This window comes from Lagenorhynchus albirostris, chromosome 6, assembly GCF_949774975.1.
Source record: "Lagenorhynchus albirostris chromosome 6, mLagAlb1.1, whole genome shotgun sequence".
In the NCBI taxonomy this organism is placed as follows: domain Eukaryota; kingdom Metazoa; phylum Chordata; class Mammalia; order Artiodactyla; family Delphinidae; genus Lagenorhynchus; species Lagenorhynchus albirostris.
Genome location: NC_083100.1, coordinates 8,806,011 through 8,950,189, shown reverse-complemented (window position 1 = coordinate 8,950,189; position 144,179 = coordinate 8,806,011). Strand labels below are relative to the sequence as shown.

The 144,179-nt window shown below is 42.6% G+C and overlaps 1 protein-coding gene across 6 annotated transcripts; it reads left to right on the top strand.

The window, feature by feature from the left end:
• The first annotated feature begins 42,159 nt into the window (after window positions 1-42,159).
• CAB39 (calcium binding protein 39) lies at window positions 42,160-128,606 on the top strand. 6 transcript variants are annotated; one of them, XM_060151883.1, is made up of 11 exons: window positions 42,160-42,520; window positions 50,999-51,091; window positions 53,269-53,395; window positions 78,089-78,244; window positions 104,055-104,219; window positions 106,559-106,677; window positions 111,817-111,985; window positions 118,998-119,057; window positions 122,652-122,717; window positions 125,279-125,422; window positions 126,047-128,606. In XM_060151883.1, the coding sequence occupies exons 4-11, from the start codon at window positions 78,131-78,133 to the stop codon at window positions 126,233-126,235; spliced, it is 1,026 nt and encodes a 341-aa protein (XP_060007866.1). In that variant the 5' UTR covers window positions 42,160-42,520; window positions 50,999-51,091; window positions 53,269-53,395; window positions 78,089-78,130; the 3' UTR covers window positions 126,236-128,606. The 6 variants fall into 6 exon arrangements, with proteins under 6 accessions (XP_060007866.1, XP_060007868.1, XP_060007869.1 ...); XM_060151885.1 differs by lacking the exon at window positions 50,999-51,091; XM_060151886.1 differs by lacking the exon at window positions 53,269-53,395.
• Window positions 128,607-144,179: the final 15,573 nt, after the last annotated feature.

The following is a 144,179-nucleotide window of genomic DNA, read 5'->3' as shown; positions in this document are numbered from 1 at the left end:
CAACTATAATTCAATGATTAGAAGAGCATAAAACATACAGTTGTTTGAATTGTCCCAAAGTGAACAAACTTTTAACAAACTCGTACAATTGTATACCCCACCACCTAGGTCAACACAGACCATCACACTTATTTATTTTCAACTTTAACCTTTAGGACTATGATCCATCTCAAATTAATTAATTTATTGTGTGAGGTAAGGGTCAGGATTAATTTTCTCCATATGGATGTTCAATTGACCCACATCATTTATCGAAAAAAAATCTTTCTTTACTGATTTGCCATGGAGCTTTTGCCATAAATCCAGGAACCATATATGTGAGGACAGTTTCTTGACTCTCTTTTCTATTCCATCAGTCTATTTTTCTATTCTTGTACAATCACAAGACTGTCTTAATTGGTTTAGCTTTATAGTAAATCTTGAAATCAGATAGTATAAGTCTTCCAGCTTTGTTTTTATTCAGAACTGCTTTGGCTATTCTAAATTATTTGGATGTCCATATAAATTTTCAGAATCATCTCTCAATTACCACTAAGTAACCAGCTAGGATTTTTACTGGGATTGTCCTGAATCTATAGGTAGTTTTAGGAAGAACTGACATATTTAGTTTTGAACAACATTTAGTCTTCTAATCCATAACCAAGGTATAGATCTTCACTTATTTTGTCCTTCTTTAAATTCTCTCAGTAATGTTCAGTGTATTTACTCTAGAAATCTTAAATAAGTTTCATTAGATTTTCTTCCTGGCTATTTGATATTCTCTGATACTTTCTTAAGGCCAGGACTAGAGTAAGGCAAGAGACGAGAGGAGAATGAATGCTTCCTTAAATTTTTAAAAATTATTTATTTATTTATTTTATTGAAGAATAGCTGGTTTACAATGTTTCAGGTGTACAACAAAGTGATTTAGTTTTATATATACATATATATATATTCTTTTTCAGATTATTTTCCATTATAGGTTATTACAAGATATTGAATATAGTTCTCTGTGCTATACAGTAGGTCCTTGTTTATCTATTTTATATATAATAGTGTGTGTATGTTAATCCCCCCCCGCCTCAATGCTTCCATAAATTTTGCACCCTAGATCCTGCTCTAACTTTACCATAGTCCCAGCCCTGGCTGTTCTACATGATACTTAATTAGAATTTTTATTTCTCCTAAGTTGTTACTAATATGTTAAAAATTCATTTGAATCTTGGATACAAGACTTTGTGTCCAGCAAGCTTTGTAGCCCCGACTCTTAACTCCCAGAGAGGAGAATAGGGCATCCATGGCTTGACTCGTGTCTATTAAAGCTCAGTGATATGCAGATTCAGAAGGGGCTGCCCCACAGACTGAAAGAGAATGGAGTGTCTGCCTTTTTAGGCATCTGTGGGCTGTCCTCCAAAGCTCTCTATTGCATCCCTCCACTTCAGAGTCACGTACCAGGCTGCATCATGGGCAACTGGGGATCCAGGAAGTAGAACCGGAACTGAGAGCCAGGTAAACAGCTGTGGGAGGGCAAGCACCAGAAGAAGAAGCCCAGCTTCTGGAAGTCCACGAAAGCCAGGAGTCTGTCCCCCATCTCCCTATCAACCACCTCTTTATTTTTCCACACCTAGTGCCCATTACAAATGGGATAAGGGGTGATTCACAAAACTGCCTACAATGTGGCCAGATGAAATTAACATTTAAGGACATTGAAAGGAAAATGGGGACATGGACATAAACTGAAATCAGGGAGGGATGAGCAAAACTGTAGGCAAAAAACCAGGTCAGAATCAGGGAAAGTCAAAGGCAGTGCCAGGGCCAGAACCAGACAGAGACTTTAGAGCAGACCCAAGGCTCTGTCTTACAACTTAGAGAGTCAGAATTTATTTTGATGCCATCATCCCTTACCTGGATGACTACATTAGCCTCCTACCTGTTCTCCCAGCTTCTAACTCTGCCCGCTCCCCACAACCTACTGTCAAAATAGTAACCACAGTGATCTTTTGAAAACACAAGTCAGCCCCATAATGGGGGGAGGTATCTACAAGTCATATATGTGATAGGGTCTAGGATCCAGAATATTTAAGGAATTCTTACAACTTATCAATAAAAAGGACAAGTAACCCAATTTTTAAATGGGCAAAGGATTTGAATAGACTTTTCTCCAAAAAAAAAAATATGCAAATGGTCAATAAATGCATGAAACGTTCCTCAGCATCATTAGCCATCAGGGAAGTGCAAAGCAAAACCACAGTGGAACACCGCTTCACGCCCATTAGGAGGACTGTAATCAAAAGACACACAATAAGAAGTACTGGTGTGGGTGTAAAGAAACTGGAATACTTATACTTTGCTGGTGGGAACTTAAACGGGTGCAATTGTTTGGGGAAACGGTTCAAAAGTTACCATAGGGCTTCCCTGGTGGCGCGGTGGTTGAGAGTCCGCCTGCCGATGCAGGGGACACGGGTTCGTGCCCCGGTCCGGGAAGATCCCACATGCCGCAGAGCGGCTGGGCGCGTGAGCCGTGGTCGCTGAGCCTGCGCGTCCGGAGCCTGTGCTCCGCAATGGGAGAGGCCGCAACAGTGAGAGGCCCGCGAACCGCAAAAAAAAAAAAAAAAAAGTTACCATAGAGTTATCACATGGCCCCCAAATCCTGTTCAGAGGTATATACTCAAAATCACTGGAATACTATGAGGCAGTTAAAGTGAAAAAAGTTACTGCTATGTGCAACAACGAGGATGAATCTCACCAATGTATCGCTGCATCAAAGAGACGAGGACAAATGGGTACAAATTGTATAATTCCGTTTATACGAAGGTCAAAAACAGGCAAAACTAATTATTTTGGCTCATACCAAAGGTATTAGCCCTTGGGCCTTGGGAATGGCAAGAATCAGAGCCTCCGTCACCACCTGGGCTCTGGAGCTTTCTTTGTCTCTTGTCTCATCCTCTACTGGGGAGTCAGCTTCGGTCTCTCCAAATGTCTTTCTCTACAGTGCAGAAAACATGACCCCCGGTCAACTCTGGACACACGTATTTCCAACTCCCTCACCTGCAACAAGACCTCTCTTCCCTTACTTCCCATTAAAAAATGCTAGGGAAGACTTCTAATTAGCCAGAGGTTATATTTGCTGACCCCTGGCTAGACCGGCAAACAATAGCATAGGCAGCTCCTACGAGAACCCAGTGGTTGGATTTGGGGAGTGGGAAGAAGTCTCTCTCGAAGGGATTGTGATAGACACACAATTTCATAAATGTCCATGCCATTCAGGCCTCACCTTACCTGGGATTCACTCAACTGATGACTCTGTCCTTTCCAGACCAATAGTTTATGCCTTGTCCTCTCCTGGATTAGTCCACACACACTAAAATGTCTCAAGTCTTGCAGGCAGCTGGGGAAACACTCCTGGGTGTACCCAAGGTGAACTGCCACTCCTTTCTGTTGCTGGCACTAAACCCTCTAGGTGCCCAGTGGCATTCTCTACCTTCAAGAAATCTACAAACCGAACCCTAGCCATGCTTGCCTAGTCAATTTGGCAATACCTACTAAATTTTAAATGTTTATATCTTTGATCTAGCATTTCTTTTTCTAGAAATATTACATCCTATACGCATAGAAAGCCTCTCACAGGTATACAAAAACATGTGCAAGGATATCCATTGCAGTATTGTTTATATAAAGGAAAAATTGTGTTGGAAAGGGTTGAATTCCAAATATCCATCAACAGGAAACTCATTAAATAAGTGATTATTCATAGCCATGATGGAACACTGTACAATTGTTTAAAAAATGAGATCCTAATACTGAAAGAAGTTCTATGTTACGTCAAAAAGCAAATTGCAAAACAATATCTATGGTACAATGATAAAAAAAAAGAAAAAGGTAATAATAATACTATCTGTGTTAGTAGGTGCAGAGAAGGAAAATCTGGGCAATATACACCAAAGTATTAACAATAGTTCTCTGGCACTGAGGGGAGGGGGGAAGGGAGGTGAAGATTTATGAGGGACTTTCATATTTCAAAGCATATATCTCGGTAGTAGCTGAATTTTTCAAAGAAACGTAAACATACAACAATGATTTGATTTTTAAGAAAGGGTCTTGGAAGTTGGGGAGAGCGTGACAGATGTTGTTTGATTGCCTTTCAGACAGATGTCTTGCGTTCACAAGGTTGTTTAAGAATTCAGACTTATCTCCTTGCTCACTGACCCATAACACAACAGACTAAATGTACGACATGGGAAAATTCTCTGGGACAAAAGACCTTATTCAAGCAGACCTAACAGCCATGAGTTATCTCATAATCGGCAGAGAGACAGACTTCGTTGTGCCTGTGCTGGGCGTGGGGAGAGGCCCGGTTGGGACTGCCACGGGCTGGGAAGGCGACTAACCCTTTTCTCCCAATAGCAGCTCCAGTGGCCTTGGCTTTGCTGTAAACAGGGCTGGGGGTGCCTGGTCTGGTCTGACTGTTGGGGAGACTGGACAGGAGGCCACAGGAGGAGGGTCAGGAAGCTGCTGCAGGGAGTAAGGAAGCCATGCACTTCAGAGGGCTTCAGAGCTGGAGCAATCACAGAGAAAATGCAGAGGGGGAGATGCACCTTTGGACGATGGGGAAATTGCATATCATTGGAAAGCAGGTCTATGTTAGGGACACCGGTGTAGAATCTGCATCCTGAGCTTTTCCGGCATGGGCAGATCATCTCTGAATCAGATGATGGTAATAATAAATCCCTGATTTACAAGCCGTCTTCTACTTTTCCAATTACGTTGCCATCTAATCCTTATCTCACTTGATCATCACAGCATTGGAGGGAGGGAGGCAAAACAACTCTCATCGGTGTGGACGAAGAAAGCAAGGCTCCCACTCATGGTGTCCAGCTCCCTCATCCCTCCCAGAACCCATCTGACTCTACAGGTTCCCATAAGCCCCTTTCGGTCTGAGTCACGGGTTAGACTCAAGTGGACCCTCTACCACATATTTTATAGCTATTTTAGGGCATGATTTTTTGTTATCGCCTCTCTCTGTGTGCAAGTAGCTGACAAAGAACTATTTCCATATCTCCTTAGGTATAGACAGGCGTGGCCACTGCCCCTTCCTTCTGGGAGGCAGCTGGGTGGGCTGGCACTGGTTTCCCACCGGTTTTAATTCCATTAATGCTCATCAGAAATTTGCTTCTGCATTTCACCAGGAATGCTGATTTCTTTCCAGAAGGAAATTGCTAATTGAATCACACAAAAAAATTTCTGTCCCGGACCAGTTTGGGGACACTTTTTCTTTTACAGATTTTTGGCATCACCCCCAGGTGCTGATGAAAGAGGCAAATGTGTTCGCAGAGGAGGAAGGGGTGCTGACTCCTCCTAACCCCAGGTTTGTCCAAGTGACCCCACTCCTCCAAGGTGACTCCATCCCAGAACTGTCTGCCCAGGGAACACCACTGATCATTTTGCTGGGGTCACATCAGGATTGCAGGCTACGTCCCCCAGGGTCTTCCCAAGGGTGAAAGGGTGGGAGCTTGAACTTGAGATGGAAAGAGCCTCCCTTCAGTTCCCAGGGTGAGCACTCCAATGTGGGTGCAGTCTACTTGACTGAAAGTTTGCAGAGACAGACAGGGCCCACCCCATCACAGGGGCAAAGCAGGTGTTCCTATTCTTACAAAGTCCCTTGGCCGTTCTGCCAGCAGTGGCTCCACCCTCCCCACTCACACCCTTGGCCAACCCCTGAACCCCACCCCTAACTCCAACTCCACAAATACTCCTCCCCTCTTTATTATGCTGAGCCATTCTACCACCAAGACCTCCTACCACCAACCTGGGCCCCACAGAGCTCTTTGCATATTCAGAGACTCATTACTGTGCCTTTCCAGATAATGGGGCACCTTCTCCAAGGCTCAGCCTCTCTTCCAGCCCCTCCCCACTTTTGAGGAAGGAGCTGGGAGGTGGGTGGAACTTTATTCACATCCACCCCTTCTACTCTAAGGCCCCTCGCAAGGCAGCATCTTGAGGTTTGGGATTTGTAAAGGGAAGGAGCTCTTTGATAGGAATGAGACCACCAGCCCACACTCAGTGGTTGCCCCTGTCTACCCTCTGCGACATGCTGAGAAGGCATCTCAGCAAAGGCTGGGGAACAGACGCCTACTGTGAGACAGATGCCAGCCAAGCTTCAGCATGGCCTCCAAGGACCCAGCTCTTCCCACCAGTGTCCAGACACTTCAGAGAGGCACCCTAACTTGGATCCTGTTACGGAAGTGAGGAGGAGAAAATAGAATAAAAAGCATAAATTGGACTAGAGGGGGTGTCACAGAAATGGTGGATTTCCTGGGATTGGCTAAAATATCCACCATGAGGCAGAAAGAGGGCTCGAGCTAGCAACTGAGTTGCAGAATAATTAAACTCTTCTAAATTTTAATTTAAAAAATTCAGACACTTGGATCTATAGCTTTGAAATAGAAGATGCATTAAAGATATTTTGATTCATATCTTTATTAAGCACCCAACATACTTCAGGAATTGCAGGATGCAGAGAATAAAACACTGAGAAACCAACAGACATGAACAAGTAAAGGTGTAGCTACCTGTGTGCACATCAGAGGCACCAGGGAGCCCAGGTGGAAAGCACCCAGATGGGGAGAGAGGAAGGCATCCCAGTGCAGGGACCCTGACCAGAACGACCATGCAAAATAGACAATGCAAAACATTGTCTATTTGTTTTGCCAGCAAAAACTATAGACATTTCCACTTAAAAAAAAAAAAAAAAAAAAAAAAACTACAAGGAAGATAGCGACATAAACATTGAAAATGAAATTCAAGGTAACTTGGAGTTAGGGGAGAAAAAAGGTCTGGGGTGGGTAGGTGTTCCAGGCAGAGGGGCCAGGTTCAAACCTGTGCACGTTCCAAGAAAGCAAGGTCCAGGGGTTTCAGGGGGAGACTTCAGTGGGCCTGGGCCCCCAGGTCTGAGAGGTGGATGGGTCAGAAGGGGAAGGAGAAGCCGACCACAGGAAGGAGGCCTCGTTTGCTGAGGAATTGGGGTTTTAGCTAGAAGGTAAGTGAAGACGACTAAGGGGAACTCTGGCAGTGGGGGCTGCATTGCTAAAAGATTGTTCCTTAGCTCTTTGGAGACTGGCCCCAAAGGAGAGCTCCTGGAGGATAGCCAGGCATTGAGAGGCTAATGTAATAACAGGCAACAGGAGGGAGAAGACGAGGGCCTGGGGGAGAGCAGAAGGGGGGAGGAAGGGGAGGGAGAGTCTGGAAGGGTCGGATGAACCGTGGTCACTCGAATATGTGTGGGAGGGGAGTCCCAACGCAGGTGAGGAGATTAACATCTGGGTGGGCCACAGGGCTACATCTCTGGCTAGGGAGCAGATTTTGAGGCAGGGACTGTCATTTGAATGATTCCCTGGCTTCTCTGAGTTCGGATCAGGGTTGGGTTTCCTCATCTGGGTTCTGCAACACTCTCCAAAGTGCCTTGGGTGCCCTTGGAGTAACAGAAAGGACACCCGGTATCCCCCCAACTCCACTCTGGGCAGTGAAGGCATCTCTCCAGAGGCTGAAGCCCCAAGTTTCACAGGAGCTGGTCCCTGACCCTCTCCGGGAATCACCCCCAGTGAAAAGGGCCAGGCAAGGTGAAAAGACACCTTAATACTTTGTGGAATGGGCTCAACGTGGTGGTGTCTGGGATGGGGGCCGGGGCTCACAGGGCAATGGGGCTAACGCAGCTCGGAGAAGACTCACTATAGAGGGCTGGGTCCACCCAGGGTCCAGGCCTGCCCCTGGGGGCAATGAAGGGGTTGCAGGGCAGAAAATGTGCCAAAGGGCACCCGGGTTGGCTCCAAAATTGACTGACACTCAAAACTCGGGCCGCCTTTCACAATTTGCTGGGGGCCCCTCCTGGTAGGGATAACAGCTGCCGTTTGCCAGGCTTTACCAGCTGCTCGAGTCTGTGCTGGGCCTGAAGCCAGCACTGCAGAGCCTCTTCCACACCCTTATCCGCTTGAGGTGCAAGTACGAACCCTCGTTACTTTAGCTGATGTCATTTTAATTGTGATCCCTCAGGCCATTCTCACGCCACCCCTCCCTCTGTGATCCTTGTCCCCTGGTCTCCCAGTCTGTGGCCCACACAGCCCTCAAGGCCTAGCTCAGGGCCACTTGCTCCACGGCCCCAGACCACCTGATGACCCCACTCTGGAGCCCGCAATTCCGAGTCTGCTTCTTGGGGCGCACAGGCCTTTCCACCTCGTGCTGGGGCTGAAAGCAGGGCTCTGCCATGTTCACCTTCTCCCACGATGTCCTGCACACATCAGGGTCTTCATGGGCATCTGGAAGCAACTACTTCATGAAGGGAAGTGTCCCGCAAAAGGTAGCAGTGGGCGAGTGGTAACCTCTGCACCCCAGGCTGGGGCAGCTGACCATTGTGTCCAACCCACAGGCTTCTGCCACAGCCCGGCGGTGACCACATGGCAGATACCCTGCAAAGACCCTTTCCTGGACGTGCAGAGCATCCGTCCCCCGGCCACCAGCCCTGCTCTAGGGATAGCGTCCCATCACAGACTCACGGCCCCTGCAGCCACTATGCCTTCTTCAGGCTCTTCCAAAGGAAAGTTGCCCACCTGGCAGGTAGAGGCTCAGGCTCCCTGCTTCCTCCCAGGCCTCCAGTGACCGACCCCTCAACCGTCTAGACATGGAGCAAACAGCACCAGCACTGAGCAGGCCCTTCATAGGCCACACAGGTATGTCCTTGGGGCCCTTGGCCACAGCCCTGGTGACCACAAACCCTGGGACAGTCCCTGCCCCACACTCCAGCTCCCACTGAGAATGGCTCTGCCCGGCCTGGTGTGCCCTCAGCGCCTTTAGCCAGGCCTCTGCTGCCATCCCCAAACTCCCAGACCCCTCCCACTCCCCCCTGCACAGCCTGCCTGCCCAGCTTTCCCCAAGCATCCCCACTTGTCTCCGTGACCCCAACCTGCCTAGCCAGTCTAGTTCAAGCCCTGGATCCTCTCTTTCTACCCTTTTAGCTGTAGGTAGCCAGAGGTGCCCCGTGGAATCCTGAGGGATGTGTTGCCCGCTTCCCAGGGAAGACATAAGGCACCTTTACAGAATGCAGCAGGTTTTAATTTCTAGAACGCAGAATCACCCTGAAAATGAGAAACAGAGTGTTGGGTGTCTGATAAGTGAAGATAGGGGTTTAGCGGATGACAGGTTCCGAAGGAAAGGCAGTTACACTACTTTGTCTAAAGAAGGGCCCAGGAGTCAGCCCGTCAGTAGGGTAAGCGTGGGTAGGAGAGCCCCACCGGGACGCACGGGGACGCCCTCGTTGTGACCCTCCGTCAGTCCGCGCCAAGTCCAGCCCTCGCCAAAGGCATCTGCCCAGCGGGGTGGCTGGCGGGCACCTGCAGCCGGGGCCCTGCCACCTCCTCAGACTCAGGCAGGCGGGTGTGGCCTGGGGCAGCCTCGTCATGCCCTCTGGCTTCCCACCAAGGCCATCCAGGCCACCTGCCTCTGCATCCAGCCCCGTGATGCCACTGCCCTCTTCCTATGCCAGGCACCTTCCTGTTGGGGGCAGGGACTGTGCCAGGCAGTCCTGTCAACAGGGACAGGCCATGCTCCCGGGCACATGGGCTCCATCCCTAGGCCCCCCTGCACATGCAGAGGGCCCAGCAGACACAGAGGGTGTGCCACCCGCATCAGTCTGCCACACTCATACGGGGGAGAGGTGGCTGGGTCACAGGCAGCTGCCCTCTGGCTCTGGGGACAGGGTGGAGAAGGGCCTGCCCTGGTTCACCTTCACCCAGATGCTGACCTGCAGAGTGTCCAGGGCTGTGAGGCCAGCAGGGGAGGACAGAGGTTCCCAGCCAGATTCCTGACACCAAGCTTACAAAGTCAGTAGTCAGAAAGTCTCAGAAGGCCCCTCCTTGGTGCGAAGGGAACACCCGCATGAGGAAAGGGCAAGGGCTCTGGAGACCAGAGGGGAGGGCTCCCGAGGGCAGAGCCCAGGCGGGCCTCCACCCAGGCCCCATAGGCCTGGCTTCACACTGTCCCCAGACTGTGATCGTTCCTCCGGGATGCCTTGGACGATCCCCATCCTCTGCTGTGGAGTAACCAGGCCATTCCACAACCAGCTACCGGTGACAGAGAGCTGGTGGCAGGGGCACTTCCACCTCCCCGTGACCCTGGCTGAGATGGGCATGGTGTGGTCTTGGAGGGGGAAGAGGAGACAATCTCAACTCCCAGGAAGAGGCGATCTGGGGGTGGGGGGGGGTGGGCAGAGGCAGGAGAGGTTACCGACCTCATGTTCAGGAGTTCAGACCTTTGTCCCGCTAGCTGTCAGAGTTTCCGTCCTCTTTCCTAATTCTCTAGAGCAAGGCGTTTGGGGGACAGGCTCGACCAACTGCAGCCTAAGGCTGGTACACAGCCGGTGTCAGTTGACGGCGAAGGGACCTAACACTGAACTCAGACGGGGTCCCAGCCCAACCGATTATTAGTCACTTGAGCTCTCTAAGCTTCTGTGTCCCCACCTGTAAAATGGTGACAGTATCAGTGACCATCTCGCAGGGCTGCTTAGAGGATTAAACGAGAAACTCGACATCATGCACTGAGGACAAAGCTCGGCACCTGCTGCACCTCCATAACCCCAACCACGACTGTTGTCCTGACTAGAAGTGGCAGCTGAAGAACCAGTGGGCTGCTTACGCCCTAATCTTGGGGGGTCTGCCCCACTGGGCGGGCCTGCAGGTAGCGCCTCAGGACCAACTGCTGCCAGGGACACTGAGGAAATGCTTTCCCCCAAAGCCGTCTTCCTTCTCCTCCTCCCACTGGCTTCAGAGCCTGAAGTTGTACCGTGGAGACTTGTACTGGCACCAGCAACATCTCAGATCACGGGTTTGCTCAAAGCTGCTGAGAGAGCGGGCGAGAGGGCGAGGGGTCCAGCGCAGACCCATTTAGGGGTGGGGCTGGGAGCGGGGCAGACGGAGGACCGGCCTGACCTCCCGCAGAGCTCCGGATAAGGAGGGGGCCCTGGTGAGTCAGCAGCTGGGGCCCCCTCCCCCCAGCCCCAGGAGGCCTAACACACCAAGATGTAGCCTTTCCCTAGCGCCTGCCCCCATCATCACTTCCTGGGCCTCAGTTTCCGCACCTGAGAAGTAAGTACTTATCTCTTAGGATTGTGGTTAAGATCAAATGAGACAACGTGTACAAAGCCGCTCACACAGAGCTAAGCATGGGTGCTGTATTCGCTCACTAGGGCTACATAACAAAGGACCACAGACTGGGCGGCTTAAACTACAGAAGTTTATTTTCTCATGATTCTGGAAGCTAGAAATCCGCAGTCAGGGTGGCAGCAGGATTGGTTTCTTCTGAAGCCTCTCTGCGTGGTTTGTAGGTGGCCTTCTTCTCTCTGTTGTCTTCACATGGTCTCCCTTCTCTATGTGTCTGTGTCCTAATCTCCCCTTATTATAAGGATAGCAGTCATGTCGGATTAGGGCTCACCCTAATGACCTCATTTTAACTTCATTACCTCTTCAAAGACCTGTCTCCACCTATAACCACATTCTCAGGTACTGGGCGTTAGGACTTCAGCATATGAATTTTGGGGAGGACACAAGCCCCTAATAGGTGGTGCTTGGGAAACATTGCTATTTAATTCAGTTCAACAAGTACCTTTTTAGGCCAGCATTATTCTAGGCTCTTAGAATGTATTCATAAACAAAGCAAAGCAAGACCCCTGTTTGTGTGGGGCTTAAACCTGGAGTGGGGAGAGAGGGGACAGACATGTACAGCCAAAATAATAAAAATAAGTTAAATACTGTGCTAGAAGGTGATCTATTCTATTGAAAAAAAATGGAACAGGGTAATGGAATCAGGAAATAGGGGTTGAAATTTTAAATAGAGTAGTCAGGTTAGGTCTCCCTGAGGCAACATTTGCAAAGCCTTCAATGAGGCTTTGATCTATTTATGATGATGATGATGATTCCTAGGAAATCACAGCAGATTCGCTGGTCTGCAAACTCCCACATCCCTGCCCAACCTCACCCACCTTAGTATCGGAGAAGAAACAGTGCCTCTGAGACAGAAGAGCTTATCCTGACTCTTCTCTTACTAGCCATGTGATGCAGGAGAAGTTACTTAACCTCTCTGAGCCTGTGGCCCTACACCCCTGCACTCCTCTGGGCCACCGCCTCAGGGTGGTGGGGTCAGAGTAGAGGCACGGCCATCCTTGGGTGGGGCTGCTGGAGGGTTGGCTGGGCTAGGTGCTGAGATTTCAGAAGGAGCCACCAGATTTTGTGTAGGAAGGGCTGTGTGTCAGTTAGGACTATGTTTACCTGCAAGTACCTGAAAACTAGAGTAATGGGCTTAAAAAAAGAAGAGACCTTTTTTAATCTCTTGCAAAAAATAAATTCAGAGTTGGCAGTCAAGGGCCGGTGCTACTACTTAGGGCTGTTAGCCAGATTCCTTCTTTATTTCTCCTCCACCACACTCAGCACCTGGCTTTTGTCCTCATGGTTGAAAGGTGGCTGCTGCACCTCCAGGCCTCCAAACTGTCTTCCAGGAAGGTAGAAAGGGGAAAGGGTGAAGTCAGCAATCAGAGGTAAAGAACTGACGAACATGTCTGCTGAGTCAGTTCCTTTTTCAATATCTACTAGCTGACTTCTCCTCTCATTCCATTGCGCAGAACTGGATCGACATGGCCACCACTGGCTACGAAGGATCCTAGGAAGTATTTTAGCTGGGTACATTGCTACCCCTCTCCCCAACTCAGGGTCCTGCTAGTAGAAAGAAGGGGACAATAGACATTGGGTAGGTGCCTGGCACACTGCTCTCAGCAGAGCTCAGTACAGTGAGGATGAGTGATGCATTAGACCCCTGGTAAGGTCAGTGCTGTAGCCAAGAGCCTGGCCCAAGACCATTCCCACCAGCAACGATGGCCCCAAGACTGGCAGGAGAGTCCAGAACTGAGAGGGGCAGGGCCTAGGGCTGTGGATCTGGAGGGACTGCGTGGTATGGGCTGGCCAGTGGTGGGTAGACTTTTTGCTTCTCATTCACATATGTGCGGCCCCTATGCACCAGCATCCTGCAGCCTCCATTTTTACCGCTTGCCCTGGGGTCTCCCGGACACTGTGAGCCTGGTGCCCATGGCAGCTGGGGGAAGGGGCCTGGGGGAGGAGGGGTTGGCCACTGCCCCTCATCACAGCTTCTTGGAGGTTTCCCCCTCCACTCTGCCAAAGAAGGGATGTGAAGCTGGGGTGTGGAGATTGTGTACCAGTTTTAATATTATTCCTAGGGAATCATAGCCCATTTGCCACCTGCTAAAGTCTAGGCTCCATTAATGTCCAAGGCTAGGACATACAAGCATTGTGCTGTGTTGGAAAGCGGGTGCAGGCAGGTGGAAGGAGGAGCCCCAAGTTAATATTTCAGTGAATTATGCTGCCAGGCACGTGGGATGCTTAGCAGGTGCAGGGGACATGGTAGGGCTCCGACAACTCTGTACTGACGGGCTCTCGTTGCCATCAGCTTAGGCTGAGCGACTTATGAGGGGGCTTGCGATCATCACACCTTCTGCGAACACCTTTCTGGGCCCTCCTGCCTGTTCTCAGTGCTGTTTAACTCTCCGGAATCTTCCAGCACAGCTGCAGATAAGAAGACCTCGGGACCAGAGGTGGCATTTGCAAATTAGAGCCATGTGAAAGCTGGGGTTGGTGACCCAGGAGAAAAGATGGGAAGAAGATGAATAGACAGAGGGCATCAGGCAGGACATTCTGGGGAGAGGGACTGAGGGCCTGTTAGACTGCCAGGGCCGCCATGACAAGCACCACAGACTGGGGGCGGGGGAGGGTACTTCCACGACCGAAATTTATTTTCTTACGGTCCTGGAGGCAGACGTCCAAGATTGAGTTTGGAGGGCTGGTTCCTTCTGAGGCCTCTGTCCTTGGCTAGCAGATAGTGTCTTCTCCCTGTGTCCTCCCAGGGTCATACCTCTGTGTGTATCTGTGTCCTGATCACCTCTTCTTATACGGATAGTGGTCATATTGGATTAGGGCCCACCCTCATTTTAACTTAATTACCTCTTTAAAGACCGTACTTCTCAAAGTTACATTCCGAGGTACTAGGGGAGAGGGCTTCCACAAATGAATGGGGGTGGGGCTGGAGACATAATACAGCCCCTAAGAGCCATCACATTGCGGATGTCCGGTATGGGGATGGTCCTGCATGGGAAACGGGTGGGGGACACCAAGATGCTGTCCAGCTACCCAGCCCCACTCTGCTGCCACCACCACCAGGCTGAGCCACCTCCTTCTTACCTCCCCACCCCCCTACTTACTGCTCCCTACCACTCAGACCAGCTCCAGAGCCTTCTAAGGCAAGATTAGCTTCTCAAACCACTTCTCAGGCTTGATGATAGCGCCCGATGGTGAGTAACGGAGGGACTTTCAGGCAAGGTCAGAAAGGAGGCTGGCACAGAGTACGCGGGAAGCATGGGGTATCCTGGTTGCTCCTCCCCCAGCGCCCCAGGAAGTTGCCCGTCCAGGCCTCTGCCCTGCCCCGAACCCCGTTAGGCTCGCCCCGCCCCAGGCTCTGGTTTGCTGGCCCAGGCAGTGCTCTGACCTGTCGCTGGCCACACTGCCAGGCCTGCAGGTCTGGAAGGAGGACAGGGAAGCAAAAGAGGAAACTGTGTCAAGAAGGAGAGGGGAAGGACAGGGGCTCCCCCTTCTGTCTTTTCAGGCCCTGGAGGACTAGGAGGCCCTGTGGGGACCGCATCCCTGCTGGGAGCTGCACCTCTGCCCAGCCTGGCCCCAGGTGCCCCGTCTGCCTGCTGTGACCTGGGCAAAGCCTGCTGCTCTGCACACACTCGTGCTTTCTGAAACTTGAGGAGGCCAGGGGGGTAAGGGGGTGTCCCGCACAGTCTGGGCCCAGCTGGTCAGGCTAATTTTAGGCTTTTCACAGCTTGACCAAGGCCCACTAATCTCCATTCACCCAGAGAATGTGCATTGATCAGATGGTGCCTTCACTCACTGTGACCCCCACCCTCTCTCTAATTTCAAGCCCTCTTTTACCTGCCCCGGGTCCCACCCCTCCGAGGAAACCCGCACTGACCCCTCCCTCCTCTCCCAGCCCCTGGGGCAACTGCAGTCCGAAGGCTCAGGGGAGCCCTGTGTCCCCAGTGCTGGTACAGTATGGGGCCGAAAATAAGCACTCAGTCAGTATGGGTGGAAGGAATGAATGAGCACTTTATTACCCGAGGCCAACGCATGCTACATGGAGGTTAGGTCTAAAGTTAGCAAATAAGGTCAAAAGAGCTCAGAGTTTAAATCACCCTTGAGACTCCATCAGGAAGACATAAATCTCTCAGTAAGCCCAGTGCAATGATACTTCCTCCGCAAGATCTCCCTCCTCAGACCCCCGCCCCCAAAGCTAAGGGGAGGGTCTTGGTCCTCTCCCCAGCCCCAACCCCAGTCCTCTGCCCAAACCTTGAGGCTGACAGGTGCTTGCTCAGGGATTCTTGAGGTTCACACAATATGTCCCCAAAAGAACCCACATCTAGAATTCTCAGAAGTAAGAGGTTCTCCATCCCCTCTCAGCCTCTTCCGGGGCTGCTCCTCTGTCGCCATGGCAGCCAGGGTACAGTCTGGCAAATCCTCAGAAAGACCAGCAGGCTGAGGATGAAGCCAGTGAGAGACACAGAGGAGACCTCAAGGCAGAGAGCAGAAATCGGAGGCTTGTAGGAACGGCCCAAATTTTAAACAGCGCTGAAGTATGAGGGGAAATACCCTCCAGCTCCAGGCGTGAAGAGGGAAGTGCCCTAGGCTGGTAGATCCTAAAACTACCAGCCAAGAAAGGACAGCGATTCCTCTTACTCCATTTTTTCTCTATAGTTCGATGGGTTTTCTCTATCTTTTTATTTGCCAATTTCCAAACATAGAGAAGAATGGAAAGAATAGGACAAGAAACACTCGTGAACACTCCATCTAGATTCAACAATTGCTAATATTTTCTATCTATCAGGATTTGGGAGTAAATTTAGTCATGGGGACACATCAGCCCTAAATGCTTCAGCTGCATCTCCCAAGAATGGTCCATTCTCCAACATAACCACAAAACCAAGTGTAATGGGTATTTGAATTTTAAAAAAAGTAACAACTTGTAACTAATATTTTTTTCTAAATAAGGAAGCTTTGCATGACTAGAAAAATAAGGGGAGGCCGGGAATTACAGAGTAAAATCATACCAAGCCAAGCCTAGAATGAAAACCTTCTAAATTGGGCTCTCATCACAGAAAAACAAGTGAGCTTTTCAGCTCTGCCAAACATCTACCCAGGAAGCCTCTAGGTATATATTTAACAGCAAGTCTCCAAATCATATATTTATATTTCCCAAAATAATGTTTTGTGAAACTAGAGATGTTCTGTAAATGTATGCTTATCACATAGTAGGTGCTTAATAAATTCAAGTGCAAACTGCCTTGGGGCAGCAGAAGGTCTTCGGAGCCCACCAGGTGGGCTGCACGGGGCTGGCTCATCCTGAATCGGCCCTAACTCAGCTTCACAAGAATGGCCTTTACTTAACCAAAGATTCCTCTGGTCCCATCAGGCACCAGCTCTACACGCTCTGAGACCACCTTAGGCACCCAGGTCCTCCCTTATCTTATATAAATCCTAATTTGTTTGTGGCCCATATCACAATTTAGCTCCTAATTTGTCCTCTATTTTCTCCCCGTGGGTTGGTCTTATTTCCCCAACCAGGGCTGCAGACCCTCCTCTTTCTGCCGCAGCTCAGAGCTCCCAGCCAGAGTTGGCTACAGACTCCAGGCAGGTGACGGATCACAGAATCCTTGGCTCCTGACAAGCCAGGTCCCTAGCTAAACCCCTTCCCAACACAATCTCATTTAATCTTCACAAAACCCTATGACGGGAGACCTAGTTTTTTTGATTTTTTGTTTTTTTTTTTTGTTTTGCGGTACGCGGGCCTCTCACTATTGTCGCCTCTCCCGTTGCGGAGCACAGGCTCCGGACGCGCAGGCTCAGCGGCCATGGCTCACGGGCCCAGCCGCTCCGCGGCATGTGGGATCTTCCCGGACCGGGGCACGAACCCGTGTCCCCTGCATCGGCAGGCGGACTCTCAACCACTGCGCCACCAGGGAAGCCCGGGAGACCTAGTGTGATCCCCAATTTATAGACGAGAAAATTGAGGCTCAGAGAGATTAACAGAAGTCACACAACTAGTTAAGTAGCAGAGGCAGGATCTGAACTGGTCACTCAGAAGCCAAGGCCCAGATTTTTAACCACTGGGTCTCAGAGATGGGATGCAAGGCGAAGGGTGCTGCGGCGGTTCCCATGCAGATTGGGATGGGAGTGGGTGAGGGAGGGGACGACTGAGGCTACACGCACGGAGTTGCTGTTCCAGCGCCGCAGTGATTCGGTTCCCAGTGCAAGGTTCGCATCCTCCTACAGAGGGAGGCCCACGGAGCTGGAAACACAATCGTCTCTTCCAGCCTAACCCTTGGATGTCACACAACAGGTGTTCCATAAATACTCAGTGATCACAGGCAGGTATGAAGAAATGTGACTTATTTCTCCTTCATCACCCCCCTGCTTCCCAAGCAAATGTCCAGACAGCAGAGTGCAGGGGAAGATGTGACCTCCATTTGTGTCCCCTTGACAACTGCAGGGCGCCCCTCTCCGCTGGTCCAGTTGTGTCCTGACATCCTGCCATCGTCTCCTGGGGAACAGTTTCTCCACAGCAGACAACCAGAGGGAGAGACCCCACATTCTTCTGGAATATGTAGGACAGCTGTGGGGTTACAAGGGAGGCCAGAAATGGAGCAGGGATGGTGGGACTTGAGACACGAGAATAAAGGGCTGCTCCCAACAGACTCCTTCATGGTGTGACTCATTCATTATCCAGAAAATATGAAGCAGGAAACAAAGAGGAGATTTCAGTTCTTTTTCTCAAGCAGCCAAATAAAACTTTTAAATTATTATTATTATTATTATTTTTTGGAGCAAGAACTTTGTACATGATGAATGTATGAGTAGAAAAGTATGCGATGGGTTTGAAAAATATTAGTGAGACCTGGAACTTCCACCTTCGTCTGTGTGGTTTCTGCCTAGGGAAAATTTAGGATTTGTTACTAGAGTTAAATAAAGAAAAAAATCTATGTGCTATTCAACTTCCACAGGGAAAAAAAAAAGTCTTGAAAGTCAGACTATCACCTTGAAAAAGAATTCTAAATTACTTAATCCAGCCCACCACCCCATGCCCCTAAGTTAGCTTTCAGCAGAATGTGCTTTCCCCATCCCGTGTGGAGACAAGGGAAGAGCCAGCCCAGGGAATAGTGAGTAGCTTAGCGGAGGGCAGAGAGAGGGGAGCGAGGGAGCAAAGCAACCCAGTGTGTGCCCCAATCTGGGGGAAGCAGACAGGATATAAAACAGAGCGAGGTGGGGGGAAGAGGGAAGCTACTGCTCCACCCCCCGGCCTCCCCACCCCTACTCCTTATTCAGGCCTCTGCAGAGAGGCTGCCTCTACCTGCCTGGGTTGCAGCTGCATCCGTGCCAACCGGAGGGGGCATCTGGGTTAGCTGAGGCCCAGCCCACATTTGAGCTTGGCCAGATCCGCCCTTGGATCCTGGGGCCACAGGCCAGACTTTGTAGGAGCTGCGGGTCTAGACAGGGTGCTTCCTGGAGGGGCCATCATAGCACAGGAGTTAGGGTGTGAGCGAACTGCCAACTCAGAACCAAGCGCAAGCCCCAGGCTGACCGCAGAGGGGCCTCCCGCCCCAGCAGGAGCTGGGTGGGCCACTCCGTGGTGTGACACGCCTGGGAGCACTGCAGGCCGCGGCGTGGTCTCCGAGGGTGTAGCAGCCACAGGGTTCAACATCACTGCCCCGTGCCCTTGCTCTGCAGAGCTGGCCTGGGGACAGTGGGCACATCCGCATGGGGCCAAGAAGCCTCCCAGAACAAAAGCAACTCTGACCCTGGCCCCCTGGGCCTGTTGACCTTCAGCATGCCAAGGGCATCTCTGATGAACTGAGGCGGTCCCAAATGAGGGCTAGCGGCAGCAAAGGCCTGAGAGGGGAATTCGCTATGAGGACAGGTGGTGACGTGATTCAGGACCTGGGTTCAACGGGAAGGCTTAGCCTGCGGGGCTCAGCCCGTGGACTGACCCGGCTTCTCCTGGGAGTAGCGTTCAGAGACAGAAGCTGAGAGCGAGCCTGTAAACGGAACATTCATACCTCAGTGGCTGAGGGTGGGGCTCTGCTGCCATCGGGCTAAAAGCGGAGCAAGGGCACCATCCCAAGTGAGAACAACGAAGCCTTCTTCTGCAGGGAACGCTTTCCCGGCAGCATCTCCCTGTGGAAGGGGCCGAGCCACCCCAGTCAAAACGAGGGGTAGATTGAAGTCGCCGTCATTCACTGTCTCCCTGACATTTGGAATCCTGTGCCAACCTGGGTGCTTGTCGCCAGGTCCTGGCCCCTTCTGTCCCTCTGCTGACCGAGATCCTAAGCCTCTCCTGTTACAGACTGAGCTCCTGCTCTGTGTCTAGTGGGAGTGACTGCAAGAGGGGCTTGGCTGTCCGGTTGCTGGGAGAGGCCCCCACGTGGCACACCCTCCTCCTGGGCCTATGCTGAGCTCCAACACAGGAGTGAGTGCCGGTGTGTCACCCAGCCTCACCCACCCCAAAGCTCGACTTTCACCCACTCAGTATTTGTACGCCTGGGTCCCTGTGTGCTCAGCCGCTGCGGCTGCGCCCACATCCAGAAGCCTTTCTTCACTGAGGGCAGCCAGTCCAAGCATACGTCAGGATATTCCCTCCTTCTGAGCCTTTGCCTGTGACACCCTCCTTCCTCCTCCTACCTGGATTCACCTGGCTAGTGCTGAGAGACACCGCTTAGGCACACTGGCTGCAGAAAGCCGTCTCAGAATCCCTAGGATGGACTAAACTTCTCCAGCACCTGGCACAGACCTTACTCCTAGTACTTCATTCCTTCAACAAATACTTAAGTATCTACTATGCACCTGCCCTCAGCCCTATGGGTGTAGCAGTGAACAAAAGAAACAAACAAAAATCCCCACCCTTATGGCATCTGCATTTCAGAGTGTATGGGAGGGAGACAAAAATAAATTAAATAAATAAGTAAACTACATGGCATGTCAGATTTAGAGTTCTATGAAGATGCACAAAGCAGCAAGAGGGGTGAAGCGTCAGGGGGTCATTTATGTGTATCTCTCACTACGTGCTGCTGGGGGACGGGCATTTGGTTGGGTTTCTCCTTGGGGCTCCAGGCCTAGCCGGGCATCCTGTTGACTGGTCCTTTTCCCCAGTGCTGTCACAGGCATGGCCACTTGCCCCTTGAGAGCACCCAGATCCCCTGAGTATCTGAATCCATGATCACCAGCCAGTCTCCAAGGCGTGAGGGCCCGGGGAAAGTCAAGACACAGCCTCCACATGACCCTGGGACCACCCAAGGAACATTAGCTCAGGCTTTCTTGAAGCCAATTCTGGGGATCCAGCCAATATCATTTCTGTGAACCCTTATAGAAGAGGACTTCAGGCAAAGAATCAATGGACACAAAATTCTGATTTTCAACAAACATGTGAATCACAGTGTAGCCTTAACGCTCAGATGCATCAGAAGAAGGCCCCGCCCAGGTAGCTTCACAGGAGCCATAGTCCACTCAAAGAGGCTAGCTCAGGACATGGGGAAGAGGACCCAGCTTTAGTGCTTCTTTCTAGAAGTTTCCTTACATGGTTTATTTTTTTAAATCAGCTCTACCAGAGATGGGTATCGTTTCCTTGCTGGCCACAGCTCCAAGAGATCCCTTTCCTACCCCCAACTCTAATTTGCCCATGGATCATCCCTTACCCAAAGTGGCCCAATCACTTTCTCCTGGGGATGCAGAAGTGAGTCCCGAGTCCCAGAGGTGCTGCTGCTTAGAAGCTGGCTCGTGGACCCTGCAGCTGGGAGGTAACATAGGCTGGGGTCAGTGCCACATGCAAAGGCAAAGCTTCCCAGCTGTCTTGGGGAGAGTGTAACAAGTGTGCAGAGGGGTGGGGGCCGTGAGAGAGAGAGAGAGAGAGACAGAGACAGAGAGATGGAGAGGTGGAGAGAGACAGAGAGACAGAGAGAGGGAGAGAGAGCGGCTGGGTCTGATGTGCTGTGTTACATGCAGCGGTGGAGGCATGCCCAGAAGGGCAGCACATGGCTCTGCCTGAGGAGCCAGACGGGCAAAGGTTCCTGGCAGAGAGGTGATGCCTAAGGTGAGCACTGAGGATGAGTAAGAATGAGAAGAGACACCTGAGGCAACATGGCGTGTACTGGAGTCTGCAATGACTAGACAGTGAGTGAGACTGAAGAAAGAGCAGGAGCTGAGACCTGCGGGTACATACCCCGAGGAACTGGGACGTGGTGGTCAGCCATGTTCATGGAGGAGCAAGAAATGCAATCCGTATGTGATAGAATACTTTTTTTTAACCCTTACAGGCAGTATCAGGGCTAAAGATATCAATATCTATCAGAGCATTGGTAACATAGAAGTGAAAGAAATTCTTAGATGGATGAGAAATGACACAGAAGAGGAGGGAAAAGAGCACCACGCCGAGCATAGAACTCCAAGGAGCAAGACTCGGGTCTTAAGATCCAGAGCCTCCATCAAAGAGTCTTGGAAGAGGGCTTCCCTGGTGGCGCAGTGGTTGAGAGTCCGCCTGCCGATGCAGGGGACGCGGGTTCATGCCCCAGTCCGGGAGGATCCCACATGCCGCGGAGCGGCTGGGCCCATGAGCCATGGCCGCTGAGCCTGCGCGTCTGGAGCCTGTGCTCCACAACGGGAGAGGCCACAGCAGTGAGAGGCCCGCGTACCGCAAGAAAAAAAGAAAAAAAGAGTCTTGGAAGAATTGGTTGATTGACTAGGAGGAACGCCAGGCGAGAGGCTGTCTTGGAAGCCAAGGAAGTGAGAAGTCTGAAAAATGAGAGTGTGGTCACCATGTCACATCAACAAAGTGACCCAGGAAGATAAGGACTGAAATGTATACAGGGCCTTTGCACAGGCTGTGAGTTTGTCTGGAATGCTCCCCCCAACACACACACAGTGTTCTCCAAGTTAATTCCCACTCTTCCTTTGGACCCTGGCCTAAATGTCACTTTCCTAAGGATGCCTTTCCCGGCCCTTTGCCTGGTCAGTTGTCTCCCTGTTTTCCCTCATAGGAACATGTGATTCTGTGAAGGCAATTACCACTAGCTACGGGGTCAAACCAAGGTCTCAGTGGACAAGCACAATAGAGGCTTATTTCCCCTAAATGTAATGTTCAGTGTGGGTTGGGTAGACCCCTTAATCCTGTAGCTCCACCATCTACATGGTGCCCACGGTCATCAAAACAGAACAAAGAGAGTTGAAAGAGATGCACCCCAGCTCTTCAAGTCTTTCCCTGGAGGTGATACACATCATGTCCACTCGTGGTCCTTGGCCAGAATTAATCACTTGGGCCCAACTGAAACTGCAAGAGTGGGGGTGTTGGGAAATGCAGGGGAGCACACAGGATACCGGGGGAGTGCTAGCTCAGCTGCAGCTCTTCCTGAGAAACTTTTATCACACTTGTCATTCTCCAGTAATTTACAAGCTTCTTTGATGACAACCGTCTCCCGCATTAGGCTGTGAACCCCAAGAGGGCAGGAACTGTGCGCGTGCTGGCTTATCACTCATTTTCAGAGTACTATGTAGTGGGTGCTCACTAATTATTTATTAAATCATCCAATGAATAAACAAGTAAGTGGGAAGTGGCCTCGGCAGGTGGGAGTTCATCTCGGGAGACACAGGACATCAGTTCAGAGGGAAACAAAACTTTGAAGTCTAAGGGGTGATGTTGAGTTTGGGATCAGAGGGGCAGCACATTTTGATGGAGTAGGGCGAGAAGACCTGATAAGGAGAGGGGTGGGTAGATTTCCCCAGCAGCTTCTAGCCCCCTAAATCAGCTTTTATTAATGCACTTGGCAAGGGCCATGGCCCCTCCGCTGCTGCCTCAGGGAAGAGATAAAGAAGCCAGTAGCTGGGGGAGAAGGGGAAGCCTGCATGGCCATCACTCCTTCCCCTCCCACCCTCCCCCTGCCAAAAATAACCTAGCGACAGCAGAATGGGCAGTCTCTATAATTAGGCACCGTGAGGAGGGGACGCGGTCTCAAAAGGACACTTGCTTTAGCTCTGTCAGTTGTCTGAAAGCAGAGGCTCTTTTATCCAGGACAGATGGCTTAGGGACTGGTTCCTGAGACACAGGCAGGCAAGGAAAAGGAAACCAGTCAGGAGAAAAAGGCTTCAAACGTCTGGAGAGGCAATGGACTCTGGCATAGTCTAAAGCCAGCTCTGCCTCTGATTAGCTCTGTGGTTCTGGCCACATTACCCAGCCTCTCTGAGCTTCAGTTTTCTCTGTACAACTCCTCACCATCAAGTCTAAGATGCACTTTTTTTTTCCTTCACATTTTAACATCTCTGAAATTAGGATGCAACCTGTAATCAGTGTCAGGTTACAACACAGTTGACAAGGTGTTGTTGGGGTTTTTTTGTCCTTAATGTTACACAGAGTAGCATTCGATTTGATGAAGTGCAGCATTTCCCTTTTGCTTTAGGATCAGCAATCACACAGGTAAAGCCCCTGGCACAGGACCTGTGCAGGGTAGTTTCCAAAAAATTTGCGATTTTAATACTATCCCTTCAAGATTTTAAAAAACAGTCTTAAAGTCTTTGTGAATTGTTTGATTCCTACCCTCAGACTCTGCACAACCGTCATTACGGGCCTTAGGAGGTGCTCTTGCAAGGCTTGTTGGGGGAAGTGCTCTGATGTGTAGGCAGGACTGGAATACAGACTAGAAGACGGGTGCGGGGCTGTGGGGGGGGCAGGGGTAGAAAACAGAGAGGGATTAACAGGAGGAGAAATGAAAAGTGAAGTAATAATCGATCGTCTCCTTGGAACTTTACAGTGGCAACTGATATGTGAGTGATGCCAGTTCCAAGCCTGGGAAAGGCAAATGAGCTCAGATGAAGTGATCGAGCCTCACGAATGACTCAGCAAGGAGCAAAGAAGAACATGCAGAACAAATCTTCCTGAGCCTTAGAGAACCAGAGGCTAAGCTCCGCCAGACCTGGAAGAGTTGAGAAGCCATAAGCTTTGGTTACTGTAAAGTTGGAAGTTGAAAATCTAAGACTTTTTCTTTCCTTTCTTCTTTTTAACCGGAAGAGAGAGACCGTTGTTTGGTGCAAAGCTCCCTATCAATCTTTAAAGAAATGAAGGAACACTGTTAGGTACACGGGAGTAGATCTGGAAGGAACGCCTGCATTTACCCCCGGTAGAACCCAGCTCCCTCTGCCCTCATTCACCCCACATCCAGATGATTGGTTCAATATGAATTGTATCAGTTTTGTTAAAATTTTGTTAGTGTGTGAGTATCTGGGTATTTGTATTTGACTTTAAGATTTGAATGTTTAGTGTGCTTTTCGAAATGCCTTTTAGGAAAGGATTTCATTGCTTAATGGAGCAGGGTAATATTTAAAGTAAAATCAGGGTTTGATCTGCACTGATCTGGAAAAGTTCTGCAGGATGTCAAATGTTTATGGTTTTACAGGTCCCAATTATAAGAATCAGGGAAAGACATTAAAACATCAAGATAGGGGCTTCCCTGGTGGCGCAGTGGTTGGGAGTCCGCCTGCCGACGCAGGGGACACGGGTTCGTGCCCCGGTCCGGGAGGATCCCACATGCCGCGGAGCGGCTGGGCCCGTGAGCCATGGCCGCTGAGCCTGCGCGTCCGGAGCCTGTGCTCCGCAACGGGAGAGGCCACAACAGTGAGAGGCCCGCGTACCGCAAAAGAAAGCAAAAAAAAAAAAAAAAAATCAAGATAAATAAGCTTACAGAGAAACTTGTGTAAGTAGTGACTCAGGACATTCATTATCTTAGGAGAAGGGAATTATTAATGAATTACTTTAATGGTAGAATTGCCAACTGTTATGTTACCTTTATGGCTGAATAGAGCAAATGTGAAAATGCTCAGTTTTGGTTATAATTCAGCATACAATTGTGTAAGTGTGCCCAATTCTACTCAAGGAAAGTATAAAGTTGTATAACAGGTTTATATTTAGAAAATATAGATTATACAAAAATGCAGAACTGAGTTTTTTATCATAAGATAGCTTGGCAAATAGCAACATGCTTAGAAATACTTTCTATGATGCAATTTGTCCTTTAATTTAATCAAGATGACTTTTCTTTAGAGATCATTTTTGTTAAAACAGTCAGTGATGGAACTTACATTTGAAACAGTGAGATAGAAATTGGGCTGTTTTAATGTAATTTTAATTTAAAACATTCCATAGTGTTAGAGCTTATTTGCTTGGTAATTTGAATGAGAGCATGTAATGATTATTGGTGAACTTGATGGGATTTTATGTTTTTAGCAGTACCTCCTCTACCCATAATCTGGCCTGTGCTCTGACGTGGTTTGCGATGTAATCACTGTAAAAGAGGCCTGGGCTACTGAACACTTGGATCAACTTAGATCTACAAAGAGATTACAAACACTTTTTGTTGTTGTTGTTGTTGTTGTTGTTTTTTGCGGTACGCGGGCCTCTCACTGCTGTGGCCTCTCCCGTTGCGGAGCACAGGCTCCGGATGCGCAGGCTCAGCGGCCATGGCCCACAGGCCCAGCCGCTCTGCAGCACGTGGGATCCTCCCGGACCAGGGCACGAACCCGCGTCCCCTGCACCGGCAGGCGGACTCCCAACCACTGCGCCACCAGGGAAGCCCTACAAACACTTTTTTTTTTTTTTTTTTTTTTTTTTGCGGTACGCGGGCCTCTCACTGTTGTGGCCTTTCCCGTTGCGGAGCACAGGCTCCGGACGCGCAGGCTCAGCGGCCATGGCTCACAGGCCCAGCCGCTCCGCGGCATGTGGGATCTTCCCGCACCGGGGCACGAACCCGTGTCCCCTGCATCGGCAGGTGGACCCTCAACCACTGCGCCACCAGGGAAGCCCCCTACAAACACTTTTAATGAAGATGTTACAGTGTTGATACTTTATATATTTTGAAAATAATTTTTATCTCTTTTCATATGAAACTTGTCTACGGCATAGTCTGTCCCTATCCCTGGGCTGGTTCCACAAATGACTGGAAATTTATTTGCATGATCCTGGGAGTGGCTAGTAGAGTGTGCTGTGAATATGGAATTGGTATGGCTGGATGCACTGGGGTTTGCAGAAGCCACACTGAGACTATACACACAGATCCTCAGCCTGGAAGAAATCAAGTTTCAGTTTGATGAATTTGCTCTGGGCCATCTCCAGGACACTTTACGTACCTTATGTACCGTTCCTCAGACGCTGTGGCAATACAAATAACATCTTCTGTATCGATCCTAAAATAGCTGGAGATATTGCAGTTCCTTCTTGGAGGCCCTGATGGCAAGTGGAGGCCGGGTGCCAAGTCCATCAGCTGCATCTAGCTGCACCAATCTGGACATGTGCCATGGCGCGTTGTCACTCAGACCATGCCTGGACTGGAGAGAGTCTTCTTCATTCTAGGTCTGAACAATCCTTTCTGGAATCAGTGGGACTAAACCACAGTAGCCGGCAACTTCCCTGAGCTCTCTTCCACCGTCACAGAATCTTGGGAAGGCCAGATTCCAGCCCAGGCTGATGCTTGAGTGAGGGCTTGGTGTCTCCATTCTAGTCCCTGGAAGGCTTTGACCCCTGGATCCTTCTTCTGGCAGAGGTCATTGGTCACCCTTCAGTATGAGGTCGGGTATGCCTGTATTGAGGCTTGTCCTACCTGCCAAACTCAACCCATTTTGGAGAGGTAGGGAAAGAAATGGGTAAAAGACAACAGGTTAATACAACTGAACATCTTCTTGCCTTTCTGACCAGCCCAGCATGCACTGCCTGGGGTGGGTCAGTCAGCTTCCTGTGTAAGTGTTACAGGCCACCTCCTGCTATACCTCCCTCACATTTATACACATTCATGTTCACTCTCACATACACTCACTCACCTGTATGCACCATACACACACACACACACACACACACACACACACACACACACACACTCCCACCAGCCAAATGGACAAACCACCCAAGGGAATCATGCACTTTCCTCAGCTTAATAGATGCTCTTTCCCAACTATCCCCTCCCAGCCCCCAAGAAAGATGTCATTTACAGAAATCAAGATCCAACTCTTCACCCTAAAATCAAGGACAGGAAGGATTTGGCTACCTTTCATAGGTAACTATGATCTTTTTCATGACAAATTACAGGGTGTCAAAGGGCCTTCTAAACTCTGGTTCACACCACTATGGACAGATAGCACAGATGAGTCCCTGTACTGGGCTTCCCCTCTGCCACCGAGAGCACACCTACAAGCTCCTCAGCTGCTGTCTGTAACCCGTATTGGACGCCCCACTGCTCCTGGCGCCACCCAACTGGAAACCGTTGGTCTCAGTCTCACTTGGATACTTGAACATAGAGCCTCATCCAGTTCCTGCAACCAGCACTCTCCTAGGTAGGTGTCCTTCAACCAGATTATACAAGGTGCAGAGTTTGAAGAGTATATTCATCTTTTGAAGCTCAGGTCTTCCGTCCAGGACAACCTAGAAGAAACTTACAATGGGGAGTTAGCAAATCCTTGACCACACCCAGCAAGGACTGATGTCATTGTAAAGAAGAAAAACTGGGAGCTCCAGCTAAAACAGGACAGCCCTGAATGGGGCTGGGTCCACCAAGACAGGAGACATCAGTCTGGAAGGGAAACTAGGATATAACTAGGTTGCATATTCATACAAATCCCATGTAAGTACTTTTAGTCCTCAAACCCCTGCCTCTATTTTTTCTCACCAGGCCCAGACCCTGTATGGTGGCCCTATCAAGGTGGTCACAGTAAGAGACTCACTTCCAATCATTTTCAATTCATGAAGTCAATTTGGAGGAACCAGTCCATCCATTAAGCTGGACATTCTGAGGACAAACAGTTCAGATGTGGGCCTGTGGGCCAGCAGAGAAGGCCTTCTGGACGTGCGGGGATCAGTCCAGGTCTTCGGTGATACTCTGAGGCCTGAACCACACCAGGTGAGTTCTGAGGACTCACAGGTGTAGTCCTCCAAGGCCTCCTGGTCAGGGGCAAAGCCCTACTTGACTGATGTTCTGATCCACAGTTATTTCCTGGACCCTGTCTTTACACTACATGTGGGCCAGTGTCCCCTCCCCCAAAATGTATATGCAAAATACTTAAGGTTGACTTGACCAGGTTTCTGCACTCAAGGGGCAAAACTCTTAAACATCAGGAATAATACTTCTCTGGTTGCCATAGGTATTCAAAAACTCACTTTTGGGCTTCCCTGGTGGCACAGTGGTTGAGAGTCCACCTGCCCATGCAGGGGACACGGGTTCGTGCCCCGGTCCGGGAAGATCCCACATGCCGCAGAGCGTCTGGGCCTGTGAGCCATGGCCGCTGAGCCTGCGCGTCCGGAGTCTGTGCTCCGCAACGGGAGAGGCCACAACAGTGAAAGGCCCGCGTACCGCAAAAAAAAAAAAAAAAAAAAACTCACATTTTCATTACCATCCTGTCAACAGACTTCCTCAGAATAAAAGGAATATTCTTTGGACCCCCAAATTAGCAAAAACTCCTCCCCAAATCACGATCTTATCTGCCCTCATCCAAGCCTATTCTAACTCAGCCCACCCATGTCCGCCTGGCTTGGAAGCCTCCCAAACATATATACGGGGCCACCATGTTGCTAGAAAACTTTTGCTCTGTTGCCAATTTTTCAAAGAATCTAGTTCTGTGAGAAACCAACTCCCAGGACACAGATAACATTAAAAGAGGTTTTAAGGCTTGGAGAGATGAACTTAACAGAATCTGACATACTGGGCCTCAAAGGCTAACGACAGCGTCTGGAAACAGCTCTCAGAGACAGGAAAACTCAGCCCTGGTCACTTAGAGTGGGCACTTAACTTTCAAAGATGGGGTTTTCAAACAGCTAGCCTAGGCAACCTCTCAGCTAAACCTTTATCATATGAGCCCAAATAACAGGAGCTGGCAGAGGCCAGCCTAACTCAAGGAAGGTGCTCCATTCTAAATAAATTATAGCTTAGCGCTCCTAGAACCTCCAGCATGACCAGATACCAGCAACAGGCCAGTGTTGCATTCAGCAGCCCCTGGACAAGGTCCTGTACCATTGGGTAGGGACTTCCAGAGGACAGAGGACAGGGGAGGCTTGCTCTGCCATTATGACCCCTTCAGCATGTTCCCTGGGGAAGAGCCAGCACACAGGCCTGTACTTCTGCCAGGACAGAAACCCAGACACATCCAGATGTGAGGTTTCTGGCAGAATATACTCAGGTCCAGGCAAGGGCCGAGAAGACTCTAAAGGCTCCCTATTCCCCTTGGATGCCAGAGGCCCCTGAAAAACTGGACTCTGTAATGGTTGTGGCCTCTCGAATTGCTGGTGTTACGGAGGATGTCACTAAGACAATGCACATGATCTCCTGGACCAGAGCCCATTTCCAGCCATCACAGCCCTATTGGTCAAGGTTAGATTCTAATCCACCGACTACCTAGTGGCCTGAGTTTGTACCCCAGTTCTGGAAGCACAGTTCAAAGCCCAATGAGTGTCAATCCACCTCTCTGTCCCCTGGTTTTATTCAAATAATAAGTGAGCCAGAGCCCAGAGAGGTCCTACCATTGCTATACACAGAGATGATTTTTAGCCAGAATCCATTCTGCTTAGTATATACTTGTAGAAATAGTGTAGTTCTGGTGAATAAACATGTTTAATATGACTCCTGGCTGCATGTCATATAGTCAGCATGACCCATGCCCTCATCCTGCCTCTAATGAGCTTTCTAACTTTGTCAGATTTTTTATGACCCAGGACACAACTTTGTACAGTAAGTACAGATTCTTAAGCTTCTTAAAATGGCTCCTCAGTCCCAGGCACTGTGCTAGGCCAGGGGACAGCACAGAGAATACCCAAGGGCCCTGAGGATTCTCACGAGATTCCTGGCTATCATTGTCCCCTAGGACCTCGCCCCAGACATGCTTGCTTCACCAAGGGGAATCATATCTGATACACTAAAAAAAAAAACAAAAACAAACAAACAAAAAAAAACACCACGGATGTCTAGATCTCTCAGGCTACAAGAGAGACAATTCCAGAATGGAGACATCATCTGGTCTCCTCGCCCGTCTCAGCGTCATGCCCTTGCTGAAATCTGGAAGGCCTCTTTCCGATTCAACTTTCTGTGAAGTTGCAGAGGTGGTGAATCCTGTCACATGCTGCCATCAGAGACCCCTGAGGGTACATGTTCTGCCCAGTGGAGCCTTCCCTGCCTGCCCTCGCTCCCCTCCAGGAAGAGGAATCAGACGGGGTCAGGGTTGGCTAAAGGCCTGCACACCTTTTACTTCCTGGCCAGTCTTTCCCCTGGACTTTCCCTCTTTGGGATCTCCCCTCCTCCCAGCTTTTAGGGCTGCCTCTGGCATTTCTGACTTTCAGATTCACCCTTCGCTTCATAATGGTCAGTCCGACAGCTCCCCCGTGAGCAGCACCTGCTGCGGTCCAGCTCTGCCTCAGCCTGCGCCCTGCCCGGCACCTGTCCAGCTGATGTTAAAGACATCCCTGGGTGTGTTTACCCCCAGCTCATCTCAGAAGTATCTCACACTGATTCCTTGCTGTCCCATTCAACATAGGATGTGAGAGCTTCCTTCCGTAACTCCAACACTACCTGAGGCAACTAGGGCCATGCTGTCCTTCTCTGTTTACTCATGTCCTGAGCTGTCGAAAGGGTGGTTGTCCTCAGGAGGGCTGAACAGAGTATCAGGGCACAGTTGGTTGTTATTCCAGCCGGGCAGTCGGGGGCAACGTGCCGGCTGCCATCAAAGGGAGGTCCTCACTGGAGCTGTGACAGAAAAAATTCACCTGATAATTAAGAAGATGATTTATTCAGGTGATTGCAATAAGGAGACCATCCACTGATGAGGAACGTCTCAAAGAAAAGGAAGGGGACCAGGGGTTTTATAGAGGCAGGTAAACAAGGGAGCCATCTTGGAATCTTACAGGAGTCGTGAGAAAGGATGGAGTTGAGACTTCCCTTGGAGACTCTGAGGGCAGTGTGGTCCTTTGTGGTTAGCTGGCTTGTCATTTCCAAGGCACAGAGGGGTCGGGGGATTTCTTAAGCATCACTGCTGAAGTTGCACAGAGCTCAGGTAACGCTCAGTAATGTCAGTCCCGCCTCCCCGTTCCAGATGACTATCTTTTGTCACTGAACAACTCAGAGGCAAGCATAAGTCTCCCAAGGGGCAGGAAGCAGGGCCTAAGAAACAGTCTCTCCAGGATTCTCGCTGGTGTTGTTCTTCTAAAACTGGTGGTGCATCTGTTGGGAGGTGGGGCAGAGGTCAGTTGTTTTATGGTCCTGGAGATCAGATATCTTAAAAGAGGGATGCCTAAAATAGAGACATAATAGTATAAGAATTGTATTAAGGTAAAGAGCCAGGCATTGAACCTTGAGAATTCACCAGTCCAGGGGATTCTAGAGGAGGAAAATCTTGCAGCACCACTCCTTGAGTTTCTCAAAGCTAAGATGGCCATACTCTTGGTGATGTTGTGCGTCGTCTTGGCTACCTTTCATTCACGGGCACGTGTGATCCAAGTATTTTGTTGGACTTCCTTAGTGGTAAAGCAGCAGCTTGTCCAGGGAGAATTCCAGCCTGTGCATGGTCTGCTGTGGAGCTGGGTCCTTAAAGGTTGCTGCCGAGTCACTAGGCTACAGCTTGCAGAGCTTCTTCAGATTCTGGGGGGAAAGGCCAGCTGCAAGGCAACCTGAAGTGCTGATAGGGATCCAGGTAGCCAGGTTTTAGTTCTTGGTAATGCTGAGTCAGGCAGGAGGGAGAAAAATTTGAAAAGTTAGTTTGGAAGATTGTAGTCAGATATTGAAGAAAACTGAAAGACTTGAAAATGTGGTAAGGATCGACAATTTTGACAAGGCAACAGATCCAGTCCAACTTAAAGGAAGGTACCAAAACTGGTTTTTCCATGAGGGGTGGGGGAAGGAGGTCAGTGAAATCTCATCAGACAAGACAGAGTTTGCACAGTCATCAGCTACCTGCAATGTACAAAGAATTGCAAAAAAGAAAAAAAACTCAAAGGCAACAAACAGGGTGAGAGTCTGATAACCTGGAAGGGTGTGCTATAATTGAAACACAAATTTTCTCTTTTTTGATACCCCTCTTTTGACAAAGATAACCTCAAAGAAAGATTTTTCTTGATCACAAAGTAAGGCTGGTTTCAGTAGATTTGGCCTATTTACATAGGTACCTCCAGAATGGCGATCTTCCACATAGGCCTGCTTAAGTTCGTTTGCTGGAAGTTCTAATAAGGTATCTCAGATTGGACTGTTGAAAGCCTCTTCAGGCTAGGAAGCCAAGACAAGGATTTGCCATCAAATTCACCTGCAGTACTCATAAATTTGAGCAAATTCCTCTCTTCTCAAGGTTGCCCAATTATCCTAAGGCTCAGGGGCCTGCCAGGAAGTGACCTTCCTTACTCACCTGTAAGGCTGGGAACTCGGCGAACAAGTACCAGGTCAGTTTTCCCAAGAAGGCTTTGTAGCCATTGGCTCCATAAAATCAACCTTAGTTCCTTAAAAGTGTCAGGTCATTTCTGATCAAATGAACATCATTCTCAAATATGATATTCCAGGCAAAGCCTTGGGTTCATAACCAGTGCTTCCAATTTTGTCCTGTTAAAAAGGAAGACAGATTCTTATTGAACCTATGCAAATAATTATATTGCCATGAAATTAAGAATACTCACAAGACTTTCTGAATTTTGGAACCATCAAGGAGGGAGCATAAGATATTTACACATGGTTTGTTTCTGGTTAGCAAAGCATAGTCTACTGAATTATTATGAGTTATAGATAGCTTTAGAGAAAAGAGAATGGAGTTCCTTATATACCTAGAAAACAGAACGTTAAAACAACACCAACAATATTCCAAACAAAACCCACCATCACCCCTCATTCATTCATTCGGTCCTAGGTAACTAATTCTTGTTCCCCTGGATTTTGGTTTTGTATTCTCATGAATTCATCTGTGTCTCAGCTAGAATTCTAGAAATCCTGACTCAGCCCACTGGTATGGTCTCACAGTTACTAAATAAGGCCACCAGAAGCCTGTACCCCAAAGTGCCTAGCACAGTCCTTTTCCACAGGACTCTGAGACAACCCTTCTTTGTCAAAGACAAGCACTCTAGTCTATAGCTGATTGTAAGTGCTTTCAGGGAAGCATCAGAGAAACCCAAAAAACTACCTTTAGATGACAAAATAAGATGGCTGTGGTTAACCTGTTACTGACATTTTCAAAAGTGAAAGATAGGCTGGGAGTTCATAACAAGAATAATACAACTGACAAGGAAATTTGTGTCTCTACAGCACAGAAACCAAAATAATAAAGTCAATCCAGAAAATGTTTTAGGCAAAATATCTGTTAACATAACGAGTAACTCTATTTTCAAAGAAGAGTAGACATTATATCTAATTTATAAAAATGGAGGAACATAATCTTCAGAGGAAAAATATCTTCAGATATAACATATAGTAATCCTGACATAATATACACTAAGAATATATAAAGAATATCAAGTAAAGAGACCCTGTAAATCTGGAATTGGTCCTAAACCTCTGCATATTAATATAAGCCCATAGTAAAGGATATTAGTTTCCAGTTGAAAACTGCCACTGTAGTAGTTAAATTCAAATTAAAGAAGCTATGGCTGAGTTACCATTTTAAGGAATAGCTAAATTATGCCGGACAACACCTCCTGTGGTTGTCTACAGTTGGTCCTGTGTCCATGGGTTCTACATCTGTGGATTCCAGCAACCGAGAACAGAAAATATTCTGGAAAAAAAAAATTCCAGAAAGTTCCAAAAAAGCAAAACTTGAACTTGCAGCACACTGGCAACTATTTAAATAGCATTTATATTGTATTTGCATAACATTTACATTGCGTTAGGTATTATAAGTAATCTAAGGAATACGGGAGGATGTGAGTAGGTTATATGCAAATAATTTGCAATTTTCTATAAGACTTGAGTATCCACAGATTTTGGTATCTGTGGGAGATCCTAGAACCAAATCCTTGTGGATACTGAGGGATGACTGTACTGTCAGGTACAGCAGCACCAAGAAACAACAGGGCCAATGAGAGCATTGACAACGCTCTAGGAATTTTCCCCAGAGCATATAGTTCCTGAAATCCGAATTTAATTACAATTTACCAAACTGATTTATTACCCTGGGACATGCTAAGCAGCATCTCTTCTGATTTAACAACTCTTCCTATGCAACTCATCAGTAGTAACCATCAAATAAACCCAATTATTTCCTGCCTTTTCTCTTTTTACAATGAGAGAACAAATCCTTTGTGTTTTTTCCTTTGGGAAATCTTAAAGACAGTCTTGGGTGCAAAAGGTATTATTTAGGATCAATTTGGGGTAAGACAAAATATCAAAAGTTGTCAGGATATTCGAACACCTGAATAAGGTAGGATCATGAGTTCCTGAGAAATAATACTTGGTACTTACTTAAAGTGACAAGAAAGGATTTTAAAAATAAGCATAGGAGGTAACGTGATTGTAAAGAATCTTAGCTCTTTCCTAAGTAAGAAAACTTTGTTCTCTTAGAGAATCAGGGACATAATAAAGTCAGCATAAACCATAAAAAGTTATTCTGGCAAAACACAGAATCTTTGTTACCTTGGCAAACCACACAGAAGGTACCGAATAACCTTTTACAGCTTCATATTCATTTCTGATTGCTGCTCTAACAAATTTGGGAGCTTAAAACAACACAGATTTATTACCTTATAGTTCTAGAGATCGGAAGTCCAAAATCAGTCTCACTGGGTTAAAGTTAAGATGTCAGCAAAGCTGGTTCCTTCTGGAAGCTTCAGGAGAGCATCCATTTCCCTGCTTTGTCCAGCATCTACAGGCCCTTTTCATTCCTGGCTCATGGCCCCTTCCCCAATCTTCAAAGCCAGCAGTGAACTAGCTTTCAATCTCTTTCAGTGTCTGTTGTCATATCACCTTTTTCTTATTCTGACCCTCCTGCCTCCCTCCTATAAGGACCCTTGTGATTACACTGGGCCCACCAGATGTCCAGAATAATCTCCCCATCTCAAGGTCCTTAACTTAATCACCTCTGCAAAGTTCCTTTCACCATGTAAGGTGACATATTCACAGGTTCCAGAGATTGGGCCATAGCCACCTTTAGGGGGCCATTAGTCAATCTACCAAACCTCTCACGAAGGGCAGACCAATAATTTTCTCATTTTAACGGAGAGAAAAACAAATTCTAGTTTTGTGTCCATATATTTGATACTAAAACTCTTTTTAAAAAATCTTATAAATAAATCCATAAAAAAAATCCACCAAAACTTAGCCAGCTTTGACAAATAAAATCCCCTTTTCTAGACCTTCTGTACCTTTCTATATCCATTCAGGTTGTAACCTACACGTTCCTCTTTCTCATTATGGAACAACCAGTCCGTTTATTTTAGGACAAAATTACTCTTTTTTTTTTTCTTAACAAAACACATCCTGCATACCTCAACTCCCGGAAACATTCCCCTGATTTTACTGAGCCACCATCTTCCCGGACCTCCACCTTCTTCTGTCTTTGCTATTACACAGTGGGAGCCCTCGTCCTTCTCCTATGCTCCCATGAAATCTCCTCCCTCCTTAGGGACCTCCAGGCATCTGTGATTCCCTTCTCTTTCTTGTATCTTCAACTTCTTTAACTGTTCCTTCCCACAAGCACTTAAACGTGCTCAAGCCTCTGCTGTCTCCCAGACCCTCTCTTGACCAGGCCTTCCTCTCCACTACCCTGTCTTGAAAGTGCAACCTCTACTCATATTTTCCCTCTCCATAGCTCCTGTTCACACCTTAAACCCACTGCCATACGAGTGCCTCTTCACCCATCACTCCACTGGTACGGCTCTCTCCAAGGTCACCAAAATCCTCCTGTTGCCACATCCAACCAGTAACTTCCAACTTTGTATCACTTGATCCTACTGTAGCACTAGACTGCTGACTATTCTTTCTCTGGAAATGTGTCTGTGGGACATTATGCTCTCCTGGTTTTCCTCCTATCTTTTGACTTCTCCTGGATGGCATCCATCTAATGAATTAGCCCTATTATCCAACCAGTTGCCTATGTCAAAAGCCAGGTTTTCATCCTATAGTCTATATTCTCCCCTACCACCTATAGCCTTCAAATCACCAATTACTGCCTTCTAGATATTTTTTTTTCCGAACTGATTCACTTTTTTTCCATGCCCCCTAGTTCAGGCCCCATTTCTCTTGCCAGAATGAAAATAGCCTCCCACTGGCCTCACTACCTCTACTCTGGCCTTCTTCCACCCACAGTGCGTGCAGGATCAGAGTGATGTTTATAAATCTAAAGCACGGATCTGAGCTTGTCACTCCGTGGCTTAAAGTTTCAGTGTTCATTCCTCCCAACCTACCCCCATCGCCTTCATGTTGAAATCCAGTCTCCTTAACACGGGTGATGTGGATCTTCAAATATTAGAACTTTGTTTATCCTTCAACCTTATCTAGTGCCAATTTCCCTCCGCGTTCCTGCCAGTTGCGACAACATGGATGGACCTGGAGGGTATTCAGGTATTCTACTAAGTGAAATAAGTCAGACGGAGAAAGACAAATACTGCATGTTCTCATTTATATATGCGGAATCTAAAAAAGATGAACTCACAGAAATAGAGAGTAGAATGATGGCTGCCAGGGGCTGCAGGTGGGGGAAATGGAGAGATGTTCATACTATATCTAATATACATATAATATATATATGTACATATATCACATATGTAATGCTCATAGACATGTACATATCTAATGTACAGCGTGGTGACTATAATTAGCAGAGAGTAGATCTTAAATGTTATCACCACACACATACACAAAACCATAATTATGTGAGGGGGTGAAGATTTGAACTAACCTTATCATGGTAGTCCTTTTGCAATACATACATGTATCTAATCACCATATTGTACACCTTAAACTTACATATGTTGTATGTCAATAATACTTCAGAAGTCGGGGAAAAAAAGAAATAACAAATTAAAAAAATAAAATTCGCCTCCGCAAGCTCTAAGCTGTATATACTGTATGTTCACTGCGCTTTCCTACGTTGGGTGCTATTCACATGATTTTCTTTGAGCATTTACCCCCATTTTCAACTGGCTAAATCTTATTTTTACTTCAAGTCTCACTCTTCTGTAATTGCTGTTTTTTTGTGTGCCTTTCCTGGACCACAGGCTCACTGAATGCAGGGGCCATGTATTGGCCCACTGTCTCATTCCCACGGCTTGTGCCCAGTAATTATGTGCTCTCAATATGTATTTGTTGAATAAACAAAGTTTTAATGAGATTCAGAGCAGGTTTTGTGGGTATGAGGGTGTGGGAAGGGTGAATGGGTGGAAAGAGCAGTTAAACAGGAGAGTTACAGAGTTCAGGCTTCAAAGGTGGAATCTTGGTGACTGCAGAGACCAGGATGGCGCTAACCAGGTGGTTGGTGAGTAGAGTGGAAGTGAAGGTCACTGGGGCAGAGAGTATGAGGGAACCATGACCTAACATATCAGATGAGTGGCACTTATGTTGCCCTGGAGAAGTCAGGCACAGGGTGGGGTGGGGAGGGAAGCTGTGAGTCAGGCTTCAAAGTCCTTTCACGAGTGGTGTGATTAAGGCAGGGAGGTGCCTTTTTCGATGGCCCAGCTTCAGCAGAAGACAGGAAGGGAAATGAACGTGATGGAAGCATTAACACAGGACCAATACGGACTCCAGGAGAATGATGACCCTCCTGTGTGACTCTGAGGTCTGTGGACATAGCATGGGAGACTGAGGGGCCCCTGTAGAGAGGGCTTCAAGGTGAAGAGGTCAAGGAATTTCCAAGAAAGAGGTCATGCCTCATAGACTATAAAGTATAGAGTATATTATATAATACATATATATTATATTAATAGAAAGGGCTTGGAGTCCAGTAGAAGGATTGAAAAGGTATCTATCTCCCCAAGGGCAAATTCAAGTGCTCAGATGGTCAAGTCCTCAGATGACGCTGCTTCTTTCACTTTGGCTTCAGAATTTGTTACAAACTCCTTTTTCCAGAAACTTCTGCCATCTTGCTGCTATAATTCTCAGCTGCAGTGGACTTATCCCAGTTAAAAGATTAATCTGGAATCCTGCTCTGACCCTTAAATCAAAGGAATCCAAACCTTGCATGTGGGATTATCCACCCCCGTGCATTCTTTTATTCTGTGGGAAATTGGGTCCCTACTTGTTTTTGTGGAATGTCAGCACAATAAAGCCCACCTTTTGGGGGACTGCCGTTAAAAAGAAAACTCTTAAAAAAAAATGCAGTGGGAGTAAACTCCTCATTGAACAAAGTTTCAAAATTAGATAAAACTTGCAGTCTGCTCACTGAAGAGGGCGAGGTGCCTCCCTTTCCTGGTAACTAGAGAGAAGCAGAGACAGCCTCAGGAACCAGCTTGCTCAGGGCTTGTCATCAGTTGATTTCTCTCTGAGCCTAGACAGCTATAGTTTTTCTAATAGCTTCTAATATGTTTGAGATCAATTGTCCTTGGTTGGAATGAACTTTACTTGTAATGTGTTATTATTTTACTTATATTTCATACTTTTTATTTAGGTTTTTCATATATATATTCACTGGCAAGATTATATATATTCACTGGCAAGAGTCACTGGTTTTCTTTGTGTATGTGTTGCATTTATTGAGGTTTTGGTATCAAGGCTATAACCAGAATAAGAATAATCCTCCCCCATCCCACCGCCAACTTGTTAGAAATGGCGAATCACAGGCCCCACCCTCGACCAAGGGAATCAATATCTGCATTTCATCAAGATCCCCTGGTAATGCACGTGGACATTAGTTTGAGAAGCTGTCCCAGGCCTTGACATTTACCGGAAACTGCTTCTTCCATAGTCTCATGGTAAGCAACCTGGCTCTCCTCCTTTCTAGCACCTCCTCCTTTCCAGCTCACTTGGCCTACGGTGCTGATTACACCATCCTTTCACCCATCATTCCTTAGATCCTGCTGCCACTTCCACAGAGTCTCTGCCCTCCCATGGCTCCCACCTCCTCCCCCATTTCCTCATTCCTTCCTATCCAGCTCGGAGGCAACAGTCAGCAATTATTATTATTACTTCCTTGTATATACTCTCGCCTCCCTTTCCCCTTTTTCCCTCCATGGAATTATCTAACAAAAATAACCCCGGCTGAATCCAAGTCTCCACCATCCTGTGCTGGCAGCATCCCGGCAAACTGTGGCCTCTGAAAGACAGACTAATCCCGCTGACTGGCCCGTCTGTACACCTTCCCCTCTCCCCTCCAGCTTCCAACACCTCCACCTTGTCCACGCTCTAAGCTGATGACCTTGCTTGCTTCCTATTTCCCTGAGAAAAGAGAAGCCCTCAAAGGAAACGTCCACACGTTCTGCCACCTCATCCCCGGGGCTGCCTGTCCTCCGTTACTGTGAGGGAACGCTTGCCTTGCTGGTCTCCAAGGCCAGACCCGCCACTGTGCGCTGCAACCTTCTCTACTTGCTCACTCAAGGATAACTCTCCACAAAATGCTGCCCCACCCCAGTCATCATCAAATTTTCCCTCACTACTGAATCATTCCTGTCAACACGGAAGCTGGCTCTAACAGCTCCCATCCTCAAAACAAAACAAAATGAAATAAAACAAAAAATCTGTTTTGACTTCACTCTCCCTTCTGGCTGCTGCCCCATTTTTCTGCTCTCCTTTAGAACAAAGCTTCATGAAAAAATTGTCTGCACCCATGGTCTCTCATTCTAGAGCCCAATTCTCTCTACAGAGGTCTTTCTAGGTCTTATTCTTTCTACAGACCACTCCTGTCAGGCTTTCCCACCCACTTCTGCTGAAACAGCTCTTCCCAAGGCCACTAGTTACCTCTGTGGCACTGACACCAATGACCAATCACCACTATAATCTTACTTGAACTATTAGCCACATTCAGAGCCATGGATCCATCCTCCATCCCTGATCTTCCAGCATGTGAACCTCTCCTGGGTCTCCTCCGGCCACGCTGGCTCCTCTCAGCATCCTTTGCTGGTTCCTTGTCATCTCCCTGACCTCTCAATGTTGGGGCCCAGGCTCACCCTTGGCCTTGTCTTTTATTAACCCTCTCTCCCTAAAGGATCTCCCTGAGTACTGTATTGAGATTTTACTTACTCTGAGGACTCCCCCAATTCTATCTCCAGTGCAGACCTCTTCCCCAAACCCCAGACTTCTACATCAAGCTCCCTCCTTGGGTGTCTCACAGGCAGCTCAACTTAATATGCCCCCAAATGTATTTCCAAGTTCCTCCCTTCATATCTGTTTCTGTTTAAGTCTTCCCCATTTCCCCAAATTGTATCTTCCAGTTGCTTGAGAAAACAAAAGACAAAAAAACACACACAAAAAAACTTAGAAATCAGCAAAATCAGGCTTCCCTGGTGGCGCAGTGGTTAGGAATCTGCCTGCCAATGCAGGGGACACGGGTTCAAACCCTGGTCTGGGAAGATCCCACATGCTGTGGAGCAACTAAGCCCGTGCACCACTACTACTGAGCCCACGTGCCACAACTACTGAAGCCCACGTGCCTAGAGCCTGTGCTCTGCAGCAAAAGCCACCACAATAAGAAGCCCATGCACCACAACAAAGAGTAGCCCCTGCTCGCCGCAACTACAGAAAGCCTGTGCGCAGCAATGAAGACCCAATGCAGCCAAAAATAAATAAACAAAAAAATTTTTTAAATGAATAAAATCTATCTTTAAAAAAAAAAAAGAATTCAGCAAAGTCATGTCAGCTCCCCCTTTTAAATGTGTCTAGAACACGACTACTTCTTTAGTCTTCCACTGGGCTGAGTCTGTCTTCTTGTCACTGGACTATTTCCAAAGCCTTCCAACTGGTCTGGATGAAACTCTCAGGCCCTTCAGGCTGGGCTTCACACCACAACCAGAGTAATTCTTTTGAAATGTCAGACCACATCCTTTCTCTGCTCAAAACCCTCCAAATATCTCCCGCTCTCATTCAGAGTAAAAACCAAAGTCCTCACTTTGGTCTATATGGCCTCCCTCTCTTCTTATCTCTCCTCTCTCACCTCAGGGCTCTTGCATTGCTGGGCTCCAAGGCATCCCTACCTCAGGGCCTTGGTCCTTGCTGTTCCTTCTGCTTTTCCATACTCATAGCTCACAGCAGGCTCTTTCTTCAAGTAGCTTGCCCCCTGCGGGAGCGCTAGAAATAACAATACCCTGCACTCCCTCGCCTCTTTAGCCTGTGTGCTTTTTCTCCATAGTACTAAAAACCATCTGATATCATATATATGTTGGTTTATTTGTTGTCTCAGGAGCAGGTAATGTTTCATTCAGTGCCCCACCACCTAGAACAGTGCTTGGCACACAACAGATACTCAAAAATAGCTGTTCAGTTACAAATTAAAAGCAAAGCAACAGAAAGAAATGAAAATATACATGTATGGCATTTTTATGTACCAGAGTCTGTTGTCAGAGCTTTGCGATGCATTATCTCGTTCAACCTGATAAGCCTATGGTACTATGCTATTATACTTCTGTGTGAGTGTATGTGAAGGAACGTAGGAACAGGGACAGGAAATAGCCCATAGCGACTAAATGGTGGAGTTGAGATTTAAATCCAGGCTTTTGAATCCTACTAATATGGGTCATTCGATCACTTTCTACACTCTCTCTCAGAGGATGCTAAAATGAGAGTTACCTGTCCCTCGAAAGTAGGAAGGAATGAGTCTGCACAAGTCAGCCCCCGGCCTTTAGCAGAAATAGAGCTTTGTTAAGAGTTCAGGAAGTGGTCGCAGACAGTGGACGTAGGATTCCTTCGGTTAGAGTTCTTAGAATGACGAGACCGAGCTGAGCACTAACATCTCAGCTGCAGGTGAAAGGAGAGGAACTCCCGTTCTCTGCTTCCGCTTTTCTCTGCTCCCCCTCCCGCTGCGGCTCGGCGCGGACTCCTACGCCCCGAGTCCGCCCGGCCGCCCGAGGGCGCCCGAGGCCGAAGGGTGCGTTGCGGCACCGCCCGACGTCGCGCCCTCGGCGGCTGCGCAGACGCACGTCAAAGCCGGGCTCGGGCCGGGAGCGGGGAGCGGCGCGGCCTGGGAGAGACTGAGACTCCGGGAGCCGGGCGAAGGCTGTGCGGGGTCCCGCAGCAGAGCCGCAGCCGGAGCAAGCAAGCGAGAGCAGCAGTGCGGCGGCCGCCGCGGGAGCCCCTGGGCCGCCGTCCGCTCGCGCAGCCGCCGCTGCTGCCGCGGGATCCTGTCACCGGGAGCAGGAGCGGGCGGAAGACAACGGAGGGGCCGATCGCCCAAGCCGCGCCGCGGGGACCGAGCGAGCAGCCCGAGGCGGCGGCGGCCGAGGACGGAGACGGCGACGACGCGGAGGCGGAGAGGGAGCCGCCCGGCCCAGCCCCGTGAGTGACCCCCAGCCCGACCCTTTTCGAGGCGCGGACGCCAGCCCGGCTTCCGCCTCCCTGCCCCGGCCCGTTACCGGCCCCGGGGCTGCCTCCATTTTCTCGGGTGGCGGCGGCGGCCCCAGCCCGGGAGTCGGCGGGAGCGGCCCGGCCTGCCCTCTCCGCCCGGCCCGGGCTCCTCGCGGAGCCTTACCCCCTCGTTCTCGCCGGCGCGGCGCCCACGGGCCTGCGGCCGGGTCTCCGGAGGCCCCGTGCTCTCCTGCCAGCTTTCCGCGGTTCTGTGGCGGGGCTGGCGGCGTGGGGCGTCTGCGGCCGGAGCCGGGAGGACAGAGGAGTGCGGGGCCGGGTAACTGTCACTCCCACTGCACAAGGGCTCCGGCCACCTCGCTTCTGGTCCCTGGTAAACTTCCTGTTATCAGGAGGCGGATAGCATCTCTGCGTTCTTCAGTTCGGGAAAATGCCTAACCGATTTCTGGTTAGGAATTGTGCGGTCGGAGCGTTCCCGAGTTCGGTTGAACCAGCCTGCGCGCTGAGTGCGTGCAGGCGCCCTGGTCGGTCCGTGCCAGAGGGATTCAAAGGGGAACCCGGCCCCGCGGTCCCCTCCCCCGAGGAGCTTACGCTGTGGTGCAGGAGATAAGGCTAGTACACAAATAACCACGATACCGGGAAGGAGATGATAAATCCTGTGAAAGAACTACAGAATGCTAGAAAGGTACCCAGGGAAGACCGGACTGATCTATCACTTCCGCCTAGCAGAAATCTGGAAGGCTTCTTGGGCGAGGCGGTACAAAGCGGGTCTTGAAGGCCCGACGGCATTTGGGAGAGGGGAGGGTTGCAGAAGAGAACGGTATGTGGAGGAGCCGCAAAGCTAGAGGACAAAGGTAAAAAGATATAGTCTAGAAATAGTAGATAGTGCAGTTTATTGCGTAGGGCCACAGTGGGGACTGGGGGTAGGCCAAAGAGTTGCTGGGGGGACAGATCGTTGAATGCTGTAGAGGAGCCGTTTGAGTGGCATTTTAAGGAAACTTAGAGCTGATTTCTCAGTGACTCATGGGCCCGGAAATGTAAGCTAGGGGATATTAAGGGCGCTCTTGTGAAAGAAAGGAGAGAAGGAGGCCCAGTAAAGAGGTGACATTCTGTGCCTTGAATATAATGCAGTTTGAGATCGATTTTGACAGCTTCCCGGATATTCAAATAAATCCACGTCCAGGCTAAGCAAAGGACCTTTTGCAAAAAGCTTCTTTAGATATAAGGCTCTTAAGAAGTAATGGAAAGGTGTGTGTAAAATGAGGTGTTTCTGTTGGTGCAGTTCACTAAAATGCATCAAAACTTCTCGCACTGTGTATTAGGTGTCTACATTTTGGAACTACTGAACTGAACATAACTTAGTTCTTTGAGATGGTTTTTGTGTAAGGCAGTCTAAACTGATGCTTTAAAAAATCAGATTGTCACTAATAGAAAGTTGGACATAGAACCTTTTCTTAGAAAGGTAAAAATTTCTTTATTAGTTTTTAGTTATGAAAATATTTATAGGAGAGCCAGAAATGAAAGTCTTTGGCTTTATTTTGTTCCTTTTTTCCAGATTACTAGCAAATAATTAGCACCTTTATTCGAAGTCTAGAAGTATGGTCTATGGAAGCAGCTTAGAACCTGTGTTGGTTTTGTAAGGACTTATTTGTTGTTTGTTTATATGACAAGTGAATGCCAACTTTTTTTCAGTTAAAAAAAGACTTTTGCAGGAAGTACTGTAGAATTTTTAAAAATTATCTTATGTAATCTCACCACTTATGTTACTATTAACATTTTTGCATATTTCCTTTTCAGTCTTTTTATGTTTTTTTTTTTACATAATGAAATAAGCTATGCATATATAGCTTTTCTTAGGCTTTTCATTTTTGTCATTGAATATCTTCATATAAAAATAGTTTTACTGAAGTGTAAGGGAAGTCTTTCTTCTTAAGTGTATTATTTTTTCTGACAAGATAGCCTTATTTACCTCAGATAAAATGCAGTAGTCATGCTTAATAACTGTTGCTGTGGACGGAAATTTTTCTAAAGCCTTCTTGTTTGAAGACTATTTTTTAACTTCTCTGTAAGATTTGGATCCTATTGCTTGTTGAATGAAGAAAGGTTTTATTACTTGGGATGTGTGTTGTCATCAGGTATGGAAGAGATCACACATTTCTGCTATATGAGTGGATGTACTTTTTTTTAAAAGGCACTATAAAAAGGTTACTTTCATAGCTGGTATAATATCTCCCATACACTGTGATGCACCTCCCCTTCCCACTCCACCCCATCTCCCCCCGCCCCTAAAAAATAGTCTTTATACTAAGGCCATCCATATAGGTTAACTACTTTTTGATCATAACATCACAAAGATTCAGGCTAGGTGTATTTCATTTTTCTGTCGGTATTTCTTTAGTAAAATATAGAATTTGTTGTGAAATAATTTGCTGCTGTAACAAAAGGGACTTTTTTTTTTCAAGGCACATCACTTTAGTTCATTAGCAGGTTCTTGTTTAAACCAGTTTTTTCCCTTGTGCTTTACAGTCTAAACTGCATTAATGAGGTCTCTGTTTCTCTTTCTAATGGCATTTAAAGTGTGATGCTGAGTTAGACTATAAATTTTCATAAAGTTACTGTAAAGGAAGAGCTGAGAAAGCCCAGTTTAAGTATGGGGCTTGGTTTTATAATCTGGTCTTATTTTTATTTATTTATTTTAATCTTTTTGGCTGCGCCCCGAGAATGCAGGATCTCAGTTCCCCGACCAGGGATCGAATGAACCCATGCCCCCTACAGTGGAAGCACAGAGTCTTAACCACTGGACCACCAGGGAAGTCCTAATATGGTTTAATTTGAATCTTTATTTGTATTTTGCAAATGTGTATACCACAAGGCATCCTTTATTACTTTTGAATATTTACTGATGTATTTTTCTCTTGATCAACTTTTGTAGGTTATAGATTTCTGTAATTACTGCCATATTTTACCAAGCGTCTTTTTTCCAAGAGGAGTTGTTCATTGATCATTCACAGTTGTGCCACCTGTCATAAAATACAGACACAAACCCAAATCCCACCCCCCTACCTCCACCCACCTCACCTTAGCAGGCAAATACAAAATCCAATATATACAGCAGGATTTCATCATTTCAGGTAGTGTCTCTGGTTACCTTTCTGGTGGTGTCTCTATTTTAAACATCAATTTCCGTCTTCCATGGCTTCTTTTATTTAGAAATTTGATTTTACGGGTGTTTTCTGGTGTTAATAGAAGCAGGAGTCTGATAGGTGGATTAGTGTATATAATGGCAAAATGTTGGTAAAACTTTGTTGTGTGATGAAATTGTGGAAAAGAAGATCAAATCTTAGAAACTCTGTGTTAGGTTGCTTATGACTTGTTTTGTTATTTAATTCTTGAGATATAAAGATCTTGTGTTTGTGTGAATGCAGATCAAGCCAAGTAGCCTAAACATTGCGTAACAGTTTGGTCATCAGTCTGTAATCTGTTTTCTGTTGGAGAGAAGGCTAGTTTGGAGCCATCCTTAATTAAAGAAGGAATTGATCTATGGGACTTCTTACTTATGTGTCTCACCACTCAAATGACTATCCAACTGGACCCTAATCACTACCCTGTCAGTCCAGAGTATGAGGGCAGAGCACAGTGAGGCAAATATTTGTACCACCACCATTTATAGAGTAGACTTGTCTGGGAGTAAACGCTAAATGTTTGTTCTGCTTCTGTTTCTTAGGCCTTCCAAGGATTCTGAAAAGAGTTATTGCAAGACTAGGTGGCAGATGATAGACTGTGGTGATGAAATTAAGGTTAACAGCTTATTGCAGTCAGCATTTTGCGGGGGTGTGTGCACATGCATGTGTGTGCATGTGTATGTTGTCCTCCAATGTGATTTGTTTTCTACGCCACTGAGCTTCCCTGGAGCCACTGTGCTTTTAACTTTTCTCTTGAGATAGAAGGGGTGAGGGGATGGCAGAATTGTGGGTTTTTAGCAACTGTGATGTTAAGTTGGCAGAGGAAGGAAGAGTGGCATGCAGAGAATTGCAAGAAGTCAGTCAGGTGTGAAGTAGCTCCAAAGGAGGGAGGTCAAGCCTGCCCTGGCCGTTTATGTTGGCAGTGTCTGGCACATACCTATTTGCATAACCCTTAGTACATTGTGTCTAATTTGAGATTTCCATACTCAGAATACAGTGTTTAAGTTGTAGGTTTGTATGTGCTTCTTGATATGTATATATATATATTTTCCTGTGCATGGTTACAGAGGCAGAAAATGTAGTTAACCAATATTTAGTGGCATTCTGGTTTTATATGATAATTATTCCTTAGGAGCATTATCCAGCAGATAAATTTTTATAACCAAGGAAGTATGATAATGTTAAAATATCACAACACTTTGATTATTTTAATAACATGTTTGAGAAACAAAATACACATTTTGTAGCTTGATCTTAAGTTGTTACTTTATAACTTTGTCAAATGAACTGTAGTTTTTTCTTTTACAGGGTACCCTTAACATGTTAGTCACTGTTCTCTCCCTCCACAGTAGATTATGTATCAGCTGTATTTGGACACAAGGAAGAAATAGCATTAACAGTTTTCTGTTTACATGTCTATAGTTTAAGGCCCGCTCTGGGATTTATAGGATTCTGAGAGCCAGTATTACCTGTGGTTAAAAGCACAGATGCAACCAGACTCCTGGATTGTTGAACCCCTCAGCCCTCTTATGGGCTCTGTAACTTCAGGCAAATTCCTTCACTTCTCTCTAGCTTAGATTCCTTGGATAGGAATGATACAGACCATCTGAGAAGATTGTAGGGGGATTAAACGAGTTACTATGTCTAGAGTGCTTAGAACAGGGCCGATTCATACTGAGTTTTGTGATGGTGCTGATGCTACACTGTTTCAAGTAGAAGAGAGCTTTAGGAACCCTGTAGTCCGAATGGTTCTTCCTGCACCATAACTGGAATGGGGTGTGGCTGACTTTGAGCTGTAACTGGTGGAGTTTTCTGCGAGGTGGAGTCACTTGCTTAGGGTTGTGCTGCTTATTAGTTGTAGGACTGATGTAGAGTCTGGTTCTTTGTTCTTTATCCAGTTTGCTTGAAAGAAAGTTAATTTTATACTTTATGCAGTAATGTCTTCTTTGAATTTTTTCACAAAAAATTTACAAAGATTGTATTCATATGTTAAATGTTTTATGGCACTTAATCCTTTTTTTAAAGGTGTTTAATATACTAATGTTTATAATCATGATGTAGATGACAAGTTTTTTTTGGAAGGGGGGTAGTTGTATGAATATAAAGTTGAAATAGGTGAAGAATCAAGTGGTATTATCCCCCAGCATCATTACAGATGGAAGCCAAGGTGAGGGCATGTCCAAGGTCACACAGACATTGAACAGTTGAGCTAGGATTTGAACCCAGATTTGCCTCACTTCAAAATGTGTGCTCCCGGAAACAGTATGACTCTCTCATATGACATAGTTTTATCTCAGTCCATAGGGTTTTGGTTTCTTGCTGACTTCTTTTGATTTAGTACTTTAGAATGAAGGTTTGTAAGTATACCTAAGAGGGTATTAATAGGTTTCTAGGCAGCAACCACATGTTGTAACACAAAATGAGATGTTTTCTTCTAAATGCTCTAGTTGTATAGAGTCATAATTTGATTAGTGATTATTAGGCCAGTAAGTAGTGTTTATTTTTCATGTTGGTCTTGTAGAGAAGATGGGAGGCTTTGTGTTATAGTGGGCAATGCAGAAGCCTGGGAATTGGAAGATCTGGGCTGGGTCCTGACTCGTTCACTAATCACGTCACTCTGGGCAAGTCTTTCCACCTCTCTAGGCTTCAGTCGTCCCATTATTATACTAAGGGGACCAGACCGAAAAGCCCTTTCAGTCTCTTTTGCTCTTATTTTCAGTGATCCTATGTGTAAGCTTTCTGTAGGCTTTTCCCCCCTCTACTGGACACCTCTCCTTTTGCCTGTGGTCTTGAAGTCAGTTTCTTTACGTGAGCTCTGTGGCACGTAACCATGCTTTTACATTTTTTCTTCTGGTTGGTCAGGTGCCTCGTGTTATTTCACAATGCAGTAGTTTTCTGCTTCAGGTAATGTTACATCAAAATGTATTTATTTTTCAAATTTTCTTCTTTTGTACTTATGAATAAATGGTTACGATCTAGTGTTATGTGGTTGTGAAGTACAAGCTTAGTAAGTTAATGATTAACAAATCCTCAAGCCTCACATCTAGTTTCACTGTCAACTTTTAAGTATCAATACTATATGTTGTGAAGTGTTATGAGCTGTTTGTTTTGCAGAAAGGAAAAATATTAACTAAAGGCAATGTGAATGGAAAAGAAAAGACCAAAAATGTAGAAACAGATTTGAAGATGTGAAGAACATGCTCAAGATAGTATTCTTTGGTTGTAATTGGTACTAATCCTCTACCTGTGAAAGGGTGGTAGGCTGGCTTAGATCATAGGATGGTTTCTAGCCCAGGGTTCTGTAACTGATAAGAGATGAGAGTGATATTCACCACCCCTGAGCATTTATGACTCCTCAGACATCTATTCTGAATTAATTTGTTCCACAGGCAGTCTTTACTGCCCATTATAATGGGTCCTGTTCTATATGTCAGTCTCAGAGGTTTCCTAGTCCAGGTAAACAACTCTTCCCCTCTTTGATGGCATGTTATCAGCCAGTTTACTTTTTCTGGATTCTCCAGCAGGGAGACAGAAACTCAGGTCATTAAAATGATCCTTGCAGATCTTTCGGCTTTCTGTTTACAATATGGTTTTATGAGAGATTAGTAGTTGGTAGGAGAGGTTCCAGAGAAATTTTAAGTTTAGAAAGCATTGGATTAAAAACAGTTAATCAGTTTTTATTTTTTGATGATGGTCGTGTTATTGTTTTTCTGCAGAGCTTTTCAGAGTTTTTAATGATGTGCATTTTGACTGTCCAGGAGGGAAATGTAATGTACAGTATTTCCCAATTTTCGAGTTTATTTGGTAACAAGAACACCTCCTTTCCCCAGGAAGTACCCACAGACACCTTGAAGGAGGGTTCTGTTGGAACATAATTTGGGAGAACCTCTTATTTCCATACTTATTAGTATGGAATTCAAAGCATTTACTTTTTAATTGGAATGATTACTTACAGCAAGTTGGAATTCAATTAAGGTTGGAATAATTTATTTTCAGTTTTGTTAAGTAAAAGAATGAACGCTTTAGGTGAGTGGCTTTTCAAGCTCCGCCCCCCCTTTTTTTGAACTTCAGCCCACAGTGAGAAATTCCATTTTTAATCAGTGACCCAGCACATATATAAACACACTGTCAAAACTGAAAAAGAAGTTTCATGAAACAATACTTAGGCCTGCCTATGTACAGTGCATGTGTTCTGATACTTCTTATTTTGTTCTATTTTTAAATGTATGTTATTAGTTACTGAAATAATTCACCATTCAATTCGAGAAACACTGTGAGGTTACATGAATTTATAAACTCTTAAGATGTAGAGTGAGAAGATACTGTCAAGACTGTTTTGTGAGTGAGAAAACTAAAGCTCAGCCTAGAAGAGGAAGGGCTCTCGCTTTAGAATTCCTGGATTTAGATTCTGGTTGTGTTTTCTTGGGCAAGGTGTTCTGTGTCCATTCTGCTTCAGCTTTCTCATCTGTAAAATAGCAAGAGTAGAACCTACGGATGAAGTAGTCTTGAGGATTGGAGGATTCAGTAAGAAGTGCTTTGCATAATGTGTCTGATATGCTTTAAGTGCCCAATACCTTTTAGCTTTTATGATAACTGAAGTTATAAAACTCCTTCTGCACTGTACACACTTTCAAAAATATTTTAGGACTTTGAAAGTGTTAAAGTGGCCTTCAGGTGAACCTGAACTCTTTTTGATCTGTAGCTGGATGTATCATTTGGTCTGATATCAGCCCTTTGGAATAGTAAGCTTTAAAATAGCCGTAAGGACCCACTTAAAGTTGATTTGCCTCCTAATTGTAAATGGACTCATAATTGCTTCATGCCATATTATTGTATTTTTTAAACTATTTTTTAACAGTATCTTAAGTTTAGAATAATCTTTCTTTATAGCATGTAATTAAATACAAATAAGTACATACCTATATCAGTGGTTAATTTAGTATTCTTATAGTTGTAGTTCACTAAAAGAAGAACTAGGTAAAAGTTGTTCTTTCCTGTTTTATCTCCATTTCTGCATTTTTTAAATTCCCCCATCCTCAGTATTTTATAATGCTATTGAGGGTTTAATTTTTGTGTCCTGACCTAAGAAAAGGAACATTTAGAGGGTATTAACAATGGTGGGGGCCAAATCCAGTTTGTAGACTGTTCTCCATTGTCCTGAACTTAGCTGGCTGCTTCAGTCATTTTTGTCACCTGTTGAGGCATTTACATTGTCCATCCCTAATTAAATTTTCTCCTGTTGTTTCTTTTATTGCCCATTTGTCCTCAGTATGACCTGAAGTTTCTGAAATGAGAGGTTCTAATCAGCATCACTGAGGCAGACCAAGTCAGTATTAAAGAAGCATAAAGATTCTGTACTTGTGTAAGTAAGAGGAATGAGGTAAAAAGAATAAATAATTACTAACATGGCACATATATGTTACCTGCTGGTATAAAGTTTAAGACCGCTATATATATTTACCTCATTTACTCCTTTAATAATCCTATTTTCATTACCATATTTTCAGTTGAGTAAACAGAGAAAAAGAAACTAAGTAATTGGTCTGAAATCATACACCTAGAAAGGGGCCCTAAATTTGAAACCCTGGTCCCGGAGGGTGCACTTGTATCCCACCATACTCTGTTGCCTTCACCACAAGGTATTGAAATGTAGAATCATCCTGGAACATAGGAAATTTCTGTTACAGAAACAGATGAGATCAAGTTTTTTTGGTCAGGATGTGTGATATCCTAGGACACTGAGACAACTTGCACATTACTGAGTAGCTGTCAGGGGTCTTTGAGGAGCTGTGAAGAGAGAGAGCTGTGCAGGAAGAGGAGAGAAGCTAATGTACTGTTCTTCCAAAAGAGGAAAAGGTGGAATCCACAAATCATAGACAGTGAACTTGATGATTGCTGGACAGATTCCAGAAAGGGGTGAGTCCTTAGCAGAGTGTTAACTTCTAGAAGCTACTGTCCATTTATTAACTATTTCTTTTCCTAATAGGATTCTATTAAGTGTGTTGGATTAGGATGTAGCCAAGATATGGATCTGTAAGGATTCATAGTTTCATTCATATTTGAGATTGTCTGAAAAATGTTAAATCGTATAATTTAAGTTGGAATATTTTTTAGGACTTAGAAGTCATTTTGATGTCTTTACAAGATCACTTTACTTATGTTTATTGTATTAGAATATAGCTTTATAATAATACACTTTTCCTAGGCTGCATCTGGCAAATCAGTTGCAGATACAGTGGCCCGCATCCCTGTGCCTTGCCTTCTCAAGTAGGCAAGGAGGAACTAGAACTGGTACCATCTTCCTGTATGTGCACACAGCAAAGTAAATACTTCCTAGTTTTATATTGTTAGAATCATTCACCCCTGTTCTTTAAGATTGGTCATAACCCATTTGTTTACCCAAGAGCTAGTCTTGCTCTTGTTCCTGAAGACTACCTAGTGAGTGACTGGAAGTAAGTTGATGGAAGAGGACTGGACAGTAGGGGAGTGCACTCCATCCTCACAAAAGCTAAAACCTTATGGGGGGGGGGTTAGCTTTTTTCTCTTTTATCTTATGAAAGCTCCCCCACTTTTAAAATTAAATGTAGTGAGGGATGAGTGCCCTTAGCCTAGGCTATCATAGGTGTTTGGAAAGGGCACAGCTATCTTTTGCAGATGCTTTTGTTGTTGTTAAGAAGAGGAAGGAATAGGGAAGAGGAACAAGGCATAGCAGTGCACCCGGAAGGAAGTGACCAGAGAGAAAGACAGTGGCTCTAAATTTGTATGTCATGTGCAACTTTGAAAGAGCTAACGATAAAGGTGGAACTGGTTGCTTTTAGGAATTGTCTTAAGAGCTGCTGCACTTCAATAGATTGTTAATCATGGAATATATTACATGTATATTAAAGGCCGTGGCCTCCCAACCAAAAAAAGGAGGGAATCTTCAGACCTCTATAATATAGACAGGATAAGTTCTTTTAAAAATCTTGAAAAACTTATCAATAAACGATCTCATTTATTCTAGATTCTACAAAAATACCAGGAGGTATAAAATTCATGTTTAAAAACCAGCATGAACTCTTAAAAACACAATAAAATATAAGAGAGACAACCTGCTGAGACATTACAAAAGAAGAAAACTATGATTCGATTTCACTTGTGGAAATAGCCATGAAAATTCTCAGTAAAACACCAGCAAATTTAATTAAATAGGAAATTCTCTTAATTAAAGAAGACAAATAACGCTTGGTATTTACTGTGTGCCAGGCATTGCTCTAATATATTATCTCAGTTAACAGTCCTCAAAACAGCCCTAAGAAAGAGGTTGTTATTATTACCCTCATTTTATGCGTGAAGAAATTTAGGCCAAGAAGTTAAATTATATGTCCAAGGATAAATTGCCAGTAAGTCACAGAGCCTAGTTTTTGAACCCTTGAGGTCTGGTATCAGCATACATTGAACATGCGGTATCATACCAGTATGTGCCAAGATAACAATGCTAATTCAACAGTTCTTCCTGATTATGAACTCTTTAAAAGAATATCTGTTTTAAACCAACAGCAAACAACCTACTAAATGGGAAAACATTGGTGGAATTCCCCTTGAAATCAGAAAATGAAACAAGCGTGCCATACACCTTTGATGTTTGATATTATCCTGGCCAATGCAAGAATGCATCAAATAAAAGGTATAACTGCTTGAAAAAAATGGTGGAAAATAGCAATATTTGCAGATGTTGCAATCTTAAACCTAGGAAAACCAACAGAATCAACTGAAAAACTAAAAGTGAGAGTTTAATAAGATAGGTGTATACCACATAAAGATATTTAAATGTTGGTAGCATTTTTCTTGCTAGCAATACCCAGTTATAAAAATACTGGGAGAAAAATCTCATCATAGCAACAAAAAATAAAATTCCTAAGTTGGGGGGATTGATATGAAATGTTTAGGATCTCTGAAGAAAACTAGTATAAACTTAACTGAGTGAAAAAAAGACAAGAATGGAGAGTTACCATGTTCTTGAATGTGAGTACTGAATGTTATGAAGCAAGAAAATTTCCCAAGTTAAATTAGTGTATTCTTGGCCAGAGAATACAGTCAGATTTTTAAAAAGTCAACTTAGGGAGTTCAGTGAGAGGTATATATGCACCTAATACATAAGTGAAATCATACATCAGTGGGGAAGGAGGAAGGAGTGTTTAGCAAAAGATTTTTAGATAATTGGTTATTTGTTCTTTGGGAAAATCGAGTTTGATAATTAAGCTACCCCTTTATGAAAATAAATCTGATGGGAGAATGAGAAAACAAATAAAAACATAAATTAGAACATTTATCTGAATATTTATCAGACCTTTGGATGAGAAGCAGGCTTATTTCCATTGCTGTCAAGTGATTGAAAGGGAAAAGACACTAAGGTAAATATGCGAAAAAACTTTGCATAATGATAGACAAAAGGTTAATATTTACTTCAGTAATAGTAAAAGCTCATACAGACTGATAACTGCCATTTATTAGTAAGCTCTCCCCGTGTTTTCAGTACTACCCTGGGCATTTTATTCATGTTAAAAATTTAATAGTCATCCTATCATTTTGTAAATAATCGAGACTCAGAAAGTAAATGTTTTGCCCAAGAGCTTTTGTGCACACTTGTACTAAATGGCGGGTCTTGGATTCCAACTTGGGTGTGATAAGATCTTATGTTCTCAGCTCTTAAAAGATGTTGTTTTTCAAACAGGTTGTAAGACTAAAAGCACTGGATAAATGAGTAGTCAATTCAGATAGTGGCTAAATAAAAGAAATTCAAATAAACAATGGGGCAGAGGCTATTAAATAGAGATTTTAAAAACTGATAATGCTTATGCTACTAGGGGTGGGTTGAGACGTGAGATAAGGCAATTTTATGTACAGCCTGGCCCTCTGTATCCACAGGCGGGGGTTGAGCGGAGTTGGTTCCAAGGACCCCCATGGATACCAGAATATGCCCTTATGTATAAAATGGCATAGTATTTGTCTATAACCTTTGTACATCCGCCAGTATATTTTAAATCATCTCTAGATTACTTATAATACCTAATACGATGTAAATGCTATGTAAATGTTGTAAATACAGAGTACAATTAACCTTTGGGGCAAATTAGATCAATTGGATCAGCTTGTTCTGATCCCTTCAGCAATGAGAGCAGGATAGGATGAGTCAGGATAATATTTAAGACATAGGGGAACTGGCAAATTGTTGACTACCTGGCCTGGAGCAGAGTAGTTGGTGGGAGATTCAAGAGTTAAGTTATTCCATGACATGGGCATATTCTTCCTGGTGAATTGTAGATGTTTGCTGATTTGAAATACCAGATATTGCTAAGAAAGACTTATTTTCATCATCACTGACAAGTATTTATATGCAGGTGACCCTGCTAGGCCTTGCTGTAGGTGGAGGGTGCTTTGCCTTTGCTAAATCAGAGTAAATGAAATAGAAAAGTTGGCTGGTCATAGGGGAGGCAAGATGGCCGTAGTTTAGTAGGGGTAACCAAATGTCTTGGCTTGCCAGGAAAAGTCCAGGTTTATGCCTGTTGTCCTCACATAATTATTCATTGTGTCACCCTTTATTCCCTGAATTGTCCTGGTTTGGATGATAAATTATGTCATCTAACATTTAGCAATTGCAAAACTAGCTGTTCTTGGACCCCTTCCCTGCCTTATTTACTTATTTATTATTTTTGATGCTTAAGGAGCAGGGTTGTCTCTCAGATCCTCAGGTGTCTCCTCCTAAAGTAGCTTGATTTTTGAGACATTTATTCTGGAGCCATGGCAGCTATCTGATTCTTCTTTTGAACCAAAAGACTTTTCTCTCTGAATGAGAACTCCGATGTTCTAACTCTAAAATGTTCTGCTTTACCTCAAGTCAGACATTTGAATGGAGAGATTCTAAGTGTAAACACCTTGTTTTTGCCCCAATTCCCTCTTTCACTCTTCCTCCACTCATATGTGTAGCTTCTCAGGAACTACTGAAGAAAGAGAAGTTGTGGAGTTCTAGTTTTTAAATGGTTGTTGTTGGATGCCATATAACTCTGAAAAAGACTTTTTTTAGAAGAAAATTTGTTTTTGAGGTATAGTTGATTTACAATGTTGTGTTCGTTTCTGGTGTACAGCAAAGTGATTCAGTTATACATATATCCATCTTTTTTCAGGTTCTTTTCCCATGCAGGTTATTACAGAATGTTGAGTAGAGTTCCCTGTGCTATACAGCAGGTCCTTGTTGATTATCTGTTTTATATGTAGTAGTGTGTGTCTGTTAATCCCAAACTCCTAATGTACCCCCACACACACCTTTCCCCTTTGGTAACCGTAAGTTTGTTTTCTATGTCTGTGAGTCTGTTTCTGTTTTGTAAATAAGTTAATTTGTGTCATATTTTAGATTCCACATGTAAGTGATCTCATGGTATTTGTCTTTCTCTTTCTGACTTACTTCACTAGTATCTCTGGGTCCATCCAAGTTGCTGCAAATGGCATTATTTCATTCTTTTTTATGGCTGAGTAGTATTCCATTGTGTGTATACACCACATCTTCTTTATCCATTCATCTGTCAGTGGACATTTAGGTTGCTTCCATGTCTTGGCTATTGTAAATAGTGCTGCTGTGAACATTTGCGTGCATGTATCTTTTCAAATTAGCGTTTCCTCTGGATATATGCCAAGGAGTGGGATTGCTGGATCATATGGCAACTCTATTTTTAGTTTTTTTAAGGAACCTCCATACTGTTTTCCATAATGGCTGAGCCAATTTACATTCCCACCGACAGTGTAGGAGGGTTCCCTTTTCTCTACACCCTTTCCAGCATTTGTTATTTGTAGACTTTTTTGATGATGGCCGTTCTGACCCGTGTAAGGTGGTACCTCATTTTAATTTTAATTTGCATTTCTCTAATACTTAGTGATTTTGAGCATCTTTTCATGTGCCTATTGGCTATCTGTATGTCTTCTTTGGAGAAGTGTCTATCTAGATCTTCTGCCCTTTTTTTTTTTTTTTTTTTGTGGTACGCGGGCCTCTCACTGTTGTGGCCTCTCCTGTTGCGGAGCACAGGCTCTGGACGCGCAGGCTCAGCGGCCATGGCTCACGGGCCCAGCCGATCCGCGGCATGTGGGATCTTCCCGGACCGGGGCACGAACCCGTGTCCCCTGCATTGGCAGGCGGACTCTCAACCACTGTGCCACCAGGGAAGCCCCCACTTTTTAATTGGGTTTTTTTGTTGTTGTTGCTGAGTTGTATGAGCTGTTTGTGTATTTTGAAAATTAAGCCCTTGTCGGTTGCATTGTTAGCAAATATTTTCTCCCAGTCTGTAGGTTGTCTTTTCGTTTTGTTTATGGTTTCTTAAAAGGACTGTTTAAAGAGATGATATACCTGTATTTACTACACTTATATATTTATGTAATCTTTAATTCTTAAACGTTTCCATATTTCTTCCACATTTCAGAGCAACTGTTTTCAAGGGAAAGATAAAGGGTTTCACAGAATCATCTTGAGAGTTCACTTTAGGATGTCCATGGGAAAAAATTGCATTTAATTTGCATTTGCTTATATAATATTGAGCTTAATTCTCAGTTTGTGACAATAAATGGACATATCTATTTACACATTTTCATTTTTTTATGTTACTTCCTGTGTCATTTAATGACACATTTCAGATCTCCAGCCCCAAAAGTAGGTATGTGGAGTACACGGTAGAGTAAAAGATGGTGCCACTCTTAGTCTTCACTGCTCCAGTTTTGGCCTCTAAAAGGTTGAGAGAGCAATGTCTAAGCCCTACCCTTATTAGAGTTGCCTTTCTGAGGCACAGGGCTGGAGCAGTGATGCCTAGGAAGTAGCCCCTGTGTTACTTGGAACTCCCTTTCTTCCAACAAGGCAGAGATTTAGTGAAAGTTTATCTCAGGGAGGAGTCAAACACTCAAGGCAGAAATGCACTGGGGTCTCACCAAGAGTTCTCACCAGGGACACAAACTCTATTGTGAGTGTCCATCTGCCACTGCGTTTCTCTGTTTACTCACTGTCGTGGCCCCCCTCCCCCCAGCATCCTCTCTCTGCAGACCAGCTTTCTCCACCTGATAGAAAGCCTGGTCACCTACATTTCTTTCATGGAGCTTCAGCCCCTCAATAGACACTTTAGTCCGGGGTCTACCTTCCCCTCTAGGTTACTTTGCTGGGGACAGCAGGGGTATGGTTCTTACAGGACTATAGCACCTCCTATTGGAGCTGTGTTAATGGTGTGGGGTGGGAGGGGCAGTTGCCAGAAGGAGATGGTGCTGGGGACCTTATGACCCTATAGAGTGACCTTATGATGTTCCCAGCTGTGAGGATTGTTGGCATTCTTAGCCTCCTATCTGATTTGTTTAGGTGTCCAAGATGCAAGTTCTAAAGGACTTCTTGGTTATTTGTCTGCCCTGAGGCCACATATTTCTTGCTATTCTTTTGTCCTTTATCTTTCTTTTTAGCCTTAAAAACAGGCTCCATCTTAGCTCCTCTGGCCATAGATATCCTCAAGGCCCAGAGGAGTCTGTAAAGAATTGGACCATAGTATCCTAAAGGAAATCCACCTCTGACTAAAAAGCTACTGCATTTGTATCAACAATCCTGGAAATACAGAAGGAGGGGCTGGGTGTTCTGCTTTTAGTCTAAACCAGCAGTGTTTGTTGATTGAGTAGCATTTTGATTTATCACATCATTCTCAGTTTGTTTCAGCTACAGTGAAGTGCCCTTTGCCTCTGCACCGCCCACCCGCCCCCGCCCCCCCCCCCCCCCGCCGCCCCAAATGCCCTGACCCCTAGTTGTATTCTTGTTGTTTTTCCTAATTTCCTAGAAGACATTGGAATAGAATAGAGGTTTGGAAGTATAATTCAGCCATTATTTTAATTTATGAATGGTATTTTTTACACTAGTTGAATAGAATACATTTTGTATAACTGGCTAAAAATATTTTCTGTAAACACAGCCATTCAGACCTTGTATCTGTAAAGCCTCATAGGTAATAGGGGCTTGAAAAATATGTTGAATAAACTTGGAAGTATTTTTTATTTATCCTTACTTACCAAATGACAGGGACTGAATAGGAGTTGCATGCTGGAGTCAGAGCTCTTTGAGTGATGGAGGAGCTGTGACAGCCATCTCTCTATGTTAGAAAAGAGGCCGGGGCCATTGTTATTCATAGAAATTATTTGACTCTGAAGAACAGTGATGGAAGTACTTTATTTTGCTGCACACCATACACGTTGATTGCCTCAATACACTTTCCGTGTTTGACTTAATTTAGTAATCTCTTCCCAGACGGGATGTCCCCTTAGCAGTGTTACCTGTTTCCACCTGAGCGAGAAAATTGACGCACTAGATCTTGCAGTATTTAACAAGTTTATCATGGTGGTAAGGTTAAAACCACACCCTTATGTTAAGATTAGCTAGTTATTTTTTTTCATGTTTCTTGCCTTCCATTTTAGGGAAATGCAAAAAAATAGGGGTATGTTTCCTTCTCTTTTCCCCTTTCTGTCTCCTCCTCTCCCTCACCCCAGAGAATTAGATAAGGAGCAAAGGAAAAATAAGGAAAGACAAAATGATTCCTGGGGCAGGGTTAGTACACAAATAAATGCATGTCTTTTACACTAGCTAGTTGGGGACCACCCATTTGGCTTTGAGTTTTAGAAGCCAAAACAAAGAAGAAATCGATCAATTGCAAGGCTGTGTTCATGAGATAAAAAGTAAACCAGCCACTTAGGAGAAGCATAATTTTTCCAGGAATTGAGACCCTGTGGATCCTTTATTAATGAAGGCTCTGGGTCCTTGGTACACTTCTCTCTGTTCTCTGAAGTGTCTGTAAAGGTACCCAGTTCAAGTATAAGGCATCTTAGTACAAGACATAGGAATAATGTTAGACTGGAGCACAGTTTAATTAAATCACTACTTTTCTGATGCTCTATAGCTATGGAAATGGCCCCCTATAATCGTTCATGCCATTGAACTTTTTATGAAAATTGAGTACCAAAGAGGTCCAAGGTTATAGTTTTCTAGTAACTACTCTACTTTAACAATTAACTGAGGGGGCCAGCAGCACTAATCATCTGCCTTTGAAAAATTGAAGAGTTTAACCAGGACTTGATTTCAAATCTAGATGTATAAATTGACTTGGAGGCCAGGTCATTGAATTCCTCAGAAAACAGTTCTATGTCCAACATGCAGACATGTTTTTTGGTTTTGTTTTTTGTTTTTTAAATTTTATTTTATTTGGCTGTACCGCGCGGTATGCAAGATCTTAGTTCCCTGACTAGGGATGGAACCCATGTGTCCCCTGCATTGGGAGCATGGAGTCTTAACGAGTGGACCACCAGGGAGGTCCCCCAAACATGTTTAATGGATAGTGTTTTACGTCATAAGGTAGTAATTTTTTTTTAATTTGTTAAATTTCTGACACAGAAGCCCAACATAAAAAACTGATAGAAGTGAGGTGTTTGGGCTAGAGATGAGGTGGACCCTCACCTGCTCCTTAGGGAGACCTTAGGGCAAGGTTTAAAAGCCACTGTGAGATTCAAGGCTAACACCATTTTAGTTTGGAAAAACTTCAAGAAAGCCTGGATCACCAGACTCCCACTTTTATGGAACAAGCTCACCCTGTGTGCCCCCTACCCACAGAATACCTGTAGAAAGCCTAATTTTAACATTTAACTCATTAACTTCCTGTTTAAACCACTGTGATTCTGATAGGTTGGTGACATGGTTAGCAATAACCCAAATATTTGGTAGATCAAGTTAAAAACTAAGAAGGTGGATTTTTGAGGCCTAGTAATCATATTCACTTGAGTTGGTAGCATTCTTCTGCTGAAACAGTAAAGGAAAAACAGAATCCCATGTTCAGAATTTTTGTAGAAGGAAATAAGTTTTTAATGGAAGAAAATGTATCCTTTGTAGCTTTTCCTGAATGTTTTGTGGCCTCTACCTAAAACTTAACTGTCTATACTCCCTTGGATATAAGATGTCTCTGTTGTGCATTTTCAATACAGCTTTCAGATAAAAAGCAAGTTTTCCATCGTGACTGTATTGTGATGTCAACACTCACCTAAAAAGCACCACTCCATAAAGTGGGGAATGTTCTTTGAGTAATAAAAGAAGCCATGTGTTTATTCTGTAAACAGCACTTAAGTTTACAGTGAGTTCTGTAAACTCACTGCCTTCTGCCTTCCTTTTCATTCAACACTTTATTACCCACCAGAGCTTGATGAAATTACAAAATAATTTTTGTTTCCTTATCAGAGTTCAGATTGTTGCATAAAGCTCTCTAATCAATTGTAATACATTTTCTGACTTTTATCCCAATTTATTCTGTCTACAAAATGCAGCTCAAGAATCATCTCCCCTGTCGAATGAAGTGTGAGACCTTCAACACACAGTGCCCTGTCTGTCCTCTGAGCTTGCCACTTGGCTCTCTTATTTGGGTTTTGTCATGCAGGGTCTGGTGGCATGTATTAGTCTTCCATAGATTTCACTCTTGCTGTGTGTGCCTTGTCTCCCTAGCTGTATTCTGAGTCCTGGAAGAATTCCTGTGTGTACCACATGAGGCATGACCACATCTTTTGGTCCACAAGCTGAGTTTTGGCTGTAGGATTGAGAACTTTTACCCTCCAAAAACACAAGCAAGAGTTTTTATATACGAACATGCCAATCAGGTGACAAATGAATTCAGTTACTTCCTCTGATATAAAATGTTTTTAGCCTCATTATTTCATCTAGAGTTTTTCTCTCAACTCAGGATCAAGCCTCCATATGCCAGTTAGTGTGTTGATTTGGAGGGGTGGAAAGGAATGTTGACTGGTTAGAAGAATTCTCAGAGAAATCATCTTTGGGTAAAATGTTCTACATGATCCTCTAAAGGGCCATGCAACTGTGTATTCTGTGACTGTAAATATTTCTGCTGGAAAAAGTCTGTTTACACTGAATACCACCATACGGTGGCCTTTGAGCAGTTTTAAAAGAAAACAAACCTTCAAATCTCCAACTATGGTGCTTCAGCTCAGGCTGGTTTTGTGGCATGTTTATGCTTTTGTGGGCATTTAGCCAGAACAGAAATAGCAATGCTGAACCTTGAAGGAGAGTGATTTTTCAGGTTTACATCTGATCCTCTAGAAATAAGTTTTACGGTTATAAATTTTAAAAAGGAATTTTTTTTTCAAAATACAGTTCTTAATTGGAATGACTGAAAGGAAAAAAATAAAAATCATTTCAACACTCTCAGGTGTAACTTTTTAGAACCACAGTATTTTCTTACTTTTTCAATCTATCTTAATTCTTTGACAAAAAAATAATTTTCGAAAAGGCTTTTATTTTTCTTGTTTGAACTTTGTTTCAAATTTTCTCACTTGTTTACTGTTCAAGTTTTGAATTACACAATTTTTTTAAGGAATTACCATCTTTTTAAAAGAGCAGGATTGGCTATTTGCTTTTTCTTCTTTACCAAACATGGGTGAGGCTGTGATGTTTACTCATGGTCATATGGACTATGCTTCGACAACCTTGTGGCAAAGTGAGTAGTAAATTGAACCAGAAGAAAAATGGATTTATAATTTTTTCCTTGAAGATTAATGATTTCACGTTTAAAAATCTGGACACTGATTAACCTTCATATCATTAAATTCAGTGCTAATTTGTCAAGGAATAGTTGAAGTTCATGTTTCTGAAACTAATTCTACAACTATGGTAATGTAACTTAATTCCTTAGAATATCTGTGAATGAATCGGTGTAGATAAAATTAAAGATGGCAGATCCATACTGATAAAAGGCCTTTAACATATTCATGGAAATCAGTTAATTAGTCATGTATTACCAGTATTTCTAAATAATGCTTTGTAATATGTAACTATGATTTCAAGTCTTAAACCAAGTGATGAAATCTTTTTGCCTTGTGATAATTTGAGAAATTAAGCATTGTGAATAAGATAGCTATCGTTAGTAAATGAACTACTCAGGTTGATTATAAATCTATTTTACAAACTGCCCGTCCCATCCTATCAGTTGGTTATGAGATCAATTTAGTGGGCTATGACTAGCATTTTAAAAGGGAGGGAAGGGAACAGGGGACTAGGATAGAATAAAATAGAATGGAGAATGTCAGTGTAATTTTGCATAGTGAGGATAAGTGCTGTTTGGTGGTACTTTGTGTGTGTCTGTGTGTATGTGATACATATTTTTTATGTATGAATATATGTGTCTTGAAATCAGAGAAATCTGGAAGCTATCACTGCTAGTGGTAATGAGTTAGGTGACCTGGTGGCCTTGTGGTTGTTTAAATGGCTGTACACACAAAATAGTGGGAAGCAGCCGCATAGCACAGGGAGATCAGCTCGGTGCTTTGTGACCACCTAGAGGGGTGGGATAGGGAGGGTGGGAGGGAGACGCAAGAGGGAAGAGATATGGGGACATATGTATATGTATAGCTGATTCACTTTGTTATAAAGCAGAAACTAACACACCATTGTAAAGAAATTATACTCCATTAAAGATGTTAAAAAAAAAATAAAACCGCTAAGACTGATGTCAGAAAAATTAAAAAATCAACGACTGTACACACAGTACAAACTGATGGCCGGCTTTAATTGGAAGGTTCCAGTATTTGTACTGTGCTTTTAACAGGGAATAAAGGAAGACCTGTGTGACTTGCTGAACAGATTTGTATTTGACAGGAATCTGGTAAGGAAAGCTAATAATACTCTGGTTAACAAACTAGAGATGCAAGAAAAATTTTTAAATGTCAAATGTATATTGAATCTAAATCAGAAGCAATTTAATAGGAATAATTGTTCAGTCCAGCAGGTTATGTCCCAAAAGGCAGTAGTAAACAATGGGTGTGGATGTGGTTCACTACAGAACATACAGGTCAATTATGTTGCTCAATAGAGAGCTGCCATGTAATGTATCAAAACTATTAATGGAGTTTAAGACTACATTTATGAAATCTATGGATAGGTAGTCTTGGATCATATGTGGAGTACAGGGTCTGGTTTGGAACACCACACTTTTAAGAGGGGTGGTGACAAGCTGGAATCCTGGAGAATAACTGAGGGCAGTCCTCTGATTGAGTCAACTCTTCAAGTTTTATCTTCCTTATCTGTAACAAAAGCACAACTGGATACATTTTATAGGAATTTGGCTGCCGACAGTGCTAAATGTAACGCAGACTGAATGGGAATATTATGGCTCTTGTTCCCAGACAACTCACAGGCTAGCATGGTGATGGTAATTTATATATTAATATGTCTGATTAGGCTGTTCAAAGTGCTTTGAGTTCTTCTTTCTACATGACATTAAAAATATTCTCAAATCACAGATTTGTATTTTTGAAAAATATATCATTTAAATGTTTATTTGGCATCATCCTTATTTAACATGTATTTTAGTATAGTCACCATTTATAAAGAATGCATTCTGTACCACCCCACCCCCAATAACTTAATTAGGTGGCTATTGGAGAAAGGTCACTGATTCATGTTACTATAGTGGATTTCTTGATTGATTTTTCCCACAACTAAGCAGTGCTAGTGTGAAAGGTGCCTCACTGTCAAACTGGATATCATAGTGAGGTTTGTTAAATTAGATTCTACTAGAACTAATTTCAGAAAAGGATACCATTGTTTAACTGTAAATAATGTCTGATACCTATAATATGAAATCTTGCATCATAGTCAGTATGCAGTTACAAGCTTGATAGGAAACCCAGAATTCATAAAGAAAAAGATTATAGATAAAGCTATAAGAAAATGAGAACTTTGTACATGACAAAAAGTTGGAATGCAAATGGAAAGACTAACATATTTGCAAAAAAAGACAAAGGGATAATGTTCATAATTATAAGTATCCTATCAATCAATGAGAAAAAGACTCCAGACCCAGTAGAATAATGGACATTAGAGATGTACAAACAATTTTGCTAAGGAAATACAAATGGATAATAGGCATGAAAATGTGTTCACTGTCATCAGTGATCAGCAATTCAAAGAATCAAGTTGATATGTGGGGAAGAGAAGGTCAAGAGAATAGCATTTTTAATCTGACAGGTTGGCAAAAATCAAAAGGGTTAGTAGGGCTGGTGTTGGTTGGCTGGTGAGGAAATAGCTGCCGTCATCCACTGTTGATGACAGTGTAAATTGGCATAAGCTTTTGGTACAAGTTAAAAAACATTTAGAAGAGTAGTCCCATTCATGGCACTTATTTTAGTCCTGAGCAAACTACCTTTCTTTTAAACAACAAAAGATATTTGAAAACTATTATGGGGCCAATACTCAGATGGAGAAAAAAGCAGATGTATAAGAGCAAACTTTTCTGCAGAAGCCAGGTTCAAGTTTGTGTGTGTGTGTGTGTGTGTGTGTGTGTATTTTTAAGGTTAAAATTCAAACTTACAAGAAAGAAGTCAGAGAGCTCTGAAACATGATACAGTCTTAACTCCTAAGAATTACTTAGGTAATTCCAGTTTGGTTAAAATACTTCCAGCCATATCTCTAAGTGAATTCTAGAACTGTTTAAGTGGTTGTTTATATGTGCCCTGCCCTGTTCCAGAAAGGATCTAAGGTAGCTTGAAGTATTCTGTTGTACTTAATTATCATAATTTTAGTCTTGGAAATCCTTAATGACTGCATGATACACTGAAATTACCACAGTAAAACTTGACACTAGTAGTATGGTTCTCTTAAAAAGTGTTTGAGGCTTAACATGAGATTCCTGTTTGTAAAATTAATACACAGATTTTTTTTTTTAACAAGAGCTGGTGCTTTAAAAAAATCCTTGTAAAACTACTTTTGTCTAAAAATTACTTTGTCTGAAGCAAAGCTCTCTCCTATAAACAGGTGTCTCTTGCTTTGTTGTTCAAATAAAGAATGAACTTTATCATTAGAGCATATTTCATAAACATTCATAATTTGACATTCGCATGTTTAGTGTGAGTAAAAGAAACTTTCAAGGGTTAATAGAAAGCCTATTAGAAGAACACAAAAGTGAAATTATTTCTAAACATTGTATTTACTAAGCCCATTTCATTAAGTTCTCGATCTGTAATTCATACATAACAAAAGCTATTAATTTAAAATAGGAATTTTTTCTAGAAATTTAAATTTATGGGAATACTATTAAAGATTGATTCACCTAGTGATTATTTACTACTTTTGATGACCAAAAACAATAAAAACAACAACAAAAAACAGAATTAATGGTCCGTATGATGTGATGTATGTAATTGGTACATTTAGCTTTAGGGTCATGGAGAAAGTTCCACCAAGAATAGTCTACCCTAACCTACACTTCTAAATTCTGAAAATGTTAGAGATTTGAGGTCTCCAACAATCTCTCTTTTTAAAAAGTGATCTGGGAAAAAGTATTAGGCATATGCCTAAAGGAGATTTGTTTTAGTTAATATGACATTTTCCCAAAAGATGAGTGGCTGGAGAAGTTCGTGGTCACTCAGACCTATACATGTGTTTGGGAGATTTTAGTTGGAACTGGAAGGTAGTTCCTAGCTCTCTGTGCAATGCACTTGTTATTTAATAGAAAAAAGGAACGTGGGTTGTCAACGATGAGCAATAAAAGTCCTCTCCAAAGCATATGGAACAGAGATGTGGGCCAATTTTTGTTTTTTGATACTGTGGGGGGTTTTTTTGGGGGGGGAGGGGACAGTCAAGGGTATCCTTTTCATATTTATTTAACTCATAATAATCTTAGAAATTGCCTTTTGTCTATTTGATCAGAATTTAAAGATCAATATTTTTAAAAAGACACTTAGTGAACATTTATTTCTGATTACTTTTTGATAATTAAGTCATACTTCCATGTTGTACATTTTGTGATACTTGATCTGTTTGTAAGATGATAGGACAAATAAATACAAAGAGAATTTGAAGTCAAAAGACGTGCCTTGAATTCTGATGCAGACGTTCAACATGGGATCTCAGGACGGACCTTTTATGTGAATCTAAAGACGTACAGCAAGTATTTACCATAGAAATTGGGGAAAGTGGGAAGGGGTAGTTTCATGGATAGAAAGTGTTGGATTTAGAGAATACACATCACAATATAATGCCCAAGTGATCAGTCAATTAAGTTCATTCTAATATAACATTAATAAAAAGTCAATGCAAAAAAGTTGTGAAGATCCAAAACAGGATGGTTCTACAAATTGTGCCACAATCTTGGGAACCCAGATCTACCCTTTCAGTATTTCATCTTGGTTAATTACATGAATCTATTACACTTTAGTCAGAATTTTTCCATGTTTATATTCATGGCACAAACAACATACAGGTGGCAACTTATAGATTGGAACAGTTAAGTGAGCAGGTGTGGGTCCAACTTTGTACATAGCAATAGCTAGATTAGAGGTGCTTACCTAGATTTCCTGCTCACTTATCCTCCAAGACCATCTAGGTGGTGGCCCCTAACCCTGTTCTGGCTGGGTTTCAGATTAAAACTTTCTGGTTAACTCCTGGTTGTTTATGTATCAATCGTTTCTGTGGCCTTCTTTGTTTTGAGAACTGTTTTTCAGTTCCACTCAATACATGTGTCTGGAGTCTTAACGCAAAGCAATATGCCAAATGTTACGAGAATGTAACATGTTGGCTGGTATTCAGTTTTGCCACATTCAGTTTTGGGGCTTCCTGACTCATTGAGGGTGATACATATGTAAATAATAAAAGCACACTATAATCGAGGTTTTGAAAGCTCAGGAGTGAGGAGGAAGATTACTGTGGGGGTCTTCATGGAGGAGCTGTTATTTATTTATTTATTTTTTTATTATTATTTTTTTTAACATCTTTATTGGAGTATAATTGCTTTACAATGGTATGTTAAGGAGCTGTTATTTAAAAGTGGAATTAGACATGGGCAGGATTTTGAACAAGTAGAGAAAAGGGGGGCATTCCCAAGGCGGGGATACTCATGCTGGCATTGCTGTAGTTTTCCAAGAATTTCAGGGAGGGGCACTATAAGTCAGCTATTGAAGGCATTGCCTGTGTGTACCTATTTCCTCTGTAGATATTCTTTTCCTGTGCCATCAGCAGATAAGTTAGTTTATTGAATTACAGTGGACAGAATGACAACACATATACATTGGAACAGTTAAGTAAGAGCTGTGAGACTATAGAGGAGAAAGGGTTGTTTTTATGTGAGAAACATGGTTTAAGGTGATCACTTTGCAGTTATACATAAATTTAACTTTGACCGTTTAGGCAAATAAAGGGGAAAAAAGCAAAAGCAAAGCACAATGGACATACCAATTACAAGAAGCATAACAATTCTTTAGAGTAAAAAATGTTCTCTATTACTGATTTTTAAAAATTATGAAAATGTTCAAGTATATTCAAATACTCTAGTATAATGAAGTTCTAGCTCCAACAGTTACTAATATTTTGCTCACCTTGTTTCATCTATCCCCCCCACCTTACTGTTAGGGAGGGGTGGTACTGTAGTATTTTGAAGCAAATCCCAAATCACCTGTATTTCAGTATGTATGCCTAATTGATAAGGATATTTTTTACATATCTACTATATTATAATACCTAACAAAATTAACAGTAATTTCTTAATTATCCTACCCAGTATAATTTTCCTGACTTGCCCAAGTATCTTTTGTATAGTTTGTTTATTTGAATCAGGCTCCAGAGAAGAGCCATATATTTGACTATGTCTAGTGAGTTTCTTTTATTACTTAACATTCTCCACTGCCTTTCCTCCCCCGCTCTGCTAATGCTATTTGATTTGCTGCAGAAACCCAATATTCGTCTTGTCGAGGGGCCCTTGTTCTGGGTTTGACTTGGTGATTCCATGTGATGTTTAACTTGTTCCTTCATCTCCCGTGTTTCCTATAGACTGATAGGTTTAGGAACTTGATTAGCTTCAGTTTTTTTTTTTAAGTGGAGGAAAGGAGATCAAATATTTTTATAGATGGACCTTTCTACTTCCTATTGCATCCTATCATGAGACACATTGATGTCTGATTTTCCTATTTTTAATGATAGATCAGTGTTCCAAGTTATCAGCTCCAGTTATCTACTATGAAGTTCTCCATCAACCTTTCACCTATGATTTTAATGGCTGTTGATAATTGTTGCCTAGATCCCTTATTTCATCAAGGATTACAAAATGATAATTTTCTACTTTTCTTTCTACATTTATTAACTATATGAATCTTCTATAAAAAAACTTTCCCTTTCAACTATTTGGTTACCCTCAAATACAGGCTACGCAGTAAAGACAGGATAAATGTGCCATTCCCTTTCTTTTATTTACCAGTTTGGGGGGTATTGAGTTCTCACAAACTCTAAGGTGACGAATGAATTTTCTTTTTTAGTATTATAATTTTCATGGGTTTTAATGTTTTATATTAACTGTATTATTGTTACTTGTACTACTATTAAATACATAACATATTATATATGCAAATTTTAATTTGCATGTCAATTCATTGCAATAATTTTTCTTTTTTATGCCAAAATTGTACCATCTTAGGCCTGTGGGAGCCTTTCAGATTGGCTCCTGTGTCTTTTTTGGCAGGACCTCATCCATCTTTGCTTTCTGAGGTAACATGCCCTAGGCTCGGCTCATCTTATATATTTTCCTGCTCCTTCATGGAGCCCTGGTTCCTTTTATTGGGAATGATCTTGTACTAATTTTTTTTAATAGCACTTTTATAATCAGGAAAAAACTGTACATGTACATTGTAAATATTTAACATTAAGAAAAATTTAATATGGAACACACATTCTCACTACCCATTATTAACCTCTGATTTTTTTTCTCTTAGTCAACATATGTGTTTGCATATATAGAACACATGACTATTTTATATACATATATACACTCATATGTATATGTGGTGCATATAAATATATATATGCACCTTTGTATCTAAAGTGTTTTCAGTTAAAAGGAATTGTGGGCATTTTTTCACGTCAGTAGAAATCTTCAGAAGAATTGATTTTTAAATGAGTTCACAATGTTCAATTATATTTCCTGGGGCTTTTTCCCTTTTTTTCAACTGTCTTAAGTAATGATTCAGCTGCCATCTTGGTACATAAATCTAAGAGAAGCAGGTTTAAGAGAGAAGCATTTTTAAGTCTCCTGATACATAGTGAACATATTCATTGTCATATGAAAGACACTGGTTAATCTGATAGATGGTGCATTAAGAGTTGGAGTCAAAACCTTGGAAGTCCTTTCTCTTCCACTTTACTAACTAGCTTCATGGTGTTTGAACAAATTATTCAATATCTTTGTGCCTTAGTTTACTCATCTATAGAATAGAAAAAAAAATAAAACTTAGTAATGAATCAAAGGAGTTCTACTCTTTCCTTGAGAATCAAAAGATAGTTTGCTTGTTCTACAGATATTCTACAAGTATGTTCTAGACACTGTTCCAGGGTCTGGGTATACAACAGTGAATGAGTGAAACAAACAGAGTCCTTTTCCTGGGACATATATGTCAGGTAATGGTGACAAGTACTGGAAGAGCAATGAAGCGGGATAAGGAGATGAGATTAGGGGAAAGGTGCTCTTTTGGAAACATTGGTCAGGGAAGGCCCTGTGAGTAAAATGAGGGAGAGAGCCATAGTGATCTGAGCGAAGAACTCTCCATGAACAGTATGGGGAATGTACTTAGGCCGGGCCCAGGAATGTCAAGCCAGGCAGTGTGGCTAAAGCCTCGAGTGTAAGAGATGAGGACAGAGAGCCGTAGATCACAAGGAGCCTTGCAGGCCTTGGTCAGGAGTGTGGATTTTATTCTGAATGAAGTGAGAGGTCATTGGGGGAGGGATTAAACAGAGAAGTGACGGGGCTTTGTAAACTGTGAAGTGTAGTACTGTAGGAGAGATCTTACATTATTTAAAATATTGCTACTATTACCACCATGGCAACCATCTGATTTACCATCTAGGCTATAAAAAAATGTCAGTCTAACTCCTGCATAGTATCCAGTGTTGCACATCATTGGCCCCTGAAAGTCTGATCAAGATACATTAATTGCAAAGGACACTTTACAGGTCGTCTTGTATGCTCTTGAACACTTAATTTTGGTTTTGACATAGTTGATGATGAGCTTTGTATATGGTAGCTTTGGTAATTAACCAAAGGTCCAGTTGCTTCTTAAAGCTATCCATGGTTTATTTTAATGGAGCTGAGTCATTGCATCTTATTTGCAGCTTAGAAGGGCATGTAGCCTATCCTTCCAAAAACTGAATCAAAACTTTTAGATGCAGGTTTTAAAAGGATAAGATCACTCATCTTATATTGCTATACAGTCTGTGTGGATACCTTTTTTTTTTTTTTTTTTTTTTTGCGGTATGCGGGCCTCTCACTGTTGTGGCCTCTCCTGTTGCGGAGCACAGGCTCCGGACGCGCAGGCTCAGCGGCCATGGCTCATGGGCCCAGCCGCTCTGCAGCACGTTGGATCTTCCCGGACCAGGGCACGAACCCGTGTCCCCTGCATCGGCAGGCGGACTCTCAACCACTGCACCACCAGGGAAGCCCTGGATACCTTTTTTAAAACCCATTTTGGCCTTGGAAACAGTAGTCATGAATCAGATTTTAGAAGGAAAAAAAAAACCATGTAATTATGCTTAACTGCTGTTTATTCAAATTTTACCATATGCAGATGCTGTTCTAAACACTTGAAACACATGCAATTCTTATACCAAATTGTTAGGTTGCTATTGTTTCTCCCATTTTAGAGATGAGGAAAGGGGGCTTAGAAAAGTCTAAGTCAGCTAAGGCATGGTGAAGCCAGGATTTGAACCCGGGTTATCTTTAAAGCCCATGTAATTAACTACTGTGCCTTATATAATTGCCCTACCTTACTATATGGGTAGTCTAGCACCTAACACAAGATCTAGCATGTTGTAGATATTTAATATTTATCTGAATCAAGTAACATTAACCCTAGAAGCAGGGGATTTAGGTCTCAGAGCCAGCTATCTAAAAAATGGATTCAAATGTTTACGACATTTCACACTTTCCATGACTGCTTAATTAAGTACCTTGATAGTCCTCTGCAACAGTCTTATTATTGTATGTGGGGTTTTTTGTTTGCAGTTTTGGCATTTGACCACCAAGTTTATGAGTCAGATCTAACATATATGTTAGCACAGAGTCCTGTGAACTCAACTGTTTAGGAATGTGTTGTCATTCAGGAGCTTTTCTGTATTGTCTTAAAACATATACACCCACATCCATATATGCCAGAATGTTGTCTTCTTGAGAGCAGCCACTCTTGGTGCCTTAAGTTTGTATGGTACATAATGAGTGCACGGTTGGTACTTGAATGAATGAATGTCCTAATTAGTGGCTTATGGACCATTTGACTACTTTTCAATATTTATCAGTACATAGGTGACTAGAGTTAGCTGCATTTAGGGGTATGTTGCATGAGCCCAAAGCAGTCAGATTGCCTAAGAAGGTCAGTGCCTAACGGTCCTAGCTAATGGTGTTACCCTTCTAGTTTCCCAGTGGGTGTTCTGTATGTTCTCCAGCGGTTTCTTGGTATGGAGCTTTGTACTCTGAGGAGTATTAACCTAACAGACCAGTGACTTGAAGTTTTTGTGCTTTGTAAGATGGAGGTGACCATTTCTGCTATCATCTGGTCTCCATCTGTTTTAGAGAAGAGTCGAGTCGCCATGTGAAAGACCACAAATATAGAGCAAGTAACAAAAAGAAAAATATATATCAAACTGTTAATACTAGCTGTCCCTATAGGCTTTGCAGGTGATTTTCACTTTCTACCTTGAGTAGTCCTTTAATGTTTGAATTTTGCATGATGAATAGTATAACCATTTTTTAAAAGCTAGAAGTTTAACACTCAGTGATGGACATAGATGCAGGAGTAGATAGAAAAACTTCATTTATTCTGACTCCCAGCCTAGCCCTCTCCTCCCTACCCCAAGGATATAGAAGCTAGTTAAGGACTGTGCTTATGTGAACAGTGGCACAAAAAGCAACCCCACCCACCTTTTTAAAGTGATTTCAGTGGGTCAGTAAATGTCCCAGTCATCGTGGCGGCCAAATTTTCAAGAACATCTCCTAGGGGTGATATTGGCCCCATTGACAACTACTGCCCTTTGTGGAGAATAGCGAGGGTCTACACTTGATGTCTGTAGGGACAGAGAGATTCAGAAAACAGAATTTACTGAAATTGTGAACTGATTATATGGAAGAGTTAATGAGTGGAAAGAGTCTGCTATGGTGACCAGGTTTTGTGATTGGGTGAACAATGGATCCATTCACTGTGAAGGGGAATTTAGAAAAATAAGCAGGACTTGGGGATGAGGTTTGAGTTGCCTTGAGGACATCTTTCGGGAGCAGTAGTTAGAAATGTAGGCTGATTGGTCGGGGCTGGAGGTAGATTTCCGGTTGTTGAAAACGTGGGTAGATGAGATCACTCAGAGAATATAGGGTAAGAAGACAGCCAAGGTAGAACCTTAAAGTACATCACCATTGGAAAAAAGATGAGTCATTAAGTTAAAGGCAGAAAGAAAGAGCATTTGGAAAGACAGAAAAACAAATGCGTGAAACCTAAGGGGTGTAACAGTGCTAAATGTTCCTGCAAATTCCTTTCATGCAGATTTAGCATGTTATTTCATAAATATTAATTTTAGTTTAAAAGCATGCTAAATTATTCCCCACCCTGGCCTCCCTCCTCCCAATTTTCAAGTTATATTTCCCCTCTAACTCTTCTTTACCTTTGGGATTCAGGCATACACCACTAATAAACCATCAGGAGCACGCTTACCGCCAGTGTGCGAGATGGTAGGCACGGGTTTCCACAGCCCTCTAAATGCGGACAGTGGCTGGCGTTCTGCCAGTGGCATTGGTAGTTTTGACTCAGCCCAAGGACTCCTACTGAGGTTTATTATGAACCAATTTTTTTTTTGAAGGGATGGGGAAGTGAGTATTTGAAAACTAAATGAATTTTTTCAATTATAGTACGTATTTCTGTCCATTTCCTTCATGAACTCTAGTTATGTCTGAAACATAGTTTAGGCAAAACATAGTTTAAGAAGAAATTTGAATGTACAGAATAGTTGAGTGGCAGTGAAAACCCATATATCCATTTAGATTTAAAAATTAAGATTTTTACCATACTTCCAAGTTTGTGGTACTCTGGCTTAGAGGTAGTTGGCATATTTAGGGAACAGAAAGGACCTCAGCGTGGCTGGACCTCTGTGCGAGCCTCTGTGGGCTGTGCGAGTTGGAGATGGGTAAAGCTATGGTAGGGAATTTGGATTTTACCATAAGGGCAATGAAAAGTTATTGAAGGGCCTTACTCAGTGAACTCTTGCTGTTATTGTTCCCTAGAATTCTCTCAAACACGTATGACAAAGGAAGAAAGTGGGAAATGAGAGTCAGGCAGGTGAAAAGTGTCTTGTAACCATCTTATCCTTTGTTTAACCATTGCTACTTCCAGCTTTGGCATCTTCATACTCTTGGGATTGTCAGTTCCAAAACTCAGACATGTACCTGGGTGTTTCACATCCTTCAAGGAGACAGAACCCTGTGAATAGTTCTGCTTGATGGTGGACCAGGCCCCTTTCAAGGCACCGTCTCCACTCCTGGGAGAAAGCAGTGTGGGCTGGAGAGTTCACTCTCAGTGGTGCCTTTGCTATCATTTGAGCACTGTTGGAAGGTCATGAGTTATTCTGTGAAGGGATTCACTTCTATTACTTGTAAGGACTGAAGTAAGGAGACTGAAGCTTCATGTTCAACCCTTAAACTAAGTTTGTATGTGGTTCCAAATCTTCGTGTGGATTTCAGGTTGTTCTTTATTGTCTCTAAACTTAGTGATTCATGAGATCTAGGTTAGTCATCCATATTTTTTTTTAGCTGTGTGTGTGTGTGTGCACATGCACGTGTGTGTAACATTAAATAGCTTTCTTACTTATAGATCATGATCAAAGTTTGCTGGTTTTATTGGCTCTGACTTTGGAGATGAGTAAGATTAGTAAATTGGCAGCCTTACTTTTCTGTGTCATTCAGCCTTCCATGGAAATGTTTTATGAATAGTACTTTTTATGTATTAAGGATAGATTGTTTTATATTATTCATTGATTTCTTTACACTTAGTTTTTTTTTTTTTTTTTTTTTTTTTTTTTTTTGCAGTACGCAAGCATGTGGGGTCTTCCTGGACCGGGGCACGAACCCGTGTCCCCTGCATCGGCAGGCAGACTCCCAATCACTGTGCCGCCAGGGAAGCCCTACACTTAGTTTTATGTTTATCAAATTATACATGTGAAATTGAAGGACGCAAATAGTCACAAAAAGAGCTTGTAAGAAAAAATACCAGTTGCCCACTCTCTTCCTGCTCCCCAGAGGTACTCCCTCTTTTGATCAATTGTTTTGGGATCTTTCTCCCCATCTTTAATGAACATGCTTATATGACACATCCATGATTTCACCATATTATAACATTTGCCTCAATAGCTGCTTTTGTTTTCTTTATTAAAGTCAGGAACACGATAAATACTTAGTAGCTCTGTGCATATTAATCTAACATGTTTATTAAAACTTTTATTTCTTAATGCATTTCTCAGCCTTTTAGCAGTCAATGTTCTAGGCACATGTATTGGCTACCTACTTGGTCATCACTTAGCAGCCATTCATGAATTTTAAACTTTTCTATGTTTTCAATTAATTATTTAAAAAGTTGGAACGCTGAGTGGCATACATTAGCATAAGCTTAATGCAAAGCAGACTTAGACATAAGAAATTCTAATGCAGAAGTTTTAAGGGGTATTATTTCCTTGTTTTTGACCCCCCAAATCTGTCTTAGTTGTGTTGATCAAGAATTGGTGGATTTGAGGATGTAAATGAAAGAAATAAAAGGATTTGTTTAATTATTGCACTCAGGCTTTAAAGTAAGAACTATATGATATAGTTTTTATTTATACTTTTTTTTTTTTTTTGCGGTACGCGGGCCTCTCTCTGTTGTGGCCTCTCCCGTTGCGGAGCACAGGCTCCGGACGCGCAGGCTCAGCGGCCGTGGCTCACGGGCCCAGCGACTCCGCGACATGTGGGATCCTCCTGGACCGGGGCACGAACCCGTGTCCCCTGCATCGGCAGGCGGACTCTCAACCACTGCGCCACCAGGGAAGCCCAAAGTATAGTTTTATTAGTTTATATGTTCTGTAGAATCTTGACTGCCCAGTGTATTAATTAAGAGGAATGATTGTGTCATGCTTCCCCTTTCCCTCAACAAAAGCATTTTATATATGTATTCTCTTCTGCAGCTGTACTCTTTTTGCTGTGGACCAATATTTGGTGTGTGGTAGGACTTTTTTTTTTTTGGTAGGACTTTTTAAAACCCCCTTTGCCCTGGGAAGTCACTTCTTCCGCTGTTGAGTCAGAGCTGAAAATATCTCTGTTGCATGGCACCCTAACATTTCCTGCAAAATTCCATTAAACATTCCCACCTTTTACCCAGCATTGACTTATAGATCACTGCTATTATTTGTGGAGTACAAACAGGGAAGATTATGGTTTCATAGGACTTATCGTGAGTGTGAATCCACTCTGTTTATAGAGAAGCAGGCTGCATTGCCCCCTACCCTTCTTCAAAAAAAATAAAATAATTTTAAATAAATAAATAAATAAAAAGAAAAAAGTAATGGAAAAGAATGATCCAGAATTTGGGTCCCATCTTGCCAGGTAATCAGAGAGAAAAATGTAACAGCCACCTGTAGTTGATCCAAACTTCTTGTCATAGAAAAAATATTTGGAAGTAAATTTAGAACCTGTGTTTGAGGACATTTCCCTTTGGTTAATGAAGATGTGGTTTTAATGTGATCAAAAGAGGATTTATAAGCTGACAGAAGGTGAACTATATAGGTGATATTTGGGTATAGAGATTGGTCAAAACATCATATCAAAGCATGTCAAGAAATAACATACTTGTTCATGATTTAGTTGTAAGCTTCTTGTTAGCATTCATTTGCACGTTCTTTTCCCCTAAATGTTTATTTGTAAACAGATATGCAGTTCACTGTATCTCATACTTTAGAGAAAAAGCATTCCAATACTTTCTTCCAGTGAAGTCTTAGGCATAGGTCAAAGGAAGTGTTATGATGCTGTTCAACAGAGATATTTTATGTTGATGGGGGAAAAAAACCAAAGTAGGGTTGAGGTATCTGAGACCCACCTCTCCCCACTTTGGCAGAGGTGGGCAGTGGGTGCCAGGGATGGTGAAATATAGGAGTTTGGAACTCACAGTTTGAAAATCACTCATCTAAGTGATCTATAAGGTTCTTCGGAAAAGTGTTGTCTTTTGGTATCTTATATGAGATTGTTTAATGCCTGTGAGTGTAAATTATTTTAGTTTATTTAGTGAAAGAAATTGTAACTTCTGACATGTTCCAAAGTTACTTTCATTGCTTATCTTGTTAACTTTGTTTTTTTCATGGTGACCTTTTGGAATAGTTGATGTCCTCCTTTTGCATGATGTAATATTGTGGTTTATGTGGTTGAAATGTTGTTTTCTGCTACCTGCAAAATTTTAAGAACTTCCAGAAGTTCATTGTCCCCAGAATTTGTGCAGTGAGTTCCTTCATGGGATATAGTCATATCCAGGCAGAAAAAGTACACGTTGAAACCGTCACTTAAAGAATTTGAGGATCTGATGGGAGATATGTCCAAGGCTCTGTCCAAGGTTCTCTCCAGCCCTGAGACCATAGGATTGACTGAAGAGGAGGAAGGGTGTACCCACAGGATGCTGAAGAAGCAGCATCAGCATGAACACTGGAAAAGGCGCATCTGGAGAGACCTAGAGAGTGGGTCTGTTGCTAGTGCTTTTTGGCTAAGCTCCTTGCCTAACTTTTTACCTCAGTTTCCTCAACTGTGAAACAGAGATATCTATTAATTGGAGGTATAGTGTGGTGATTAAGGACGCTTTGGATCAAGACAGACCTGAGCTGGTTTTACCCCTTAGTACCTTGAGGCAGTTTCTTAATGTTATTCAACTCATTCAGTGTTACCTGTAAATGGGAGTAGAATTAATGTCCTCGGGGAATTGTTTGAAAAGATCCCATAGATGATGGATTCAATTGCTTAATAGGGAGCCTGGCGGTGCTAGTTACCCTCCATCATCAGCACCATCATGTTCCTCCTCAAATGGGTGGTTAGGAGAGCAGGGGATTAAAAAGGTATTTTGAAAAGTACAAAGTGTTCTGTAATTTTATTATCATTTCTTATATATTTGTGGGTTTCCTAGTACTGATTTTGAAAGCGATATAAAGTAACTTTCTCAAACACTGTTTTTCTTCTCAGATTAGGGTTTAGAAAGTATGTCTTCTATCCACCTCACTTTTTCTTACTTGTACCATGTGCTGTGTCCCCAGGTGAAGCAGGCAGAGCGCAGTGAGGCGCCGGTCGCTGCCGCCATGCCGTTCCCATTTGGAAAATCTCACAAATCTCCTGCAGACATCGTGAAGAACCTGAAGGAGAGCATGGCCGTGCTGGAAAAGCAAGACATCTCTGACAAAAAAGCGGAAAAGGTGTGTATTTGGCTTTATTTTATATTTTTAATCTTTTGATTAGGAGCAAATGTAAGACAAGTTATGAGGTGATTTCTAAAAATCAGTAAATCTCAATTTGGGTTTATTTGGGGTTTTTAAAATTTAGTCCTAAAGTGGCATTTGCTGGTGCTTAAACACCACGTGTTTTCTCCTGTACTGCCATCTAACAAATACATTTTTGACTTTTTTCTCAGTTTTTCATTTGAGGTTTTCAATTCTATTTAAATTTCGGGGTTTTTTTTTCATTGTTGATATAGTTTATCTCATTTCTGAAATCAGTGTTTCCACGGGTAGTCCTCTTAGGGAGATAACCTCTCCTGATTTTCTTTTTGTGTTCTCTGTATCCATGACAAGTATCTTCTTCTACCCAGTCACCACAGGCCAAAACCTGACTTTCATACCAATCTGTCCCCCCCCCAAAAATAATCATCTTTCAATAAATAGTATGAACCCCTACTTCCTAAGGGGTTTATGAATTGATCCCAACTTCCATTCCTACTTCACGAAAATCCTCATGACCTTTTTTATGGACCTTAGCAGTAGCCTCTTTAGGGCTCTTTCTGAAATATCTCCCCTGCTTTAAACCTTCAGTTCAGCCTTCTCACATAGTACACGAGACCCTTTGTGACCTGGCCTGTGCTTCTCTAGGTGAATTTCAACCCCTTTCTCCCTTTTTCTGTATGCTCTAACAATCTCAGCTTGTCTCTGTTCATTGAAAGCAATTAATAGCAAACAATTAGCCATACTGTCTTTGTCTTGTTTTCACCCCTGCACCATTTTCCCCTCAGCCCCCATTCATTTTTCAGAACCACCCAATTCATTTCTTTTTCCCGTATGGCTTCCCAGAATATTCCCTCTCCCGACCTTACCCTTACACTCTAAAATGAATCTACCATTTGGCCACCTCCTTTGGAAATGGCAGGAGTGCTGCCATCTTCAACATGAATTTATTCGTGTCATATTTTTTCTTCCTTACTAGACCTTGAGCTCTTTGACCCATGTGTCATTTCTGGCCCACCTGTGCCCTCCACAGTACCTGTCTCCCATGGGCTGGATGCCTGATGATTCACTGGATGAGTGTTTTGATTGGAACAGGATTTTCCATCCTATCTTTTATTTTAGCAGGTTGTTTTTTGTTTTGAGTTGACACTTAAACTGCTTAATTTCTACCATCTTTTTAAGTCTAAGACTGTGGTTTACCTGTATTCTTATAAAGAAAGGAATTTCGCGCTCGTGGGATTAAGATTTGTAATTATAGGCTATTTAGTTGTATCTTTCTGTCACTGGAAGCAATCTACAATTAGTGAAATTTTCTATAATTCAATTTTACTTTAGATCTTCCATGGAAATTCTAGACAGTTTCTTGCGTACCTTAGTAAGAGATGTAGATAAATGTTAATAATATGATGAAACTAACTTCTTTTAAAGATGGCTGTTATGTTATTTTGGTTGAAGTATATGAAGAAAATCTGGCCTCATACAGATGCATAATTGGAAAAGAGAGGAGTATTTTAATAGCCTTTCAGATAATTTTGAATATTTTTTGATACCACAGCAAAATTCAACAGTTGATAGTTTCTTGGTTGTAATAGACTCAAACTGTATAAATGAACTTTTCGTACTCAGTACTTTGAAAAGGTCCTTTATCCATGCATGACTTTGTAACATGCACTGGTCATTTAGAAAATATTGGATCACTGAGTTACATACATCTTCCAAACGTTGACACATTATTCAGTATCAAAAATTCACATTTTAAAATATCACCACTGTGATCTCATCAGAAAAGTATAAGTTTTGGAAAGTGGTCAAACTTACTTATGTTGTATTCAAATTTCAAAATTCAAATCTGGCAACAAATACTGTTCGTTGGTTGTTTTCCTTAAGGATACAGGTTCACTTTGTTTATTTTTGAGAAAATGTCTGCCAAATATACAAGCCGGAATAATTTGTCAGTTTTTCTTTCAAGGAAAAGTGATGTTCCATAAAGAAAATAGTTTGTTCAGCTCATAGCTCAAACATTATCATACAAGTACTTTTCTTCAAGACAAGCAGTCTTCAGTAAGGGGCAGAAGGTGCTTTATGTGTACTTCCTATTTATCACACCAAGTGTTAAAAAGTTGTATGTATACTCAGGTCAAAATTTAATAAAATGAATTTTTTTCCTGCTTTCTCATGACACTCTTAAGTGAAACAGTTTTTTGAAGCTGAGTGCGTGATGATGAAAACTACAACGATAACTACTACAGTTTGTTGTCACTGCCTTGACTTAGGCTAGAGGTCAACACCATCAGTGCAAATGGCAACGGTGGAAAAAGGCAAATTATGTGTTTACATTGATATGAAAGCAGTTTTGACCTCATGGACCCCTTGAAAGGGTCTCAGGGAACCTTTTTTGGTAACACAGAGGTTGAGAATTCTTGCTCTAAACATAAGCAAGAATAGACCTCCTGCTAAATAAAGCAAAGAAAATTAGTTAAATTTATGAAAAATAAATTTTATTTCAAAGGAAGGGGACAACTCTGAAGATTGAGGAGCAATCAATGCAAATTACTTTTCTGAAATAGATTAGAAATAGGGAGGAAAACCCTGAACTTTCTGATTTCACTGTCTTATCAAGATTCAGAAGGAAATAGCACTAATGCAAATGGTGAAGAGGGAATGAGACCTGAAAACAATGGAGAGATGAAAATACAACCTCTAAATTAAAAACCACGAAAAGCAACTTCGACATCATACTTAAGACTGAAAACTTGAATGTAGTCCCATTAAAACTAGGGTGCTTGCTATGACTTTTTATCTAGAGTTGTTCTGGAAATTCTAGGCAACGCATAAAGAAACAGTTTAGAAATAAAAAACACAGCTATTTAAAATAAAGAGGGGAAATTACAATGTTGAGATATTCATATATCTTTACAAAACACAAGAGAATCAGTGTGAAAATGCGAGTTCACTAGGGCAGCTAAATACAAAATGCATAGCTTCCCTAAATACCATCAAAACGATCTAGAAATTGTAATTTTTTTTTAAAAAGTATTTTATTTACAGTAGCAACAACAAAAAAATAAGGTGTCTGGGAATACTTTCATCAGGAAGTATGCAGAACCTATATGAAGAGAACTATAAAACCTTATTCAGAGGTACAAAAGAATACTTGGTCCATGTTATTGGATGGAATATAGTTAAGATGCCATTTCTTATCAAATTAATTTTTAAGCTTAAAGCAGTTCCATTCACATCACAGCAGGATCTTTTTGTACCCTGACAAAAAATGATTCTGAAGTTGTGGAAGAGTTAATAAAGTAGCTACAAAGTTGTGCTGGAATTTAAGGAATATGAATTCTACTTTGTTTTGAAGCAAAACACACATTTCACACATCCACTCACAGTCTTTCCAATCATGGTTAATGATACGCCATCCTTCTAGTTGTTCAGGCCAAAAGTCTTGAGTCATCCATGACTCCTTTCACACTTCCCAGATCCAATTCATGAGCAAATACATCCACTTTATTGCGGGGGGGAAGGGGGGTGTTAAAAAGCCAGACTCTAATGACCACTTCACCCCGTTTTCTTAGTCACTACCTGGGTCTGAGCTACCATTATCTTTGCTCCGGATTACTGTAGTATTCTTCTAACTGGTCTCCCTTGCCTTTCCACAACCATAGTGATTCTTTCAAAACATGAGTCAAATAATATTTCCCTTAGAGTAAAAGTCAGAATCCTTACAAGGGCTGAACTAAGTTCTACAGGTCAAATCCTGCCTAGGCCTGTTTTTGTAAGGCTCATGAGCTAAGAATGGTTTTTACATTTCTAAAGGGTTGGTTTAAAAAGCAAAGAAGATTATGCAACAGAGACTTTATGTGGCCTATAAAGCTTAAAATATTTCCTGTCTGGTGCTTTTACCAAAAAATAAACGCCCACCCTTGCCCTGGGCAGTCAGGCCTGTGACCTCAATGGTCCCTTCTCCTAGTATTCCCCCCACATTGGCTTGCTTTTCCTTGTGTACTTCAGCCACACTCCTGCCTTATGGCTTTTGCATTGGGCTGTCCCCTTTACCTAGAATGTTCTTTCTCCAACTCTCTGCTTGGCTAACTCCATACTCACAGAAATAGTGAGATAAATGACCCTTCTCAAGAGATCTACCCTGTTGGTCCTAGTATCTTCCATATAGTTTTGTGTTTATTAATTATCTTCCCCTGTAATTCAGGATGCTTAGTGGACACTTTTCCTGATTGGATGAATAATTATACCCAGTGGATCTGATTAGTGGATAACTCTGAGCACCTAGGCAGGGTTTTGGTGATCTGTTGCAGGATACTGTCCCCAACTTTAAACTTTTAATAACATTTATTGTCACTGATTTATCTGAGGAGAATTAAAAGGTTTAATTAGCGGAGCTTGTGAATGATAAAAATTGGAGAAGGATAGGAAACTCTATAGGTGACTAAATCAGGCACCAAAGAAGGGTCAATGAGCTGGGGGTAGTGGGGCAGGAGTTGGAGGAAGGACATGATTGTAACTGATAAAATGCAGTACAGATGAAAGTATAGCTCTGTACTAGGGTCTAAACAGATGAGATACCAAAGGAGAAAATACAACATAATTACTAAAAATATTTGATTAAACCAAAAGAAGGCAGAAAAAGAGGGAAAAATGACTTTAAGGAACAGATGGAACAAATGGAAAACAAATAGCAAGATGATAAACTCAAATGTACCATATCAATAATCACATTAAGTATAGATGGTCTGAACACCCCAATTAAAAGGCAGAGATTGTCAGGTTGGACAAAAAAGTCCTATCTGGATGGACCTAGAGATTATCATATTAAGTGAAGTAAGTCAGACAGAGAAAGACAAATATCATATGATATCACTTACGTGAAATCTAAAAAAAAAATGATATAAATGAATTTATTTACAAACCAGAAATAGACTCACAAACATAGAAAATAAATTTATGGTTACCAAAGGGGGGGTATAGCAGGGATAAATTAGGAGTTTGGGATTAACATACACACATCACTATATATAAAACAGATAAACAACAGGAACCTACTGTATAGCACAGGGAACTGTATTCAATATCTTATAATAACCTATAATGGAAAAGAATCTGAAAAAGAATATTATATATATGTATAACTGAATCACTTTGCTGTACACCTGAAACTAACACAACTTTGTAAATGAACTATATTTTGATTTTAAAAAATGGTTAAAAAAAAGAGAAAAAATCCTAACTATATGTGCCTACAAGAAATGTACTTAAAGTGACAATGACACAATTAGGTTACAAGTAAAAGGATGGAGAAAGATATACCATGTTAACACTTGTCAAAAGAAAACTGGAGGGGCTCTATTAATATCAGACAAAAATAGATTTCAGAGCAAAGAATATTATCCAGGATAGTTATTTCATGATAAAATAGGGGTCAGTTAATCCAAGGGACATAACAATCTTAAATGTTTATGCACCTAATAACAGCTTTAAAATAAAGCAAAATAAAGCAAAAACTGATAAAACAAGAAGATGAAACCATCAAATCCACAATTATAATTGGAGATTTCAGTACCCCAATCTCAATGACTGATAGGCAGAAAATCAGCTAGTAAAAGGCTAAATGTATGTGACATGTACCTGTGATCACAGTGGAATTAAATTAGACATCAATAACAGAAAGAGCCTTGGAAATATTCCAAAATATTTGGAAACTAAATATCATACTTACAAATAATTCATGGATCAAAGTTATTTGAGTGGAATAAAAACATAGCAGAGCTAGTGAGATGTTGCTAAAGCATTACTCAGAAATTTTATAGCACTAAATGCATATGATAGAAAAGAAGAAAGGTCTCAGCTTCTACCTTAAGAAAGTAGAAAAAGGAGAGCAAATTATAAAGTAAGGAGAAAGGATATAAATAAAGATCAAAGCAGAAATTAGTTAAATAAAAGCCAGAGCAAAAAATAAAACCAAAACTGGTTCTATCAGAAGTTGAATAAAATTGATAAAATCTAGCTAAGACTCATCAGGAGATAAAAACAATTACCAATATCTGGAATAAGAGAGCTGACATCACTACAGATTCTACAGGTATTAAAAGGGTAATAAGGAAATATTATGAACAACTACTTGCCAATAAATTTAACAACTTAGATGAAATAGGCAAATTCCTTGAAAGACACAAATGGCTCAAACTCACTCAAGAAAAAAATAGATAACCTTAATAGCCCTGTATCTATTAAAGTAATTCAAAATTTAGTTAATCTTCCCACAAAGAAAAATCTAGGCACAGATGGCTTCACTAGAGATTTCTACCAAACATTTAAGGGAAATATAACACAATTTCTACACAAACTTTTCCAGAAAATTTATGAGGAATAGTTCTTAACTCATTCTATGAGTCCACGATTATCCTGATACCCAAATCAAAGACATTACAAGAAAACGACAGACTAATATCCCTCATGAACATAGACGCAAAAATTCTAAACCAAATTTTAGCATTCCTGATAAAAACTCTGCAAACTAGGATAGAAGAGAACTTCCTTGACCTAGTAAAGGGCATCTATAAAAACCCTATGGGTAGAGAATGGACTTGAGGACAGCGGGAGTGGGAAGGGTAAGCTGGGATGAAGTGAGAGAGTGGCATGGACATACATACACTACCAAATGTAAAATAGCTAGTGGGAAGTAGGTGCATAGCACAGGGAGTTCAGCTGTGGGCTTTGTGACCACCTAGAGGGATGGGATAGGGAGGGTGGGAGGGAGGCGCAAGATGGAGGTGATATGGGGATATATGTATATGTATAGCTAATTCACTTGTTATAAAGCAGAAACTAACACACCATTGTAAAGCAATTATACTCCAATAAAGATGTTAAAAAAAAATCCTACAGGTAGCATTATACGTAATGGTAAAAGGCTCATTTATCTCTAAGATCACTAATAAGACAGGGATGTCCACTTTCACCTCTTCTATTCAACTTTGTACTTGTAGATTGCAGACTATGCAGTCAGGCAAGAAAAAGAAATAAAAGGCATGGAAAGAAAGAAGTAAAAACCTGTATTGATGACATGATCACCTACTCAGAAATGAAGGAATCTACAAAAACCGTAGTTGAGTTACTGTATGAGTTTAGCAAGGTTACAGGTTATAATATTGATATACAAAGAGCAATTGTATTTCTCCGTAGTAGAAATGACAGAACCAAAGTTGAAATTTAAGAGTATCATTTGGAATAGCATCAAAAAATATGAAACAGAGATACTCTGACAAAAGAAATGAAAGACCTGCACACTAAAAACTACAAAATATTGCTAAGAGAATGAAAGACCTTAGTAAGCGAGAGATACACTTTATTCATGGGTTGGAAGACTCAATATTGTTAAAATGTCAGTTCCCTCCCAAATGATTTATAACTTCATTGTAATCCCAGTGGACTTTTTAATAGAAATTGACAAGTTGGTTCTAAAATATATATGCAAATGCAAAAGACCTAGAATAAAACAGCTTGGAACAAAAAGTTGGAGGGTTCACACCATCTGATTTCAAGAATTATAAAGCTGGGGTAATCAAAGCAGTGTGATATCAACATAAAGACATATTAGATAGACAAATAGATCAGTAGAACAGAATAGAGAATCCAGAAAGAAACCTACACATGTATGGACAATTTTTGACAAAGGTGAGAATGCAATTCAGTGGAGAAAGGACAGTAGTTTCAACAATTGGTGCTGAAACAATTTGATAGCCACGTGCAAAAAATATGTTGGACCCATGCCTCATACCATATACACAAATTGATTCAAAATGGATCACACAACCAAATGTAAAACCTAAAATTATAAAGCTTATAGAGAACAGGAGAAAAATCTTCATGACCTTGGGATAGGCAAAGAATTCTTAGATATGACACCAAAAGCATACTCAATAAAAGAAAAAAATAATAAGTTGGAATTCACCAACACTAAAACCTTCAACTCTTCAGAAGACACTGTTGAAAGCATGAAAAGACAAGTCACAGACTGAGGAAAATTTTTGCAAAGCATATATTTGATAAAAGGTTACATTGAGAATATGTGAAAAAAGAAAAACAATCCAGTAAAAAAAAAAAAAAATGGATTAAGTATACAGTTCACCAAAGCTGATACACAGATTTCAGATAAGCACTTGAAAAGATATTAATCTTAGGAAATTGCAAAGTAAAGCTATGATGAGATACCACTTCACACCTATCAGAATGGCTAAAATTGAAAATACTGGCTATATCAAATGCTGGTGGTTATGCAGAGCAACTGGAACTGCTGGTGGGAAAGTAAGATAATACAACCACTTTGGAACAAAGTTTGGCCGTTTCTTGAAAAGCTAAACTTACATCTAGCCCTTTCACTCCTAGGTATTTACCCAAGAGAACAAGAAATATATGTCCATACAAAGACTTCTACATAAATGTTCATAGCAACTTTATTTGGAATATCCAAAACAGGAAATTGCCCAGGTCTGTGAATAAACCTGTTGTGACACATCCATAGAATAGAATACTACTCAGCAATAAAAAGGAATGAACTATTGCTGTACACAACAATATGAATGAATCTCAAAATAATTGTGTTGAGTGAAAGAAGCCAGACTATAAATAGTACATAATGTATGATTCTGTTTATACAAAACTCTGTGAATAACCGTAATGACAGAAAACAGATCAGCGATTGCTTTGGGGTTGGCAGGGATGTATGTGGAGGGTTAGAGTGGGGTTGGTGGTATGAGGGGATTACAGTGGAATCATGGTGGTGATGGGCATGTTCACTGTCTCGAGGGCTTCAGAGGTGTGTACAAAAGACCAAAGTTATCAAATTGTACTCTTTTAAATATGTGTGCTTTGTTGTATGTTAATTATAACTCAATGAAGAGAGTAAAAGACTATCCGTGTACCAACTGAGATATAGGTGGCTTAGAAACCACAGATGTTTGCCCTGAGAATAAATAGATCATGTAATAAAGCACCTAAAAAAGACTATTGAAAACCTAGGTTGCAATAATAGAAAAACACTAAATTCAAAATGATCATCTTCTGCTCTGTGTAGATAATAAGTCCATATTTGAGGATGTAGAGAAACCAGAGTGTATTGAGAGGGGAGTGACCAGGTTAGTACAGAAATTCAAAGTTCTGCCATGAGAAACAGTTGAATGAACTGGAGGTGTGATGTAGAGAAAGAATAAAATTTGAGCCCTAGAGCTCTTAGTAAAATGTTTTTAGGGGATCATCTAATATCAGATAAGGGAAGCTTCCAGACAGTGACAGGAGATAGAATTAAAGCCCTGTGAGTGGAGGAAAAACAGGGAGTCCAATTTCATCCTGATATTAGGGAAAATAATAAGTAGAAGTTGGCTTCCATGGGAGATCGCAAGGTTCCTGTTTCTGGATGTGTATTGGTGTGGGCTAGGTGGTCACTTAGGTCTTTTAGAAGGAATTCAAGCTTTGTACGATTGACACATTGTTATATCCAACGCCATATTTTGCAAGGTGCCTTTGTAGAGAATAGGCCTCCGTCTTATTTTGAGGTAGAATTATTTGTTGTTATTATTCTCACGATCCACATGAAGAAAGCTCTTGTTTCCTAGAACACCTGTTATATTAGAATCAGAGGTGGTATTCACTCCTAGCTCTGCCAAACCCATGGTAAAATTTTGTCTGTTTTTGCTTTATTCATTATATCCATGGGCATTTTCTCACTCATTTCTTGTGATCTTGTAGACAAAATGATAAATATAACGTTTGAGTGTTTCTTTCTTTGTAGTGTGTTGATGTTTTTACTTGTTCTGTATGGTACACAGTTGCCATATTAAGACTTGTCTATAATACAAATAGATTACTCCCTTAGGAACTGTGCCATACCTTTTAAAGAGAATTTGAAAACTACTTTCCTTATACTTTTAGAAAACACGGTTTATCTTACCATCTCTATTTTTAGGTAATTGGGGCATGGGCGTGGGGTGGAGTGGAATTTGTTCTTTCATTGCTGACAGCCCCATAGATCTGCATACATAATGACTGGTTACACACTCTGCCCACTGCATGCTATGTAAAGGAGGTATAGCTGCCTTGCTCAGCTTATCCTTGGTTCCCTTCATCACTATGAATACATGTGTTCACAGTGTTGAATAGCTATATTCACTCATTTCATGAGAGGAGTAAGTTTGCTGGCATATTTAAGAGGGGGGAAGGGAATAGCCTTTTCATAGCATAGCCATCTAACAGTGACTCATGGTTACTAAACTTGTTTAGAGTAATCTTTGACACCAGAAGGTTATTAATAGGTTTTTTTTTTAGTCCATGATCTTTCAGCTTAGTATACGCAGACATTTTCTTTAGTGGAGAGACACATATGTGTGTAGGATTTTTTTTTAATTTAGAAATTAATATGATAATAGAATTGGTCTCATTATTAAGTATTTGGCACCAGCAATATTTCTCAGTTTACTTTTAGATTCCATCTCACATCCTTTATCTTAATTTACTTTAAGAACTTCCTTTTTTTAATGAGATCATCTAATCCCTTTTTGAGAATGAATTAATATTTAAGGCAGTAAAATAGATTGATATATATTTAGAGGACTTTGTTTAAAATGATTCTTTTGCTAAAGAGTGGGTATAGTGGGATAGGGAGGGTGGGAGGAGGGAGATGAAAGAGGAGAGAGATATGGGAACATATGTATATGTATAACTGATTCACTTTGTTATAAAGCAGAAATTAGCACACCATTGTAAAGCAATTATACTCCAATAAAGATGTAAAAAAAAAGTGGGTATAAAGAAACTCAAAAAAAGAGAAGAATATAAGACAAAATAATAAATGATTTAAGCCTCCTCCTCCTCAAAAAATCTGGGTTCTTTGAGGCATTTCTCAATAATAATAACTAGTTACGTGTAAATTATACATGTAAATTATAAGTTACGTGTAAATTATACACTTGATTGTGTAAACTAATAGGGAACAGAAGCAAGGAAAATTCTGCTTAATCATTTCAAAATTGCTTCTAAAAAAGATGACTATAAAGAATGATTTGCATTTGAATTATGTTTCCTTATGCTGAGCTCCATCCTTACAGTAGTTAGCAGGACAGTTTTTTTTGCAAAAGATAACAATAAGAGTAATTACTGTCATCACTTCCATTGTCATCTTTTGCAGAAGATTCCCAATTTGATTGAATTCATAGACATTTTAGTGCCCTTATATATATATATGGGCAGATAGATGGACACGTGGATCAAGTTTTGTCCCTGTTCTTAAGGAGTTTATAAGCTAGTAGAGGAAATAGGTATGTAAAACAATATAGTGTAGAGATACTTGGAGGTATGAGTGAAATTCTATGGGAACCAAGAGGATAAAGCAGTTACTACCTCTGTCAGAGACGGGTACATTAGATAGCATTAGGTGACATTTGAAGTGGTTTAAAGGTGTTTGGCAGGCAGAGAGTGAGAGGGAACAGAATGTGAAACAGACTAAAGCATGGCATATCCAGAAAACAGTGACAAGTTTAGGGTGACTATAGGAGTTACTAGAGGAGAATGGTAGGAAGTGAAGCTAGAGATGTAGATTGTGGTAGATTGAAAAGTGCCTTATTTACAACCTAAAGATAGACTGAGGGAGCTGAAGAAATCTGCAGTTGTTGTTGTCCTGCTTTGTTTTAAATCTTTATCGTTAGATAATTTTTAATTCACAGGAAGGTGCAAAAAAGTATACAGGGTGATCCCATGTACCTTATACCCAGTTTCCCGCAATGTTAACATCTTACATAACTATATACAGTATCAAGACCAGGAAGTTGACGTTGGTGTAGTCCACAGGCCTTATTCACATTTCACCAGCTTTACAGTTTTGTGAGTGTATGTGTGTAGCTCTGTGCAGTTTTATCACACGTGTAACCACTACCACAATCAAGATGCAGAGCTCTTCCATAACCGCAAGGCCCCCTCCTGCTATCCCATTATAGCCACACCCATCTCCTCTCCCCCATCTCTAACCCTTGCTGGCAACCACTAATCTGTTCTCCCAACCTATAATTTTGTTATTTCAAGAATGTTTTGTAAATAGAATCCTATAGTATGTAACATTTTGAGATTGGCTTTTTTGCCCATTCACCTTAATTCCCCATATATCTGTGCAAGTAGTTGTGAATATCAATAATTACTTTTGATTGCTGAGTAGTATTCCATTCCATGAATGTACCATAGTGTGTACATAGGGTAAATGTTTAACCATTCACCCTTTGAAGGACATCTAGAGTGTTTCCAGTTTGGGCTATTACAAATAAAGCTACTATGAACATTTTCATACAGGTTTTGTGTGAGCATAAGTTTTCCTTTCTGTAGGATAAATGCCCAAGAGTACAATTCTTGGGTAAGATCATGTTTAGTTTTTTTTTTTTTTGCGGTACGCGGGCCTCTCACTGCTGTGTCCTCTCCCGCTGCGGAGCACAGGTTCTGGACGCACAGGCTCAGCGGCCATGGCTCACGGGCCCATCCTCCCGGACCGGGGCGTGAACCCGTGTCCCCTGCATCGGCAGGCGGACTCTCAACCACTGCACCACCAGGGAAACCCCATGTTTAGTTTTATAAGAAACCCACCAACCTCTTTCCCATTACATTCCTACTAGTAATGTTTCAAAGTCAGAGATGGGGTGAGGTTGGAAGTGTTGTAAAGATAGACATAATGGCAAAAGATTAACTTGATAAGAGGACTCTGATGACAAGGAAAGCTTAAGGGTAAGGAGGAGAAGCAAGATGTGAGACTAGATTTCTGAGGGAGGATTGAAAGGATTTGATGGGTGTCCACATTTAACTTCAGGTTCACATATCCTTTGGCCTTTACTTCTACCCACCAGATATTTTTCAGAGCATGAGTGAATAAACTGTGGCCCAGGTCAGCCCATTACTTGGTTTTGTAAATAAAGTTCTATTGGAACACAGCCATACCCATTCATTGACACATGGTCTGTGGCTGTTTTCCTGCTGCAGTGGCAGAGTTGAGTAGTTGTGACAAAAACCATATGACCCACGAAAAGAGAGCTACGTACATATCTAAAGAAACTTGATAAGATACTTCTTTTAAAATTTTATTTATTTATTTTTGACTGCGTTGCGTCTTGGTTGCAGCATGCGGGCTTCTCATTGCAGTGGCTTCTCTTGTTGGGGAGCACAGGCTCTAGGCTCACGGGCTTCAGTAGTTGTGGCATGTGGGCTCTAGAGCGCAGGCTCAGTAGTTGTGGTGCACGGGCTTAGTTGCTCTGCGGCATGTGGGATCTTCCCGGACCAGGGCTCGAACCCATATCCCCTGCACTGGCAAGTGGATTCTTAACCACTGCACCACCAGAGAAGTCCTGATAAGATACTCTTGATGAGATAGATTATAACAGGATTCTTATTGCGTGAGAAATCGGGGGTGTGGTGTGCAAGGCAAGTGTTGTTCTGTGTTTGTTTTGCCTTGTTTTTTAAGGGTTTTTTTTTTTACCCATTTTTAAAAATTGAAGTATAGTTAATTTACAATGTTGTGTTAGTTTCAGGTGTACAACAAAGTGATTCAGAAATATATATGTGTGTGTATATTCTTTTTCAGATTCTTTTCCATTATAGGTTATTACAAGGTATTGAACATAGTTCCCTGTAGTGTACAGTAGATCCTTGTTGTTTATCTGTTTTATATATAGTAGTGTGTACGTGTTAATCCCAAACTCCCAATTTATTGCTCTTCCCTTCCCCACACTGTCCCCTTTGGTGACCATTAAATTTGTTTTCTGTGTCCGTGAGTCTGTTTCTGTTTTGTAAATAAGTTCATTTATATCATTTTTTTTAGATTCCACATAGAAGTGACATCATATGATACTTGTCTTTCTCTGTCTTACTTCACTTAGTATGATAATCTCTAGGTCCATCCATGTTGCTGCAAATGGCATTATTTCATTCTTTTTTATGGCTGAGTAATATTCTTGTTTTGCTTTTAAACTTAATGTTCCACAGACGTGCAAAGGGTGCTCTGGAGAAGCAAGCAGGCCATGGTTTCAGGTGTTCTTTCTCCCTTCATCCACTTTTTCAATTTTACCTTATCCTTATTGGTATGTTAGGGTTCTACACAAGATCTTTACTTTGAAAAATGATGGCAGCAGGATTAGGAAGTGTGATTATCAGTGGCCCCCAAAAGCACTTAAAAACCACTGATTTCGATGACTTCTGACATCTCTTCAACACTTAAGATATTGTGATTCCATACTGAGGCATCCCTTCAGACTTAACATATTCAACTCAAAAATTCATTTTCTCTGCCCCAGAATTGGTCTCTCTCTTCCTGAGTGACTGGTTTAAGAAATATTGCCTTTCTGGCTCAAAACCTTAGAGTCATCAGATTCTTTCTCTTTACTTAAGTATCTTTTTGACAAAGTCCTGTTCGTTTGAAACCATTACGTGAGGGGAGAGGAGGCCGAAATTTGCAGCTTCTCCCTCTTTCCCTTTTTGTAAGCACTCTGTAGGTAATGTGGGAGCGTGGGTGTGTGGGTACATATGTGTGTGCAAGAGATCTATGCTTCCTTCATTAAGCCTGATAGTTTTAATTGATTTCTATATTTCTGTCTATATGAAGTGTTATGTTTTAGTAATATGTTCATTCCAAAAATTCAGAAAATTCAACAGAGTATAAAAGGCAAAATAAAGCTCATCCTAATTCCACTCCCACATGAAATGACTACTGTTAAGATAGTGGGATATCCTCGCAGATTCTCATGCATATTCTAGCTCTCTCCCTCTCTTTCTGGGGCCGGTAAGTTACTAAACGCGAGGTCATGCTATTCTAGGTCCTTGTTTGTTTTTTAATTTTTAAAAAAATATTTATTTATTTATTTTTGGCTGCGTTGTGTCTTCGTTGCTGCGTGTGGCTTTCTCTAGTTGTGGCGAGCGGGGGCTACTCTGCGTTGCGGTGTGCGGGCTTCTCATTGCGGTGGCTTCTCTTATTGCAGAGCACTGGCTCTAGGCACGCGGGCTCAGTAGTTGTGGTGCACAGGCTTAGTTGCTGTGCAGCATGTGGGACCTTCCTGGACCAGGGATCGCACCCGTGTCCCCTACATTGGCAGGTGGATTCTTAACCACTGCGCCACCAGCGAAGTCCCTGTTTTTTAATTTTAGTGTTAACATCTTTGCATGTCAGTATAGATCTACTTAATTGTTTTTAAAGCTTGCCATAATCTTCCATTTTATGGGTACACCATGATTTAACCAGTTCAGTGGGATAACTTGTAGTTCTGATCCTTTGCTATTGTAAATGACACTGCTTGTACGTAACATCTTTGTGTAATTATGTTTCCCCAGGGTGAATTCCCTAGAAGTATAATGGGTGATTCAGAGGGATTGCACCTTTTAAGGCTTTTTGATACATTTTGCTAAATTGCCCTCCAATAAAGTTGTACCAATATATTTTTCCACTACCAGTATATCTTCTAGAAGTCTTTGCCTCTAATAGGAGGGGGAAAATGTTTCATCATTTTAAGTTAATATCACGATAAAGTAGAATATTTTCTTTTAAGGTTATTAGCCTTTTAATTTCTCAATTAGCCATATCTATACTTTAAGCGTTTTACTCTTGCTGTGTTTAAGTGTGCTTTATATATTGGTAAGTTGGGCTTAACAAGTAACTTTATCTATTAAAAATTGGGAGCCAAGGGGAGGGCAGACCCAGTGTTGTACTCCAGCAGATAAACCCTGTACCTCCATCTGTGATGAGACACCTCCCACCGTAAGGCCAGTTTGGGATCTACTGAGTAGTTGGGCCTTGTTGGGTCCAGAAGAGGTGTGGGTGATAAGGGCTACGAGCACTTCAGTGATGTGGTCTGGAAGCATTTGCGGGTGAGTGAGTAGCTCCTCTGGTCTTCTAAAAATGTGTTTTTGTATCACTACTTGGTATCTGAGTGGTTGCCACTGATGACGGTAAAATGGTACAGGGATGGGTACTGTGGAAACATTGGGTTTAAGGCAAGAGATTTAGTATGAAATCTGAATTCTTGGAAGTCTTGAAATAGGCCACTTGTACAAATGTTTGGCTTGCTAGTTGCTTTTTTTCCACCTCGCTGTATTTTTTTAAAGAGAAAACAGGCAGTGGGAAGTCTCACAGCCTTACTTCTAATTGGGGATATCATTATGGGCATGACGCTTAAAATTTTGAAGTAGTTACTTGTCTCCTCACCCTGGGAGGGGAAGAAGTATAGTTGTGATATTGTTACTAGTGAGGTGAGAGTAGTAGGTGTGAACTTTGGAATATTGGTTACTGCTTAAGTAGATCCTGTACCTTAAATTGTTTAATTTTTAAGTATTTTTAAAAGATACTAAGTAGAAATAAAGTCGTTATCAACTGGTTGTGGAAGTCACTGAGGCTTCATGGTACAGGATTAGTATGCCTGCCCTGCACCCTACCCCGGCCTTGACTCTGAGCAGCTCTGCCAAGCCTCAGACTCCTTCCTCCATGACTCTGCTCAGCTGGGTGTCCCCAGACTCCCACTATATATGTGGCTGCTTAGTAGAATCATACAGGGTAAACCACTTCTCAGAAGCCGCAAGAAAACAATCAGGAGCTTAAAATTCTGTGTCTCTCACCTAGACGAGTCAGCAGTGTGTGAGTTAGTGAGGCACAGTTCACATCATTTTCCAGTCAAGTGAATGGGCTTATCATGAGGGGGGTGCTTCTCACATGTTTCTCTTCATCACCATGTATTTATTAAAACAGTTGGCTACTGTTAGTAGACTGTACCCATGAAACATAATATAAGGCTCACTGGCCACATAAGTGTAGCATCTGTGTCTCAGAACACCATGTTCTACTGACAAAATGTCCTAGACAATTCAGTTATTTAACAAAATCATGAAGTCAGACCGTGTGTAAATCACTGTCTCAGTCACATTGGAGGGAGGAGGGTGTAAAGAAGTGTAAGCAAGCCCTTTCTAAAGCCCTTGAATGTATGTTAGGGAAATGAGAGGTGCAGATGAGGAGATAGAGCACTGCAAGGCCAGGGGCTGAGACAAGGTAGCAGCTGCTGTGGCATCAGGAGGAGAATGGCAGGAGGGGGGAATGGGCTGTGAGAGGGGAGAGGAGTAGTGTGAGCATTTGGGGTCACTTGAGAAGAGACAAAGCCTCCAGGGCGAGAGAGTGAGAGTAGATGACGGGGCAGAAGAGAATTGGGAGAACCTTTATTTGGAATTTGAGATCTTAAGAAATGGAATAGATCCCACCAGGCGTCGGGCCCAGCAACCTTGCATGAGGCCACACAACTGGCAAAATTGCAAGGGGGGACTTGAGGCAAGGCCAGCCTCCTTTTCATGTAGGAGCCCTTTCCCCAGCACACATATATAGAGCCACCAGCCTGGGGATTACGGAGGGCTGCCTCTTACCTGTGAAGTAGAAGCAAAATAAGAGGATTGATTAGCTTTTAAGGCTGATAAAATGATTACAAAAGAGTACCCTTCACCCTGCTTCCCCAGATGTTAACATTTTATGTAGCCACCGTGCAATGATTAAATCAGGAAGCTAACATTGATACAATACTGTTGACTAATCCACAGACCTTTTTCAAATTTCCGCAGTGTCTGCTAATGTCCTTTTTCTGCACCAAGATGCAGTTCAGGATCACACATTGCTTTTAGCTGTAACATCTACTTACTCTCCTTTAATCAGGAACAGTTTCTTTGTGTTTGACATCATGACCTTGACACTTTGGAAAAATACTGGCCACTTATTTTGTAGAATGTTCCTTAATTTGGGTTTGGCTGATGTTTCCTCATGATTCAATGCAGGTGATGCCTTTTTGGCAAGAAAGACCACAGAAGTGATGCCATGCCCTTTGCAGCGGGTCCTTTCAGGAGGCACACGAGGCCAGTAATCTCAGTACCATTCATGATGATCACATGGTTAAGTGGTGTCTCTGTGTAAAAGTACTATTTTTCCTTTGTCATTTAGTAAGTCTCTTAGGGGAGTGAGCATCTTTGTCTAAAATTTCCCCAGGTGATTCTGGTGTATCTCCAGGGTCGAGACAGAGGATGGCAGAAATACATCAAGATGGATCAAAGAAGTCGAAGATGTTTTCACTAGATTTCCAAATGGGGGAGGTGAAGCTAGATGTTCAGATACGGAACAGAGAAAGAGAACTAAGTTCTGTTGTGGAAAGTGAAGCAGTTTTGAAGTATTTGCTGCTGGGAGTAACTGGTTGAAAAATCAATCCAGTTTGAAGGAATGTTTCTGGCTGGAGTGAAAGCAGTTGAACAGCATGAATTTTAGGGAACCAGGTGTGCACAGGTTCCATCACCTTCTCTACCCTGGGGGCTGAAGTAGAGAAAGTCATCAGTAAAGGACACCCCACATTGTTTAGGGGAGCAGGAGACCTGGAGCTGTGAGCACGGGCAGCCCTGAAACTTTGTCTTAACAGGACAGGTCACACGGTCATTAGGGAGCCCGGTGGATTAGGTGTCATGATGATCTCAGCAGCTTGACCATGGTACAGTGTGTGAGGAGCTGTGTGAACAGCTTACTTAGTAGGTGTGAGGAGACAAGCAGGGGGGTGGCAGATAAGGAGGATGTGGTCAGAGAGGCAGAGAACGTGCTGACATAATGCAGGCTGGCCAGAGAGGGGGGACTGGGCAGGGTCACTAATGTGAATGCTGATGAAGGGAACCAAGTGAAGTCTAAACAAGAACAGCCAAGTTTATTTACTCTGTATGTGTGTCTTCATTCAGTAAATTCTTGCTGCATCACCTTTTCTGGTGAATCACTTAATTTCATAAGCTTTTCTGATCATCTTTTAGTAATATTTGGTCATGTTTATTTCTTTTTCAAGCTTTTTTAAAATCAACTTGTAATTGTGTTCAACTTGTAATGGGGAACAGAACTCACACAAATGGTTGAAATATACACAAAATTAGAAGTCGTCAATTGGAATATGAACTTGATTGCTCTCATGTATCAGGACTGTTAGTAAACAATAAAGTTGATGAATTTTAGTTTTTCTTTTATATCATGCTGCTGATTATCCTGTGTCGATGGTAATTAACCATGGAAATACCCAGGTTTGGAAGTCACTTGTCCCCAGTGCCATTCTCTACTTCTCGGTAGTTTGAGTAGCCTTTTACCTGTTAAGCCCAATTCTAGCCTTTAGCTTTCTATCTGGCAGTGTTTGTGGCACTGGTTTTCAAGGCGTGGTTGGTAGGCCTATTTACGTGTGTAGACCTATACACAATACTTAGTTATTTGTTAGAAATCTTAAAAATTTAGGGGTGATGTGTGGGGAGGAGTGAAAGGAGGGAAACAGAAGCAGAAATTAGATAAGCCAATTGTTACCAACTTAGTAAACACTTTGATCTATTTCTCTCATTCCCTTTGTCATTTTGCTCTTAAAAAATTAAAATATGAACTGTAAAACATTCAAACAAATCTGAAATACAGAAAGTGCAGAGTGAAAGTATTCTTCTTGCCCCTCCCCATAGGCATATTGTACTCAGTTTGGTGTGTATCCTTCCAGACTGTTTTCTCTGAGGAAACAGGGAGTTAGGTTCCTTGCTCACCACTGAAACTGTCAGGTAGATTCCCTCAACTTTTCTTGGTGAGGTGTTGCAGAGTGTCCTTCCTTCAGGTCCCTGGATCTGCACTACTTTTTTAGAGGAATTCCTTGACTTTATGGTGTTAGAACATCACATTTCCCTACATCCAGTGTTCATCTGGATTTTGTATCCCAGTGATCACGTATACTCATGTTCAGCCGCTCATCAAGCATGAATGGAGCACCTGCACGCACTGGGCTGCTACTGGAGCAGAAGGAAACAGACATTCATTAGAAATACAAGGAAAAGCAGAGTTATGTACAGCTGTGAGAAACACTGTGAAGCAGTACCAGGTAGTAGGAGAATGTATGATAGAATTGACTTGGAAAGACTTCTCTGAGGAGGTGATCGTTGAGCTGAGCAGTGAAGGAAGAGCGGGAGTTGGCTGGGAGGTGGGGCGGAATATGAGCACGAAGAGCATTGTGGGCATAGGCACCCACATGTGCAGGGGCCCGAAAGGAGCCCAGTGTGACCAGAGCATTGGTGTATAGATAGTGGGGGAGGAATTGCAGTGCAGGGTGAGGTCAGAGAGGTAGGGTCAGACCATGCAGGGTTTTATGGGCCATGTTAAAAGGGAATTTTCTCCATCCTAAGAGCAATAGGTAATTGAAGCATTTTAAACACAAAGATTTAAGCATTTTAAGACAAAGGATTTAAGCACAAATCTTAATCATATTTGTGTTATGAAAAGATCATTCTAATTGTGATGTGGAAAATGGACTGTAGGGAATTCAAGGAAACCAGTCAGTAGGCTCCTTAGTCGTCCAGACAAGAGTTATGGGGACTTTGGTGGTGATGGTGGAGTATAAATGGATGGATTTTGGAGACTTGGTGATGGATTAGATATCGGGGCAGGGTGAGGAAGAGGGAAGAGTCGAGGATGAATCCTAAGTTTCTGACACGTTAAGAGCATCAGTAGTGGCATCTCATTCCCAGAAATAGGGAACAAGGGAAGAACATAGGCTTTGGGGCAAGAGCATGAGTTCTGTTCTAGATGCATTAGGTTTGAGGTACCTTGAGACATCCAAGTAGAGACACTTCTAGCAGGTTGCTTAATATACTAGTAAGAGAACTGGATTAGAGATAGGAATCTGTGAGGCATCTGCATTTAGGTGTTCATTAAAGTTGTGTGTGGATGAGGTTACCTAGGGAGAGATGATAGAATGAGAAGAAGAGGGCCCTGTACTCTGCCTGGAGGAATTCCCAATATTTAAATGGCCCACTCCAGGAGGATGAGCCAAAAAGGAGACAGAGGAGCAACCAGGGAGACAGGAAGAAAAAAAGTAGGGTGTTGGTAAGTCACAGAGGACAGGGAGGAGCGGTTTTAAAAGCAGAGTGTAGCCAACTTCAAATCCTGCCGAGAGCTCATGCATGATGAAGGCTAGAAATTGTCTTTAATGGCAGGCAGGTCGTTGGTGGCTGTCTGAAAGCTATAAAGTACTGGCTGTAGAAGTCTCACGGGATTGGGCTGAAGAGTGAATAGGAAAGAGATGTGGGCTGTAACAGACACAGGGAGGTGTTCTGAGAGGCTTAATTATGGCGGGCAGTAGCTGGGAGGGGGTTATGGAGTCAAAGGAGAGCTTGTTTAGTTTTGTTAGTGGGAATCTAATAGATCATATTTAAAATTGAGTTTGGAGGAATCAGGTAAGAGGGGAGTCGACTATATGAGGAGATAAGGTAACAGACAGGATGAGATCCTGAGACGGCAGGAGATGAGTGGAATCCAGAAGCAAGGAGGGTTAATATAGGTAGGTAAGTATAATGGTTAGAAGCAAGGAGGGTTAATATAGGTAGGTGAGTATAATGGTTAGCAGAGGAGAGAATTCGATGGTGTTTTCCTCCCCGCTCATAATGTAGGTAACAGTGTCATCTGCTGAAAGGGAAGAAGAGGGCTTTATGTTTGAATCCAGGGTGCCTTTCATCTTAGAAGCACCATAAGTAGCTTTCTATTTCCTCGCTTCTCTCCTCCATTTTTTAAAAACAGCTTTTTTGAGATACAGCTTGCATATCATATAGTTCACCCATCTAAAGTGTACAATTCAGTAGTTCGTAGTTTATTCACCGATAATGTGCAACCACAAACAACACAATCAATTTTTAAAATTCCATCTCCTCAAAAAGAAACCCCATACTTTAGCTATCACTCCCCTTCCCCCCAACATAGTGAGCATTTTGATCTTCATCTTTTGTTCATAGTGAGCACTTCTTCATCCTTTACTATCAGAAAGCATAGAGTATGGTCTGATCTCAGATTTTCAAAGCAGAGTATAAACTGAGACACATGAAGGGTTATTAAGAACCTCAAAACTTTGATCTAGTCAGAGAAGCAGACGGGGCTAAGGTCTATGACGTAGTAGGGTCAGTGAGTAAATTCAGCAGATAATATACTCAGAAAACCTACTAAATGTTAGATACTTCCCTGTCAAAGAGAATCATCTTAAGAATAGAGATTAATAAAATGAAATTGTAAAGGCAACACATGTAATTAGATTATAAGAGAACATTTACTGTTGATAAATGATTTTTATCTCCTGGTCCAGAAAAAGTACATTCTGAGGTACTTACAATTTATATATGGGATGACAACAAACTGCTGTCAGAAATCTAAGACATTAACAGAATAGGGTAGTGACAGCAGACTCAGAGAGGTAAAGGGTCTGCTTACATTGACACTGAATAAGGTTTCATAATGGGATTATTAGGAAGATACTTTGTAAGCATTTAGAAAAGAAAGCAGTAGTCAGTAGAAATCAGCATAGACTTAAGTAAAACGGTCGTACCAAATTAACTTTATTTCATTTCCTTATATTCAGGAAATGTGGAGGAAATAGTATATTCTTATTTTATCAGAATATTTAACAAAAAGCCTTTTGAATATCATTTGGAAATAAGTGTATATGTAAGTGGCTGAGCAGCCATGCCCAAAGATTATTTATAGATCATTACTGAAAAGAGCATGATGATTCAAAGGCATAATGTTAGGCTCCATTCAGTTACTTCCTTTTCGGCATTTTGGTTAATGATTGAGGCCATGTGAGGCATACCTACCTATCAGATTTCAGATGATACAAATATGGGTACAATAGCTGGCATTTTGGATGTCCTTCAGAATTCAGAAATACCTCCACAGTGTTGAATGATGGGCTATTAATGAGATTAAATTAAATAGTGAGAAGAGTTAAAGCCATCATTGCAGTGTTTATTCCGAAGATCTGGCTTTGAATGAATTATATGATATAATTGCAAAAATTCTTAAAGGTAGCCCTGAGCTACATTAAATTTGCAACATTTGCAGGGAAATGGTGGTCCGGTGTCTTGTGCATCATTCCATCTGGATAGAGTTGAAACATTAATCCTGTCTTTCTTAGGAGGATAGTTAAAGTAGCTGAGAGGAGGTTTTTCTGGAGAAGACTATTTAGGGAAGACAGGCAAGCTGTTTTCAATGAGGAGCCAATGAAGATATTACCTTATCTGCAGTGCAGACCCAGGACCAGCCGACACTATAGTGAGGCAATGTTCGTTTCACTATGAAATTTTCTAACAGCTGTCTGATTCTGAAGTCTGCTAATCCTGCATTACTGGACACTGGAAATATTTAAGGTGAAGCAATGTGGTCATTTGGTAAGAAGATTTAGAAGGTTGTAGAAGGGAATACCGTGGACCTAGATGATTCTTTAGGTACCATTAAAGGCTGATGTCCTCTGAATCTGTGCTAAGTAATCTCCCTGAAGTAATTTCTGGTCATAAATATTTCCGTTTATTTAGCTTTTTATAGCCTTTATTTTTCTCACATATCTTTAGTATTCTACTTTTTTGGCTTATTAGCTATAACTCTTTTGGTTTTTTTAGTGGTTCTTTTAGAACTTACAGTGTATGCCTTTTAACTTGTGGTTTGTCTTCAAGAAATATTATACTGCTTCATGTATAAAAACCTTAACACTGCCCCCCCTTGGAGCTATTGTTGCCACATATTCTTGTTCTACATATGGCATAACCCCAAAATACAGTTATTTATGCTTTAAACAGCCAGTTGTCTTTTAGAGACTTTTTTTTAATAATGGAAAAATCATTTCCATTTATCCACATTTCTGTCTCCGGTGCTCTTCATTCTTTTCTGTATACACAGATTATCATCTTGAATCTCCTCCTGTAGGACTTCCTTAAACGTTTCCTATAGTGCAGGTCTGCTGGTGACAAAATCTTCCAGCTTTTCTGTGTCTTAAAAATTCTTATTTCACCTTCATTTTTGTATAATATTTTTACTAGGTATAGAATTCTACAATGGCAGTTTAGTTTTGTTTTTCCCCCAGAATTTTAATGATGTTCCTCCACTATCTTTTGACTTGCATCATTTCTGTCAAGAAGTCTGTTATTTTTTGATTCTTTGTCTGTAATGTTTTTCCCCCCTCTGGTTGCTTTTAGGATTTTCTCTTCACTGAATTTAAGCAATTTGATTATTCTATGGCTTGGCGTAGTTTTCTTCCTGTTTCTTGTGCTTGGAATTTTTTTTGAACTTCTTGGCTCCATGGGATTATAGTTTTCATCAAATTTGGAAAATTTTCAGCTATTATGTCTTCACATATTTTGTCTGTCCTTCCCCCTCCTTTGGGGACTGCAGTTACACATGTATCAGACTGCTTACAGTCATCCTGTAGCTCACTGCTGTGCTGTGTTTTTTCTCCCTCTCTTTGTGTTTCATTTTGAATAGCTTTCATTGCTCTGTCATCATATTTACTAACCATTTCTTCTGCACTGTCTGCTCTGCTATTGATCCCATCCAGTGTAATTTTTATTTCAGAAATTTTAGTTTTTATTTTTAAGTGTTTGATTTTGGTGGGGTTTTTTTTACGTCTTCCATACCTTTACTTAACATGCTCGTTTTTTCCCTGAATGTACTGACTATAGTTATAGTAACTTTTAATGTCCTTGTTTGATTTCTACCATCTGTGTCACTTTGCAGGGCTATTACTGTTGACTGTTTTTCCTCCTCATTATTGGTTGTGTTTTCCAGTTTTGATTCTTTCCAGGCTTGCTTTTAAGCTTTTTGGAGAGCAGAGTTTAGTCCAGGGCTAATTTTTTATAACAGCAGAGACAAAACCCTTTGAGAGCTCTGCTTTATGCCTGTGAATATGAGGTTTTCCATCAGGTTGATGGGAGCCTTGCGTGAGCTCCATGGCTCTGTTCCCTGGCCTTGGGTACTTACTCGCATGCATGTGCTTACCAGTACTCAGAGTAGCAAGTGAGTCTTTGCAGGTCTCTAACACTCTCTTCAGCGTAGCTGTCTCCTCTCTGGTACTTGGCCCTGCAGAAGTTCCAAGTCTCCTTGGCCTCCATAGATTACCAGCTCTGTCTCCTCACGTGGAGTTTGCCTGTTCTGCCTGGCTTCCCTCTCCCCGTGACGTGGCCTGGAAATTTTCTCCGGGCAGGCAGTAAGCTGGGGCAATTGTGACGTTCATTTTGTCTGTTTCCCTTCTCTCAGGAATCACTCTCCTGTGCTGCCTGAAGTTCAATGTTTAAAATTCATTGTTTCAAATATTTTCCTCCAATTTTTGGTCTTTTTCATGGGGGAAGGTAAATCTGACCCTTGTTTTTCATCCTGCCAGAAGTGGAAGTTTTTAGTGACTTTTTATTTATTGCCAGTATTTTAGCTTTGCACTCAAAGCCTCTTTCAGCTTCATTTCTTCTGTCACTCGCTTATTCCCTCCACACCTTTTCTCTGACAGGCCCTGTGCTGCTTCCTCTCCCTCATCCCCAGTTCATGCCATTTGTTCCCCTCAGTCTCCTTCTCCCCAGCCAGTTCTTGCTTGGCAGTGTCTCTCCATTCTCATGGTCAGCTCAGGTGCCTCTTCCATGTTGTTTCCCTCCCATTTGAGCAGAACTGAACTTTTTCTCCCTGTTCTGTTTCTACTACAACATTGTTTTCAGCGTTCAAGTATACAGGTTGTGAATCTGCTGGCCTTCCCTGTCGAGCACATACGTCAGTCCCCACCTGTGCACACACATGCAGTTTTTGACTCCTGAGGGCCAGGATGGGGCTTGCCCACCTTTGTGTCTTGTACAGGGGTCTGGGGGTATGTAATATATAGAGAAGGTATTTAGCAAGTGTAGGTATGTTATATATGTTTGTGAAAATGAATTTTCTCCTCTCCCCCAAAATCAGGCTACAGAAGAAGTTTCCAAAAATCTGGTTGCCATGAAAGAAATTCTGTATGGTACAAATGAAAAGGAGCCACAGACAGAAGCGGTGGCACAGCTCGCTCAAGAACTGTATAATAGTGGGCTCCTTAGCACCCTAGTAGCTGATTTACAGCTCATTGACTTTGAGGTAAGAAATCAGTTTTTTATTTTTCAAAAACACTAACTATTCGTAGTCATTTTCCGTATGTTCTCTCTGAAACATTTTAAGGTTCCTGTTGGGCTCTTGGCTCAGGGGTACTGACCTGTAAGCGTACCCGGGCTGCCTGTCTAATTAGCGGGGCCAACTCAGGAACTCAAGGGTATCTCGGACTTAGGCCAGGTTTTTTCCCCCTCTTTCACTACATCGTATATGAAGTTTTTTAGGTATTTGTTATGCCCTTTCATTTAGGCTGTATTTAATAAACAGCTGCTGGTTTACATAATTCACTGGTTCTTGGCTCTCAAGGAAAAAACAATCTAAAGAAGACCATAGAGTGTTAGAATTTTTGAGGTAGATGAGATCTTAGAGAACATCTAGGTTTTTTTGTTTGTTTGTTTTTAACCTGCTGAGAACTCACTACAGTCGAGATTATATGTGTTTTGTTTGCTTGGCACTGCTTTTAAACATTTAAATGAGGATAACATTAAAACAGCAGGAGATTTTATACACAATTTTGAATTTCTGGCTTCCCTTGGAAAATTTGGCAACATTGGGCCTTGTAGTCTTGTGTGGCCCCTCAGCCCGTGACGTTGGCATCCACAGTTGGGTGTGCCACAGCTTGCTTTTTCTACCTCGGCCTGCTGCGCTCATTTGCATTTCCTGCTCGTCCCTGGTAGGCGTTTGAGATTGGTGCCCAGGCTTATACAGCCAGATCATCCCATGTTGGATATTTAGTGCATTTATTAGTGAGAAGAATGGTCCCTGATACCAGTCTGAATAAACTAGTCTGAGAAGTGTGTAATGAAGGGCTCTGGCATAGTCGTGAGCAGTCTCCTCTTCGACTCTTCGTTATGGCTGTGCTTTGTTTAAGCCCCAGTGTTTATCGTCCTGAGGGATTGTATGTCTATTCAGGTACTTGGAAAACCAGGGGAGAAAATGACAGACACCTGTAGCTAGATTCAGTTTTAGAGAAGAGTGGGGAAGATGTGGTTCATAGGTTACTTGAATGTATTATCAATAGATAATAAAAGAGAATAAAAATTTACTTCTGTCTTTTAGAACAGACAGAACTATGATATTTCCATTTATATAGCTGGTTTCATATGTCTTTAATAGAGTGTCAAATTCCAACAACAAGGATTTTTATCTCCACTACAAAGGTGGGAGTGCACTGGACCATCCAGTTCCTTCTCCTTCGTCTTGCCACCCCACTCCCCAACCTGGACCTTGAACTTAATATTCATTTGGGACTTTAGAGACATAAATTTAATTTAAAAGAAATGTGTGCCCTTGAGACTGGTTCTTCGAGATTGCCATTACTACTCCTGACCTAGCATAGGCCCCAGGGTGATCTCTAGTGCTGGAAAGCTAGCGTTTCACTCACTCTCCTGCAGACTTGTCAGCCTTATAAAGTGGCAGTTCTGAAACATCTCTTGGGGTCTACTTCTGCATTTGTTACTTTCTTGTGCAGCTTTCTGATTATAAGTTTCGCTGTATTGTGTTAACATCTACCTATTTTGTTTCGTGAAGTACAGTGGTGTAACACTGATCTCTGAACTGTTGCATCATGTGATACTTACTACCTTAATTATCTATATATAAAGTTTTTCCCAATTACACCTAGTTTAGTAGGAGGATATGTCTACTTGCCATTAAAGCTCAACTTCTTACAGAATTCTTTCATTTTTATTACACTAACAATACAGTTTCTCCTCCTTCCACCACTATAAAAGGAAGCTATATGTATTGTTTACAATACAAGCATCCTATTTGAAGCTGCTTGGGTGGGAATCGGATCCCTGAACAATGTAAGCATATAGCAAGGTTTTGTTTTTCATATCTGAGTCAGCATGATTCTGAGAGTTAGAAATCATTGAAATTATATATAGTAAGATTTCACTTTGTCAACACATTATTCATGTCAAAAATACTTTACTATTAAAACTTAGGGACTTCCCTGGTGGTCCAGTGGTTATGACTTCACCTTCTAGTGCAGGGGGTGTGGGTTCGATCCCTGGTCGGGGAGCTAAGATCCCACATGCCTCGAGGCCAAAGAAACAAAACATAAAACAGAACCAATATTGTGACATTCAATAAAGACTTTAAAAAAATGGTCCACATCAAAAAAATCTTTAAAAAAATTCACTATTAAAACTTAGAATTTGAAATTACGAAGGAAGAAATAAAATAAGAAAATTTAATGTCTACGAACATTTTAAAGTCAGATATTCAGTCATAATTATAAATATACAGTACCTAGATTTGAGTTTATTTAGGGCATTTTGGCATTTAGTCAGGCATTTTGATATTTTTGTCTTCCTTAATAGGGCAAGAAAGACGTGGCTCAGATTTTCAACAATATTCTCAGAAGACAAATTGGTACAAGAACTCCTACTGTTGAATACATCTGCACCCAACAGAATATTTTGTTCATGTTATTGAAAGGGTATGTATAAAGTATAATGTAATAAGATTTATATTTTTGACTTGAAAAATAAAAAGGAAAGATGGTCTTGGGCAAAAACAGGATGGTGAATGTCAGAAAGCATTTCCTCTGTAGTTTCATCAGCTCATTTTCCCGTAGTTCTGGAACACATTTCCCTCCTTAAAATTTAACCTGTGAGCTAAACTGAATTTGAAAATGCCCATGGGATTTTAAAGTTAGGTGAATTGTGAGCCTTTAAATTCTCAAACCATACATGACTGAAGAAAAAAATAAGTCCTCTGTGTTCTTGTTTCTGTTCTCTAAGATGTAAAAACCTTAATTGTTGAAATATCAGCTAAATCATGTATTTAAAGACATCTTCTTTGGACGTACATGCACACGGTACTGCAGTAAAGGCTTCCCAGTAAATGGAGCTTGGATGCTATATAGCTTAACCTTGTTCAGTCAACAGTCAACAAAGTACATGTTTATGACGTACTTCCCTTTGCTTTTCACCTGTGTGTGTCCACTCACCCACTTAATCTGGTAATTCACAGTGCATCTTCCTGGAATTACTGTTGGACTAAGCAGGCATTTATCTTTGGGTAGCCTGTCAGTTTCAAAAAAAAAAAAAATCAAACAAAAACCAAAAAAGCCTTAAAACTAAAAGTTAAGAAAAAAGTCCTCTTCTCTGTCATCGCTGATTGGCAAAGTAACCTCCTGTTGTTTCACACCAGAGTTGTTTGCCAGCTCTGGGTACGTGTGCACTGGTGGTGTTCTGTTAAATTGGCGGGCAGCTGTTTTATTGGCATGACTGGTGGCGTGAATCAGCTTGCTCTCCTACCCCAGCTTTATAGCTTGCCTCACTCTGATTCATATCTCTGTGGTTTAACACTTGCCCCAAGTTCAAACTCGTTTAGACAAAGCATGAGTCAGTGCATGTGTTGGATGCCAGCATTCTATTTCCTTCTTTCTAGTTCTAACTATCTATGTTGCTTCTTCAGATGTTGCCATACGGAATTTTTGGCATCTGATTTTTTGTTGTATCAATCCAGAGCTGCGTGTATGAACATGTAGTGAGTAGTCTGAAATTTTAGTGTTCTTAGAGCAGCTGCCAGATGCCTTTGTGTATTTTTAAAGCCAGTCTTCCTTTTTCCATAGAAAGCAGCGGTTGTTAAAATCTATGAATTAGTTAACTCTGCCTGTGTTTTCACTTTAGAGTGGCCAGGGGTATGATATGAACATTGTTTAATGTCATGTAAAGTAAGACTTTTGAGGTAATATTTAAAGAAAGGTTTCAAGCTCTCAACTGAGCTGACCAGAGCAGAAACCTCAGTTTACGGAGGCGAGGAGAAGCCATTGGTGTTGGGATCCCACAGAAGCCGTCCCCCCACCCCTTACAACCCCTTTCCTACCTGTCACCAGGCTTCAACAATTACTAACATTTATTAACATTCTTGTTTCATCTATTCCTTGCCTCTTGTTTTTCCTCCTCAAACATAACATCACTTCAGTATGCATCCCTAGTACATAATAAAGGATTCTTTAACATAACCATAATATCATTTAAAAACCTGATATTATCTAATGCCCAGTCACTGTTCAGATTTCCTTGATTTTCACCAAAAATGTCATTTTTCATTTTGTTTAAATCAGTTTTCAAGCAAGGTCCACAAACTGAATTTGGTTGATATGACTCTTAACTCTGTTAATCTATAATAGTTCCTGCCCCCTTCTTTTAACACCATTTATTTGTTGAAGCAACTGGGTCATTTGTTTTGCAGGGAAACCACATATTTGGGATTTGCATCCTGTGGTTTCACCTGTAACCATGTTCCTCTATCCTCTGTTCTTTCAAGTTAGTTTGATTAGATTCAGCTTCAGTTTGGGGGGGCAGGAATTCTTCATGGATGGGATTGTGATGGGATTGCTTCCTGTTGGGCAACGCAGGTTGTCCTACTTCTGGTGATATTTAGATTGATCAGTGGATGTAGGTGTTGTCAGTCTGTCCATTATAAAGTTCTCCATCAACCCTTCACCTAATGGTTTTAGTATCCACTGAGGATCATTGTCTAGATTCAAAATGGTGATTTCCTAATTCTGTTATTCCTTCTCTGTATATTAAATGTGTTTTGTTCCTCAGCAGTGATTTCTATAGGAAAGACAGAATAGATGCTTGATTTTTTTCCACTGTATCATTTTTTAGTATAATCGATTGGTGCCCTAGCCACTTCCTTAGATGAGCAATGAGTATGTTATTGTCTTAAGCACCATTATGACCTCAAGTTTTAGGGGGTTTTAAAATATATTTGATGTGTCTCAGTCCGTTGCAGTCATTATGACCAAATTTTTATGTCCAAATTGCCCCGTCTTGGGCTGTTGGGAGCTCCTTCAAATTGGCTCCTATGTCCTTTTGGCAAGACCCCATTCGTCTTTGATGGCTTCCTTGCAGTCTGGCACAAGATGTCCCTTGCTCATTTTGTACAGATCCTGCCTCAGACCCGGAAACAGCCATTTCTTCCAGGGGCCCTGTTGAAACTACCTGTTTAAGATGTTTCTGCTTTTTTGGGAATTCCCTGACAATCCAGTAGTTAGGACTCGGCGCTTTCACTGCTGAGGGCCCAGGTTCAATCCCTGGTTGGGGAACTAAGATACTGCAAGCCATGCAGCGTGGCCAAAAAAATAAAAAGATTTTTCTGCTTTTGTTGATTAATTAGTTTGGACTACTTTAACGCAATGTGATTAGCCACTCAGGCTATAAGTATTGACACTTTGATGTTAGACATTTGGGGGAGTTATGCTAACAATATTAGTGTGCATTTGAAAATAATCCTGTTGCTAGTGTTAGTCTAAATCTGGAGCAATCATTTTTCCACTGGCGATTTAAATGTTAATGTGCTAACAGGTTGTACAGCGTAACTGTTTACCTTGTACTCACGGGTTTACATTTAATCGTTTAAGACAAGCTTGACAAACTGCCATCAAAACCTGCCCAACTTGTTGCACCAAAGTGTCTTACCCTTGTCTTTCTAGTCTCCTGCCTGTTACAGATCAGCAGAAATGAATTGTGTGATCAGCCATGTTGGGAGCAGACATTTTAATAACACCTAAGAGCCAGTAAGCCTTCTAGCTGCCATGCCACAAGTGATACAAAGGAACGTGGTTTTGCTTTTGTTGGGGATCTATGATGAACATATGTACAACAGAAGGATAATTCTACTAGATAACACTACTAGTGGATTTCAGGGGATAAAATGTGGGTTTAGTCAATAAGGCAAGAGTTGGTAACAGAAGATGGATTTAGGATTGAGGTTCCAGATAGTTTCAAATTTGCATAGGCAGAAAAAAGAGTGAGTACAAGGGCAGGAATGAACACAGTGATTGACAACAGGAAGGAGATAGTCAGAGTGTTTTATGGCATAGTGGGAGAGGATTTGTACCAGAAGAGTAGCTATGATGTGGGGAAGCCTGGGCATCAAAGTTTGTCTATTTGATTAGCAAGAAGAAATCATTATAAGCTCCTAAGCTGGAAAGGCTATTGATAACACTAGTCGTCGGATAGATTTGTTAAGACAGAGCTTGAACAAAGGTGCTGGTTAGGGGTCACTTGAGTGACTAGGTGTGACTTCATGCAGCACTGGGAATGGATAAAAGAAAATGAAACTGAGATATTGCAAAGAAGTATTTAAAAGGGGTGGTGACATTGAGGATGGGAAGGTTGGGAGTAGGTAAAGAGGGGAAGGTTTAGAACTGTGCTGTTCAATACTGTACCTACTAACAACATGTAATTATTTAATTTTAAATTAATTTAAATTAAATGACATTTAAAATTCAGTCCCTCAGTCATACTAGCCAGATTTCAAGTGCTCAGTAGACCGCATAGTTATAGAACATTTCCATTACCAAAGAAAGTTCTGTTAAACCTGTTTTAGACCCAGGTATCTGAAGCAAAATAGTGATGCCATATTAGACTTGTAGAGTTTATGGTAGGCCTTTAACTGAAGTTGTCCAGAAGCAACAGAAAATGCCTCACTACAGCCCAGGGTAGATCTGAGCTGGGGCAATTTAGGAGCCATGGAGGGAACCATGAGGTCGTAGGAGCATTCACTAGCAGGCCAGAGGCAACAGAGGAAGGACCTCAGCCAGGCGAGAAATAGAAACAGAGGAGGTAGAAAGGAGAGCTGGGAGAACTTTTCTTTTTTTAAAGAGAGAGATGCAACGATCTGCATTGTCAGGAAATTAAATAGCAGAATTTATGAGAAAAGACCATTTGTTTTAGCGAAGCAGAGGCATTTACTCGTAAAACGTTAGGAAATGGATTCGATGGCAGGAAAGTAGAGGACACTGAGTGGGGAAGGATATTAAGCCTGTGTGTGCAGCTTGGAAGGAGGTGGAGGAACAGAGTGATGTGTTTGAGCAGAATAGCAGAGTCCAGTCCAAGGGGTTTGATGTACATCAGAATGGAAGAGTCTGCTGGGCTGAGAGGAAAACAAGGTTCTCTTTCTGATCACGGGGAAGGAAGAGGCAAGAGACATTGAGGTGGGTGTAGAGGAAGGCTGTGCGGAAAGCTGATGAGGGATGCTGTGGAGTCCCCTGTGTCCACTGCGAGAGCCTTCGGGCCATCCCTGACTAGGCACTTGGTGACATCCTTTGTAGCATTTATGTGTTGCTGCCAACGGTCTTGAAAGTACTATTTTGAGTACTGAATTGAAACAAGTATAAATGCTGTATATTTGATAGACCCGTTTAGATACTATGAATTTTAGGAAACTATTTTGCTTATTTCATATTGTTTTTTGGTTTTTCTGAAGTGGTGAGAGCACCACATGTAAAACTAAACCGTATTTGGAGGTGTGACCCTGTAGACGTCTCTTCAGATCTTTTAGCTTAAGTAATAAGCTTTTATTTTCATGATCGCTCTCACGGCTGTTATTTTTCTTCGGGTTGAAGCAGTCACGACCAACTAATGTGTGTGTGCCCTCTAGACTAAATCCCTCTGAGCACATATTCTACTCTGAGAGAGATGCATTTCGTAACCTGCTCTGTCACTTAATTAGGACATGTCTGAAACTTCCTGTTCTAAAAATTGGAACTGTTAGAGTTTTTAAAAGAACAGTGATGGGGAAAAAAAGCAGTCATCTTTGTCTTTTCTTTTTGCAGATATGAGTCTCCAGAAATAGCTCTGAATTGTGGAATAATGTTGAGAGAATGCATCAGACATGAGCCACTTGCAAAAATCATTTTGTGGTCAGAACAGTTTTATGATTTCTTCAGATATGTCGAAATGTCAACATTTGATATTGCTTCAGATGCATTTGCCACATTCAAGGTAACATAAAAACTGTAGAATTCTAAATATACATACAAATGAGATTAACAGGTGTGCTGTTTTTCCTAAACCTTCTCTACCCTCCAAGTCTATACATGGCTGCCCTCTAGCGGGAAGAGAGAAGATATATTTAAATATGTATTGTGACTCAGGTATACGCAGTAGAGTCACAGCTTAAAAAGGGTAGAAAAGTTAGATTCTAAAGTCTGTCTAAAAGGCAAAAGTCCTGTACGGTCAAAAGTACACTTTTCTGTTAAATTACCCATCAAGTACAGTATATAGATATGCACTACATGTGAAAATCAGATTTTTCTCCTGTGTTGGAACATACTGCAGCAGTTTCTTTGATTAAGCATCAGACAAAGTAGTTGGCTTCTGTTCAGGGCCATTGTTAATTTGCAGTATACTAGAACCACACTCAGGACAGAGATTTCCCTATTGTGGACAGGCCCAAGGGCACAGTGGACTTCTCTCTCCCATCTCCTGCTCAGGCCAGAGCTTGTTTATTAAACACAAGGGGTGGGGGTGCAGAATCACCAGCACTACAACTCCCCCCTCCCCTGCCTACCTTGTCTCGCTGTTGTGTGTTTGTGTAAATTAAATACACAGATGATACGATACCACTGTACAACATGCACATTTTTGTTTTGAGTTGCAAAGTTCTGTGCTGTTTAAGGTATGTAGATAAAGCAGTAATGTTTTTTAGTGTTTTTCACAATGAGAGCAAGCCTTTATACGATATATTCCCTTATGTAAAATGTCTGACCTCATAAGTGAATATTTAGAACTGTAATTTTAATATAATCAGAATTTAATATACTAACCTGCAGACTACTGTGCTCAGAACACTGTTACAGTGAGAAGTGGCCACTGTTTTTGTGAAGGTTCACTTTTATGTATAAAGAGCCATTGAGATAATGAGCACATCTTGGTCTCTGAATAAAATTTGTCCCTCAGAGCGAATGAACACCCTCAAAATGGGATGAAAGCCTGGGAACTTGGCCGCCTAGGGATTATTAGAGAGGATGTCAGAAGACCTCAGATATTTATATGTTAATGTACAAAGCAAAATGAAATGAATATGAGATTATAACATAGAGTGGAAAATATGACATCTTAGGTATCACTGCACTTGGTGGGATGGGACTCATGACCTGGGATATATTGATGGAAGGGGACGCCCCATTCAAAAGAAGCAGACCTGTAATGAAGGGAGATGTAGCAGCACCATGTGTCAAGAAGGGATACTCCTGGGTGGGAAGAAAGCCAGAAGCCTGAGCGTGGGACACTCTGGGAGGAGGAGGGTGAGGGCAGAGGAGAGGAGCAGCAGTGGGGTCGGAGAATGCAGCCAGACCGCCTGACCAAGAAGAGCACAGGTCACATGCTCCTGGCGCAGTTGGCTCAGAGGTGAGAGAGATGTGCTGACTAACTCTGTGCCACAGATGTGAGTCCCTGATTGGCCTTGCTGATAATTCCATCTCAGATAGGATTGCTTTTTTGAATGAAATTCTCACCAAGAAGAAAACGGTGGTGATGGAATCACTGTGGGTAAAGCAGCCCTGTCAGGTCATGGTAGCCAGAGAGGGAAGGATTGGGCAGAGTCAGGCAGTCCCTACCTGAAGAAGAGAAACTTTAAAACCATGTAGGATTCTAAGGATGAGCTCTAGAAGAGAGAGCAGTGAGGAGCGAGCTTGGCTTCTGTATCTCAGCTGCTCCCGATGACTCAGAAGGGGCAGAGCTAATTAAAGAGCCTCCTGAATGGAGATCTCTCCAAGAAGCAAAGTTAAGTAGAGCCCAAAACTAAGACAATATAAGAGAGGCACAGACCTACCAAACACGCCGAAGGTACCACCCACCCCTCCTTAAAATGTCTGGTCGGCTCTGGTCTCACTTTCACACCAGAGGTGCTGACAAGCAGGGAGGGAGGACCGCTCCTCTTCTGGTTTGCTAATGTCTTCTTTGCAAAGAACATTTTTATATCAGAAAAGAGTAGATGGTTCGTGCTCTCCTTCGAGAATATGACCAGAGCTACCTTCCCAGAAAGTGCATTCTACACACAAAAACTTTGAAACAAATGAAGCTTATCCATAACCCTGGATTTAAAGTCCAAGGAACAGGTGCTGAGTCTTAAAAGGGAATTAAAACTACCTGCGTGAAATATGTCTAAGATTCATAGCTTGAACGAATGGGGTTCTGAGATAGTAAATCAGTGGCCAAATATTTGTTCGTGATTTTTTTTTTTTTGAGGAATTAAGGAGATGGGGAGGGACATCAGAAGGCCAACAAATATATTTCCAATTTTCCAGAGTAAAAGAAGGTAGATTCCCCAGAGAGGCTGGTGGAGCTCGATATTATACCTGTGTAAGGTACTAGAAAGTATTGCTAAAGAGATGATTTCTGAGCATTTTGGAAAGGAAACCGTGTACCCACAGCCAGCATGGATTCACTAAGAGTAAGTTCAGTCATACTAATCTCATAGACGCCAGTAGATCAGGGGGCTAAGGGTGTGGCTGCCTGGATTCAGTTCCCAGCTCTGCTGCTGATTTAACCTCAGTCTTTTCATCTGTCAAAATGTAGGTAATACTAGTATGTCAGGGTTATTGTGTCTTCACATAGTATGGGTGCAGTGAACAGTAGCTATTAGAATTATTCCTTTATGACAATGTGGATATATTAGATGTTGAATAATTGTACAGGTCTGTTTTCATGGAAACAATGAAAAGGTAGGAGCTAGATGGAGTTTCAGGGTAGCAGTTCATAATTAATTGAACGCCATATCCATAAGGAGCCAGAAAATGGATTGCCACCCTCCTGGAGCAGAATTTTTAGTGGATTTGTCTTTACTCAGCACAGCTGAACATTTTTATTAGAGACTTAGATAAAGGGTGATAACAAATGTATACCATGAGGGGATAGAAGGCAGATAACAGAGATCCTGAAATAAGGCCTCATAAAGATCCAGAGAGGCCAGAAGATAACAGGTTGAAATTAAATACGGATGAACTGAGGTCGTCCTCCTGAGGACTCAGCTCTGTCAATATGAGATGTGGGAGTAAGGCATAATAATAATAGGTAATGCTAGGTGTAATTGTTACAGAGTGTAATAATGACTAAAAGGCAGGTAACGTCATATCATACTCAACCCTATGAAGGAGATACTGTTATTATCTCCTTTACAGATAAGGAAACTGAAGCCTAGAAATGTTGGGGGAAGTCAGACCATAAATGGGGAAGCCAGAATTTGAACCCAGGCAGTCTGACTAGAGAGCCCACCCTGAGTAAACAAAATTCTGAGTACGTTTGGTAAAATTAAACAGTATGATGCTGTTGCCCTGCCCCTAAGCTACCTGTGACCACATAATGTGTGACCTAAGGAGCTGTCGATGGTCTCAACCCCACTATAAGCTTATAAGGTAACAACACATAAATGTGTTCCATTCCAGGCGCTACACTTTAAGAGGCACATAGACAAATAGATGACTTTCAGAAGACAGTAGATGGTGAGGGGGACTGAGAACCTGTCATTCGAGGAGTGGTTAAAGGAACTGGACGTATTTAGCCTGAAGAAGAGGAGACTCGGTAGGGACTTGCGTGAGAGCACCACTTGTATTTAAAGTGGGTCCTAGAGAAAATGTACTAAACCTAGTTCTGTTGACTCTGACAGTTTTCTGGAAATAACCTGGGGATAGGTTTTGACTCTCTAGCACAGGAGGAACTTTCTGACTTTCAGAGCTCCAAAGGTGAACCACACAGTTGGAAGAACTGAGTCTCTTGTCCTTGGACATAGACAAGTACGAAACTGGGCCACATGACTTGCCAAGCCTCTGTGAAAATAGCCCCCGGGTGAGCAGCATTTCTTCAGGGATTCCAGGGCTGTCTTTGTGACATGATGTTCGGGACCCAAACTCACATAACTTTTAGGAATCTTTTTAATTCAGCCCACCCTAAAAGTCGGCTGCTCAACCTGCTGGACTTGGGAGATGACCCCTGACCTTTCTCCAGGTAATACCAGGGTCTCGGCTATACTGGAATTTAACAGGTTCTTTCTGTCCCCCTGCTGTCTGGCCCAGCAGCTCTGCTGATCTGGGACCGCGTGCACCCTGTCCACTCTGCAGGTCGCTTACCAGATGCTGGCTGCATGACCACTTGCCTTCGTTTTCTGATCTGTCGGTTTCTGCCCCCCCCCAACCCCCACCCCAGCCTGGTTTGAGCTCTCCAGAGCTCTCGGCTCTAGTTCCAAGGGTAAGGTCTTCTCCCACCTCTCAGGAGACAGAGGCTCTGCGCAAGTCCCCACTTCCTCTTTTCCCAGCTTAGTATCAGCCTTTTTACCGGCTCCCGGCAGTGGTTCCTTCCCTGCCAATGTTTTACTCTCCTTAAAGGAGGGCTGCTTTAGCAGCCTCAGCACCCCTTTCCAGTGTCCCTACCCCAAGGCCATGGAGAAGTGATTCCTAGATTGGCAGTGGTTTCCTGAGCTTCCTGGTCTCTTTAAACCAGATGATAACAAGTAGAATCTCTGATGGGGAGATGTTTGAGGTTCCCCCTTGTCATGTGTGGCCCAACTGTGAGCCTCTTGCTGCTGCTGGAGGTACAGCTTTCAAGGTAAATAGTCGCCTTACTCAGACCTAAAGAAAAAACTCTGGCGCAGCATATTTAGGATCTTTGCTTTTCAGAGTAATACTTTCTACCTACCTGTTCCTAAGAAACCAACCCCAGTGGAGAGCCGTTGTCTCTGAGACCCCCTCCTTTGGCATTCTCTTTCGTCATATCATGACAGAGTGGTGAGCACCTGGCTCCTGGCTCTGTACTTCCTCACAGTGGCCTTCAGAAAGACCCAGCCACAAAAAGTAGACATGACACTCGGTCTTGCATGGATCTAGCCACAGCAGTCCTTAAATTCACTTTTTCATTGTTCATTCAGTTCATTCCACAAGTCTCTGAGTGCCTGCTCGTGTCTTTAGGTCCTGAGGTTCAGCAGTGATCTCTTTTTTTTGGCCACACTGCACGGCTTGTGGGATCTTAGTTCCCTGACCGGGGCCCCCTGCAGTGGAAGTGCAGAGTCCTAACCACTGGACTGCCAGGGAATTCCCAGTTCAGCAGTGATCTGTCCAGACAAACGCCTGCCCTTGAGGCTCCTAACTCAGGGGAGACCGTCATAGACCACACAGTAGCGTGTTAGAGGCGGGACACACTCTTTAACAAGCATGCTTGATACATTCCCATAAGGTTCTCATGTTCCTGTCTCCCTCACATCTGACCCCATGGACCAATAGATAATATAAATTCTTCTAGCCCTGCCATCTCCTCCTTCCCATGTGGGGAAGCCTCAGCATTTCTTTCCAGATGCTTGAAGGTACTCAAACTCCAGGGTTTCTAATTTTGCCTGTTTAATCCCCAAGGGGGATTTAGGAAAAATTGGGTAGACCTTCCATGGGCATAGGACACATACCCCATCCAGCAGTTTGAACACCTGTAAATCTTTGGGGTAGAGTTAGAAGCCTTCTTAAAAGCATACTTTGAAGATTGCTTAATGTGCTGTTTTCCCAAACATGTTCCCTGATTCTGTTGGTTCATTCATTTATTTATTAAATATTAAGCTCTTACTATGTGCTGGATACTGCATAGGTGCTGGGGATTCAGAGGTTAGTAAAAATAGACATGACCCTTGTATGTATAGACTTTATAGACATGACCCTTGTATGTATAGACTTTACAGCCTATCATGAGAGAGACATTAATAAAATAATCCCACAGATGTCAAGTCATAACTGTGACCATGCTTTGGTGCCAGTGACCAGTCAGGAAGGGTCCCCCATGGAGGCGATGTTTGAGTCGAGGTCCAAAGGTTGGAAGTAACTAGGCCAGGGGAAAGCCTATGCAAAGGAGGCCTTTCAGGGAAGGGTGCTAACAAGCAGGCAGCAAAAGAGCTCCCTGCAAAATCTCTTGAAACCTGATGGATCCCCACGAGGGTACCAGAGCTGTAGCTCTTTCCTCATTCGTTGACCATGGAGCATTCCTTAGAGCACTTCTCAGGACATACTTCAGGAAACACTAGTTCATTGTAACCTGGGTAAGTCAAACATACACAGCAAAGAAAACAAGTTAAAGGAAAGTTGGTTTGCAGAAAAGGGATTATTGGCAGTGACCTCTCCAGTGGGCAGCTGTAAAGGAATTTAATTCATTAATTCACCGAAGATGAATTGGCTGTTCCTGCTGTCACGTGTTTCCATTCTTGTTCCCACCTTGTGAGACCAAGCCTAATTCATTGCTAACTTCTATGTCCTTGAAGGCAAGGACCATATCTTTTTGTCTTTGTAGCCCCAGCACCTAGAACTTTATCTGGCACATAGTAGGTGTTTTCTGAATGAATGATCCTTGAGTTGTTTCCAGGGAAATTCATGGGGTGAGGCATAAGCTCGATTTCATAGGGGTGCACAATTGGACTCTAGGTCATACTAACTTCTGGTGCTACATGTTTGCAGCATTAGTCTGCTTACTTAGGAGCTAATGTTTATAATATGATGGGGCTTTTAAAAAACATTCTACCTCTGAAAAAAGATTGCATTCAGTATGAAACTGAATGTAACTCAATTTAGGAGGAAGAAGATGGAACCTCCAGTACTTTTTCTAATAAAAGAAATGTCCTCTTTCGCCACCAGGAGCAGTATACTATTTGACGTTTTATCACAACCGTTTACTTTTATTTCATTTCAATTCTTGATTCCCTTTCTTTGAGTTTTTATCTCCATTGCCTTATAAATTTTCTTTTTAATTTTTCCTTCTAAGAGCTGTAGACCTGTGACAATCATTACAATCACAATTTGATTATTAATGATTTTATTTGCTCTTACATAGAATCAACATTTTCAGTACAATTCATGCTCAAGTGTTTTTAAGTATAGTAATTTTTAACAACAGTTTTTATCAGGTAAAATGGCGTGGAATGTTTAGGATTCTCTTTTCTAAAAGAACTTGAATGCCAAACAACTGTAAAAAGTGTATTTTCTTTTCCTAGGATTTACTTACAAGACATAAATTGCTCAGCGCAGAATTTTTGGAACAACATTATGATAGAGTAAGTACATGAAACACTATTTTAAAATAGCACATTGTAAGTTTTGTTACCAGAAATGAAAGATTTTAATTAGATTTTGTACCAGAGTATTTATTTTGGAAATACAATGTTTTTAATTGATGCTGTAGTCATTTCTCTACTAAAACAAGGTATAGAGCGTTACGTGGTCAGAACAGAATTTTATCTTTTTGACGACACACTGCACTTTGCATCTTTTCTCGCTTTAGAAGAGGGAAATAAAGCACTTTGCTGCTGAATGATAATATACAGTTAAGATAAAAAGAAAATTACCGTCTGACTTCTTATCTTCCCCTTACTTTCCGTTAGTTGCTCACATTCCTGCTGCTTACAAATAGAGAGAAAGGGGCACAGCAGCAGGTAGATGGGCAGAACTCTAGCCTAGAGGACGCAGCAGCCAGTTCTGCCCTTGCTCTGCTGCTGACTCCTTGTGACCAAGACCAAGGCCCGCTGGGGGACTCAGAAGTCTGTCCGTATTTGTAAAATGAAGACATTGGATTAGCCCAGCCTTAAGGCCCCCTCCAGATTGAGCTAGTAGTAGAACCCCCAGAGGTTTGTGAATAGTGCTGGGTGCTCTGATAACCTGGTTGCCCTTGATCATCACAGCAGTAGCGTCATGTGTTCTCTCCCACCATGTGTCAGCTCTGCTCTCCACAATTCCCATGAGCACTTCCTTATGCCGTACTAGTTTAATGTAGGCATTGTCCAAGATCTCATAGGTGCTCCTGGAGAAGTTATGATAGTAACAATCCACTTAAAATTTCTCTCTCTCCCCCAACATTTGGCTTAGGTTTGCATTCTTCCACTAGTTGTTTGAATTTTTAAAATCCTAGGTATTGTTAATACTTCATTGTTCACTGTGCCATTGAACTAAATTAGAAGATTCTTGGAGGCAAAACCTATGCTTTCTAATTCTCTTGTGTTCCTTTTCCCGTCTTTCCCTCCCACTCCCAGTAACATCATAACACAGTGCTGAGTACATAGTAATTCCCTCATAAATAGCCTCATCAATGGCTTAAACATAGCTGGTCTTTTTTTTTTTTTCTGCCCGTGTACATTGGGATGTGGGTGTGTTTTTTTTTCCTGTGCATTTGTTGGTTTAAATCGGAAGCACAGTCGTTTTGTTGGTGCCTTTTACAGTAGTTAGAAGCGTAGGCTTTGGCACCAGACTGCGTGGAGTTTGGCTTCGAGTCCCAGCTCCACCGTGTGCTTCTAGCTCTTGGGCAGCAGCCTTCATTCACCCTCTGTGCCTTTAGGATCTTCAGCTCTAAAAGAAGGCTCATAATAGCACCTTCTTACTACTGGGTTGCTGTGAGGATTAGATAAGAATGTGTGTGTCAAATGCAAGACACAGTGCCTGGAGCACAGTAGGCATTTAATAAACATTAGCATTATTATTTCTATTACCACATGGTCTCAAGGGTTTTTTTTTTTTAATTAAACATATGAGTATCTTAATTTAAAACCTACCAAAGATAAAAACTAATTTCCCAGAAATTTGCTACCGGCAATGATGTCGCTTTAATTTTGTGATAAAATATTTTCCTGTATGTTATTAATGGGTGACATTGGTTAACAGGATTTTAGCCAATTTATGTGCAGCAGCTGACAAAAATGTGCATGCAGTGCAGTCAGATCCAAGGAGGAGAAGGAAAGTGGGGAGGTGCAGGCAATTTAAACTAAGCCGAGGTGGAGTTACTGGGCAAAGACACATGCTCTAGAATCTGTACACTTGACTCTGAGCTTTCTAATAATTAAAGCATAGAGGGAAACAAAACCAAGGAAAAGCTCACAGTATCTGTAAAGCTTGTTCAAAAGAAACAGCCTTTTCTAGCACTGGGACCTGGAACAAATTTCTTCCATCGACATTCTTAGACGGGAATTGAATTACAGTGTCATGTAGTGGACGCAGTCACCGAGCGTGCCTCTGCAGTAAATAGAATGGCGCTCACGGAGAGCAAATCTTTGAGGGGCCCAAACAGTGCCTGACCTCTGTCTCTCCTAGTCCTTTATTGCTGGCCCAGGGATAAAATCTAACCAGGCAGTTCTCCTTGAGAATAATTTCTTGCAACCAAGCTTACCCTAAAAATTATGCAGCAGAAAATCTTAACTTGCATTTTCTGTCGAGAACTTGAGGTGTTCCTGTTTCTGCATTATTGATTAAAGGCAGACCCAATTGTTTGATCATTGGCTTGATGATCATTTGAGAGAAGGTAGGGTTAACAGCCATCTCTGAAGAGAAGAGTTTTAGTTGCTTGCATACTAAATAGATGGCCATCCCACCTCTGCCTAGAGATAAGCAACAGAATGAATGCATAGGCAGTTCTGGTTAGCTTTAAACCAAGGGCTGGAAAACGTTTTCTCTAAAGGGCCACCCAGATAGTAAATATTTGAGGTTTCATAGCCATGCAGTCTCTGTCAGCTCTCCTGTCTGTTCTACTGCAAAAGCAGCCATAAAGAGTTCATAAACTGAATTTGTTTACCATACACAAGTGAGCATGGCTGCGTTCCAATAAAACTTGTATAAAAACAGACGGTGGGTTGGATTTGGCCCATGAGCTGTAGTTTGCCAACCCCTGCTCTAAACCACAGACGAATGGCTGATGAGAACCCATCATAAAGCAAAGGTAGAAACGGTTTTAGCATGGACAAATTACAAAGCAGGCATCCTCTACCACCCACCACAACCAAGGAAAGGTCTCAGTAAAGCACTGATACCCAGCAGAGTCATACTAGTACTGCAAAACTTTGGAACTTTTAAAACCTGTCTGTAGTTAAAACAAACAGCTAAGTGGCCTTCTCTTCTAACTTTTGGGAAGTGTGGCCCTAGCCCTTGTGTGCCCTTCACTTCTGTTTCCCACCTCCCTGCTTTCCTCTGCTTCTGCTCCTTACCATTCCAGGGACACTGTTCTTGTTAGGGAGCACCATTTTGTAAATCTAGTGGACATTCGTCAGCTCTTAAAATCTGTATCATTTTGCATTTTCCAGGTCTTCACTCATGCTGTGTTCTTCCCTTTCTATTCCCCAAGAGTATCTCTTCTCCTCCCCATTTCTGAACAAAATCTCTCCCATTAGTCAAGTTTGAGCTCAAGTCCTACCTTCTGTGTCACACCTGCCTATTTAAAAGTGCTGAATTTCTTCTCTCTTCTATTTTTAATTATTTTCTCTTCTTACTTTGAAAGAACAGGCAACTTTTCTCTTTGTGCTTGTGCTTTGGACTAGTTGAGTTGTAAAAAATAGGAATTTTCTAATCTAACACCAGGAAATGAGAGCTGACTCCACAGTGAGAAAACAGTGGGGGGAACGGGAGTTATGTTGTGTGCATATGGAGTTTGGACAGAAGAGGACCAGATTTAAGCTATATGCGCACCTGGCTAGAGCTGGGAGGGGGCCAGGAGCCTTCTTCGTGGAGGTAACCAGTGGGTATCACCTTGAGGATGGGTGTGAAGCAGACAGGAGGGGCTGAGCTTGGGCAGCGATTGGCCTTTGTGCTGTTAGAAGTTTGTACTCAAGCTTTTTAATGTTATTACTGGTCTTTAAAAAAATAACTCTGATACGTGTTTTCTTGTCTTTTAGTTCTTCAGTGAATATGAGAAGTTACTTCATTCAGAAAATTATGTGACAAAAAGACAGTCACTCAAGGTATGACAAATTATTGAAGCAATTCATTTCTCTCCACCCCTTATTTGAAATGTGTGTTTGGGGAAAGGGAGATATGGTGCTATGGGTTCTAGACCTTTACAGGGAAAATAGACTTGCCCATGGTCAAGATTTTTGTGGAAAGGAACAGGCTGGGTTCAGCAGTGGTTCCTGCGGGGCAGCTGCCCCTGCTCACCCCCTCATGTGTTAGAGATACCAAAATGGAACATACAGAATTTTGAAGAGGATTTAATCATTTAGTAATGAGGTATTTTAGATTTGGGAGCCTATTGTTAAAACTTAGAACCGTATCACCAAATTGAAGGCGCTGCAGGTGTTTTGTTCCCCAGAATGCTGCCCAGATGGCACAAGCTTGCTGTGTGAGGGGAGAGGGGTGGCCGTGAGCAGTGACACTGTGAACCGTAGACACGTTTGGCTGCTTTGTATCAAAATAGGATGTGGACAATTCCATTTGAAACTTAAATATTTAAAACTCTAGAACAGGGTTTGGCAAACTACCAAATCCAGCCCACTGTGTATTTTTGTAAATAAAGTTTTATTGGAACACAGATGCATTCTTTTATTTACATATTGTCTGTGGCTGTTTCGGCTGCAACAGCAGATTTGAATCGTTGCCCCAGAGACACTGTATGGCTAGCGAAGGAATGGATATGAAGCAAGTCTTTCATTCCTACAGTTTCTCGTGAACACATGGAGAAATTTTGAGGACCAGTGGTACTCTAAAAATGTATTTTAATTTGTACTCCTTTTTGCTGCCACATTGGCATTTATTTATCCCTATATTTATTTTACCAGCAAATTTGTATTCCCTGTACCAAGCTTCAATTTATTTATTTGTTTGTTTTTGTTTGTTTATTTTTGGCCCCGCTGCATGGCTTATGGGATCTTAGTTCTAAGACCAGGGAATGAACCCTGGCCCTCGGCAGTGAGAGCGTGGAGTCCTAACCACTGGACTGCCAAGTAATTCCCCCAATTTTTTATTTTTATGTCCAAAGAAATTCTTTAAATTACTGGTCATCCTTCTCTAAATAATCACATTGAAATGAGTCATTTTCAGTATTTATTTGGTTTCTGTGACAGAAAATTAACACCCAATAAGTCTATACATACTTAATACTACCTTTTGAGCCTCCGTAAGAGTAAATACTGGGCTTCTTACTTTGAAAGTTGTATATTTTGTGATTCAGATTTGATGTGAAACCTATGTGAGCTTTTGAATTCTTCCTCTAAATTCTTTATAAATCCTAAGTAGAATAGATTGTTTTCCTGCACATCAGGTTATTTTTGATTTACTATGATGACATGTTATTTATCTAGAGATCAGTTATCTGGAAACTTCAGGTATCTAGAGCATAGCCAGGAACCCAGAAAGGAATTAATAACAGCAAGTAAACCATGGCAAAGTAGCTCTATCCATGCATTTTCCTTCCCTTAGACCTCACTCCATGTCTCTTATTAGACTCGGGTCCAACGTGCTTTTCATGTATTCATGCTTTTATTTCTCACTATACTCTCATAAGATATAGGTCCATTATCCACTCCCACTGTACAGATGATAAAACTGAGGCACAGAGAAGTTAAATAACATTCTCAAGGTTAGAGAACTCACAGGGAGCAGGGAGTCAGGACTGGAACCCAGGCAGGCTGGTGCCAGGGGCCAGGCTCTCCACTGCTCTGCTTCTGCCTGTGTCCACAAGGACCACAGCTTGGTCCCTGTCCCCAGGCAGGTTATACCACCTGCACACTAGTCCTTGACTAGAAGTTGGCACACTGACAGCATGAAGAGGTGACTGCTGGCTTCAGAAAAAGAGAAATCTAGAACAAGCAGGGACAATTTTAAAATTAAGGGCTGATACGGTATAGTCAACTCCGTAGAACTCAGGAAGCACAGACTTAGCTGAAGGCATGAACTTTTTTTTAGCTTAATTAATGTCATTTTTAGTAATGTTGAGGAGTCACTAAGAAAAGCTTAGAGTATCTTCAGGATACCTTGCTTAAGAAGGAACAGAAAAGTATTTGTTTTTATAAACCTTTCTGAATCAGATAAGATAAAATGATAAGTTTGGTGTGTTTAGGGGTAAGTATGTGGAAAACTTTGTACATGAAACCCTTTGTCCTGTAAAGTTCAGATAAATAAAATAAGAAATAGTAAAATTATTTTTAAATTAAGCTAAGGTATATAGTTATTCAGTAACTTATCGTCTGACCAGTTTCTTTTTACTGAGATAACACAAATGCATATTTAAAGACTAGGTTCTGACAGTCTCAGATTCTGGGCCAAATGTGACTTGAATGTCCTCTTCAGAGAGCAGTGTCAGACTCACCATAGGTTTAAACCCCAGAAGAAGAGGTAGGTGTTCAAGTAACAAATAGGAGGCGCTCGTTAGCTTTTAGGTCATAATTCAGTTTAGTTCATCAGTCTTTTGAGTACCTACTAATATTCTGTGCTTAATAATGATGATAATTTAATGAATTGTTTTTAAAACTTTGGTTTTACTTCAAATCTTAAATGATAATGGAAGAGTAATTGTTTGTCTTCTCAGCTTCTCGGTGAGCTACTATTAGACAGACACAACTTCACAATTATGACAAAATACATCAGTAAACCTGAGAACCTCAAGTTAATGATGAACCTTCTACGAGACAAAAGCCGTAACATCCAGTTTGAGGCCTTCCACGTTTTTAAGGTAGAGTACTAAAAGCATAAACACTAGTTGTTCATCCCATTTCATTTACAAATTACTGAAGTTTTATTAGGTTCATTTTGGTAATCTCAGTGACACAGCTCAGTTCAGTCAATTTTCATAGTTGTGTGGTACAACATTTAAACAAAAACAGACCCAGAAACAGGGTATATACCATTCGCATTTGGGAACAAGAAAAGTTTATTTGTAGAGGGGTGTCGTTTATCTTTGGCGTAGAAGATTATTAATCAGCACGTAAAGGGTAATCCATTTCTTAATGCTTTCCACGGAGCTTTTTGTTCTTAAAATCCATTCTGACCTCCTCTGCCCAGAAATAACTCCTCATTTTATTCTACAGTCAAAGTCTATATTTAATACCAACTGCTGAGTTTCAGAGCATGAGTGAATATGTCAGTCCTTTTTGTGCTAAAACATGTAATTCTCCCCCTTTTTTAAATTGTAAAATAAGGTCTTCCAAAGCGAACACCTCTGAATTAATAATCCTGGCTTCACCACAGGCCCCAGGGAAGCATTGGATGTGTATAGCATGTGCTCTGCTAACTGCGGCATACATGTCCCCGTGTCTTGTTCTTTCCCTTTGGTTGATGTTGATTTTTCTCTGTGCAGGTGTTTGTAGCCAATCCTAACAAGACGCAGCCCATCCTAGACATCCTCCTCAAGAACCAGACCAAACTTATAGAGTTCCTCAGCAAGTTCCAGAATGACAGGACCGAGGATGAACAGTTTAACGATGAGAAGACCTATTTAGTTAAACAGATCAGGGATTTGAAGAGACCAGCTCAGCAAGAAGCCTAATTTCCTGTAAACATCTAAAATATTAAATCCAAATTCAGCATTTGCTGTTAGCTATTCAGCATCAGGCACTGTTATCAATTCATGAGGAACATTACTGCTAATCTGCTGTTAAGTGAACGGTTTTCATTTTACCTTGTTTGTTTTTTTTAGTCCAAGTTGGAGAACGTAGCTGCTGCTTTCTTGCACACTAGAGCACACGTGGACTTTTTCTTGATCTTTGTGTCATTTCAGAATTCAAAGACTCCGTTTGCTGTAGAAGTTCTGAACATGGCTAGGTTCATGAAGGCAAATGCATAGATGATAGTGTGTGTTAGGGGAAGAGGGCACTGATATTATCAGAGCAGACCTGCTTGTTTGCATTTATCTTTGTTAAAGATCTGGGTGTGGATTCTTGGTAAGATTATATGCCTTCACTAATGGAAGACTGTGCAGAGCTTTATTTGAAATCATAGGGGAACTATATCCAAGATGTGAGCTTCTTGGGTGGATAAAGTTGACACACGAATAAATTGATACTGAAACTTAGCAGCTTCTCAAAATTGTGAAGCTTCGTAAGGTCATAAGGAAAATGTATATATGCTTTTCACAGCTTTCTAGAATTTTTTGACATTTGATTTTCTTGAGACTTGTAAACCTGGATATGTTGAAGGGTATTTGTTAATTTTACTTTTTGAAGGTATTTTAAAACAGTAGAGCTAGCAACGACACCTCGCATTTCATTTCAACAATGCTTACAATTTCCTTTTGTATATAATTCTTAGAATGCTCATTTCTTTTAAATGATTTAATTTGTACAGCAGAGGAATGTTATTGTATTAGTATGTAACTATTACCTAATATTGAGTTTTTGCAAAAAATGAATGCTCATAATATGTAATTGAAATACTTCAGATCACCTGAAAATGCTGATTTAAGTATCACAGCATTAAAAGAAAAAGTAAACCAGTCCTTTGTATTCAGTTATCCAATGGGGTGCCATCAGTAGGCTACAATACAGATCTGGAACTCAGTCAGCTACACTTTCCTGCATAATATTGGCCTTACTCATTTAAAATGAGTCATGAGTTCTCCAGATCCATGAATGATACCGATTATGCTAAATTAACGCCGATTCTTTGTGTGTGGGGGAGACCTCTGTAGAGCACCTTTTCTTTCTTAAAGTAATCCAGTACAGTAGTTGTGAAACTGAATAATTAAAACTTTGGCTTCTCTTAGGAAAAGAAGAGTTCCTAGTCATAGGTGTCCTATGGGGAAATTTATTTTTTTTAATGTCCTGTTCCTTAATGCTGCAAATTATCAGTATTTATAAAGTAACTGATTTTGCACCACATTTTTGTTACTGTGACCACGGCAGAACAACGTCTCCTAGAATATATCTATGTAAAGTTATTAGAATGGTATCTGTTCATCTTAGTGATATGAAGATCACAACTAACAACTTACAAATCAGAGTTTGTCAGTTCGAATTCAGCATGGCTGTAGCTGATTAAGAAATTTATATAATTATTCTTTGCTAGCCTCTCTTACTAATTGAATTATTTATCAGCCAGTAAAGTGAGACTCCCAATTGATGTTTCAGCGGCTTTAAGATCTCCTTCTAGGAGCACCAGTTAGGAAAACAGCTCCAGAAAACATAGATATATTTTATTCTGTTTAATTGAAATGGCAGTCTACACTTATAATTGGTTTTCCTGAGGCTGCCTTTACCAAAATCTGTGTAAAATAATTCATGTTTTTCTATCGGAACTAGAGAAAGCAATCCAAGCTCCTTGAAATGAAAATATCCAAGATGTTTAGGAAGGCAGACTTGGCTGCAATGCATCATTCTGGTTCTTGTGGTCCAGTGCTGGGTATCCGGATTCCGTGTGCAAACATTAATTACACCAAGTGGAAGAAAGGTTTCCTTGCCAAGCTGGTTCTTAGAACTTGAAACAACAGCTTCCACTTTGGCAATGCTGTCATAGCACTAGAGCCTTTGTGTGGAAGACAGGGGTGCAGTGTGTCAAAGAAAACACTGATGTATTACTATTGCATTGGAATCTGGGGATAGTTAAGACTTTGGGGTTTTTGTTGTTAAAATGTGAAAACATTCAAAGTTGAAAAGTTGCATTTGAAGTTATGATCATTTAATATATTCATATTACCAAAATTATTATACTGGAAGTGGTTTCTTTTTGTGTTATAAAGGTTTCACTTTACATAAGTCAGTTACTCAATGTGTGATTTTTTAACCCTTAAAAAAGGTGGAGATGTATACAATTGTTAACAATGCCATGGAAGCATTTCCTTTCTCTTGAGGAAAAGTAAATTTCTTATCAGATTATCTGGCTGGCCCTGTAATTTAAATTAAAATAAAATTTTGGAGAAACAGCATTGTCGGTTTTTTGGTTTTATGATGTCATAGATAAATTCATTTGTGTCACTGTGAACACCACCATCAGGAGACACAGTAGCACAAAGTTTGTCACAAACTGTACCCGGGAATAGTTAATACACAAGCCTCTAAGTCTTTTTTTTCCCCTTCGAGGTTTTATTTTTGTTGTCAAAAATGTGGTTTTCATTTAGGTCATAGCTCCCTGGCCTTTCCTTTCACAGTTAAGTATTATTAAGCCTTATACAAGCGTTGCTTCTTAGACCGTAGCATTTGGGGAGTAGATCCTGTTGCTGGTTCTCTGATTATTAATACGCTAAGATAAAAGTGAGTACTTGGCAGGACTCTTTATAAATTACTTGAGTGAAATTATATTTTCTTTTTTTTTGGGGGGGGGGTGCTGTGTTGGATCTTAGTTGCTGCCTTGAGGTGCGGGAGCTCAGTAGTGGCCCTGCGTGGGCTTAGCTGCCTAGCAGCATGTGGGACCTTAGTTCCCCCACCAGGGATTGAACCCGAGTCCCCTGCATTGGTAGGTGGATTCTCTACCCTGGGACCACTGGCGAAGTCCCTTGAGTGAAACTATAATGAAGGTTGAAAGAACTATGGAAGGAAGCACAGTGTTAAACGGCACCTGCAAGGAGGTCTGTCCTCCAGGCCACCTGCTAAGACGTGGCACACAACCCTGCCCTCGAGGTTTATTGTAACCCTTGTCAGCGGATGGGGTCTTCATCCTCCCCGACGTGTTCTTGCCAAAAGCACTCATCTGAAATCTGAATAACAGCGTTTTGCTTGTTATAATCTCTTATAGGTAGTGCAACCCACGTGTCTGTCGCGCTTCTCCAAAGACGACGGGACCAGGCGACGCTGCCGCTCCTGAGGGTGAGCGGGGAGCCGCGCTTCGCGCGGAAGGAGAGTCCACACCGAGGCCTGGATTCGGGCTCTCACGCGAGTTCCGCTTCCTCCTGCAGCCCCCGCCCCGCCCCCCGTCCCCACGCCCGCAGCTGAAGTTACCCGGCTTCTCCCCTCATCTGTGACGGTCAAACAGACCGTGGTGGCGAAGGCGCGAGGAGGGCGGCCGCGCTCACGCGCTTGTTCTGGTAGCGGGAGACCCCGCGCCCAGCGCGCCCCGCAGAGGCCCCGAGGCGGGGCACCGGCCACTCCTGTGTCCTCCCCACACCTCACGACCCTCCCGCCAGAGAGGTGAAGGCACGAAGGACGAGGTGAGACTCCCCACCACAGTCTCAAGGTGCTCCCTCCCGCCGAGCGGCGACCCCGCTTCCGGTGCCAGCGCGCTCTTCCGGTCCCTCGCAGCCGCCGGGCGCTTAGCCCCAGACGGTTAACGCGAGCAGAGACTTACACCTTCTCGCGGGCACTGCCGCCTCCCGGAGTTCACGCCTTCCGGGGCGCCGGCTGTTGCTTCGCGGGCCGCGCGGTCCCGCGCTTGCACGAGGCCCCACAGTGACCCTCGGGGATGGCGCAGCCCGGGTCCCCGCGTGGCCGTCGGGCGGGGGCCTCACACCGGACCTCGGCTCCGGTCCGCGCTGCGGCGGTAGGGTGCAGCGCGTGCACGGAAGGCCGGTGTCCGCGCGCTGCCCGGGGACCCTCCCTCGGTCCCCAAGCGTCAAAACTGCTAGCAAAAGGGAAATTCCCAATCCCCTCATGCTCTGCCCGCTTCCAAAAGAGTTTTTTTCTTTTTTTAGTAAAGTATAGTATAACCCTACAAAATGATTGCACAGTTGGGAATCGGGGCCAGAGTTAGGAAATGTCCGGGTCTAAATTAGAATTGAGATGGGGATCAGTGTGGAAGGGACTAGGGTGGAATCAACTCTGGGCCTCCTTTCCGTTTTCCTGCACTCAACGCTTTACCTTTAAAGATCCACTAGGTGGCAGTAGAGCTCTTTGTTTTCAGCGGCTGCCAAGCCTGGGGCATGGGGCGTCCGGAAAGCAAAGCCAGCCTAACCAATGTGAAGGGACCCAGGGATCCTGTGGCAGGTGGGTGCCGCGGGTCCCGGGCTTCCTGAGTGCCGTTCTGAGCAAAAAGGAAGAAGCAGTCAAGCGAGGCTGTTTAAAAAAAAAAAAAAGGATAGGGCAGATGTGTGATAAAGATGTGAAGTATGATAAGGATAGTAAAGTGTGAAGGGTAGGATTTACATGATGGGTATATGGTTGTTGTGTTTTTTAAGAAACGTTACTTTTTAGAAGCGTTTTAGTTTTACAGAAAAAAATTGCAAAGATAGTATAGAGAGTTCCCTTATACCCCGCACCTGGTTTCTCTGTTATTATTAACATCTTAAATTAGTATGGGACATTTGTCACAATTAATGAACAAATACTTACGTGTTATTATCAACTAAAGTCCATACTTTATGCAGGTATCCTTCGTTTTCCCCTAATGTCTTTTTTTCTCTGCCGGGACCCCATCCAGGATCGCACATGACATTTAGTCATCATGTCCCCGGGGGCTCCTCTTGGCTGTGCAGTCTCAGACTTTCCCTGCTTTTGATGACAGTTTTGAGGAGCACTGGTCAGGCATTTTGTAGAATCTCCCGTAGGTGGGATTTGTCTGATGTTTTCCTCGTGATTCGAATGAGATTATGGGTTTAGGGGAGGAAGACATCCTCATCACAGCATATCAAGGATGCACAGTGTCACCAGGACCTATTCCTGTCGATGCTGACCTTGATCTCCTGGCTGAGCTAGTGTTGTCAGGTTTCTCCAATGCAAAGCTGCTCTTTCATCTTCCCTCTTTCAATTCTGTCCTCTTAGGAAGCAGTGGATATAAGCAGCCCACACTCAAGGGGTGGGGGTTAGGCTCCATCTCCTTAGAAGCAAGTACCTACATATATTTCTTGGAATTTTTCTGCATGGGAGCTTTGACTCTCCTCCCCCGTTATATCGTTTTCCCCTGTAAAATCCTTTCAGTTTTCTGCCTGAAACGTTTTGTGCTTGAAACGTTTCATAATAAAACGAAACAAAATCACTGATCCAAAAAATGGCTGAGGGTAGGGTGTGGTGTTCACCCAGCGTGTGTGGCTGAATGCAAGGTGAAAGGCCACTCCGGTGTTCAGGATGTGAGGGGACAGAGCAGCACATGCAGCATCTTCACCACTGCACGTGTGTGTCCAGCACACGTACCAGGTCCAAACCAGAACTCATGCAGGCCTCCCACCCTCCAGGCTCAGGGCTCTGGTTGCTTAAATCAACAGTCATCCTTGATTCCTTGCCTTGTCTCCCACCATCTCCTCCCATCCAGTCAACAGCAAATCCTGTTGGTTCTGCCTCCAAATGCTTTGGTCTCAAGGTTTCAGGTCAGATGTCCTTGCAACAATTATAACAAGACTTCTAAAATTATAAGAAAGCTTTTTTCCCTTCTTAGGAAACAGACTTAGAAATTTAATTGTATGATGATGCAATACATATCAACTTTATTTTTGTGGTAACTAGTAGGTAAATATTGGGCTGGCCAAAAAGTAAGATGTTACGGAAAACCCAAACGAACATTTTGGCGGCCCAATGTTTGCTAACCATCTCCATCTAAATCTTCCTAAAGCACCCATGTCAACATTCTTTCAAGGTTCTTCAGTAACTGCCAACAGTCCTCATTAATACTGACTGAGTGATTACCAAGCATTTTACAAGGACTAACTCACTTAATCCTCGTAACACTCAGATGGTTAGGCCCTCTGTTATCCTGATTTTACAGAAGAGGAAACAGAGGGACAGAGAGGTTAAGCCACTCAGCCAAGGCCACACAGCAGTAGGCGGCAGAGCCGGAAGTGGACTCAGCACGCAGCATCTCTCTTCTTCTTTCTCAGTCTTACACTCTACATCCTCTTCCAAGTGCCTGCCTTCCTCTAAAATTAACAAGAGCAGATAATTGAGGCCCAGTGAGCAGTGGCAAAGTGGGTCTCAGAATCTCACCCACTCTGACCAACTGTTTACATTAAACGCCCAGGAGGAGAGGCCGTTTGTCTGGCACCCTTCTCACAGGTTCCTGGAACCATGAGGCAAGGCTAAGAGCAGCTTCTCAACCTGAAATGAACATGCCACTGGGGGGGGGGCGGGGCGGGGGGCGGGGGTGTGGCCTTGATTAAAAGCTGATTCGCATCCAGTCTGTCTGGGATGAGATCCTACTTTTCTAACAAGCTCCCAGGGTGCTACGGCCCCAGGACCACACCTGGAAGAGCAAGAGAGGGCAGGTGACAGCTGCAGGTGCCAAGAGACAAGTGTGGATTACCCAGCTCCTGGGGTTGGCCGCAGAACCAGCTGCTGGCGAGGCCTGGCAGGGCAAGTGAGTAAGGAGGAGCAGCTCCGGCAAGTGTCCGGGTTTGAGATGGACGGGCGTCTCCAGGATGAGGGCACGCAGGGGACCGGGCGTGGCGGAGATGCCGGGTCTCGGAGAGCTCACTGAGCCGTGGCCACCAGAGAGGTCTGGGGGGCTGGGCTGTGGTGTGGACCAGCCTCGGGGGCCAGAGGACTGAGTCAGGCCTGAACCCAGCTCCCATAGGGAGCTGTGCACGGCCACCCAGAGAAGGCGCGGGGCTGGGCTGGGCGGAAGAGTGATGCAGGGCGCCCGCAGCGTGCTGTGCATCCCTCACCATGGTATCGCGGTTTATTTTTATGCGTCTGCCCTCAGACCAGGAGCTTCTCAGGATCAGGAATGGGGAGCGGCCGGGGGTGGGGGGGAGGGATATCACTCACCTTTATGTCCTCCGCCCTCACTCCAGGCTCAGCCGAGAGGTACAGCCCACCTAGGCGGCCGCAGCTGCACACTTCCGGGGGCGCCGTTCACAGTCGGATGGTCCCCAGGTTGTCTACTTAATTCGACGCTTCTCCAGCAGGCGGCAGTGAAGCGCCTTTATTTTAGCGCCCGTGAAACACCGTCGGGGCCGCCTCTCGCTGACCCAATGAATGAACAAAACCCCAGTCGTCCGGTAGCTGCGGTCCCCGCCCCTGGGGCCAGGTGCTCAGACTTGCTGGAGAGGGAGGCGGCTGCCCACCCACCCTGGGAACTTGAGATCTCCTGGGTCTTGAGGCCGAGCCTGGAGCCGCAACCGGCACACTGTGCTGGAGCAACTGTGAACCAAGCCTTAACGAAGGTCCAGCCTCTGGCGGTGGGGACAGGTGGGCGTCCACCCTGCCATCAGGCCTTCCGGGAGGGCCACGTGCCTCCAGCACGTGGAGGACATTCCCGAGCTGCCACTGGCCGGGGTTTTGAGTCTGGCTGGTAGCAGCTTTACGGGCTGACACTGGGGCAGCAAATCTCTGTCCTGCTCGAGGTGCAGGAAGACGAGACTTGAGAGGGAGCAATGTTCCTCCGGGCTCTGCGGTCCTTCCTCATTCCGCACCAGCCGGTGTGGGTGCAGCGCAGAGCAGACGCCCAGGGCTGGGCCCAGGGAAGCACGCGAGGCGCTCGCTTCCCCCGAGGGAGTCCCGGGAGGGCTGGGACCTCTGGCAGCTCCAGCTGTTCCTCCCCAGCTCAGTGTGCAGCTCGCAGCGACTCAGCTGGAAGCAGCTTGCGGGGGCGGGGTTTCCTTCGCTGAGGCTCGCCCTGTTGCATCCACACCACGCATGTAACCCCCTCCGCCCAGGAGTGCATCAGCCGGCTAAGGATGGTGAGCAGGAGGTAAATGTCTCGGAGCTGTGGTGCCTTTCTGAGTCGGCCGGGCCTGGACATCCCACTCCGACTGTGTGTAAGTGACAAGAACACACCCTTGTTTGGTCCAGCCACGCCACTGTGGGCTTCCCGTCACATCCATCCAAACACCACCCTAAGGAAAGGGTCCCCGAGGCCCCTGTAGGAGGGGTTCAACACTCCACTGCAGGTGTGGGCAGTGGGAGGGATGGATAGCTGTTCCCAGGGACACCCACCAAGTGGCTTCTCCCTGACGTCGAGGGAATGTCACAGAGGCCAGTGTGACGGGAAATCCTTTATTCCTCTTGCAGGATGTTGGACTTTGACCCAGATGTCTTAATCCTTTCAGTCTGCTATAACAAAATGCTGTAGACTGCTGGCTTACAAACAACAGACATTTATTTCTCACAGTTCTGGAGGCTGGAAGCCGAGATCAGGGCGCCAGCATGGTCAGTTCTGGTGAGGGCCCTCTTATGGGTTACAGATGGCCACCCTCTCCCTGTGGCCTCACATGGCAGAAACAGGGTGAGGGAGCTCTCTGGGGCCTCTTGTATAAGGGCATTAATCCCATTGGTGAGCACTCCACCCTCATGACCTAATCACCTCCCAAAGGCCCACACACACACCTTCTAATACCATCACATTGGGGGTTAGACTTTGACATCTGAATTTTGGGGACACAATCATACAATCTATAACACCAGACCTGCACTTGTGAAGGTCAGAGGTTTAATAACTGTCTCAGTGAAAGAATGTGTCAGTTTAAATATTACTGTATTTTGAAAATGTATAAGACAAAAAGTCAAGTTCATACAGGACTTTGAGTAAAATTTCCGTATATGCATTTCCTCTCTCCTTTGTCTCCTCATCTCTGTGTAGTGGGGAGAGTAAAACCCTCCTCTTAGACTTTCTATGAGGATGAAACAAGCCCGTGTTTATGAGGACTTGGGAGCATGCCCAGCACATAGTAGGCCCTCAATAAGTACTTGCTTGGAAAAACCATCAGGTGTCACATTTTTAGCAGTGTCCTTCAGAATAATACTGCCTTACCCTGATTCATCACACTGGCTGATGGTTAAAAGCAAGTCTCAGGAACATCCCAGCATCTGCCCTGCCCAAGGCCACCGTGCTTAGTAATCATCACTATAGCTATTGGTTGTTGAGCGCTGCCTGCCTGCCAGTCATGGGGCTGAGGGTGTACGTGCATCACCTCATTTAATCCTCACCAGAGCCTTATGAGGGCAGGACTCAAATAACAGTAAAACAGAGCGGTTGAGAGCATTCATTCTACAGTTCAGCACACCCAGTAGAAACTCCAGATTTGACCTCTGCTTGCAGCCAAGGTTTCCAGGTCTCAAAAGACTCTATTCCTGTGATAAGAAGAAGGAAAACAAACAAAATTGAAATTATATGTTTCTATGAAGCTAGCAAAAAGTGAACACAAGGAAGCCTTGATGAACTAAATTCCCAAGAGGACTGAGACTTTCATAGGTGAACAGGAAACTGAGGCAGCTTCCATAACCTGGTCTGGGTAAGAGCAATGCTGCCATAGATGGAGAGACTTTGCAAAGATAAGGGGAAATCAGCCAGATCTTGGAAAACAGAGTGGGTTTGTGGTACAGATTGGAGTCTGGAAGAGCACCAAACACAAGGACACTTGGCCCAGAAATTCCCTCCTGTGAGTTTTGCCAAGAAAACAGCAATAGGGTAGAGGATGGTAAGTAGAAGGAAACAGCATAATCCCAAACATTCTTATGGTGATTGGATTCTGGGGCTCTGCCAGAGCTGAATGCAAAGATGCACCAAAAATACCTGAAATTGAAGCCAAATGCCTCCCAGTTCAAACGATAAAATAAAAAAGTCGGTGTCCCAGGAGACTGGGGACTGGGCCAACCACAGAGAACATGGTGGAATTAAAACTGCAGCCCAGGGCTTCCCTGGTGGCGCAGTGGTTGGGAGTCTGCCTGCCGATGCAGGGGATGCAGGTTCGTGCCCTGGTCCGGGAGGATCCCACATGCCGCGGAGCGGCTGGGCCCATGGGCCATGGCTGTTGAGCCTGCGCATCCGGAGCCTGTGCTCCGCAACGGGAGAGGCCACAGCAGTGAGAGGCAAAGCTCATCCTGTTCTAGGAGGAATCTGAAGGATCACCCCTGCACCAGATGGAAGAAAGTGCTTATAGTCAACATGAGTGTGTATACAATAATATCATTCTACACATTCAAGAAACTCCATGAATACCAAGTAAGATAAATTCAAAGAGATCCATATAGTAGGACCTCAATTATGTTGAAACCACAAAGAGAAGATCTTAATAACAGCAAGAGAAAAACAACTCATCGGTAAAGGCAAACAACAATACAATAATAGCTGATTTCTCTCGTCTAAAAGGATGGAAGCCTGGGGCAGTGGAATGACATATTCAGAATGCCAAAGAAAAAATTGTCAATCAGGAATAGTGTATCCAGTGAAACGACTCCTCAAAAATGAAGTAAAATAGAGAGATTTTTAGATAAATGAAGACTGAGAGACTTTATTGCTAGCAGACCTGCCTTACAAGAAATATAAAATCCTCTGAGGGAAAGGAAATGAATCCAGATCTTAACTTAAATCCATGGGAAGAAGTAAAGAGAAATAGAAATGGTAAATATGTAGGTTTATGTAACAGATAAACATGTTTTTCTCTTGTTTCTTCCCTTAACTTCCAAAAGACATGTTTGCATAAAGCAATAAGTATGACACTGTAGTGTTGTGTTTATAACATATATACATATGGATAGATGATAGGTAAATAGAATGATTTGTTGTCTATGACAATAATAGCACAGAGGAGAGGGGGATGGAATTGAACTAGACTGGAGCAAATGTTCTGTGTTTTACCAGAATTGAGCTAGTGTCAATCTGTGGTTAAATGCATATTGTAATGCCTAAAGCAATCACTGTGGGGGGAAGAAACTTAAAATGTCATTTAAAAATCAACAAAAGAATTAAAAGGGTATACTAAAAATATGTATTTAACACAAAAGAAGGCAGTAATGAGGAACAGAGGGGGAAAAGGCATACAAAAACCAAATAGCCAAATGGCAAATATAAATCCAAACATATTAATAATTACATTAAATGTGAATGGTCTGAACATCCCAATCAAAAGGCAGATGTTGTCTGACTGGGTGAAAAAGCAATATCCAGCTAGATTCTACCTACAGAAGACACACCTTAGATTCAAACACACGAATAGGTTGGAAGTAAAAGGATGGAGAAAGATAAACCATGCAGTTAACATAAACTTACCATGTCACCCAGCAATTCCACTCCAAAGAATCTTCCCAAGAACAGTGAAAGCATATGCCCACACAAAACCATGGACCTGAATGTTCACAGAAGACATTATCCATAATAATGAAAATCTTGAAACAATCCAAATGTCCAAAGACTAATGAACGTATAAACAAAACGTGATGGACTCATACAATGAAATACTGTTCGGCAGTTAAGAAGTACAGACATAAGCTACAACATGGATGAACCTGAAAAAAATTATGCGAATGGAAAGAATCCGGACAAAAGATTACATGTTATCTGATTTCATTTATATGAAATGTCCCAAATTTATGAGAGAGAGAAAGCAGATCAGCAGTTGTTTAGGGGTGAGGATGGGAGAAAGGATGAATTGCAAATGGGCATGAAGGAACATTTTAAGGTGGTTGAAATGTTCTAACACTGGATTGTGAAGATGGTTGCTCAGCTACAGATTTACTAAAAACTATTGAATTGAAAAAAGTATACATTTAACAACCAAAAAAAAAAAAAAAAGGTATATGACAGAATATTTTGCTTCTATCCATCTGCCTTAATGTTTGGAAACACTTTAAAATACAAATAAAAATTGTTTGTAGGGCTTCCCTGGTGGCGCAGTGGTTGAGAGTACGCCTGCCAATGCAGGGGACACGGGTTTCGTGCCCCGGTCCAGGAGGATCCCACATGCCGCGGAGCGGCTGGGCCCGTGAGCCATGGCCGCTGAGCCTGCGCGTCCGGAGCCTGTGCTCCACAACGGGAGAGGCCACAGCAGTGAGAGGCCCGCGTACCGCAAAAAAAAAAAAAAAAAAAATTGTATTTTTTTCTATTGCCTAAATATAATCCATTGGGAAATAAAGTAGTAATTGATAATGCACTTTTTCTAGTACAAAGTCATGGTAAAATATCATTGTAATATGGACATAAAGAAGAATAATTTCTATTTTACCAAAAAGAATTTTAATGAAGGTGAAATAAGACATTTCCAGAAAAATTACAGCTGAGAGAATTCATAGCCTGCAGACTCGCTGTACAAGAGACGCTAAAGGGAGCTCATTAGGCTGAAGAGAAATGATACCAGATGGAAATGCAGATCTAATAGAAAGGAATAAAGAGTGCCAGAAATGCAAATACACGGGTAAACATAGAAGACTATTTTCTCTCTTTCCTAATTTCTTTAAAAGGCAGTTGACTTTTTAAAGCAAAAGTAATGCCATATTGTGGAGTTTATAACATATATAGAAGCACGGTATAGCCCAGGGGAAAGACAAGAGAGGAGTAATTATATCGTTGCAAGTTTCTTGTGTTATGCAGAAGTTTCTTAATACTAATTAAACATACACTGTAAGAATACATGCTTTATTTAATCTCTGAAGCAACCATTAAAAAAATTCAAATAAATGAAAACTAAGAAAGCACAGCTGCAAAATCAATGATAGAATACTACAACATACCTGATTCATTCAAAAGAAGACGGAGAAAGAGAAACCAGGAACAAAGATCAGATAGGATAAATAGAAAACAAACAGCAAGATAATGGACTGAAACTCAACCACATAAATACTTACATTAAATGTATTAATAGTCAGACTGCATAAAATTAAAAATTGTCGGACTGCATAGAAAAGCAAGACCTAACTGCATGCTGTTTATAATAGGTGCACTATAAATATAAAGGTACAGATAAAAGTAAAAGGATGAAAAAATTACAATGCAAACACTAATTACAAGAAAGCTGATGTAACTGTATTAATATCAATAAAGTAGGCTTTGAGGCAAGAAGTATTACCAGAGATAAAGAGGGATATTTCTTAATAATTAATAGGTCCATTCATCAAGATGACATAACAATCCTAAATATGTCTGTGCCTATTAACAGAGTTTCAAAGTACGTGAAATGAAAACTGACAGAACTAAGTGGGAAATAGTTAAATTCACAGTCATCGTTGGATAGGCAACTCCCCTGTGGTAAGATTGCCTCCAAAGACAGCCAGTACCAATTCCTTCATCCTCCAACCATGTGCCATGCCTTCCAACATGAGATGGAGCTGTTTTCCCGCTCCTTCAACCCAGACTGTCCTTGTGACTTGCTTTGACCAACTGAATTTAGCAGAAGTGACACTATATCAATTCCAGCCCAAGTCCTTAAGAGGCACGGAAGATTCTCTTTCACTCTCTTGGACTAGACTATTGAATATGAGAGACAGGGAAGCCCCTTGGAGGACAGCTGTTGCGACCTAGGCAACAACAAGTACCAAGGCCTCAGACATGTGAGTGAGTCTTCCAGATGGTTGCAACTGTACAGGTGACACCAGCTAACACCTCAACAAGAAGAAATGCCCAGTGGACCCACAGAATCATGGGGAACGATGAGTTGTTTTAAGCCATGACGTTGTAGGGTGGTCTGTTATGCAGCAATCCATCATTGAAACACAACCTTTCGTAGTACTTGCTGGAACCAGCAGACAAAAGCCAGTGAAGACAGCAGCTTTACCGCACAGGGACGGCATCCTCTGTATGCCCACACCCCCACCCACACACTTTGCTGCAGCTGCCCAGCCCAAAGGAGGGGTCGTGGGAAGTCCCCAAGGAGGGCCGGTGACTCTGAGAGGTGGAAACAAGAGAAGGTGAGGAGCGAGCTGTCCATTTGCCTGAGATTCTGGAGCTCTTACTGCAGCTGTTCTTCCAGGGCAACAATGAAAGGCGTGTAACCTTTGGACAAGGTGTAGGGGGGATGACGGCACAGCAGCAGACGCAGCTTTGACGCAGATGCTGACTTACTCCTTCGTGAAAACGCTATGATGGTCAAAAACTAGCTCTATCAGAAAAAAAGGGTCCCAATCCTGCCAAGGAGGAAGTTTCCACACTCGCTGGAGCCCCACTAGGCTAGGGATTCTTTTTCATGTGTTTTCTATTGTTTAGTGGGTGGTGAGGTGATGCGAGCCGCAGAAACAAAAGAAGAAATGGGTCCAAACTCATCATATTGTATACATTAAATATCTATAGCTTGTTGTATAGCAAATATACTTCAATAAAGCTGTGAAGGAGGAGGAGGAAGAGAAATAAGAAAAGGAGAAGAAATGGGTGACTACACCTGCTCTGCTCCTACTCTGTATCCTGGTTTCGGAAATCTACCATCTTCCTGGGGATGACGACTTCAGGAAGAGAAAAGAAAAGGCCGTTAAAAGAGTGGTTGAGGGCTTCTCTGGTGTCACAGTGGTTGAGAATCTGCCTGCCAATCCAGGGTACACGGGTTCGAGCCCTGGTCTGGGAAGATCCCACATGCCGCAGAGCAACTGGGCCCGTGAGCCACAGCTACTGAGCCTGCACTCTAGAGCCTGTGCTCCACAACAAGAGAGGCCGCGATAGTGAGAGGCCCACGCACCGCGATGAAGAGCGGCCCCCACTTGCCACAACTAGAGAAAGCCCTCGCACAGAAACGAAGACCCAACACAGCCATAAATTAATTAATTAATTTTAAAAAAAGAAACTCAAGGCTAAAATCAGGGAGTTGTTAACGACCAAAAAAAAAAAAGAGTAGTTGACATCTCGGAGGCGGATGAGAGACACATGGCTCTTCAAGAACGTACGGGCCAGCCTGAGCAAGGAAGGCCTGATTTTTAGCTTTTCCTGCAGGAATGAGATGTTTGATGAGGAAGAAGCCCTGAGGGGCTATTACTGGGTGCTGGGTAGAGCTCGGTGGCAAGAGCTCTGGGCCACCTGAGCTCCCTTCAGCAATTAGAGGCGGGTCCCTGGGCCATGGCAGCCTTGAATAGCCGAGCACCCAGCTAAGCCCTGCCCACCTCAGCAGACACCCAGGCAACCCTGAGACACACGAGCAAACCCAGCCAAGATCAGCAGGGCCACCCAGCCCATCTCAGCATCAGTCAACCTCCAGCTGACCCTGAGATTCATGAGAGAACCAGGCTGAGGCCTGCAGAGAGCAGCCAACCTCCAGCTGACCCCGACATGCAGGAGTGAGCCCGAGGTCAGCAGAACTGTCAACCAAGTTCAGCCCAAGTTAGTCAATCCCGGCCAACCTGCAGATTCATTATCAACAACAACATCAAGCTACTCATCAAGCTGGACAAGGCCTGGGTGCCCCTGGCAATGCACTGGAGCAGAGATGTTTTTTTCAACAAATGGTGCTGAAACAACTAGACAGTTACATGCAAAAGAAAGGAAGGAAGGGAGGGAGGGTTGGAGAGACGGAGGGAGGGACTGAGAGGGAAAGAAAGAAAGATCGAAACACAGACCTTTCACCCTTCACAAAAATTAACTCAAAATGGATCATAGACTTAAATGTGAAATGTAAAATTATAAAGCTCCTACAAGATAATATAGAGAAAAACCTAGATGACTTTGGGTATAGTGATGACCTTTTAGATACAACATCAAAAGCAAAACCCATGAAAGAAATTATTGATAAGCTAGACTTTATTAAAATTAAAAACTTCTGCTCTGTAAAAGACAGTATCAAGAGAATGAGAGAGGGACTTCCCTGGTGGTCCAGTGGTTAAGAATCCACCTTCCAATGCAGGGGATGCAGGTTCGATCCCTGGTCGGGGAACTAAGATCCCACATGCCGCGGGGCAACTAAGCCCGCACGTCGCAACTACTGAGCCCGTGCACCACAACTAGGAAGCCCGTGTGCCTCAAACTACAGAGCCCACGCGCTCTGGAGCCCCCGCGCCACATGGAGAGAAGCACTTGCACCACAGTGAAAGATCCCGCGTGCTGCTACAAAGACCCAACGCAGCCAAAAATAAATAAATAAAATAAAAACAGAGAGAACAAAAAGATAAGCCACAGACTGGGAGAAAATAATTGCAAACGATGTATCTGACAAAGTACTATTATCTAAAATATACAAAGAAATCTTAAAACTCAACAATAAGAAAGCAAACACCATGATTAAAAAAATGGGTCAAAGACCTTAACAGACACTTCATCAAAGAAAATAGTCAAATGCAAAATAAACATGAAAAGATGGTCCACATCATATGTCATCAGAGAAATGCAAATTAAAACAGCGTGATACCACTACACACCTATTAGAACGGCCAGGATTTTTAGGGCAGTGAAAATACTCTATATGATACTATAATGATACAGATTATTATACATTTGTCCAGACCCACAGAATGTACAACACCAAGAGTGAACCCTAATCTATACTATGGAATTGGGGTGATAACAATGTGTCAATGTAGGTTTATCAACTGTAACAAATGTACCATCTGATGGGGGCATGTTGATAAGGGAAAAGGCTATGCATGTGTGGGGTCAGGGGGTCATACTGGAAATCTGGATACCTTTCACTCAGTTTTGCCGTGAATCTAGTCTCCTCTAGAAAATTAATTCTTAAAAAAAGAAACTGGAGGACATTATTGAAGAGCTGGAAACTGACAACTCTTTACTTGGGCTTAAAATAGGGGCTTTTAGAAAAGGATGTATCAAAGAGAAATCTAAACATACAGAACAAGTTGAGGTGATGGCTAGCATTACACGAAACATTCAGTCTTTAGAAGATGCATCAAAACACATCCAATATCAAGTACCTGCAACTGCAACAGGCTTCAAAATGCATCAGAAGAAAAAAAGAAGAGCTTTAGACAATGCTAAAAGATGCTTTGGATGAAAATGATGATCTGTAGGGATGCATGAAGCTGCTTTCACAAGAAGCCAAAGAAGGAAAAGGGAGAGTGAGTGAACATATTAAACACAATGAAATGTTAGAGAACTCTGAAGAAAATCTGATCAAGCCTCAAGTGGCCACTTGCTACAGAGAAGCAATTGGCTGGCGTTCTTAGAAGACAAGGTGGATGGTGGGAGCTTGGAGTCAGCTATAACGAATGCACCAGAAAACAGGAGACTTCTTAGAAGATGAATCAAAAGGACTTTTGAAGAAACTGATTGATGCCACTCAACAAAAGGGTTATTTTAAAACACTTTAAAAGAAATAGAATGTACACTAAATTCGTCGAAGAAGATGAAATAGCCAGTGCTCTCATATTTAAAGTCTTCAAACTAAGAACGCTTCACTGAAGTTAGAAAAACGCAAAAAGGGAGAGGCGTTAATACCAGCAGAAATTTCAAGTCCTTCCTGAATTACAGCAAGAAAAATAAACGAATGTTCGCCAAGTAATCCAATCTAGAGAGAATTTGCTGTTGAACGTCATAGGAGAATCTTTCCAAAGCAGATGGCAAGGTCAGCTGGGCTGGATACCTACAGCGTACAAGCCAAAATTCCATCAGAAGAATTCAAAAGACTCATGGGCTATTACTGAAGCCAGCTTATTTCCCATGAGAGAAAAAGCTCATGATAATGTGGCTAAGAGCTCTCTTGGCTGAAAGAAACCTTGATAATGTAAGAAAAGCATTTCGTACATCAGACAAAAAATACTGAGGAAGAACTTTAATCTTTTGAAGACCACCTTATGTCCCTGATGTTCCAAATGGACATATGGCAAAGTCCCAGAGGACCACTAGAGGGGGCTACCAGGTGAAGTACAGGACGCCTGGTTAAACTGACAAATATTACCCCAGCCAGGTCAATATCGTCGGCCATAAATGATGCTGTGACGTGTATCTTTGATGTGATGTGATGAAAATGGCACTTTACCTCTGTGATCTTCCTCCCCCAA

What these genes read in the sequence shown, in the direction of transcription:
- CAB39 (XM_060151882.1), top strand. Translation starts at nt 78,131, where the DNA reads ATGCCGTTCCCATTTGGAAAATCTCACAAATCTCCTGCAGACATCGTG. An exon ending in TTGTTCATGTTATTGAAAGG is followed by an intron (nt 106,678 to 111,816) that starts GTATGTATAAAG and finishes TTCTTTTTGCAG; the next exon opens with ATATGAGTCTCCAGAAATAG. An exon ending in ATGCATTTGCCACATTCAAG is followed by an intron (nt 111,986 to 118,997) that starts GTAACATAAAAA and finishes TTCTTTTCCTAG; the next exon opens with GATTTACTTACAAGACATAA.